A 143,425-nucleotide genomic window follows, 5' to 3' on the forward strand; every position below is an offset into this window, starting at 1 on the left:
ACACACGAGCTGCTCGGGCCTCAAGTGAATAGAAACCAAACCCCATGGAGTTAAATGCCTTGAAGTTGCTGGAAGCTCCTCTGATAGGCCAGGTGTGCTTTACACCAGGTTGGTTGTCAAGGTGCCGTCACCATGCTTACGTAGTGTAATGTGACACCAGGTGAGGGAGTGGGGAAGCGAGAGGGGGAGGGCGGGGGGGCAAGCTAAACAGACTGTGTTAGAGAGAGTGAGAGAGGGAGAACGAGAGAGTGAGCTGGATATTTTCATATGACAACAACATTATTGAAGGACGACAAACAGGATTTTCTGGTGTGACCCAAAACATTTATTGAAGCAGCAAATTTTTCCAAGCCGTCGCGGTCTTACTTAGTGGTAAGCGCGGGATCAAAGTTAAAACGTTACAGATTTTATGATAGTTGCTACATTGGACAACACTTTTAAAACTGTGGAATTACACGAGTGTATTCCCTTAATTTGGTATTCAAATTGACAGAATATGGTTGGTGTTTTTTCATTAATCGCTGCTTTAAGGTTAGACAACTTGGCTTTGCTGTGTTCTTTGCTGTTTAGTTTAAGTGGTTTTGTTTGTTGTTTAGAGTTGTCTGAACTTTTAGGCCTGTGCCTGAGGTAATTTGACCATGTAAATTGTTTGCCGTCTTTGCCATATCTATCGTGTAGTGAGTTATACACAGCTGAACTTTCAGGTGAACATTTGCAGAGACAACTGAATTTTTAATAGATACATATATAACTGAAAAAGAACATGATGTATGTACTGAACTCTCAGTATGCTAAATGAATGTAAAAGTTGGGTGATTTTATATAACACTCTAACCTTGTAGAAGAACTGAGCATTTGCTGATATATGACACTTGGAGTGTTACTGACTCGTGACATCAAGATATGGAACAGTGCAGTTTTAACACATTTATGAATGACCTCTGTATGCGTTACATTTATGGTGTTTAAAAAAACAGATTAAAATGGAGACATGACCAAAAATGTCAGTAAAAAGAAAAAAGAAATAATATTTTCACCAAAGATTCAAAACTTGTTGCAGTAAAACTGGAACAAAATGTGGCTTCACAATCCACCAGGCAGATAAATACTCTCATTTATCTGTAAGGGCTTCATTATTTGATTTTTTTTTTTTTTTTAACGATGGATCCACTTTTTTTTTTTTAAATCCCTTCCTTGTTCATTTTGCCGATGTTCGAAAAAAACTCAGATAGCCTCCAAAACACCACTTCTAAACTGTTTACATTTCTGATGTCTGTTTTCGGGCCTGGTTGCATGTTCCATTGTGCAAGTTTTCGTTCAGTCTCTCTCTCTCTCTCTCTCTCTCTCTCTCTCTATCTGCCTGCAGCTGCACTCTTTCGCCCACTCTCTTTTTATGCCCTGACGTCACTCGGACACTTCCTTCCTGTTTCTTGCATGGTATGTCTAACAAGGGAGATAAGAGGCATAACAAGAGAAGAAATGGAGGGTGAGAGAGGATAGTGTTTACACAGCTCTATGGCAGTGTTGGTGCTCTGATATGGTAACGGAACAGAGAGAAATATGAGTGGACAAAAAAGACTAAGCAGGACTCATAAACTACTGTCTGCCATGTTTTGTTCTCTTGGCCTTGGGCTGTATGTTGTTCACTGGACGTGGAGTCCAAGCAGGACTCGACATATTTGTCATGTATTCACATCGCAAGAGGCTTCTGTTTGATTCTGACTGACATTATACATCCAAGGTTGTGGTATATGCAACGTTGGGCACTTTTGTGAGTGGCTGACCCTAACGTTTTTATTTATTTTTTTGGTCCTCTATCTTCTAGGTTTAATCCAGAACATTTATTTTTTTCACTAAACTCCATTCGAGGGCAACTGGGAAAGGATACAAAGTTCAACAGTGAGATTACATCACTGTGAGACATCTAAGGACAACCATTATGAAGCACCTCATCATAGTTTTTCAACCGCATAGTTCTTCACTCTGAAGAACCAACAGGTCCTGCTGGAAGGAAGGATATAAACACCATTACAGTGGGGCTGGTGAAACTGGTGACAAGAAGTGTTTGGTGTCTGATTTGGCCTGGTGTGATGAAACCATAGCCTTCAGCATGGCTGCATCAGCTCAGCAAACTGAGCTGGTTTTTGAAGTCACCAGCAACAAAGAGGACAGTGAACAACAGGTAAGCGATGCACAGGTATAATCGAGTGTGAACGTGCCCAGCTGTTTATGTGACAGGCTGTAATTGTGTATCGTTCTGTTTGGATTGTACTAGAAATTAATTAAACACCTTAGTGTTGGGTGGAAATAGTTTTTTCTTGCCCTTAAAAATGAGAGAACCCATACCTGCCATAGTTAGCCAATTATCAGTATGACTGTGGTCTCTGTGGAGTGCATGGCAGCAGCATCTGACCTTGACTCATTCTGCCTGCTTGTGATGCAACAAACTGGTGAAGACAGGGGGGAAAATGTGATTTTCATAGTTACTATATTTGGCTCTGATTCTGATACTCTAGTTACAGTACTCATATTTATTTTTGCTCCATGCCATCTGCAGCTGGCAGATCCTTCGACTTTCCCTGCAGTAATTGTCGAGCAAATGCCACACACCCACCTACTCAACTACTCAGGTCTGGCTTGCGAGGAGCCGATGACAGATGGTCACCTGGGGGCAGTGCTAGAGCAAGAGACAGTTGAGGATATCTCCTTGACAGGTGATACAGTCTTTCTTCCTTAGCTCACTAAAAGCATCCCAGTTCAGTTGAGCTGTTGCTACAAGTACTTCAGTTTAGTTAATAATCTTTTACCGTATAATGATGCAAATGAAATTGTTTGTATCATTAAACAGAACTAGAATCACCAAAGACTAGAATTTACACCCATGCCCCTTTGTGCCAACACACAACCACAGAAGTGGGTTGCTTATTGATTTTAGCCTCTGAAATTGTGTATGAACTGATATTGTGAATGAAACCCCGCGTTAAGTAGACCTGTCCAGGAACATTAATGAAAAAATTTTTTTTTTGATTAAACACACTGTTCCAATCAGCGTAGGCCTACCGGACAGTGAAAGGTCATATGAGCTACGTACTAGTTCGAATTTTTTTGTCTCTCAGACCCCACCCCTGAGCCAACTGGCTATTCTCACATGGACGCACATCAAGGAAGTAGAGCATAACGTAGACATCGGTCACTTAGCTTTAACTGGCAGAACTGGAAAATGACTAACCTTACACTACAAGAATTTGTAATTTCGCCCTGAGCGTTACATATTTTAAAGACATCGGGAATTCTTGGACTCCCAAAAAGTAAGTCCTTTTGACTTGACAAGAACTCCTGTAAAACATGACTTGCTAACCATGGCTAAAGTAGCCAGTTTGGAATTAACAACACTGCGCTTCAGTGTTACATAGCGGTAAGAATTGTAGTAAGTTTTTCGTTCTTTATTCATTTGTTTATTTAATTTGTTTCAGCGAATGAAAACACTAAAACGTAAGGGAGAAGACTTTATTGTACCGCGGAGAAACCAACTCTGTACCTTTATTATTGGTGACTTAAGGGCCATCCAAACTGTTAGCCTCTTTGCAGCCACTTCGAAGCTAACTGAAGAAAAAGAAATTCCGAACATTTCCACAGAATTTTGACCGGTGTTCACAAAGATGGATAGATTTGTGAAAATCAAAAATGAGTGGCAATGTTATTTTTCGGAGGCAAAGCATGCCAAGGGTATATAGTACTTTATATTAGTGCAATTGCAACAACCAGCTGTAGATAAGTCATAGGGGAGGAGACTGTTTATCTTTGCTCGTGGAGAGTCTTCTCTCTGGAACTAGGAGCGCGAGACGTTTTTATTTGATCATGTATTCGGCATTGCTAATATGTCGGAGAAGTTTTATTCTAAGTGTAAAAACAGAACTAAGTCATGATCACACAGTTTCTGTCCTTTTCACCTCACATATGTCTATCTAATTAATCATGTAATTTTCTACTTTCCCCCACAGTGTTCTTGATTTGATGTTCATTTTTAATCAAGAAGTGAAATGACTTTGACAGTAGTTTATTTTGTGTGTCTGTCAGTGGCAGCATATCCAAGTGGTGATGAAGACAACATGGAGACAGTAGAAGCTGCAGAGGCCTTGCTCAATGCAAACTCACCAGGTTTAATGTCTTTGGATGAAAAGCAGCTCAGTAAGTTAAAATACTGGATTCCAGCCCATGTGGCTTGTAAAAACTTAACCTATCCAATACCCAGTTTACCCAGAAACATTTTAAACGTAACAAACAAATGCTGGTTACGATGAAATGCACTGTATCACATGCTTGCTGTCAGCAAGTTCTATGAGTTGATCTCAAAACCACTAACAGATAAAAATCAACATTTTATTGTGCAGTAATTTGTTTTACATTGGCATTAAATTTGAATTTTTGCCTTGACTGGGAAAAATCCGCCACAAATTTTTCTTCGTTTATCATAGCTCACATGCTGGTGCCGTCTCTTGGTGAGGTCATCACCACCCCAGTTTCTCAGGTATCTCTGTTGGCAGATGGAATTGTGGGCCAACAGCAGAGGTTCCAGATCCAGAGAGGAATCACATCTGAAATGGTTGCTCAGCAACCGAAGACCAAAAGAGGTGATTTAAAATAAAGAATAGGGATCTTACAAGATTAGCCCTCAGTTTTTTTTTGTTTTTTTTTAACTTATAATCAAGAGTCATGTTGATGATATAACCAGGGGTGCACATAACGTTTTTGGTTCTCAAAGGAGACGATGTTGCTTGATGCTCACCTTTTAAACTACACGAATATCCTACACTCGTTTTTAATGTTCAGGTTCAGTCTGGCATTTCTTTGAAGGTGGTAGAATTACTTAGGTAGAAGTAATTACTCAATATAGCTTGCTTCTTGGACATGTTGATGAATAGATGAAAATCTTAAAGCCAGAGAAAAATTGTAAGCTAGTTATATCGTAAGATAACTACTCATTAGAGCTAACCATGGTAACTTGGGGAAAAACACATCCACTTGAATCAAAAACAAAGGCTACAAGTTATACAATTACCAACTGATGATTAACATTAACACATTTGTCATAATGGCTATCTTACCGGTGACGTATGGAGAATATTCTAATGTTTTAGTAGGTGATTGTGTCCCAGAAATGTTGGTACGCAAAAGCGCTTCTTACTGTAATACATGCTGCGCATGGTTTATTTTGACCATGCATATGCACCTGTGCACCACTTATGTGCACCCCTGGATAGAATCCAGAACTGAGTACTTAAGAGTTGACAGTGTCAGTTTTTGGTGTTCAGTGTTTTTTTCATTTCTGTACATTCCTTTAATAGAGACTCTCCCTTTGTATTTCTTCTGTATTTAATGCCTACAGGCAGTTTGTGGCAATATGAAACAGTCCTGTTTATTTGCGATTTACAATATTTGATAGCATTAATCCCCCTCCCTTTTTAGTGAACAAATAATTAAAGCAACCTACTTAAGATTTGTGGAACTGCTGCAAAAGCCAGAGAAGTGCATGTGCAAACGGAACATGGTCACAGCCTTTTTACTGAGTTTCTCTTCAAATTAAGATTTAATGCCTTTCAATATTTATTCATTTCAGGGAGAAAACCCAAACGACCAAGGTCAGAATCCCCAATGCCTGACATCACGATTAAAAAGAGCAAGGATAGCAAAGGTATAAACCATTAGAGATTCCATTTTTAGTTGAACATTGTAAAACATTGATAAAATGGTGTACTGGAGGACGCAGTCCATAAATTTTTATCTGCTCATATATCTGACTATTCTCCTATTGACTGTCTCATTGTGAAATATTCAAACCATTGGCCTTGAGAATGTAAGACTGCACTGAAGATTGGACTCTTCAAAAACTCATTTTTATAATTAGGCACAGCCAGTGCCATTTTATTACCTGAATAGTGCAGCCTGGCACATGTCTTGTGTCACACTCAGTGGTTCAGGCAGCCCTGCTAAATCCCTAACGGTGACGTGTGTCTTGTGTCTTTAGGAAACACACTGTACCTGTGGGAGTTCTTGATGGCTTTGCTTCAGGATAAGAACGCTTGTCCTAGGTATATTAAGTGGACCAACCGAGAAAAGGGAATTTTCAAGCTCGTGGACTCCAAAGCAGTGTCTCAGTTATGGGGCAAACACAAAAACAAGCCAGACATGAATTACGAGACCATGGGCCGAGCTTTGCGGTAGGTATTCAACATCACGTTTACCCTTTATAATAAAACGAATTTGTTTTTTTTTTTTTTTTTTTTTTTTTACATGGTTTTGCTTGTTTTTGTTGAATGAAGTTCTTTGCTCTGTGTCGTTCAGATATTACTATCAGCGTGGGATCCTGAATAAAGTCGAAGGTCAGAGGCTGGTGTATCAGTTTGCAGAGTTGCCAAAAAATCTCATGTACGTTGGCGGCGATGACGACGAAGGAGACGGTAACGATAACGGTCCTCAATTCGACGACGACGGCGACAATCCTTCTGGTAACCAGACAATCAACGAGCGGGTCTCCTTTGAGGTCCCTGTGGTTGCCTCTCCATCAAAAATCTTAGCTCCAACAAAGCAGGCAGTACAGGGCTCCAGAGGGCAGCCCAGCCGGCGTGTGGTCAATGGAGGTCAACGCAGCGGAGCAGCCCAGACAGATGTAAAATCAGGGACCACTAGGGTAGGTCGGCCTTTGGGCCTGATCCAACAGCAGCACCTGCCAATTGTGTCGGCGGAGATGCTGCGGACACTTCAGAACGTACAGTCCATCCAGCCAGGCCGGCACGGCTCAGTCTTCCGAACGGCCCAGCTCCTGGAAAGCCTCCGTGACAAGCAGGCAAGCATTCCGATCTCGCAGGAAGCTAGGTTTGATGTGCTGGGTGATCAGACAGAGGGCCAAGCAACCCAAATTGTGACATTACAGTTGGTTCCTGTCACACCTACAGGGCAAGGAATAGATGCCTCAGGGAACGTGATAACGTCACCCCAGTTCATTATGCAGACCATCCCCGCCTCAGAACAGGTCACTCTAGTTATGGAGAATGTAACTGTGAACGAGCAGTCGCCAGATCTTCAGCAGACAGAGATCATTTGTGAAGAGGAAACAGCAGTTACATCCATTCCAGTGTCCGGAAGTGCCACTGCCCCGTTGGTGACATTAGTCGGGGGAGGACAGCAGTTAGTGACTCAACCTCCAGGCACAGTTATTCACTCGGTTGTCACAGCAACTGAGTCTAAACAGACTTCAGAAGCTGGAAGTGGGAACACAGAGGACAAAGAAGCATCAGGGACCACCCAAGCTAATGATAAATCCAAAACATACCAGGAAGATGAGCAGGCTGTGAATGTGGATCTGGAAGCCCACACTGAGATGAAGATGGAGCCTCTCAGCGTGATGATAATCAATGATTCTTGGGTGGGCTACAGTTCTAACAAAGAAACCGCTGAGTCCTGAGGTTAAATCCGGGACAGATCTTGATTCTGCCATCGTTTGGATGTTCCAAGATTGACTGAAATGAAATTTGTATTCGTCACATTCCCTATATTCCTATGAGCTTGTACATGCACTGGGATATACTGCAACTGCCCCCCCCCCCCCCCCCACACACACACACTTTTTTCCTTTTTTTGCATCACCATTTTGCCTTACAATGTTATAAACTGATAGATAAGTGGATTCTGAGTTGTTTTGCAACAAACACTCATTATAAGCCCTTCTTCCTGCCTACAAGTGTCCAAAATAATGTACTTTAACCTCATGTTAACCTCAGAGTTCTTCTGTCACTCACTATCTGAGATGTTTTATAATTGTGTGACATTCCCATCTTGTCTGAAACGTCTATCAAATCAAATTTCTAAATGCTTGTTCCCATCTGTTTTCTGTGTGAACGATGGGGATTATTAAATGTAAGTACCATGAAACATGTAACCATTGTAATTTTTAAGCTTTGTATATCGTCCTTGATAAAAGTCAACAGCATTTGTGATTGTTGACCAGTTTGACCAAACAGGAGGATAATTTTATATGCTGGTCTTTTATAAATATACCCTTCTGTGGCTTCTGTGAAAATGTTTTACTGTTGACATGTAGCAGTTATTTTCAGTACTGCAACTGCTGGAACCAAATAAGTGGCTTACTCATCTATAAAGGTTACACAAGGTTGCACATTCACTTATTGAACATATATGTTGTGGGTCCATGCGTAATGAAGACTTGATATAATGCAGTTTATGCTGACTTTCAGGACTAAGCATAGAATTCCAATCAAATATAAGACGATTTGGTGTTAGCCTTGGACATGTTCTTCTCTGAAAAGTCTTTGTGTTTCTTGCACTGGAATATAGGGCAATTGTTTTTCCCCCTCTTTTTTCCTACTTTCTTTGCATCACCATTTTGCCTTATGTTGTAAGCTGATGAGTAGATTCTGAGATGTTTTGCAATGAAGTCTCGTTATGAGCTGTACTTCCTGCCTACACATGTCCAAAGTAATGCACTCTAACCTCAAGTTAACCTCAGAGTTTCTGCGTCAGTCGCTGTCTTAGATGTTTTAATCATGTGATATGCCCATCTCTGCTGAAACGTCTATCAAATCAAATTTCCAAATGCTTGTTCCCATCTGTTTCTTTATGAAGCATGGGACCTATTAAATGTAAGCACCATGAAACATGTAATCATGGTAATTTTCAAACTGTGCATGTCATCCTCGATAATAGTCAAACAACATTTGTGAATGTTGACCAGTTTGACAAAATGGATGCTTTTATATGCTGGTCTTTTACAAGCGTGCCCTTCTATGGTTTGTCTGAAAATGTTTTGCTGTAGAAATGTAGCAATTGTTTTCTGTACTGCAACTGCTGGAACCAAAAAAGTGGCTTACTCATCTATAAAGGTTACACAAGGTAGCACATTCACTTATTGAACATGTATGTGAGTCCATGGGTAATGAAGACTTTTTGTAATGCAGCGTTTATGCTGGCTTTTGGGGCTAAGCTTAGAATTCCATCGAAATGTAAAAAAGATTTTGCGTTAGCCTTGGACTCGCTTTAGTCTGAGAAGTCTTCAATGTATCCTGTATTTGCAATGTCCAAATTTAAAACATGTTCTTCAGATATTTTAGCTGCAAAAAATACTGTATTCTGTGTCAGTTGGATTTCTGTTTAATGTTTCAAGCTGCTGAGAACACTCTTCTTGTCCACCTTAACAAATTACTTAAGTAACTCACTTACTCAAATCAAATGTTGGGTATTTAGCCACATCTTGAGGAACTGAGCAGTCCAAAAACCTAGCCTGTGCACTGCAGAAGTGCCTTTTAAATGACAGTCTCTAATATGAAATAACAAAGCCATGAGACTAGGTGGCATTCTGAATTGAGGACATGTGTTTGCAAGTAAAGATGAATTTTTTTGGTCGCTCTCATGTTCACGGGTCCCAGAGAGAAGCTCAGGGTCTTTATCTTGTAGTTTACTTTAAGACCTCAGTAATACCATGAACAATGTTTTTGACCATTGGTTGGATGGGTCTCAGTTCCCCATCATGATTGGCCAGGCCTTCAAGGGTCTTATGACTTTTCTTTCACCTGTAGGTTTTCATATAGGACTGCTGTTGTTACTAGGTGAAATATCAGTAATTCCATATACTTTGGAAAAACTGAAAGCTCTGTAAAGGGTTGTAAATGAGGAAACCAAAATGTTGTATCAATGATTATGGACAAAAAAACCCAAAAGAAGACAGTGCTTGACCTTCCATAAAAGGGAAAGGTTTTTTTTTTTTAACTGCAGTATATCATCTCCTTTTGTCAGCAGAACTGGCTGTGCACATTTAGTATACACTGTACCACATGCTCTCGGCCTGAGTGTCTATTTATGTTTCATTAAGTTTTAATTTGTATTTTCTCTGTTTTACAGATTATTTTCGGTCGTGTACTGTGCTGTAATAGTCACAAAAAAGCCATTATTATTTTAGCATCTATAAACACAGAGTCAAGAAAATGGCCATTACCTGCTTTGAGCGCTTTATTTAATATAATCATGTGAGATATGAATTTTTGTCTGATGTCATGCTTACATCATTAAATATTTGAGCCTCAGACTGTTTGCTGAAATTCTTACAGCTTTTTTGTTGTTTTTTTGTAATGTGTATTTGAATTGTCATACATTTTATACTGGAATGGTTAATGGACAATTTATAAGACTTGTATTTAAGAAATAAATTTTTAATTTTCTGAAATGATTAAGATTATTCAGTATTGTTCGTAATCATTTATTCTGCACATTACCGTTAAACCCGGAATTATTCATGCCCATGCCAAATTTTGATTTATAATGAGTTTTTATTTGACCAATAGGTTTCATCTGGCTGGAAATGACATAAACAAGTGACAAAAGATGGACATTGTGGCAGAGATGTTAATGATACATTTTTAACTATTTCTGGGTTTCATTTAAACTACAATTTACAATTTAGCATTTAGCAGATGCTTTTAGCCAAAGCGACTTACAATCAGTGCATCAGTCGGATTCCTAATACCTCATAAGCAACATCACTAAAAAGACTGAGCATCAATTTACTCCTTCGTATTGCGCCCTGGAATTCTTAGACATAGATACAAGATGAGTTTTTTTTTTTTTTTTTTTTTTTTAAGGAAGGGGTGTTAGGCTTAGGGGGATAGGTGGGTTCTGAAGAGGTGGGTTTTCAGTTTCTTGAGGAAGATGGTGAGGGATTCCGCAGTCCTAACTGTATGAGGGAGGTCATTCCACCACCGAGGGGCAATGGCGGAGAAGAGGTGTGCTCGGGAGGAGCGGCTGCCAGGTTCCCGAAGTGAGGGGACCGTCAGCTGGCCAGAGGTCGTAGAGTGGAGGGTTCTAGTAGTGGTATAAGGAGTTATTAAGGACTGAAGGTATGATGGGGCGGAGCCTCTTGTTGCCTGGTAGGCCAGTACCAGTGTCTTGAGCGGCCTGATGGTGCAGGTCGGTAAGCCAGCCAGCAGGACATTGCAGTAGTCCAGGCGGGAGATGACAAGCGCTTGGACCAGGAGCTGGGTCGCCTGTTGTGTGAGGAATGGGCGGATTCTCCTGATATTGTATAGGGAGAATCTGCAGGATTGAGAGACTGCCGCGATGTGACCGGAGTAGGTTAGCTGGTTGTCGAGGGTTACGCCTAGGTTTTTGGCTGCTGTGGTGGGGAACACCACAGATCCATCGATGGTGATTGCAGTGTCGATCGTTGGGGAGTTCTGTGCAGGAAAGAACAGAAGCTCAGTGTTCTCCAGGTTGAGTTTGAGGTGGTTAGTAGACATCTAGGAGGCAATGTCAGCTAAGCAGGCTGCGATGCGAGGCTGAACCTGAGAGTCAGAGGGGGGTAAGGAAAAGAACAGTTGTGTATCATCAGCGTAGCAGTGGTAACAGAGACCATGGGTGGAGATAACTTGACCGAATGATCTGGTGTAGAGAGAGAAGAGGAGTGGACCAAGTACCAAACCTTGTGGGACTCCCGTGTGGAAAGGGCGGGGGGAGACCGATTCCCTCCAAGAGACCTGATAGGAACGGTCAGAAAGATAGGACTTGAACCATGCGAGTGCAGAACCCGCGATGCCCAGCCCAGCGAGGGATGAGAGGAGTATATGGTGGTTGACCGTGTCAAATGCTGCGGAGAGGTCTAGGAGTATGAGGACAGAGCTGAGAGACTTTGCTCTGGCCAAGTGGAGCTCCTCCAAGACAGCAAGGAGGGCCATCTCGGTGGAGTGGCCGGCTTTGAATCCAGATTGGTTCTGATCCATGAGATTGTTCTGGAGAAGATATGGAGAGAGTTGGTTATATGCTGCACGTTCCACAGTTTTGGAAAGTTTTGCTCGTCCTCCTTTGAAACTACGAAATAACATGTCCAAAATTATTCATACCCCTTGAAATCGTCCCAAATTTTTGAGTAAATGCAAGCTTCTATGCCAGTGGTTCTCAACTGTAGTCCTGGGGGGCCACCGTCCTGCATGCTTTTGTTCTAAGTCTTCATTATCACAGTTAATTGAGCTAATCAAGGGCTTGATGATAAATTGATCAGTGTAATCAGGTGTGTCAGTTCTTAGCTCAGGACTGACACACCTGAGAGTTAAAACAAAGACGTGCAGGACAGTTGCCCCCCAGGACTGAAGTTGAGAGCCACTGCTCTATACCATTCCAAATGGACATGGTCATTTCTACCATGTTCGAGAGAATTCTAAACAGCTACAAACTGAGAACAGCTGATGCAGTAGTTCTCTAGTCAGTTACTAGTCAACTGCAAGTCATGGCTAAAACTAAAGGGCATTTTGGTTGATCACAAGATGGGTAAAGGCTATAAAGACATATCCAAGTGTTTTCAAGTGCCAGTGGCCACAGTGCAAAGCATGCGAACAGGCTGGCAGAAATTTCCAGGACCATTTGGAATGGTATAGAAGCTTGCATTTTCTTAAAAATTTGTGACAATTTCAGGGGTGTGAATAATTTTGGACATGGTATTTTTAGTAAAAAGAGAAGAAAAGAAGAAGAAGTAGAACAACAACAACATAGAAATAGTTAAAATGTATTTTTAACATCTCCGACACCTATCTTACCATCTTAATTGTTAACATCTCTGATGTCTTACCGTCCTCTGTCACTTGTTTATGTCATTTCCAGCCAGAAGAAACCTATTGGTCAAATAAAAATTCACTATAAGTCCAAATTTGGCATGAGTATGAATGATTTTGGACTTAACTGTAGATGCTGTATATTACAGATTGTCCTTCAATTGCTGAAGGTTGAAAATGAAAGGCTCAAATGTCTTCCAAGACTAGTAGACACAATTCCACATTGTCTATACCATTCCACAACATCACCTTTTTCATGAAATCCTATGCATATGTACATTTAGTCTTTTAAAATATACTTTTAGTGCCAAACTGTAGTACCATTTGATATAAGTAGACCTTTGATTTGAAAAAGACAGAACAAATAGCTGTGATGAGCAGGAGAGAAAAAAAACCCGTATCATTTTCTCTCTGGGACTAAGGTCGCTAAAGCCCGAGTCCTCAGTTTTTCCTTGTGATGTTTAGGTAGCTTTTCTACGATGTCCCTCCGTGTCATTAGATGGCAGTAAATTCAAGTCGCTTTATGTCTCTCTCCGAATACGTTTCCTGTGAACAGCCCTCATGTTTACAGATTGGCTAGAACGCTAGCTAGTCTGCTAAAAAGGACCATCAGCTTTCAATTTCATCTAGAACTTTCTAGACGTTTAGTGTGAAAGTAAAGCACACGAATCCATGGCAAGCAAACGGTAGGTGGTCTCTAGGTTATTTATCGGATATAAAGAATCTATAAATTTATTTCATACGTGCTGTCATGTGCTTTTTTAAAATTTTAAATTAAATTTGATCACATTGCAGGAGTTTCACTGACAGTTTCATAGACGAGGACCCAAAGAGAGCGCTTGAGGTAACGTAGCAGGTCTAGCTATTGTTAAAAAAAAAACAAAAACAAAAAAAACTTACAAGTGTCACTGACTGTATTATGACTCTTAGCAAGTAAGTGTTCAGAATGTGCAATTGTTAACCAGCTACATGGAATTAAAATGGGAACTGCGGGCTAAGTGATCAAGACAAGTTTACGGCGTCTGTCTATTATGCTTAAGCTAGTTTTTCCACACAAGCCAGAGATGCATTACTAAGCAACGATCTTGGCAGGTTAGGAGCAATTATATTTGCTCAAGTAACCCAGTTGGTCTCCAAAGGCACTGATATGTCACAAACGCTGCTACTAGGTGGCCACATTTTTACATAGCTCCATTCTTCTTAACACTAACTTGGTATTTTTTGAAATTTTACAAAAATATCTGGTAGTAACTTTGACCGGCAGGTGTTCAAAGGCACAACATCCACAGTCTCGTTGCACAATGTGGTAATTTGGAATTTGTGAATGTGTGAGGTGGTGAGTGAATTGACGTTAATGTACAGCTCTGTCACCGGTTTGGCCACATTCACAGTTTCGCTTTGCACTCTGTAGAGGCACAGTTTCTGAATGTATACTCTATTATCAATGTACAATGTAAATGTAAAAAGTTAGTAAAATATGAACAGCTAAATATAATATTAAGTAATAAATGCAATATAGGTACCAGTAACACTGGATGTTAATGGTGTGTTATCGACTCATGACACATATGTTTTACATATGTCTGCCACAGGAGCTGAATGCAGCTTTGGGAGAGGAGTCTGAGAACGCTGAGTGGCTCTGTCAGCGGGCTTACGCCTACATCTTACTCCAAGATTACAGCAGTAAGTACACACACAGCAAATATATCTGTGTTAAATTAACACTGAGAGCGTATGTGTGCGTTTGTCTGGACTCATATATGCACTCTCTGTGTTAATGTAGCTTAAGGTGAATTTGTAGCGCCTGGTATGTCAGTAACTCTGTGAAATTGTCAACACTGTGTATGCCTTCTGGGATATAGCTCTAATTTTTCTCTCAGGGAACTTCCCAGCTCTGACTTACTTCCCAGTTCCCTGAGTCAGTCAGCCAGCCAATCACATTCACTGTATGTTTTGTTTATTTAATCAGTGCATTCTTAATCCCACAGGAGCTGTAGACGATTCTAAGAAAGCCCAGCAACTCCAGCCTAATCTTGCCCTTGCCTTTTTGAGAACAGGGTGGGTATACAGTCCCTTCAAATCACCCTTTACAATCAGAATGACTATCAGTTTCTACCCTCAAGAATACTCAAGAGCTGATGCAACTGGGTGGCACAGCAGAAGAGACAGTAACCCACCACTGACACCCGGGTTCCATTCCTGGTAGTAGTAGTTTCCGACCTGGCTGTACAAATGCACTCTTAGCAGTGTTTGCTGGTGGAAGTTGGCAGGGGATTGTCTCCCTGTTGCTGCAGTAGTGGCTCTCATTGCTTGGTTGGGTTAGCAGACTAGTGTGTCTAGTAGCCTAGCATGAACATCTGCATTCATTATGGGGGGAGATATGTGGTAGTCTACGCCCTCCCTGACTTGTGCATGCAGAGAAAAGAAACACAGGGGAGTTGGCTAATACTAGAAGTGTAACGGTTCAGCTTATGCCCTGGGTTTCTGCCGACGGTTCGGCTGGTAATCTGATTTGGCTCAGAGGACAACTGAACACGGAATCTGTTCTTGTTTATTGCAATACATGTGTTCTTGTAAAACATCGCGTTACGCTGATTCACACAATGAAAAATTATAGGGCTTATGGGAGAAATAGGTTTAGGGGTGGAGCACTCAAAACACAGAAACAAGGCTCTTCAAAAAAATGATGAAAGAAAAGCAAAAATGAAAGCAAACTAATGTTGTTTAGCTTTGATTTAAAGTTTTCCCCCTTTAGAAAATGAGTGTAAGAAAACTAAACTTATATATCATTCATTTTCCGGCTTCTCTACGTGACCGTATATGAAATAAAACTACGCATCCCTATGTTTTACTTTAAGGTTCTTCTTCAAGAGTGCAAAGTGATGACCAACTGTTCTGACCATTTTCAGATCAGTGCATGGCTACTTCAATATAAAAAAAAAAAGAAGTTCTTGCTGAGAACCTAGAGATTAGATCTACTTTATGTGTTTATGTGGATTGATATATTCCAGTACAACTTATGTCAACATTGTCATTGAAGCTATGGAAATCAGCTGCTTACGTAAAGCATATGCACACTGCCAGATAAGTACGGCGTTCATATATTCTCTGAGTTAGACATGAAAAGGCAGCTTCACATCAGCTGGTGGAGCACATTACACCCCTAGCTATACTGAATCAGGTGAAAGGAGATCAAATTGCCTAAATAAATAAGAAAAAAAAACAAGAACTCACTCACTCACTCACTCATTATCTAAGCCGCCTATCCTAATTAGGGTTGCGGGGGGTGCTGGAGCCTATCCCAGCCCTCACAGGGCGAGAGGCAGGGAAACACCCTGGACAGGTCACCAGTCCATCAAAACCCAAGAACTGTGCTATAAATTGACCTGGATGCTGAAGCAATTGCTTATGGGATTTAGATACACAAACATTCAGTTTTTTCTGTTGTTTTTCCTGTTTGTTTGTTTACAGTAAATGCTTTGTGGATCAATCCAGAACATGTGGATTGGGAGACAATTATGCAGTAGCCCATCTTACAGTAATTGCTGGAGTTTGAGTGTAGCAACACAAGAATAGCCTGTATTTTTGTCATTGTTTATGGTGAGTTTAAAGCCAGATTTTAAGAATACGTTGATAAGTTGAGTTAGGGGACTTTGAGAGTGTGATCATATGGTGTTTTCTCTTTTTTTTTCCCCACTCCAAATTTTTAGACATGGGTCAGGAACCTGTGTCTCTCAGCAGCATCTCATATGGCTCTCCAATATGTTTAAGGTTACTGAAAATACATCAGTTCAAATTAGCATAAAAATACAATATTAAATGAAACAGATTTGAAATATTTCAAGTGAGTCATCGTCTAATGTGATTGTTGGATATTGCGATTGCGAAGAAGGCGACCAAAATTCCCGTCTGGATAATGATAGAAATATGAGACATCATGTATTTTATACAACAAAGAGTCTAATGATCAACGTGTGTGACTGATTAACGCGTAAGGAGAGATACACTCAGTTATTGGTTGTTCGTTGTGATTTTTTTTTTTTTGCGATATCTCAGGAGCACTACAGTGGATAAGAAAAGGCCCATCTCGTAGAAAAGGCCCTGTCGTGTCCAGGGGGGTCACAGTTAGCTTGTGTGTCAACTGTGTTCATCACAGTGTGAAATGAGTTTAGGCTCCATCTCTTGCCAGCGTATAGCCACCAAAACAAATCCATCAGTGCTGTTATTATGAGAAAATGTTCACGTTTCTGAAATGCTTGCGTGTAAACTTTCTCTGCAGTGTGTCTCTGTCCTTGCTGAGTGTATTACTATTATTATTTTTTGTAAAAAAGATTCCTCAGTCTTAGTCTGAGAGATCCATATGACTCCATACGACAGGTTGAAACATAGGCTCAGTGCTGTGGCCTGAACCAACATGTGCCAAGCAGTAAGAGTCAGACGTCTGCTAAACAGTTTGGGTTATTCAGTCGTATTTTGTACTTTTCAAGAACTAATTGGGGGTTCTGGATTTAGTGTTGAGTGACTTGCTGGTCAAGATCAGCAAAAAAAAAAAAATATCGTACATATTGAGCGTTTGAATTAAATGGGGGGAAAAAAAAGGTAGTTTGCGATACAGCTTCTGCAATTACTTTCTGAGGCCCTAATCTGTCAACATTTTAACCCTGCTGCTTAGATACTGGATGTATTCAGTGTTGAGGAATTCATCCATTCAGTCGGAACTAATATTGCCTCCATGTTTATCTTTTTCTGCCCATAGAATTGCCGAGTATCATCTGAATAACTTCACATCTGCACAGGAGGCCTTTAAAACTGGACAGGCACTTGAAGGTAAGTCATCACCAAAAAGTCTGAAGTGTTGCTATAGTCTGGGAACAAATGCACAGATAGTAATGTATTAGTTTTTATATTTGCCGAAACTCGCTTATATTTCTCAAGGAATTACATCATGAACTCACTACACTGAGGTGGAAAAACTCTGTGATTAGTGTTAACAGCTAAAGAATAAACCACTGATTATACACTGATTGGCATACCAAGCACAAGCATTCAGATTTTGAATAAATGAATTTACAGCATGCAATAAAAATGCCTCAGGATACGTTTGAGGGCGTGAATTTGAATAAATAACAATTGAAAAGAATGAGTCGAATGATCAGAACAGCGTGTTTTGAATGTTGTTTCGACGTGGACGTATAAAAATACCCTTTCGGAACCTTTGATTGTTCTGCGCACGTGTTTCACAGGTTCCAACGCAGCGTTTCAGACTTGGATCAAGCGTTGTGAGGAGAAGATGGAGAGTAAGTTTCATTATCTTACAGGCAAACGGCCAAAGTAGTGAGAAGTATAGATTTTCTATACGAACCAAAGTAGACAGAGGTATGTCCAATCTCAGCTGTTTTCTTGCGTGTGTATAGAGCTTTCATCAGTTGTTTAAGGATCTTAAATTGGCTAATGGAGCTGTATACAGGCCAGCTCTGTTGACTGTATCGGTGATGAAGCTAAGCTGGATCTCCATTTAGTCAGAGAGCGGTAGAGATTTCCATTTCTCCATTACAGATCATCGCCTTTCATTAAAAATTCCCCATTTCAGCAGTATAAACAGGAGTCACCTCCTCACCCTGTCAGCACCACTTTGATTGATAAGAAACTTAAATTGAAAAATCTCCTTAATCAGCAAAAAAGCGTCGTAGCTAATACCAGCTCTTATTAAGTATTGTGATAACATCTGTTCTCCAGTAATATCAAGAGTGATATTAATGGATATACATGGTCTTCCTTTAACGAGATAACAAATAGTAGACCAATTATTCTTAGGCCGACATAGCACATTGAGAGGAAGTCCTCCGGGCAGGAGACAACTGGTTATGCACTGATGCATATCAACACTGTTGTATTTGCCACTGGCACAAGCAAAATGTTTATGCTCCAGCCATTATCAGTTGTTAGCACTGTGTCATGACCCACGCTGGGAGCTCGAGGGGGTGTTATTTTTTTAATAAAGAGCGTCGCCATAAAGCCGTTAAGACGCTTTTTAAAAATTAAGCACTGTGTAGAACGAACTCTGCTCAGTGTTGCAAGAGAGACAAGCACTTTGCCTTCATCAGTCATCCAAACGGATCCCGTCTTTTTTTTTTTTTTTCTTCCCCCCTTCTTCGTTCGAGCTTTTGAAGACACAGAAAAATCTCATTAAAAGCGGCATTAAAGAGGCAAAGCAGCAAACGACTGCCATTTTTATTAAGCACGAGATCTTTTTTTTTTTTTTGGGCGAAGCCTTCCTGAAGTTAAATGCTGGAGTTGATTGAGGTCCCCCTCCTCCTCCTCCTCCTCTTTTTCATTTTTTAACTGCCACTGCGGTTATTGTCAAAGTCTCATATCTCTTTCATGTTAAAAGTGACGTTATTTACCATCAGTCTCTTCTTTACGAGCTTTTTCTTCTCTCCTAAACTGCTTCTGTGACTTTTCTGCATTGATCAAAACTGGATATGCATATAGAGAGTGTTTTTTTTCTTTCCTCTTCCCTCTCACTCTCTTTCTCTCTCTCTCTCTCTCTCTCTCTCTCTCTCTCTCTCTCTCTCTCTCTCCCTCTCTCTTTCTTTTGAAAGGCGACCTCATTTGAGATACTGTTAATGTGCTGTTGGATGCAGGGAAAGCTGTGTCTCGCACTGTTTATAAAAAAAAAAAAAAAAATATTCCATAATTTATGAGACATAACGGCTTAATACAGAGAGAAAAGGAGGACCTCATAGGCTCATATTTACGCTGGAGGAGACGCAGGCAGAATGGTAAACAGCTCTCGACTCCTCGTGTAGGTGGAGAGCCGTGGGGGAGAAGGGTTTTTTTTTTTTCTTTTTATACCCCACTCTTTAATAATGGAACTCATCTTTTGACATATGCCTGTATAATTGTGTCATTAGTGCTGTAAGAACAGCTCAACCTTCTTTGTTAAAGACTTAACCTGAGGGTATTAGAAGATCATAAAACCTTTATACGTTTTTTTTTTTACAGTTCGTTTGTCATCAGTGAACTAAACCAATCATAAAGATGAACAGTTAACACTGGCTTCCGGCCCTGTGATGATTTAAGAGTCCACGGAGCATTGACCGTTTTTTTGGGGGGGTTTTTCGGGTTGTTTTTCATAATATTTTATGTTCGGGCACAGAGGCTGACAAAGCTGTTATGACTGACTTTGTGAATCTGAGAGTGGTTTTATGAATGGCATTAATGGAACTGCAATCACAGAGCCAACCTAAAACCGTGGATTAAGGAGAGGCAGACGTTAGCTTAAGGTAGTCAAAATCACGGTCTAATCCATGTTTTTTTTTTTTTTCACTCTCTCTTCTTCCAATCCCTTACTCAGCACAAGTCCAAAACGGAACCTCAAATCCGGTAAGTACATTCTACCCATCTCTCTTTGATGCTCCGGCTGGTCTTTAATTGCTATGAAAAGGCACACTATAGGTTTTACCACTCAGAGAAAACTGTCATGAGACGGTGGCAAACACGCGCGTGGTCGTCGTAACCTATGTCAGTGCGAGATATTCAGAACGATATTCAGCCACCGGTTCGTTGTTGCTCGGCGTTCGTGTCGGCGGATCACGTTGCGCTGCTTGCTTCTTCATTTGATTTGGGTGTGAAATGAATTAAAACACGCTCTGCCACGGCTCCTCGGGGCCCCGGGTTAAACCACACTCTGAGGAAGCCTTAAGCTTTGCTGCCAGCTTGTCTTCTTCCTCCTCTTTTTTTTTTGTTTTTTTTGTTTTTTAAATTTTATTTATTTATTTACAAATATTTATTTAATTGATTAACTTATAAATACGCCCACAAGGGGTCACTGTTGCTCATCTTATTAACTTCTTAACAAGAAAGAGACTAGTAAGAGGTGTAAAAGTCGAAGAGCTCTGTTTTTCTTGTTTTTTTTTCTTGGCAGATTCTCACTCTTTTGTTTGTTTGTTTGTTTGTTTGTGCGTGTCTGTGGGTGTGTTTCATCCTTTTTCACCTTGATTTTCTTCCCGAAATCAACAAATACTGAACTTGGCTGAACTCTGCAGCAAACCACGACTCCACATGTCAAGTAAGTTCCCCGATATAGTCAAGTCGTACATTACAGTGTGACGTGATACACAGTGAGAAACGGTGAATTAAGTATTGGATTTAGATGTAGTTGTAGTATCCCTTGGGTCGGAGTGGATAGCTTTGATAAATGACACCTCCGTCCCCTGTCGCCATAACAACAGTAGGCACCACAGTGGTGCTAATGCAGAATCCCTCTCCGTTCTCCGCAGGCATGACTGGTACCAGACAGAATCGCAAGTCATTGTCACCATCATGCTTAAAAATGTCAAGAAGGAGGATATCACGGTCAACTTTGAAGAGCAAGAGGTAACACAGAGCCATTTTTACTAAGCGGTCTTTGTTCTGAGATAATGCTGGCGCTCCACGTGGAGTGTCGGTCACTGTATCCTCTGTTTTCTCCTGATGCCATCAGCTGTGAGGGACTATAAGAGGTCCTGGCTTTTTTTTTTTTTTTTTGTTAATAAATAAACGTTGTAGAAAGTCCCCATGGACAGAATTGCCAGTGACAGTTTGTAAATGATGAGTGTGAAACAGGGGTCACTTTGACAAAGATTCATCAAGATGATGAGCAGAGAGTGTTGTGTCTCTCATTAAAGTAATGGCATGTGAACTTGTCTCTTTCTCATTTTGGGCTCAGAGGCTTAACAGATAACAGGCTCATCCGTATTGGCCATGACTCTCTGCGTTTCCATCTCCTTTCTGCTCTAATTGTATGCTAATAACCTCATTTTCTCGTGCCATAAGGGACTCCAATATTGTCTATGTATAGGACTTATCTATGTATAGCTCTCCCCGATCGCACTTATCTAGATGAAGACGGAGATTTCCCCAGTCTGGGATTTTTTAATTAAACATTGTTTAATTAATTAAGCGGCCAGGTGGCAGGAACGGGGATTTTTTTTCCACGGAAACGATCGCTGGAGAGTCAGGCAGGCGTTTTGCGTTCTGTGACAGCCGCTAACACCCCACGCCGCAACGGTGTGCCTCTACACGTGTCCACGATGAGAGAGAGAGAAAAAAGAGAAAGTCTGGATTAAAGAAAGAGGGAAAAAAAACATTCTGAACAATTATGAAAGTAACAGATACCCCTCCCTGCTTCCTCCCTCCCAAAAAAAAAAAAAAAGAAAGAAAAAAGAGAAAAAAAAATCAAAGTATAGGCTGTTGTTTGATGTGCACTATAAATTAATTACAGAAAAGATTTCTGGAGTTTTGTGTAATAATTTGGTCGCAAATGAGATGGAGATGAGATAAAATATGGATACGGTCTTATCTGGGGAATCTGCCCGCGGGCTGTTTTTCGGCTCTCCCATCGGGGTCCTCCCAGCAGCAGTAATGAAGGGGCTTCGCCGGGTCCCTAGCGACACCCCCCCACCCCCGCCTCCCACTCCCCACTCCCCCCCTCCCCCCTCCCCGGTGGTTATACACGTTCTCCTCCGCGACACAGTAGCTGCAGAAAGAAGGAAAGATTGAAGAACAGAGGAGACGTAATGAGGAGACGCAGAGTGCAGGGGGAGCAGACCCAAAGCTAGACCCCGCAGGAGGCTCTCTGAGGCTCTCTGTTTGCGCTAAAGGGGCTTTCCCTCCTGCAGTTTTAACCTTAGGGGCCTTAAACACAGCCGAGAGCACTCACCTCTGGTCTACCTCAGGATCAACCTCCGGCACTTTCACATCTCAGTGTACATATTTACGCATTTAAAGTTCATCAGGAGCCGCAGCTAGGCTGAAATGAAAAAAAAAAAAAAACCTCCTAAATTGTGACGGTTTCTGTCGGCAGGTGTGTTTGAATGGCATGTCGTCTGGTTTGATTGAATGTGCTGTAATGTGAAAAAGTCCCACAGCCCCTGTGAGTCTCGGTGCTGTAAGAATGAATGGTCTTTGGCGTTTATACAGCTTCTATAGAGAGTTTGAAGTATGAGAGCTGTGCTTTTCGGAGTCAGATGTTGAAATACATGAAGGTTGACTGTTCTGTTTTCTTTTTTTCTTTTTTTTCTTTTATTTCCCCCTTTCTTTCTTTCTTTTTTTTTTGTACTGTAGTTGACAGCAGAGGTGAAGCTTCTGTCAGGGCAGGACTACTGTCTGAAACTCCACCTTCTACATCCTGTGGTGCCGCAACAGAGCACTTTCAAGATCCTCTCCACCAAGGTTAGTCTGAACACGTTTTTTCTTCCTGTGAAATCAAAGCCTTTTCCTGTCTCCCGCTCTACTACAATTTCTGACCACTGGAAGAGATACTTGACGCTTTTGAATAAATGACAGCAGATCAGAGGATATTAACTGGAGGAAAGGGCAGCTTGTCTTTTTTTTTTTTTTTTTTTAAAGGGCAGGTGTGTTAGCCCACAAAGGTTTTTTTTTTCTTTCTGTCACATTTTAGTCCCTCGTGTATTGAGTGATGTATTAATTGGTTGCGGAGTGACTCTTGTCTCGTACATTTTTAATGTTCGGGGTCACTGGCCAAGCGGCTCTGTTGGTGCTTGGGTAGGGAAACAGAACTTTTGGATCCAACTCTGGCTGAACCCTGCTGGCCGACTTCACAGTTTCTCAGGGTCTCTGTGCCTTCCTCTAATTAAGGGCTTTTTTAGGAGTAGCTTTCCTTAAAACCTGCAGACCAATCAACCCTCCAAAAACCAGACTCTTCTAATCCGTCTAAGTACCAGCAGTTTATAGGTTTGATATATTTCATTCCATTATTTGTCTTCAGAACTTAGGGACTGTTTCCTCTCTAACCTTAGATGCCCCTGTTTGGCCAGTGAAGTTCTATATGTAACTGTATGTCACAGCGGAAATGGGAAATGTCTAAAATGACCCGCAAAATCGTATAGACTCGTTTTAACCTTTCTTGAAAGGCATTTACACATGACCCATCTGAACATACTTTTAAAAAAACACACACACACACAGCAGTGATAAATGAAAGCAAACACAACAGAGAGAAGTAGAAAATGGACTTGAATGCACACTAATGCGCACTTATAGACCATTAGAGGCTGGCTGCTCTAATGTTAACGAGTTGCTTTTGAACATTTTAATTGCTTCACAGTTGGGCAGGTCGGCTTGGGTTGAGTTCATATGTCGTTAACGAGGGGGTGGGGGGTAGAAAGTGAGGGGGAGGGGGGCATTCCAGTGCTGTGAAGTCTAAGCCTTAATGAGCTGAATGACTCTACCACTCAGCTGTAGAGTACACTAATCAGGAACATTGCTAAGAGGTAGGAGGAGATAGTTGGTCAGGGGCATTACAAAAATAATCAAAAAAAGAGGGGAAAAAAAAAGAGGGAAGAACTTCTGTGATGTTGCAGCTTTGTGTAACCAACAGGTTTTTAAATTACCTGAGAAAATCAAGCAGCGCGGAGGGAACAAATGGATCATTTTAATAAACAGGAGCCTTTAAAAGGCTTTTCGTGTTTGGTAGAGGAGCTAGTGAATGATCTCGTGCTGTTTCCACGAGCCTGCAGGTACCCGAGACACATGTGATGACACCCAACAAGCCAACCGTAACCACAGTGGGACACTGTGCCACATCAGCGAGGAGAGAGAGAGAAGAGAGAAAGAGAGAGAAAGAGAGAGAGAGAGAGAGAGAGAGAGAGAGAGAGAGAGACACCTAAGCTTCAGTTTTGTCAGCGGGAACTAGAATGTGGTTTTAGCACAATAGGTGTTTTATTGTAGGTGATGTATAAGTACAGGATCCTTTCTTATCCAGCTGCAGATCATCAGGCTTCGATGTAGAGTGTGACAATCACACAGTTGTCAGGGGAGACAGACACATAAGGGCAGGCAGTTAGCCTGTGTCTGCCTGTTTGGCTGACTCTCCTCTCAGAACAAAGCAATTTAGCAATTCGCCAGTGCAGTTTCAGCAGGCTGAAAACTGTGGATTTTTTTCGTGAGGAGATTTATTTTTACTGGACACACACACACACACACACACACACACACAAACAAAAAATGTTATCCTACTGGGCTTGTCCAGATTCATAAAGAGAACGCTCTTTTGCCATGGCAACAGTGGAAACTGCATACCACGAGCAACTGAGCAGGGGAGCTTCACAAGGGCTCCGTTTAAATGTGAGGGGAAGGGGGAGGGGGGGGGGGGTGGCAGAGCAGTTCAACCAGCTTCTCTTTCCCTCTCTTCCTCTCACAAAATTGCTGGACTGAGTCCCACACAAAGCCCCACTTGTTCCCGGGTCCACCGGGCTCCCCTGGACCAGCCGGCTTTAGATACAAATACGCTCACACCTTATACACACATAACACCATGGCCAGCAGTGCCCCCCCCCCCCCCCCCCCCCCCCCCCCCCCGATCAGATTTTCCCTTTATATGTGTCTGCTTTACACTGTAAGCCGTTTGCCATACATTCACCTGAATGAGTGCACAGTCGTTTTTATAAAACAGGTCTACATTTGGATCATTTGAATTCATAAGTCTGTTAGTGGATTCCCATGCTGCTAGATTAAGAGCAGAATAGATCATTTAGGGATAACTTTGCATGTAATAAAAGATTTTTATGGTTTATAATTTTAATAGAATTTAATAAAATTTTGTACTTTAGGTTTTTTTTTTTTTTTTTTTTTTAAATGACTTGCCCCAGAGTAGTTGATTTATCCATTGTGCTCCACAACATATATTAGAAATGTGCAAAAAAGAGATAGGTTTGAAGTTCTTTGTGGATTCACAAATGTCTTTTAGAGAGAATTTTTTTTTAAGAATATCGTAGTCCTTTTTGGCTCTGGAGCTGCTGTGTCGTGGAAGCAAAAAAAAAAAAAAAAAAAAACCCAGGCAAGACTACGGCACTCTTCATAAGTTTAAAACGCGTTTTATCTTAATGCTCTGTTCAATTTGAGTTTGCTTCCTACTCCCCGCTGTGTCGCAGGGAGGGAGAGATAACACAGAAACACTGAGGTAGGGAAAAAAAAAAAACCCAAAACAAAGAAGCAAACATTTTCGGGGGGGAAAAAAGGTAGTTCAATGAGATTCCATCCATTTTTTTTTCTTTATTCTCTTACATTCCGTGAGAGCGTGTACTACCAGCAAGCCGACCAGGTACGAAGACTGTGGAGTTCTCCAGGTTTTAGGGCCCACTCCGGAGTGAATGTTGTGTTGTCTCTCGTTTGCAAGTTGCCCACAAGCCAAGCGAAAGCTATGTTCACTACAGCTCAAACCCAGACTTCTCTCTCGCTCTCTTTTTTTTTTTTTTCTCAGAGAATTTTGGCTGTTTTTTTTTTCCCTCTCTCTCAAACATGGTTTCAAATGAAATGTCAACACTAAAGTTAGAGATGGAAAATAAAAGGATTTTTCATTCTCTCAAAGCATATAGCCCTGCAGCAGCCTTCCCCAGGTAGGAGGTGAATTAGTATGTCAAAAGTTGGATTTCTTCACTTAATCTTGTTAATGCTTGCTTTTTTTTTTTCTTTTTTTTTTTTTTTTTTTGTGGGAGTCTTCACTATGTGTCTCGCACAAGTGTGCTTGCATCTCATTTCCCAGGGCTTTCTCAGAAGTAGTCGTGATTGGGGGAGGGGGGGCAGCCGGGAGGGGGGAAGGGGGGGTAAACAAATCCATCACTCTAAGCATGAAGCTTTTAACGCACTGGCGCTATCTTTACCAGAAACTTGACAGAACTTGCCCTGCGTGACCTACTTAACCTCCTCAAAAAATGACACATCTCTCACTCCGCTCTCAGAGAGCAGAGGCTGACCTCGGTTGGCGTGCCCGTCGGGATAGAGAGATGACGGGGAAACCAATTACCAGCTGTCGTATTGGATGGGTTAGGGGTGGGGAGGTGGGGGGGTGGGAAGTGGGGAGTGGGGCACGGGGGTGGGGGGGGTGTGTATGTGTGTGATGGTGTTATGGGGGGGGGGGAGCGAACTCTTGAAATGCTGAGACCCGAGAAAGCAAGCCAGTTCCCCCCCCACGCCCCGTTCAACGAAATAAGCAACAGCATCCCTTTTTAATTTCCACGCTTGTCACCATCCGCAGGTTTATTTATTTATTTAGTTCTTCTCCTAAACACGACGACTTGTAATCCACCGGCCGACCGTTTTAGCAAGGGTTGTATTTTTGATTGGGTTGTTTGGTGGCGGCGGGGGGGGGGGGGGGGGGGGGGGGGGGGGGGGGGTGTTGGTTTTGGAACGTGTGTGATACATGAGAGGCTGTGGTAAACCCTCATCATTTAACGACTGTGACGGTCACAGCCAAGAGATTTTCTTTTTCTTTTTTTTCAGCGACATGGCACAAGCTAGTTTGTTTGTTTGTTTATTTATTTATTTATTTTTCCCCTTTTCTGCCAGCCCTGGGGTCCTAATGGTAGCGTTGGGCAGCAATGCAGATGCCCGTCGGGATTGTGTGCAGTCGTGTCGTGCCTGTCAGGTCCCCTTACACCACAGCTCAGCAGATGTGGGAGGAAGATTAATGTTGTATGGCCCTACAGAAGGGGTGGGGGGGGGGGGGGGGGTACGACTCGACAAGCTATCACTGCCATGCGATGATAACTGCTGTAAACACCGAAGAAACCCCAAAAAAGGAAAAAAAAAAAAGGAAAAAAAAGCTCGAGCTGCGAGAAGCGTGTATCTCCTCCCTCTCGCCTTCACTTCTCCTCAGTATCTATCCCGTCATCACGCTAGGTGTCGGTCTCAATTCCTCGGTCTCCTTTTTCTCTCACACTCACTGAGACACTCCTGTTATGTCCTCTAATGTACAACCTGAATTCCTCCTCTTAAATCACTGTTAACTCCCCATGCATGATTCATCCACTTCTGTATCACTGATTTTTAACTCTTTAACTTTTTCAGGGCCTATTCCATACTTAATGGACGTTGACTGATAAGGACATTATTGACTGAAAGATTATTTGTGCTGTAAGAGGGGCACTATCAGAATGTACAGTGAAGGTGTAGGGGCTTAAAGGACTTAAGTCAAACACAACCCCCTTTTATTCTGAAGCACCCCCCCCCCTCCCCCCAAGATCCAGTCCAGCAGCCGTAGTGGTCCCTGTACCAAATTCTCAACCATCAGCATTTCAGCTCTCACTAACCCTCATGAATGAAACATTCCATATTAGGAAGCCATGCAAAAACGCTCACTAATTGCATCGACAACCGAAAGCTTTCCTCGCCGTTTCCACTTTTCTCTTTCACGCACACACGCACGCACACATACACACACACACACACACACTCTTAAACCTGCACGCACGCATTCGCACACACACACACCACAGGAGCGACACTGCAGCCAGCTCAGGCGTGACAGCGAGGGCTCTCGCGTGTCCCGCCGCTTCTCTGAGGCATGTGTCTTGTCAGGAGAGTTCACCGTCTCTTATTTCTTTCCCCTCTTCCTCTCTGTCCTCTTTCTTTCCCTTTCCTTTCCTCCGCTTCAGGTAGAGATTAAAATGAAGAAGACGGAAGCTATCCGATGGGAGAAGCTGGAAGGAGAGGGCGCACCATCCACTGTAAAACACTTCACTCCCAGTTAGTATTGAATTTTTTTTCCCCTACCCTACATCTCTGTATCCCAGCAGGCTTTTGGCACGCCTTGGTTGCGTAGTAATCTTAAAAAAAAGCTTTTATGATCATCTTTTATGATTTCTGCCTGTCTGAGGGCTTGGTGTTTTTTGGTTTGTTTATTTGTTTGTTTGTTTGTTTGTTTTGCTTGTTTTCTTTTTACTTGGCTCTGTGTGCAGCAGTCTTTTATTTTTTTTTTTTCTTTTGTATTCACTAAAAAAAAAAAAAATCGCTCTCATAACATTATTGGTTTTGAAGATCTCCCACACATTATGTACAGTAGGATGGTTATGCTTGCTTAAGTCAGAAACACAAACAACAGCAACAACAACAACAATGCCTTCTGGCACAACCACCCATGACAGCTTTAAATGAGGCTGTGATTTTCACTCTTATCTTTGCCAATAACACAATTTCACAGATCAAGAATGCCATTACGCCATCCCTCCAATCTGGGGACTGTTCTTTATTTTTTTTTTTTTGTTCCTTCCCCCTTCTGATTCACACCATTTTTTTTTCTCAGACGAGTACCCATCATCCTCCCACTACACCCGTAATTGGGACAAGTTAGTGGGCGACATTAAGGAAGAAGAGAAGAACGAGAAGCTGGAAGGAGACGCCGCACTCAACAAGCTTTTCCAGCAGATTTACTCGGACGGCTCGGACGAGGTCAAACGGGCCATGAACAAGTCCTTCGTAAGTCCCTGTCTCCGCGTATTTGCAGTAATTTGGAAGTTATTTGAAGGTAATGTTCTAGCCTGTCATTCTGAAAGGAGTAGGAGTCTTGTGGAAAGTTCCTCCGTTTTTTTAAAGTAACTGCCTCTCTCTCTCTCTCATTACTTATCGAAAGGGCGGCGGGTCCTTCCCGTTTTAAACTGTGTATTGCTCTTTTAAGTATAAGATAAGGTCGGGCTTCGTTGTCGGTTGTAACCCTTTGTATGTACCAGAGATCTGACATTTGATTCGGTTAATTTGACACGAATTTGAACTTTGTGACTTCACCCTCCCGTGACAATCTCTCTTCTTTTATTGTTTGATGTGCCAACGTGTTATCATGTCTTTTGCCCACAATTTAATAGGATTCACTTGTGTTAAATTTGGACTGACAGGCTAGAACATTACCCTCCAGACCAAATTATTAAGATTTCATGAACATTAAGTAGAATATGACAAGCATATTCGGAGAGTCTCTGTGGCTGGCAAATTCCTGGTATGGGGGGCGGGGAGGGCGGTGGGATGAAAATTAATTTATGGCCTGGTCCAATTCTATCACTCTTCTTTATTCATAAAGAATGTATGTGTCTGGATTTCCAAAAGTGTCACTTCGCTGGCACTCGGTTCAGATCTGTCACATTTTCAACCAATCAACTTACAGAACAGCTGCCTTTAACAAAACACACCAGTTAATTAATTCTCCAGTCTCCTACCAGGGAAACACTTTGAATTTATCAAAGGTTTTCATACGTGCGTCTCTTGTCATTTATCCCAGTTGATTTTTCTGATTTTTCTACAGATGGAGTCCGGGGGCACAGTTCTAAGCACCAACTGGACGGACGTAGGCAAAAGGAAAGTGGAAATGAGTCCACCAGATGATGTGGAGTGGAAGAAATACTGAAGAACAACCCGGAGGATGTTGACATACCAACACCTTCTTACCCAGCAGATCTCCCCCCCGCCCCCCTCCTTCACTGCCTTCTCCACTTAATGTTTTAAAATCACCATCAGAACTGTTTTTTTTTTTTCTTCTTCTCTCCCCCCCCCCCCCCAGCAACCCATTTTCTTGGCATGTTGCAACAGTCTTTGGTAGTGGACATAGCTTCAGAATTAGGGTTTTTCTCTCTTTTTTTTTTTTTGGAGCATCTATGTAAGAGCAGAAACTGAACGCTGAAATAGTTCTTTTTTAAAAAAGAAAGAAAGAAAGAAAGAAAAACAGTCTTCAGTATGTGTCTTTTATTGTACGTTGGTCTAAAAAAATCTGGAACACATTTTTTGGTCTTTACATCAGAAAACACTTGTGCCTCATGCTGCATTTTGGTCATTTTCATGACGTGCTTGAGGGGAACATGGTTTCCTGAATATGATTAAAACACATTGTAAATAAAATTTTCTCACTCTCAAAACTGCGCTTTTTACCTCTATTTTTATGATAAATGCATTTCCCCACAAATTGTTTTATGACTACACTTTTTCTTCTTAGCTTTGAATAACCAGAAGGTGCTCTAATATGGAAGTGTAACGTTATGAAAGGATGTGACAGCGATAGACGCATATAGCTATTGAAAGGTTACTTTACATGATCCATACGTATGGAGCTAAGCACCAAAGCTACTTAGGCACCATGTTATACCTCATGTTTTTTTACTCACTCCCACTCAACAAGAGTAGCATCCTATTGATACACACACTATAAGGATCCTGATTGGTCAGTTGGTGGCGCCACAGCAACCATGGAATAAGGCAACCAGCAACCATGTTTTGAATAGGTACTGCTGTCAATCCATTTAACCTTGCATTTAAAAAAACATACAGATTTGATAATGCTGATCTGTCACTGACAGTGTTCAATTTCTCACAATTTTGAGTGTTAAGAGAAACTTTTAAGAATTTCCGTATGAACTGCTATTCTGAATGCTGCGAAGTATGATACATAAAAATGATGAGTGTTTCAAGTGTCAGAAATTGCTTCCAGTTGATGTACTGGAAGAGGTAATTCATATACAACAAGAAATTCTCATAGAACTTCAGTAACTTAGCATGAAACTTTCCTAAGAGAAAAAAATTGTAGATGCTCGTTATTTTTAGAATGATTTCAATGTTAGTCTTGTTATTCCAAACTTTGAATGATTGACATCACGCTACTTTCTCCAAGTCTCAGAATTTGGGCGCAGAATACAACTCCTTGCAGCAAATTTGCTTACCGGTTATGTTCATCCACCAGTTTTGTACATACATGTTGAACCATAGAAATGAGCCTGTCAGGGAATCTAAATGCACTGGGACCATGGGAGGTCTTTTAGTAACCATGCTCTCAAATTTTGAACTTTCTCTTTTTTGCACACCATGAAGTTTGGTAAAAAGGTAGTATCACCTTATCCTGAACAATTTTGCCTTTTGGATCCAAGCCATGATGTTGGCTCTGCTGGATTTCTGTCATTTTATTTAAAAGGTATTTATTTTTCTTCTCATGAGAATCTTGATTAGATTATATGAAAGATGCTCTGGCTTAAAAAAAGAAATGCTGTCTTCATCATGTCTGATTGTTAGGCCAGTTGTCATACCACCAGTACACCTTCTGATTGCCCCCCTTAAATCCTGCTTAGCAAATATAGCTGGGTTATTATCCTGTAAAATAGATGAACTAGGGGCATAAAATAAATGCTGTTAAAAATGACATGAATAAGTGGAAATACAGTATATCTTGTCACAAATGAACTTTTCGGTAGCAGAAAAACTCACAGATAATGGTTAGGAACAGAAGTGTGAGTGAATTTATCAGCTCAAGTGCTCCTCTTCCTCCATATTGAGTAAGGATAGTGCCATTACCTTCCAAAGAAACCATAAACATTCATGTGAGCTGGCCAAGAAACAGATAAAAAAAAAAAAAAAAACAGTCTTTGATAGCGGGTTAAGTGTTAAATTCACGGCACACGTTTCATCTCTCAGGCTGATCAAACGGGAAGTTTTGTGGCTCCGGTTTAAACTCTAACAGTCACATTTTCTCCCACTGCTTAAAAGCTCCACTCTGACATCAAAAGAGGCTCAGCGATTTGCATTATGGGTAAGATCTCAGACCATGAAAGCAGAAAAAAGCCTGAGCCTGGTACATTAACCCCTAATAATTTCTCTCTCACTCTCTTTCTCGCTCTCTCTCTCTCTCTCTCGCTCTCTCTCTCTCTCTCGCTCTCACTCTCTCTCTCTTTCGCTCTTTCTCCCTCGCTCTAGGACTTCAGGCATCCATTAATGTTTGAATGTTGGCAACAATTATGCAAAACACCAAATGTGACAAAATGTATGCATCTACACTTTTAAAAAAGTTTATTATTTAGTTCTCCATTGACAAAAGCACTTGAGTGAAAGAAAAAGTACAAAAACTGATATTGAAAAATATGAACTCTGATGTCAGTTCTGGCAAGACATTTTACACGACATCAGAAGCAATACTTGGCAAAAGAGAATAGTTTAAAAGCAAGGGAATATATTTTAAATATCTCATGCAGGCTGTTATGCATCTTACTGTTCAAAGACCCATGTTCCGTTTCCCCAAAGATTAGAAATTTATTACATGTATTTACATTCAAAAGCAAATAAAAATGATAACATTTCTTTGATTTAAACATTTGCTTTTCTGCTCAGATAACTGAGTCCAAAGCAGTTCTTTGAATACTTGATATTAGCACTCATTTCAAGCTCAACAAAGATGTTTTCATATCTGGGTAATTAACATAATTTTCATCTTTTCAAACAGGTGTTCTAAGGATGAGTCCCTTGAGCAATTCTGTAGTTCCTATGCTTGTTTACAACAAATAGCATGTTACCTTGGAGACAGAATCAAAAACTCAGATGTTTGCTTGTTTTTTCCTTTTTTCTTTTTCCTTTTTTTTTTTGTTCACACAATCCCATTTGATTATGTTACAGATAATGATGCAAAGATTCAAGAAAAAAACATACATGAACACAGCTTTGAATGATGCAACAGTTTGTCTTATTGCTAGAATACAACACACTGCACCAAACTGTAAATGTAGTAACAGTTATAGACAAGATTTGTGGTGGGTAAGCTTGCTGAACTTGTATGTTTTAATTGAAAATAAAATCTTAATAAAAAATCTCGGTGTGTGTGTGTGCATGTTGGCACTGCTTAGAGGATGCCCAAGATGCGACCCACCCACCAGCGACAGGGCATGATGATTCGACATACTGCCCTACAGCCGCGGAAGTGGTAAGGCCAGGGGTGGTACCCACCCAAAGGCTCACAGACGCGCTGGCAGTGGGTGTAGCTGCGACGACACTCTGTACAACACACCCCAGTATGATCCAGCATAGGGTCAAAAGTCATGGTGCCTTCTTCTCCTTCCACGGTGCGCTAAAAAAAAAAAAGATTTCGCAAGAAAAGAGGCGTATTAAATAATGCATTTTTGATCACATAAATGTACTGCGAGTCATGATACTTTTATGTGATTTAAAAAAAAAAAGAAAGAAAGAAAGAAGAAGAAAAACATGTTTTTACAACCTTTCAGTGATACAAGCTTTTCATTTAAAGTAACCACTACTCATGCATTCCGTATTAGAGCACTAACCACATCATCAAGTAAATACGGGAAGTCAGTTGGTCTTTCAAAACATTCATCTTTAAAGACTCATCCTTGTCCTTGAAATTAGGTCTGTAACCAACTGCTGCGGCTCTACAGAGAGTTCTGATGTCTGTGATGTATTTGAGAAATATAAGTAAATAAGTACGTGCCCTAGTTTTATTCTCCTTTAGTTTCACACAGAGGAATGGAGAAATAGGGATTAGGGCTTAGAGGGGTTGGACTGTGGGTCTGGAATGGGCTGAGGATTTGGTGAGGGAGGGGGGGGGCGGCAGTCTTAGCAAACACAATGGCTGGGAAGGTCAGTGGAGGGATGTCGTTTCGCTTGAAAAGAGACCTCTAAGATTAGACGTGGGGTGACAGCCATGGCCTCTGCTGCTGACCCTAACATCTGCTCCTGTTCACACAGCTGCGCATTCTGGTCGTACAACGCCCCCCCCCCCCCACCCCCCCCAAAAAAGAGAAGGCGAAGGGGTAGGGTGGGTGCATAAGACACATGCGAGTCACACTTATTTCTGTGTCTATTTGTATCTAGTGTCTAGTCTATTTGAGGAATGAAAAATTAAATCTAGAATCTAAACCGAGGGATAATGTTATATATTTTTGTCTATAAATGTGAAACTTGACTGATTGTGGATGAGGGAGAAGCTAACATCATTGTCAACCAGTAAATAGTGGCCACTTAAAAGATGAAGCAGCCATTTTGTCCAGCAGGGCTAGGATTAAGGGGCCTGAGGACAAAGAATGGGTTCTAAGTATCCAGCCAATTATGGAGCCAGTGTCTTCAGAAAATGCACATGTGATGTAGATAAATGTAGAACAGAAAACAAGTGCCACAAATGTTTATGGATGAACTGACGATGATGATATATTTCTGTGCACCAAAACATGCCTTGAGGCTTGGAAAGATTTACATGGAAACCGATGGTTATTTTAAACGGATATTCCATTTTCATGGGCTCTTATTGTCACATCGAGTGTGGCTTCAATAACCAGTTGTGGCTGTAAGAACCCATGCTATCAGACTGCTAATTAGAAAATAGTGCTTGACCAGAAATGTTCATGAGCTTTCCCCACTAGAGAGTGGACAGTTTCCAGCTTTCTCTCCGCGTTAACCTTTGCCAGAACCCAGGGTATTGACGGCCGTGTATTACGGCACGGGTTCCCATGGAGACCAACACAGCCAAAAATTAGCTAGACTGACTGTTTCTTCTGGAATTGTAAAAAAAATTCATGGTCCATTTTGAAGACTAAGAGGCTTGAGACTAGCGACAGTCAAGCTGGACTTACATGATAAGGGTTTTCGGGATTGAACGTCGGTTCGTCCTCCTCAATAATATCCCCCTCTTCTTCCACCACCTGGCGTCTGGCCCTTGGCACCGCTCTCTTCCTCTGCCCACCTGGAAGCATGGTTGACGTCAGACTAAATGAGAGGATGGTCACGGGTTTGATATTTTGCTCTCTTTCTTTTTTCTTTTTTTTTCATTGTTCGCAAGGCTTTAATCTAACATTACTAGACTTAAAAGCTCAGTAAACTGATTCGGGATGCATATGTTTAATTTTGGATTTCTCGACGTTCAAAAGTAGGCCACTGAGAACCGAAGAACACTTGAACGGTCCTCCTCATCCGAGAGCGGACAAACCCTCCTGGTCTCATCAATATTTTCTTAGGTTACTGATAAAAGAGAAGGTTTATAACTTTTATTTGTGAATTGGGATGAATCAGCAAGCACTGTGAGGTTTTTTTTTTCATTCCTTCCATTTATAGGTTTGCCAAGTTCATCATTTTAACAAAATATAGTTTTCTGCTAGTTTCTACAGACAAATTTGCAAAGGAAAGGAAAAGGATAATGGTGTACGTTTTCACAAAGTGTCGCAAATTACAAAGAGCTGTCCTAAATTAATGATAAATTCAACCAAGTCCTTAACGTAGTTGGGTCTCTGCTTGAGATCAACAAGGGGAATAAAGACGGGGAATACAGAGTATAGATTCTACAATGACTTTAAATTAAAGGATGAATATCCTTTAAGTCAAAGACAGTCGACTCTGAGTTAGTTGTGAGTGGGCTTTACCATTGGGATAGGTTGGGCGGAGCCAGAAGATTGGCAGGTCTCCGCAGAGTTCTAGGATCTTCTCGCTCAGGAAGCTGTTGTCCTTCAAAGGTTGATCAGCAGCAACCCAGATAAGAGACTCTTCCTCGAACTTGGCAGGCATGATCTCGTCCTCCTGTGGGAATCCAATTATACATTTGATAGATTATGGTGTTGTCTCATTTAGTCATAGTGCTCCAATCTTGTTCTTCTCACCCCATAGAATTGCATGTCCTGTGTAAGGGGCCGGGAGAATTCATTTGAGAATTACTGAATGGTATCATGACAACAAATTACACAGGAGGAAGACACCTTACTCGATATACAGTACAGGCTGTATACAAGTAATAGTGTGTAACAAGCCTTTTAATATGATGCAGCCTTGTAGGCTTTGTAGTGTGTTAGCTCCCATATCCAGATTTGGCATAGAAACCAATGCTGTAAAGATATGGCCAGCAAGAGGCCTGTTTTTCTTTAATTGCAAGTTGTTTCATAATGGGCATGTAAAACTGTCTCATGCATTGTTTTTGACCACAAACACACACTGCTGTTGACAGGACCACCCTTATCTATGGGTACCAGCTTACTTAGATGACAAGGGGAAAAAAAGAACCACACTGTATGAATATTCACATGAACATTTGCATCGAATCGTTTAAAAATGGATTACTTGCTTAAAAACACATTTGCTCTGGAACAACCAAGTTGGTAGTCATGGTTGTTATGAAAACGACGTCTCCAAATGTGCAATGTAAAATGAATGTTGCAGCTGTTAGGTGAGGGGAGGGTGGTATCACCACTCTAATTTGGAGATTGGTTTTGGCAGCAACCCTAAAAGAGCTGGGAGCTCCTTTTGTAAGGGGTCTCCAGAGCTGTGGGTTGTACATGTTTAAACTGGATGGTTTAGTGCCTCAGGCAGGAATACTAACTGTGAATCTTCAGGCACAGTATGCCAAAAGCTATAGCCATACACATAGTCACTCACTTCAATTTGTTCTCTTGTCTTTTTTCTTGTCTCTTCAATTTTTTCTTTTTTTTTTTTATATTATCAAATAAAAAAGAACAGGATTCAAACTGACAGTCAGCTCTTGTCAATGGGTGCTTAGTTTTTATTCTTAATGTTGTCCAATCCAAAATCTACTCCGTGACATTTTTTTTTTGACAATAAATAACAATTAACTGCAGTATCTTTCAAGGACATTTTCATAGCACGCATTAAATAAATCTGCCGTTATCCGTCATACATTGCAATTTTTAAAGAAAGAAAGATTCTACAGTATAAGAGACAGGTGTACAAGGTTGCCAGTGTGTTCAGATGGAGAAATGTTAAATCTTTAAAGAGGATTACCAGAGAGTCACCTTCTAACCTACCAAGTCAAACATCAGCGAGTCCTTGTTGAGCTTGTCCACGTCTGGAAGGTGACCCTTGGCTTGAGTCTTGATGTAGCATTTTTCTCCCCCAGCAAATCGGATGCCGGTGATTCCCTGTTCATGACAATCACACAGCTCACAACAGCTCAGGTAAGTAAAGTAAAGAGAATTAAAGTAATGCTGCTTTGATAAGAAAGTAAGGAGAATGATCCAGACACAAAATTACAGGCTCTATGATGGGGTTGTGTTTTTTTTTTGGTGTTGATAATATTACCTAGGTTTAACTATAGCAATACATTTTCTAAAAATGTTTGATTCATGAACCTACGATGAACTGCATATCTGCATAATCATTTTTCTTTTTCTTCGAGGCTTAGTTCTTCAAGAGATACGGTGGATAGAGAACGGGGAGATTAATTAGCATAAGGGAATCTTAAAGACTGCCTCTCCTAAAGTTAAGACATTAAAATCTTATTTCTTCAAGTGAGGGTTAAGCACTGATCCTGGGCTAGATTTCTGTCTGTATGGAGATCTATTCAAAAATCAGCAACATCTGAAACTGGTGACTAGGCTTTATGTTTGGGCTATGCTTAGGGAACCGATCTTCAAGTGATGCTCTCTCTCTCTCCCTCTCTCTCTCTTTCTCTCTCTCATTCTTCCCCCCCCCTCTCTCTCTCCCTGTGTGTGAGTGTGCGTGTGTGTGTGTGTGTGTGTGTGTGTGTGTGTGTGTAGACCTGTAACTTTGCAAGCAGGAAGAAAACCCTAAAACTTACAATATGGAAGTCATGAACCTCAACGGCTTCATCATTTCCACTTCCTGTCCTGAATCTTTCCAAGTTGTTCTCTGCATCGATCTCCATTGATCCCTCCTCCACTTTGCCATTGATGCTCATGGTATAGTGAACATTGTACACCTGCCCAAGGAACACAGAAATATACAGTACAGTAAGTGGGTTGTACATAGTTTTGTATCAGTGAGACAAAAAGTAATGCAACTATAAAAGGTCATTTGCTGCATTCTCTGTTCAACCAGATCTAAATACTTTCTAAAAGTATTTCACTATTACACTTAAAGGTGTGTTGTTCCACATTCGGTGTAATTATGGCGTAATAAGTTAGTGGACTTTTTTCCAGTAAAAAGGTTGACCTAGTTCCATTCATCTGTAAAGGTGCCTTAGCTGACAACCTTAAACGAAACGTTACAACCGTGAGTTTACATAATAGCCTACGTAAAATCCAGATTGTTATTCCCCTGGTATTAATTAGAAGTGACGTCATGATGTTTTTGAATAGACACGTCATTCATTGTGTTATTCCTTAGCCCTGCTTCCATCAACAGGAATTACTGATCATATCGTATCACACATCGCTAGAATAAGTATGTGGTGTTGTAGGACACAAACGTAGCAGTCAACACAAAACCTAATTACGCAGACGACGGATACGCCTTACTAAATCAGCATGACAGCGTGGTTTGACATAAGACAACCTGATCGATACTGTCCTTGCATTTCGCCTACATTATGTAACCCAAGTGTGACCTTTAGATATGACGCGCCTTGGTCCACATATCAATCAACCTGCAGTTGTTGCTGTGAATTTCGGCGGTGTACACTTGAAAAATTGTAGGCCTACCTTACGGTGGTCTATTTTGGAATCTGGATATTCTCGCACTCTTTCAAAAACACATGTTGTTGAATGCATTATCCTGACGTTATTTGACGCAGTTTGATCACTGCGATTTAGAGGAGCCTCTGTACCTGTAGGTAACATTTATCTCTGACATACAGAGGAGTCAAGCTCTCTGCTCAACACACCACTCGACCCCTTGGCTTCAGGTAGACCACGACCAGGAACTAAAGGTTTCACAGTGCCATACCAAGCGTACTGTGAACATAGCCTCTCACAGGAATACATAAATACATGAACACTGATATTTCCAGATGCATACAGTAAGAAGAAAGCCCAATCCCTTGAAGTAAAAAAAAATCTTACATGTTTGTCGTTGACATTCCAGAAGTAAAAGGCACCAATTGCCCCAAAAAGTAGCAGCCCAGCCCCTACAATTAGGACTGCAACTCCAATCTTCAGCAAACGTCCAGAACTGGAGGGTTTAACGGTCACTGCTGTGTACGCCTATGCAAATTGATATTTGATCAGCAGATATTAATAACACAAGTCGTACATCGATGCTGTGATCAGCTATATACGTTTAAGTAATTGCTTCTGACGTACACTGCAGAGCTGGTGCAAGATAAACATGGCTGAATGAATCGACATTTTTTAGTTTTCGACACTAAACTGAGTTCAAATCCCATAAAACAAAAACCGCAGGTAAGATGTAATACATGTCTGCGATTTGTTCAAACTACTCTCAGGTCCTTCAGCCTACTTTTCAGCGTATTTTATTTAGCTCTAACGGAATAAGACGAAAGGAAGTTTATCCAGACGTTTTTAGTACTTACAGGTGGCATGAATTGCTGCATGTCCTCTGGTCCGGCCAGAGCTATCGGTACTTTTTCCGAGGTCTCTGCCATGGCTGCGTGTGGACTAATTCACTGACCACTTGTTCACTTTCAGGCCATGGAGAAAGGAGGGGGAACGCACGGTGAACATGGTGACGTGAGGAAATGACCTGTGTGATTTGCATGTAATATTACCTGACTAGGATGAGAAAAAGTATGGAGCCTAGAAGTCTCATAGTTTGTTTTTCTGTGTTCATGGTGCCTGAAAATCCCTGGGGTGTCATATTAGGGGGAGGGAGTTATTTGATGCTGTTCTGCATTCTTTCAAAATACGATGGAAAATGAAAGCTGCTTTACATGAGTTTCTAGGATCTCGGGGGCCATACCCTGCAATTGATACGTCCAAAAATGGGAAAGTGCTTTTCATCTTTGTAAAGAGACATGGCATTTCTCGCACATAGGTGCGAAGTGTAAACAGACTGGCTTCGACTGGCTTGCAGACACTTTTGTTAAACTGTGTACTTACAGAAAGAATGTCGCTTTCCCTTTCAAAAAGCTTTATTTAATTTGGCGCGTACCAAAGTAGATCCCGTTCTTCTTTAAACGTCTCCATCCATTGTTTCATTGAAACGCACAGCTTATCGAATATGTATGTCATGCCACATACAAATAAGTTAATGACTCTCATTTACTCAAAGTCCCGATTTATGAACAACTCCCTCCAAAAAGGAATAGCTTGTCTATTTAAGATATTGTGAGTAAAGAACAAAGAACAAACACTGAAACAAGTACTTGCATACAGAATTCAGTTCAGTTTCTATTCCAGTGATCCCCCCACCCCATTTTATTTTAATATTCCGAAAAACAGTTGGTTAAATGTCGGAAGGATAAATGCAGATTACAAGATTGGAAGGCTCAGCGCCCATTGCACACAACGGTTTTTACGCACAGCCCATTCAATGCGTAGGAAGGCATTTGGCATCAAATACTGGTAGAACACGGCGCAGGTGTTTGGCGCTGGCATTCTCGCCATTGTCTGTTAATAGCTTTACCAAAGATTTCAGGAATCACTGAGATCACTGAACGTCGTTCGTGGTCTGCTCTGTTTGATTGTTCTGCCTAAATTTGTATGCATAAGTTACACCACAATGTATTGTTTGTAATGGCATAATGGAAGGTATAATATTTATAATTGAAAATGAAAGAGACTGCTGCATAAGATTACCGATAATGGCCTGATAGCTTGTTCAGAAAAGGCGCGCCGACGACGACGACGACGACGACTCAGTATGGAAAACTAGTGCATGTCTGTCTTTTTCGAAGAACAGATGTTAATTAATGTCTTATCTTCTACATTATTTGTGAAGATGCGAAAAAAATTAATTAATCTGATAATGATTATCTGGTATGTGTGATGAACAACTTACAGATGGCCATTCTGATGAGAAGGAGACAGACAATACTGATGGAACACATCATGTAAACAGCGCCACCCTCTGTCTCTGAACATGGCCCTGTACACGGGCTTGCCCTGTGTCTCTGGACAAAATTAAGACCGCAACAAGAAATGACTGGCTTTCAATGTTTTAATGTCATAACACTGTGAAGGTAGTAAACCAAAAATCACATTTTGCATTCAGATAATGTGTATATTGTTATTAACTTGATAAAGTTTCGACCATAGTTATTTCAAGGCCTTTAAATAATAGACATGCTTTTAAAATAAAGTATATCATATCGAATATCATTTGTCTTCCTCTTTTTAACAATATTACAAAAATATACTCTGTATTTACAAAATCTTGCATAATATACATAATATGATCTCCATCTGGATTAACATTTACTTATAAATGTTCCTTAAAACGCCATATGACTGATATTTTTTCTTTGAAAAATCATACAGTTATCATGTTTCTCAACAATTTCTTAAATTATTCGGTTGATAATTGTGACGCCTTAGACTTCATTTGTAGGACACCGAGTTGTTGTCGGCGCATAAACAGGGATTGTAATGTCATTTATTTCCTGCACCCTAATCGGCTGAGCTGGAGGAACTAATACATAGTCATATTCTCTGTGCAACACTTTCTCGTAAACGCTCTGCAGACCCACTGTTTTGGGTATGTGAGCTTGATAGTAGTTTTCTCTCCGAAGCGTGTCCCTTGGAAGTGAACCTGTCTTGGCGAAGGTGGAGAAAGACTGACCATGTGCAGAGTTGTTTTGTGCTCTTGAAGCGGAAGGACTCCAACACCGATCAGAGTGGCCGAGGATCTTACATTCGCTCGTGCATGCCCAGAGACCTAGAGAGAATAACATCGACAGAGTTATTAAAAGACCGTAGCCTACAATGCAATGAACAACCATTCTCAGTTTAAACTTCATAGATGCAGGTCACAGGCAAACAAAAGGCTACTAAGTGTTTATCCTGCTAAGTGTTTGAGGAATACTGCGCTCGCAGAAATCTTAACACAATAGACCAGACTCGACTACAGGCATTTGTTTTTCTTACCATTGTTTTGATGGTCTTTTTTCGTGCCGTCTCCGCTTATATCCGAATCACTGTCATTGAAATCGCTGTCTCCTTTCCCGCTGTCCTTCCCGCTGAATTGAGGGTCTCGTGCTGAGATGGTTGTGTAGGAGTTGCCTTTCCATATTGTAATCGGTCTCACCCCTTCTTTGCCATACCCAGGTAGAGTGGAGTAGCCCTGTGGAATTGACAAGGGAAACAGATAATGTTACTGCCAAGGAAAGCTAATGTCACATATAAAATGTAATTGTGTGTAATTATGCGTTGTGGGTAATATAAAATGTCAGGTTACAATAACCTACCTCTAGTTTTACTCCGTGTGTTTTGTTTTCTGGCTCATAAACACATGTAGTTTCTGTTCCGTCCTCTGAATTGGAGCAAATATCACTGCCAGTTTGGAGGGAACCGGTGAAATTTGGCTTATTAGAATATGGTGTGACATCAAAGACGCTTTCGTTGTGGATGGGAATCAGTGGGTCGCTGTTTTTTTTCCCTCCTTGCAAACTGGAAGCTTCCTCTTTTTCTGTGTGATAGTCGTCACTTCGCTTTTCCAGCTTACGTTTATTGCAAGTAGTCGCAATCAGAATAATGGCCAACAATAGCAAGGTGCAGCTCCCAGCCAGTACAACAATGATAACGATAGACAAGTCCCATTCGTGGGGTTCCTCTTCGTTGCTTTGTCTGAATATGCTGTGGTCACTGGGGGGAGCTCCTGCAATTATGGTAAAGCGAATGGTCGCTGTTGAAGTCAGAGAAGGTCTCCCGTTGTCACTGACAGTGACTGTGATTCTCAAACTCTCGTCGATGTCATAATTTAGCGCGCGGTTCAGATAAATCTCTCCTGTGGCTCTGTTTATGGAGAACACGGACACTTCACCTGTGGCTATTTTATAAGAAAGCTCCGCATTAACGCCCTCGTCAGCATCCCGGGCGGTTATATGGGTTATAACATAACCCGAAGGGGTATCTTTCGGTAAAAAAATCTCTGCGGACCCATTATTTAAGACTGGCTGTGTAATAGACGGTGCGTTGTCATTCTGATCAACTATTTTTAGATTGATGGTTGCGCTGCTGTGGAGTTGAGGTGAACCCCCATCGTTCGCCTGAATTCGCAGCTCGAGTTGTTTAATGATTTCATAGTTGAAACTTCTTAATGCATAGATAGATCCAGTACCTGGATCGAGTGAAACATAGGTTGACACCGGAGAGCCCATGATGTAAGTGTCTGAAAGCTTGTAAGTGACTTTTCCATTGTGTCCCAAGTCCAAGTCTCTGGCCACCACTGTGGTTATGTATGCCCCGGGCGCGTTGTTTTCCACTACCGCAACTTCATAGACAGGTTTACTGAATACAGGGGCGTTGTCATTCTCATCGCTCAGCCTAATAGTGTATTGCGTTATTGTTCTGAACGGAGGAGAGCCCAGGTCTTCGGCCACTACTGTCAGGTTGTACTCGGCAATTTTTTCTCTATCTAACGGAGCTGTTGTCACGATCATATAGCTGTCTTCATAAGCCTGTTGAAGTTTGAAATGATCGTGCCCATATAAGGTACAGTGAACTTGACCATTCGCGCCAGAGTCCCTGTCCGCGGTGCTGATTAGTGCGACGAAGCTGTCCTTGGCAGCCGCCTCGGTGATATACGCGATGCCCGCTGTGATAGAGGTCATTGGGGTGATACTGATTTCTGGTGCGTTGTCATTCACATCCTGCACCTGAACAATGATTTTACAGATGGTAGGATTCGGATTAGGACCCAGGTCTGACGCTTGGACATCAAACTCATACGTTGTCTTGGTCTCGAAATCAATCGGGCTCTCGAGCGTCAATCTCCCGGATTTTCGGTCCACTTTGAAAAGTTGCCGGATCTCAGATGGCACCTGATTTCCAAAGCCGTATACAACTTCCCCGTTCAAACCCTCGTCCGGATCAACTGCGTTTAAGTCCAACAGCAGATACCCAACCGGTGCGTCCTCGGGTAACTCAACCGAGAAATTGTTTCTATCAAAAATGGGACTGTTGTCATTGAAGTCTTTCACCTTGACGTGTATCTTTGTGGTTCCAGACCTGGACGGGTTTCCTCCGTCGGTTGCGACGAGCTCTAGCACATAGGATGCTTGTGTCTCCCTGTCCAGTTCTTTCATTAGCACCAGCTCCGCATATTTAACCCCATCCGCTCTGCTCAGCACATCAATAGTAAAGTGACTGTTGACTGAAATCTGGTAGCTTTGAATGTAGTTCGTGCCCACATCCTCATCCACTGCCACATCGAGGGGGATCCGGGTGCCCACTGCTGTGTTTTCGGAAATTTCAAGGGTAGATTCCTTCCTTGGGAACTCAGGAGAGTTGTCATTGATGTCCTTCACCTCCACTTCCACATGTATTAATTTGAACTGTTCTTTGGAGAAACTGACAACATCAAAAGCAATAAGACACTGAGGAGTGTGCTTACAGATTCTTTCTCTGTCAATTCTTTCCCCGATGGTAAGCTGTCCGTCGCTCTCTCTCAGTCTAATAAAAGAAGCATTGAACTGTTTCATCATCCTAAAATTAGTCTTGGAGCCCAGTGAAGGATTTAAGGACATGTCCTTGGCGAGGTTTCCGATAACTGTAGCAGGAGCGTCCTCTTCAAACGTTTGATATTTCATGGTCTTTCCCGCGGAGAAAGCTGGCACAATAGTGAGTGAGAAAATAAAGGTGAACGCGAACATCCATTGGTGCCACACAGCTAAACTGCCTGGCATCCCTCTCATGTTGACTAGTTAATTAAACTGAAGTACACTATTTGAATAAACGTTTTTGTTTGTTTGTTTTTTTAATGAACAACTCGTCAGTTTAAATATGCAGTTGTCTTCTCGCCGCACCAGGTCTTCATAAACCCGGGAAAGAAAGTATCTGTCTTATGAACGCACGCGATGCGCCCTCGTCCTGAAGCCTTTAACGCAACTCGAGAAAACTGCAGTGGCGGGGTGGTTTATAGAGAGCCACATGCAAATGAGATGAAGTGTGACCAATCCCTGCTTTGAAAGAAAAAGGAGACTTCTAAAAGACCTCTAAGCCCATTTAAAGATCCTTAAAGCAAGTAACTTGGCACCAGAGTGCAGTGTGATTTTCTGGGGTTTTTTTCCTGTTTTATAAATATCTTGCACCATGTCGTAAAATAATCAATATTAACAGGGACGGGTTACAGATGCACGTAATGTGGTGCTTGGACTCATGGTGACTGATCTTGTAATGAAAAAAACAAAACAAAACAAAACTGCCATCTCATACAGACTGTTTTTCAAAAAAGATAGTTATCATGGGACTTATGTCTGATTTAAACATTGTCATAGTTTTCCTTGACTAAACTCTGTATACTTCTGTGATCCCTTTAAAATAAAATCCTCTGTCAGACTGGCCTGATATGAATGAGAGTCTTTAGACATGAATAAAAGATCCCCCAGACATTTTTTTGTAAAATCGTTCGAGTGTTTACACACGTGATGTCGTGTGAGCAGAGTCGTAATTTTTTGCGCTTGGGTCGTTTAAATATGCATGTCACTGGATCTGCAGTTTTTTCCCTCCGTAACCTCGCCTGCTGTAGCAGGTGAAGAAAGCCCGTTTCAAATAGGATTTACTCCAAGCGCCGGGAGATTTAGACGGATTTCAATGGTCAGATTATATCAAAGGCTTATGAACCCCTCGTTAGCAGTGTGGATATAATAGCGTAGTAGGGTATCCCATTGGAGGCATCAACGTCTGTATTATTCAGCCGTGGCAGCCCATAGAGAGGAGAACTTCTAACAGTCTTCACAGAGGGCTGCGTCTAAGTTGAGCATAATGAGCCAGCGCCACATGCATCTTTTGTGTCGCCTCCCACAGCCACAATCACGGCCATAACTCTTTTGCCTAAACGAAGATGGCCAATGAATTGGCCGGGACTAGGGGCTCCTATTAAAATACATTTAGGGAGCGAATGAGCTCGTCACGGCTATTTAAGATTTTCTCTCGGTTTTTTTTGTTTCCTCGACACCTCTCTGTAGGGTAACACTTGCCGTTCAGAGGGACTAAGCATCCTTGGACTCAAAGTGTATTCGAATGAATCCATCTGCTCCAAGTGCACTAGAGACTCAAGATGCTAATATTATTCTGCCTGTAATTGAAATAACAATTTTATGTTGCCTTATCCGCTTTGGCCATGAAAATGGATCAGAATATCTATTAATGGAGTCAGTATAATTTGTTATTAAAGGATCCTGAAAGAAGAATTTATAGCTGAACTCTTGATGATCGATTTTGTTCAGATTTTTCCAGCAGACTGTCTGATCCACATCTCATTTATTACAACATACTATGGTCTAAACATCACAAATGAGGCCTAAGCTCGATTGGCTACCTGATATGAAATGGTCCACCCTTACACTTTTCCACATTGCTGGCTAAATTTCTCTGAGGCTTGAAAGTCTTTTCAAAAATATTTCACTACTTCAGAATATCTCCTTTTCTCTCACGTGATTGGTGTGTCAATCCTGCCGTCTGCACGCGAGTTCAACAATAGCAGAATTAGACAGAGCTTCTGGAATACTATCCTCGCGAGGAGCAGGCTATTTGCATTTTCTTAAGAATAAAAAATAGTGTCCAAGCTATTGTGGCAGCATTTGTTCTCATGAACGCCAGGCGGTTGTTGTCTGAAGTAGGTGGTATGAGTCGTTCTTGTGAAGAGGCTTAACTCTATTGGTATGATAACGAGGTGATTTAGCCCTTTGTCACTATGATAAGCGTTTGGAGTGGGGGGTGGGAGGGGGTGAATTATCGATCCTTGCACTCCTTCCCGAATTTAGCTCAACCCCAGTAACCTTCGCTTAACTCGCGTGCCATCACACCATCCACTAATGGCTTCTTAACACAATGTACAACTAATTAGTGCCACTTTCTCTGATAACTCTTTTTACATTGGAAGAATCCCCATTAACACCTCTAGGAAGAAAAAACCCGTTAGGTAAACACCTCCATGTGCCATGACAGGACACAACAGTGAAACCTGGAGTTAAGAAGATAATTTCAATGTGGAACTGAGTTGCAATGTTCAGTGACCCTACCTCTTTAATAGAATACGTGTTTGCATCACTTCGGCAGACCATGCTACAAGTAACCACGCCGGAAAGTGACAATTTTGTGATACTATTTTTACAGGCTAAAGAATAATATAAGTTAGTTATTGCATCCCAGATAATTTCAGAATTGTTCAGAGAAGAATATATCTTACTTTGTATGAAGGGCCGCAATGCAGTTCTCAACTGGTCTTTCGACTGCTGGACTGTTCGAATTTGATGTTGAGATGATCTTTACCCAGTGTTAAATATAATGAGCAATGTGATAACTTGCAAAGAGCGTTAAGCACTAAACTACCTCTGTTATTCTCCGCAAGTGACATATCTGGTTGCATCCAAAGATTTTAACAACCATCTGGTTTCTCAACACAGAACACTTTGAATAAATTCCCCATTAGGAAACAAAACGGTTAACAACTCATGAATTTAACTTTAACACTTGCGGATGGGGGGAAAACTTTATGAGTGTACTCTGAACTAAGAAATCTGTCTTAAACCACACCCACCTTTCTTCCACTTCATTTCCAGCATTATCCAAGAGGACTGCGTTTTTGTGTTGTGTGAGCGGCAATCTGTGCTGCCCACCCCGCCAGATTTCTAATGATTTTCCAATGATGATTTAGGAGGTCTTGCCGCCCCGGTTTCTTTTCAGTTCGCGCGAGCCTTTTGAATTTCAGCATCCCTTTTGTCTACTTCTCGCCTAAACGCTTTCGTCGCTATGAAGTTTAACTTAGAGTCGCGGTGGGTCACAAGAGAACGCATCTATTCACCAATTCAACCTAATAAATGAATAGCTATACATTTGAAATGGATGGTTAACTCACAGTCTCGTTTAATTAATCAGACAACAGTAGCACCACTCTTTACAGGAACTGTTTTCCGGAGACTCTGAAACCAACTCTGAAAGATAACTTGATAACTAAACTACTCTGCCCCACGTACAAATCGTCTCATACTTCCATTCTAGCCCCCACCTCACGATTTAATTCTTTTATCTGCATGAACTACTCGAGGAATTCTTCACTCTGTGTATACAGTACATGGATCTATTAAAATTAGAATGTGAATGTGTGTTTGTGGTTAGGGTTGGGGTGGGGGGCACTTGTCAGCTATCGAACCAGATATGCATTATATCGGTCACCTTAAGACACGCGGATGGTGTGAATTTGCGCCTTAATTTCTTCATAATCTTTTATTAAAATTGCCACAATGTCTCTCTGTTCAAAGATATGAGATGGACTTAGTCTTACAACACTTTAGTCTTACAACACTTTTACTTCAAGCTAACAGTCGAGGACTACCAACATGTAAACTCTTCTTAGACTCCTAATAAAGAACATTCAGTACGTTTTCTTGATTTATTCCTAATGTTTCATGAAATATCAGAGCTCATGCTCCCAAACGTAGACCGGCAAGGGGCCGGTCCTTTTTCACCCTCTCACGATTTCTTGACCCCTCTCAACAAAAGGAAGCACACTTCTTATTCATTCTGATAGCTAATCATGAATCAGAAATCAATTTTAAAAAAGAGCAAATTAGTCCTCATCTTTCATTTAGGGTAAAGGTAAACTGCAGACGAGACTCCTACGAATCACTTTCACAGAGCCCTTGCTTTCTCCAACTCATCCTGCTTTAGTTGGATAAGAAAGTGAGAAGGATTATTTGCCATTTGAAGCTAACATATTTGCCTCCAAGGCTCGAAAATAGTTTGCCCACCATTCGCAAGCCTGTGTTTTGGGTTCAGTAGTCTGATTTTATTCATCGCCTTGTCTCTCTGACCCAGTCGATCTGGCTACCACAAGACTGAATGAAAACATGCAAATAATTCTTGAGCCCTTGCACGAGATGAAGTAGGGATGGCATTTTTCCGGCAGATGGACTCAGATCTTGGGCCAGCTCTTTCGCTTGACCCTACTCAAATGCTTTAGTGGAAAACCTCTCTCAAGATGGAGCGTAAAATCGTTAATATACCGTAACAGAATTGTCAATAACGAGAACAATCAAACGCATTTCATTGCCACCGCTCACTGTGTCCCCTCGGTCGTTACTGCATGAATTATGTCATCGATTGTGGGAGAGATGAAAAGCCTCACGCAGATATTCTCTGCTATTATGGTCATGCACTGAACTCAGAACTTGAAAGGGTTTTCAGTGATTGTACATAGTCTATACAAACTACACTTAAAAGTGTCATCATATGGTTTGGGTTCAGTTAACCAGGCAAACTCAGTCACTTGGTCTATGGAGAGTTAAAGTTACTTTTATAAGGACTTTTTAAAAAACGAAGATTTGAATCATGCCGCATATGCTCTGTTCTATTCCATGATGATAGGCCTAACGAAATTCCAAGCAAAACTAAAGGATAGGTTTATAAAGACTGTTATATCCATACAGCAAACAAGCTTAGAAACAATTGAATTCAATGAGACTTCCTTAAGAAAGCAGCCCAGCAAAGTGCTCATTTAAATACACTTTCGCAGTTTTAGACAGTAATGTCCTCTAAAAGAAAATTCTTGACTCTTGATTCTCACACGGACCTCTTAGTGCTGGGTTCCGCACAGAGCCAACCTAGTCGACGACCACAAATTTACTGCTAATGAGTACTCTATTGAAAATCTAACACTGTGCCCTGAATATCGGCCCGTTGGTTCATGCATGAATTTGTCATTCCATTATTTAAACCAACTCTGTTGCAAGTCAGCATGTTTGGAACTACAGCATATTGCATACTAGTGAGTTCTTCATTTCTTTTAGAGTTGCTCTTTGCAGCTCAACACTAAGTGCCGAGGACAATTTGGTTACCATGCCGCACGTAGGGAGGTATATGCACTCTCAGACAGGCAGGTGAACGCTAATGAGCTGTCCTAAAGCGTTTAAGGCGCCCTATATGTCATTCGTCTAGTTAGATCCACACAAAGGGCTATCGCGGGGTACTACGGGTGTTTCCTCGCAGAACGCTCTTCAATAGGTGAACGCAGCATGAGTTTCATTATATACTAAACGCCCGTGGACATAGCCGGCAACTATTTAACTATACAACGAGAGCCGCAGGGTATCTTTTCTTAACAAAACCCTATGTACTTAGGGTTTGAAATGCAGACATCAAAGTCCCCTAATTATGTGTTTGAGGTCTCCCCTCGACAGGCATCTACAGAAACTCGAGGACCGTATTTGGGTTCGGATAATTTTTGGTTTTCGTTCATCTACGGTGTAATAGGCCTATTTATGTAGGCCTCCAGAATATTTACCGTTTGTCTTGCCTCATTTCCACTTATCTTTGTGTGGTCATTTAGGCCCATAGTACCGTTAACACCTAAATTATCTGATTATGGAACGAGTGGTTTCTTTGTCGTCGCTAATATGCGGGTTTCATCGGTCTGGAGCGCCACGAGGCACCAACTCGAAGATGTACCTCTAAATAAAACCATGTCAGGTCGCGATTCTGCGATCTCGAGAATGTAAATTGAGAAAAAAAGAACTTTTTTAACCGTGGATTTTGCTGTGGCATATTTGAGGCTGAGGGTCCGCGCAAAGGTGAGGGTGACACTTCAGATAAAGCCGTTTATATCTTTGGGGGCATGAGCAGATGTCTCAAGAAAACAGTTGCATTAGCCCATCTCCCTCGCTGCAGGGGTTAAACGTGTGGTAATTGCTTGCATTCTCCCACTGAAAGCAATATGCCGTCTCAAGCACGCGACTCGAAGAGGGTCGTGGAGCTAATAGAAAGTGGGTTTTATAAAGAGACAGACGATTATGTAAATTACTTCAGTTAAAGACTTCCAGACAAGAGTGTATCTGACTTTTACATGCACAACAAAAAGCAATCTGTCCGAGAGATGTGTGGCCTATATTAAAGGCGCAACTACAGGTTGCGAGACTTTCTGATGTATATACCTTTGCCATGAGAAGGTTAAATATGCACTTTGTATTTGTAGGCTAATGAACGAATCTGATTATTTAAGAAGAAACTGCAGTTCACGCTGCTCGTTTGATCAAACCAGCATTGCTTTTAAATGTAGTGACAGGAACACAATCTTATATATCTGTGCTCCTGACAGCGTGAGCTAGATCAAAGAAGCTCTGTATTCAGATTTATCCTTGATCTGAAAACCTCTTTTGACAACACTTCCCACATACCCTCTACCATATTTTCTATGTTCTTCACTGATTAAAAAAAAAAAAAAGAAAAATCGGGCTATTTGAAGATGTTGGATACAATCCACCATATACAGTCTCCCTGGATATGTTTGAAAATGGTACATGCTTTATATATGTATGTATTTTTTGGCAAAACCTATTTCTGCTCTTTGTTTTCCAAAACCAAAACCATCTATGTGTTTTCTATGAGACCATTGTACACGCATTCACTCAAGGTTTTTTTTTTTTTTCCCACTGGAATACATGGACTGTGATTGGAGATGTTTCAGCATCATGGTCATTAAAAACATATTCAGTCTTGCATGATAGACAGCAAAGATGTCACTGTAGGAAATACATTGTTTGTTCTCTTCTGCAGTCTTTTCTAAAAAAGCATTTTTAGTGTTCCAACAGTGTATGATTACATGATAAACTTCACCATATTTGGTCATTTGTTCCAATTGCATCAACGCACCACATTGCTCAGTCAAAGAGGTGAACTTTTTTTCGTGTTTTTTTTTGTATGTCAGTGTGTTACTGCTGCAATTTTGTATGTCAGTGTGTTACTGCTGCAATCACATTGTGTTGTCATTTAGGATAATTACGTCACTTATGTGATTTGACTCAATTAAATAGAACCCTCCCTGTAATAAAAACACGCTGAGAGAGTATAAACTGTGATAATAGTGTTGTAGAAGTCTCCTGCTTCTACATGGGGTTAATTCACAGGGGATACAAAGCAAGAGACTCAAGGTAAAAATGCAGCAGGCAGCAAATGTAAACTTGGCAAGACTCTGAGCTTTGTGTATTTGGATATTAGTAATGATAGCAGAAGAGGCACTGATGAAGAGACCACTGATTTCTGAATCGCCATGATAGCACACTTCATGACGTTTTGAAATCATGCCAAATGTGACACTTGCTGCGTTTGACATACACGACAGCTCTTGCGCAACATGAAAATCTTTTCTCCGTGCTGTATTTAATGGAAAAGAAGATGGCATTACAATAAGTCGTAATTAAGAGAAACTGCGGCTCTGTTCGTGAACCAGGTCAAATGATGTGAGTAATTAATGAGGAGTGATTGACCTACCTAATAATTACGGGTTTCGGTTCCACTGCGATGCATCACTACTTGAGTTTTCCACTCATTAGGATCATTCCAGGACATAGTGCACAACTGAGTGGGTTTAGTACAGTATTTATAAGGCCAGTGTCTGAAATGATTCGAGCAAGTAAAATTACACTCTTAAAATAGAAGAGAACACTACCATAGGATCAGCAAGGATTATTTCAACCTGATACTTGCTATGTGGTTTAATATTTTATATAATACATTATTCAGATCATCTCTGTGAGTTCATACTACACTGTTCTTTAATATGCAAAAGGAGTTTTGTTGAGGCTTGATGATAAAACTGTTTAGGACTGTTTATGATCGTATATGATTGAGGAATGTTCTACGAAACACCATTGAAATGCTCAACACTTCAGACACTTAAGAAAAAAAAAAAATCTAAACACCCCCATGTTAAAGCAGAGAAACACTTTCTTAAATGTTGATCAAAAGTTGTTTACAACTGTGGGTGTTTGTTGCTCATAGATTTATTCACATTGTCCATGAAACTCAAGGTCTTTGAAATGCTTTGAGAGGAGTATAGGATTTAGTTTACCTCTGAATGGACATCTATTATCCCCCCTCTTGAGTAACGTTTGAGGAGCAGCAGACTCTTCCTCGGATTAAAGTCATTACAGCCAGCGCAATAGCATTAATTTCTCTTGAACACAAAGCATGGCCTACTTTATGTTCACAAGAGGAATATAAATTAGCCTAAAATGATTTTCTAACGCCTGTCAGATTTTAATTAGGAAAGGCTGCTATGTGATAAAGCAAAAGGGGGAAAAAAATTTCAGTGTCTGTATCTTAAAAGACGTTATTGGTACACCCTTCTTTTAAGTTACGAGAGATTGCTCTTTAAGTTAAAAAATACATGACATACATAATTTAACCAAATGCCCATGAGCTTTCCAAGGCTCTAACAGAAGAATTCACACTTGATACAAAGTTTCTCCGATCTTATGTTTTGCAGGCAATTACCAGTCTGTGGCTTTGGGTGTTTTCTCTTCTCTTTTTTGTTTAATGAAATATTCAATTCAATATATAATTACATGTTTTACAGTCTGATTTATCTATATTGTACATGAGTGACTTGCGAATGGTTTTAACAGTATATGTACTGTGAAACAATAAAATGGCAATGAATGAAGGTGTTTTAGGAGACTGGAGACCAACAAAGAGGGAGAGAAATTTGGAGAGAGAGAGGGAGAGAGAGAGAGAGAGAGAGTATGCGAGTGAATGAGTGAGTGAGTGAGTGAGTGAGTGAGTGAATGCTTAGGGCAAGCTACGCTAACAAGCACTTTTCTGCTCCTGGCAATAAGTGTGATTTTATGGTTTTTTCATCAAAATTGACTGCCCAGGGATTTGCACTTTCACTGCTGTGCTAATCTCAACATGTCTATCTGGCACCTTATTTCATTTGATTTCTTAAAGGAAGTTCCCACAGGGTGCCTTGTCCTGTGTGTGCCCTTTTCAATTCGAAGCTGACACGCAGGGTTAGAGAGTTGGCTGGATTCTGGAACCAAAAAAAAAAAAAAAACCCTGCCACACTCAGGTAAGTGATGCTAGTCTACAGCAAGAGGCCAACATGTATTACCATGGTAATCAGGTGACTCTCCAACACTGACTCCCATAAGGATTGGTCAGTTTGCATATAATTATAAAAACTGTAATTGACATCGGGGATGGAAATCTTCGCTTAGCTTTCATGAATTATGCCTCTTTGGGACACCGAACCATTGTGGACCAGATGGAGACAGTCAAAGCCTGAGCATATCTGGACAAATGGTGTGGTTTGAACAGAAAAAAAGGTAATGAATGTAGCACTGTTGTCTGATCATCAACAAAAGTACTTAGCTAGCCCCAAGCAGCATTAAGTTTTCATACATCATGCTTGTCACATACTCCCGTTAATGCATCCGTATGCCGAGAGGCTAAACAAACCCCTAAAAACGGCATGACACAGAACCAGTCTGGATTAGCAAATCAGCCCAATTAGGAAGAAGTGTTTTCCTGAAGCTTCACCGCTGTGCCTCAACGCATCACGCAGACTGAGAGCCCAGGCACAACATTTTTACCCAAACAAGGTTATGCGGTGTCAACCTGCCGACACAGAAAAGCTCTCCAAGATTCCCACCTGTCACTCCACTGTTCCATTCTGCTCCACGGGTCCTGACAGAGAGCATATATTCATGGCATGTCCCGCTGACACAAATCCCACCACCGCTTCCCATTAACATCAATATTTGAGTGGAGGCTAGGGGTACGGTTCTGCGGCTGTCAGTCTTCTGGGGACAGTGAGCCCACCTTTCATTTGGGGACCACACGTCAAGCATGAATACTTAATGGCAGGCAGAGTGCTCATGTTTAATACGGGTCCCCGATAGGCCGCGTCAGCGGAAATATTGGAATCGTTCCACGACTGCTGGAGATGACTGCTTGTTGCTAGGTGTGCCCGCGGTTTCAGGCGTGGATGGGAACAGTCTAGGCTGAGAATGTTTGTGCTATTCTTAGAGCAGTTCTATTATTGTCGGGTTCTTTGCTGTGTTGGCCTTGGAGAGCGTTGACGATGCTCCATTCTCGGGGTCCAGATTCAGACGACCTGCCACTTTTGTTGAATCTGACCTTTGCTGAAATGACCATTACTCTAACTTTTGACCATTGCTCACAAAAAAGATCGAAATCAAAGATTGTTTACCTCTGAGTCAGTACATGTTCTGTTAAGTGGAAGTGTCTCAAAAGAGTTATATTTTTAGTTGTTAGTTTCATAAAATGCTGCCCTAACTTTGCACTGCTCTTGTTGTGCACTTAAAAAATATTTTTCATCAGACGAGCGCGATAAACATCGTCCAGCAGTTTGAATGAACTGCATGTGCGCTGAATGGGTAACCTTGTTGATAAGTAAAGACGGTTCATGTAACTGGCCCAATTTAAGCAGCTCCTGGTCACGATGCAAAAGCTCACCAAGCTGCTTTCACCGACCCGGCCGTTAAAAGCAAGAAATGAAAAACAAACAAACAAACAAACAAACTAGACCTCAACACAAGGCCGTGAACTGCCAGCTCACATAAAAAAAAAAAGAAAAAAGAAATCAGTGACTGGAAGACTTCTTTGATAAGTCTTGTGAAGTCTTCCGTTTTCTTATTTTTCTGTAACTGAAATCCCGTTTTCACCGCTTGTAACGAAAGCCTCTTCGTTTCGTCACTGACGTTCACTCGTCCTCAGACAGTTTTGACTTTTCTTCTAAACAAAGTCGTAGAAACATAAACATCTGTTTTGATTCTTTTGATTTGCTGGTTGTAAGGGCACGTGATAAAGGGCACAGGGGTAGGTCGCTTTTATTTATTTATTTGTTTTTCCAGGAAGGGCCCTATAGGAGGAATTTCTGGAGGCTTTCCTAAAAGAAGCCAACTGCAGTGGTATTTTCAGTGAAAGAAAAGAAGACTCGAGCCCCATAGTTTTTCACCACATTGGTCCTCTTTGAATGGACTTTTTTTTTTTTTTTTCTAGGGGAAAGCAAAAGCTAGCATGGCATTACAATGGAGATCCCTGCCCTGCTGGGGAGCGGGTTTCAGAGCAAGGGAAAATAGGCTATATTTTGTGTGGGAAGGCCACAGGGGTCTGATTAGGCCTTGAGTTTGCTGTGTTCAGGGTTTGCTGCACAAACGACAATGTCCCCCCATCACTGTCTCTTTCTCTCTCTCTCTCTCTCTCGTTCCCTTAGCCCCTTTGAACTTCTGGAGACAATCCCACCAACAAAAAGCTCAGTTTTAGAAATTCTCTCAGAAACCACTTTAACATCTGTGATGCTGAATATTTAAATGCAACTTTCTTTTCCTTTGTTCATTTTTTTTCTCCCTTTAGACAGGGGAATATCTATATGTAAATTATGGATTCCACTTGTCATCTGACAAAGTTAGTTTGCCAGAAGGAAAAAAAAAAAATTGCGGACGATTTTGCCTCCCTCACCAAAAGACTGGTGAGAGGAATTGAGTTTTACGCTTTTTTGTTTTTTTTTCGTTTTTTATTTTTAACAAAGCAAAATAACAACAGGGGCATACTTAAGGCAGCCAAAAACAAAGGCCATCCTCTGAGAGAGAGAGAGAGAGAGAGAAAGACAGACAGAGAGAGAGAGAGAGAGAGAGAGAGAGAGAATCAAGCCGAATGTAAGATGGAGACTCTGGAAAACATACTTCTGGATTTTCTTCTGCCCGTCTGCTCTTCCCAGTCCTGGGAGGAACAGGGCCAATTAGGCATTCAGGCCGACTAAACGGAAGGCTTTTGTAATGGTGTAGCCTGCGTGATGCCTCGTAAATCTTTCATTCTGCTTGGTGCTTACACCTAGCTCACTCGCAAGGCCCAGGCGGGTAGAGTGGGCCAGAACAGAGCAACACTGAAACACCATATGATCCAGTTAGAGGTTTAAGGCATCTGACAATTGGCAGAAATGCAACTTCATGAAAATATAATGACAGTACGCCCAGGTATGATTGCTACTCCCCCCTCTCTTCCTTTCTGTTGTCTAGAATAGGGCTTTCTTTGGTACAAACAAATCTTAACTTAAAAGGCATTCGATTTTTTTTAAGGAATATTTGTGTCTTTTGGCAAGATGTGATAGCGGTTTCCTAATGTAACCTTGAGGGCTACTAAGCGTATTTAAAAAAAAACAAAACTTCCTCATATTAATCTATGACTCCCAAGTCAACACGGGGCAAGAAATGGAGGTGGAAGAAATAGACAGTGTTTGATTCAAAGCAGAGTGGTATCTGTACAACTTGTGGGCCCTAAATTTGACTTATTGACAGAAGAGTCCTCAGAAAGGGAGTGTAGTCACAAAGATATGAGCGTCCTTTTTAATACAAGTTCTAGTTCTGCTGAGATATAATACTGCATAAATATGAAAAAGTTTTTTTTTAAATTCCTGAGCATCAAAAGCATGTGAGAGGACAAATACATAATCATGTGGGCTGAATTTCATGATATGAGGTTCTAAACAGTTCCCCCTGTGTTTTTTCTGATGAATTTCCTAGTTTTATACGCTTGAGTTTCCTAGCGTAGATCTCAGTTCTACTGTTTTCCAAGACAGCAGGTTCATTTTATTCTTGCTCTGAAATTTGCATACATCAGTATATTACTAAACTCTGTACCATCAAACATTCACAATTTTTTTTAAACAGTGCAGTAGAATGAGCTGTATTCCTGTTTTTTTTTTCTTTCCTTTTTTTTTTGACTCTTTCCAAAGCTGTCTGCACAGGCAAAGAGAAGAATACTCCTTCTGTTACAATGTCTGTGCTGATGCTTCTGAGGCTTATTGAAGCTCACCCTCACTCTCTTATTCTTATGCATACAACAGTATGAATATAAAGTGAATATCTCTTTCACAAACACACACACACATACACACACACACACACACACACACACATTTTAGAACCCTGTAATGGATGCAGGAGTGTTTTGCTTGTGCACAGTGTGAGGAGGGGTGGTGACACCCAAAGCAGTAAGACACAAAGAGCAGGGTTTGGGTGAGTGAAAGGATCTACATTCTCAGGAAGAAAACACAAAACGGAGAGCGTTGAAGAATGGATGCAGAGAGAGAGAGAGAGAGAGAGAGAGAGAGAGAGAGAGAGAGAGAGAGAGAGAGAGAGAGAAAGAAAGGGGGAACTGAATGCATGCGTGCACACGCACACACACATACACGTGCGCGCACATGAACACACACACACACAAACACCCCTAAATCATCATTGAAAAATCATTAGAAAGCTGGCGGAGTTGGGAGGCACAGATTGCAGGGAGAGGAGGACAAACCCCACATTCTGCCCTAACACAAAGCCAGAAATGAGCTGGAAGGGAAAGAGGCGTGTCTGGCAATCTCACCCCCCCCCCCTTTCGTCCACCCACCCAACCCCCCTCACCCCACTAAAACCACCCATTCCACATCCCTGCACACACACACACAGACAAACACACACACACACACACACAAGAAAGAGGAGACCCTCCCTCCTGACATCTATTTGAATCTCTGTTTGGATGTGTTAGAATTTCATTCACGTTGTTGTTAACTATTGTCACTGCCTGGCAACATTTTATCTGTCTGACCCTCACCCTGGCCATATGTCGCCATAAAGTCTCTTTCCCTCTCCTCCTCCTTATGGTCTAAGGCAAATGTCTGGACCTCACAACTGTTCCAACTACACTCTGTTCCCCTCCCATCATGAATAGGTCTGTACAGTGCAATAAACTGACCCGGACATTAACTTTAGGAAACATGTTTAGATGGAGCTGCTGAATAATGCTAAAACCAAGCTCCACATGGTGCATTTATAAGACATTCTCACAAAGAGGCTTTGTAAAAAAAGTGGGCGGTAAAGAAGACCTGCTTGGTTTGCAAAGTAATCACAGAAAAGGAAGACCAGACCCCCCCCCCCCCCCCCCCCCCCACCAAAAAACCCCATATCTGAATCTAAACACTCCCCAGAATAAAAAAAAAAGAAAAAAAGAAAATCAGCTAGAAATCTAAGATACCATTTATTTCTCTTTCGTTTTTTTTTTTCCCGCCCTCCCTTTTTTACATCTCAAGTTCCTTATTTCAAATAGCGCGGAGCGTCAGATTGAAAAAGCTTTCCGATTTTTTGGGAGACGTGGTGTCGGGGGATAATCTTAAGAACACCCTTGGTGTGCTTAAGTCCATCGCCTCTGTCTCTAGAAGGCAGGGTGAGCTTAGATCTATTTTTATTTCTTTCTTTTTTCTTTCTTTCTTTCTTTCTTTCTTTTTTTTTTTCCATTTCTTTTTCCTCACAAAAGCTGGCCGAGTTATTTTGAGGCGAGCGTGAATATACTGTGTCACAGACTTAATCTGTTTGGTATTCCTGTGAGTAAGCAGGGGAGGGAGGGTGAGGGGCATCTTAACAAAGCTCTCTGGTCCCTCGGTCTGTCTGTTCAGTGTCGAGCAGTACCGTGCTTCTTTGTGTGTAGAACATTTCCTTTGTATCCCCCCCCTCCCAACTCTTTTAAATATCAGTTTTTCATATCCACAGAATTTTGTTTTTGTAGATGTCCACTTGTTGAGACATCCTTGTCGCAACTGTCGTTGTGCTGCGTGGAACGTGTATGGCAAATAACGATTTGAGCTGACCAATGGGATCGACACTTCATAGACAGCCAAAATGAAATGGCTTGTTGAAAGCGCAATTCAATTAGCATTTAACAGCTTAGCTTTATGAGCTCTGTACACTAGATATAATGAATCAAAAGTATGGCACTTGTCTGAGAGATCCCTGAAAATATTTAAAGAGGTAGCTGAGATGGGTTTTTTTTTTTGCCTATTAGCAGGGTTTCATGAGCTGTGGAGAACTATACTGTCCTATAGTAATTATATTTAATGTTAACTTTCTCAGTTTAATGCAATATTGACGCGCAAGAATCTTTATCGAAGCAGTTACCATTCAGTATATTCCAGCAGTGTCCTCGTAAACTTCATTAAAAGCAGTCAGAAGCCAAAGGGAATGTCTATTTGGTATTCTTTAGCTGATAAGCCTGGTTTTACAGCACAGCTGGTTACCAAGTCTTCTACTGGATCTATTCTTCCTGCTAGACTTGAGTCAATGTATATGTGGTATGTGGTAGGATGCCCTCCTTGTCTGCTTGTGCTTTGCAGAGTGAGGTGACCGTACTGTTTTTCATGGTTATATTTGTTTGAATTTTTTTTTTTTTTTTTTTTTTGCTTGTTTCACTTAGTCTCTGCTGTGGCTTTTACTGAGAAACTGTCTTGTTGACCTCTGCTCACCACCTCTGCAAATCTCTCTTGCCTTTCCACTCTGAAAATGTCAAAGAAATTCCTCTTCTTCCAATCACCTCGCTGCTGCTGGGTTTCTGTCTCCCCCTCACCATCACCCCCCACCATCACTAGTCGATGACCTCCAGTGAGACACGTCTGTCCTCATTTATATTACTGTGAGACCTGGTCTTGCTAAACACATTCTGCGAGTTTCATGATGACTTTTTTGACATGATGCTTATCAAAACTGAAGGACTTTTTTTTTCTTTTCTTCTTTTCTCTGTTTTCTTTTTTTTTCAGTTGGCTGTCTCACATTCCAGTAACAATGATGAGGAATTCAAAGCCTATATTATATTGGGGAGATGTGGGCTCTCTCTCTCTCTCTCTCTCTCTCTCTATATATATATATATATATACAGTTATCACATTGAAAGCTCTATTGGAGTTATGCAGCACTTCAGCTTTTTGACATCAGTTGATGGAAGGAATTAACTTATTTGAATAGCAGAAAAATTCTCTCCCTCTCCCTCTCTTTCTCTCTCTCTCTCTCTCTCTCTCTCTCTCTCGCCCCCTCTCTCTCCCTCTCTCTCTCTCCCTCTCCCTCTCTTTCTCTCTTTCTATCTCTCTCTTTCTCTCCAACGCCCTCTGCCCACCATGCCCCCCCTTCCACCCCACCACACACACACACACACACACACACACTCACACACACACACACTCACACTCACACTCACTGTGTGTCCTTGACACCAGCGGTGAGCCTTCTGACAGGCTGCAGTTGTGTCTGTGTGTGGTCTGACAGGAGGCAGCCTCAGGTACTCTGACTGCAGAAGGCAGGTTTAAATATTAAAAACCAAACTTCAACACTCGCCTGGGCTTTAAACAGCAGTTCGTCTGCTCGCCAAACAACCACACAGATATGGAACAGATCCATCCTGCGCTGCTCACCCTTAACAGAGTCGAAGCCTACATAGCGTGGAGCACTGAGAAGTCTCGTGTTATAAATGATAGATTCAAGAAGTAGGAGGGCGCCAGAGCTGTACAAAAGCACTGAATAGTCAAGTGAGAGACAGAGAGAGAGAGAGAGCGAGAGAGAGAGAGAGAGAGAGAGAAAGGCATTCTCATCCTCACCACCATCCTCACTTTGTTCCCACTGTAGGCAAATGCTTCAAAGAACACTGGTGGAATAATCTATCTCAGAAATTAAAGCTTGTTGTGTGTGTGCGCTTCAGATCTCAACGTGTTGTAATTTCTAGTTGTTTTTGTACACAACAGATGTCTCTTTTACGGTGAGACATGCTTTTACGTTGTTTAAAGTATTGGGTGGTATTTGTAACCAAAAGGAAAATAAGTCAGTATCCTGTCTCTCTCTCTTCCCAGGCATTGTTTCATCCCTAAGTCTTCTCTTCACGTGTCATTGCTATTGAGGGTTTCACATGTTTTCAATCCATCCCACACTACAAAAATATATTAGGATTAACAGCATGCCAGTCAGATGTTCATGATGTTCATGATGTGAGCACCCGTCACATGTCTTGGGTCAAAGACATAATCAGTAATATTTTTCAAAAAGCTCGCAGGTTGATCTTCATGTTTTATTACCAATGATGAGTCTGTCAGTACGGTGACTCAAAGAGAATAGGTAATGTTAAATCTGTAATAACAAATAGGTCATGTTCACACATTCAGTGAGTCTATTCTGGAATACTTGCTTTGAAAAAGAGAGAAAAAAAACCTGATGTATTAAGTGGAACGAGAAAGTAATTTTTCAGTGCTATTTCTGGTTTTGTTCTGGTGTCTTTTTCAGGTCATTGTCAGTAATTCCACCTTTGCTCCCACATTAATGTAATAGTTAATGACTTGTGTGTGTTTTACATAAAACAAGCACATCTTTCACTTGGACAGAATGCCATACATTTGTGTATTTATGAGTCATTAGCATGGGCCCATGTCTGTTTTTCCACCTTATTTATTCTGCACAAGTCACATGCACTAATTAGTCCCTAGGAGGAGCCTGGGGCGATTTCAGACTCCCACTGAATAAAAAAAAAAAAAAAAAAAAGAAAGAAAGAAAAAAACAAGTCTGTCTCCACTCCACACTTGGACACAGCATGTGCACACACACACACACACACACACCATGCTGACATGCACGAATCTACAAAGAAATACATCCACACATACAGACAGTGGCTTCTTAAACATACTCCTTATTACACACAGAACTATAATACATATATACATACATGCAGATTGCAGCATAGCCCCATGCCTAACCGCCCCCCCCCCACGCCCACACACATACACACACTTACCTACACATTCTCATACACAAGTAATGGAAGTGATACACAGAACAGACTGCACATCGACGAGTCACACACACACTCCCCCCAGCTCCATCCCCCTTGCTGCATAATGTGTTGACAGCCTGTGCCCCTATGAGACCATAAGGGGAAGACTTCTCTGGCTTTTCCAGCGCGCAGTGCCTCCACCTTCGCCCCTGCGTATCCGCGGCACCTTCTGCCCTGCCGTGCTCAACCCCCCCCAGCAACCCTGCATGTCCACGCATGGAAATGAGCCTCGCCGTGTCAGCTGAGCTCACAGCTTAGACACCTCCTGAGTGGAATAGCCGCATTGTCTAGCCTTTCCAGGGACAACAACTGCATAATTTCCTAAGTGCCATGAAATGAAAGGACAGGGTTAATTTAGAATAAAGATGGTAAAATAGGCTATAATGAAATTAGATCATATTCAATTCTTAAGTGAAACAGGTGATGGTATCGTTTTTTTTCCGGCCGATTTTTTTTTTAACTTTCCACGAGCTGATTTAAAAGTGTTGCGCTCATCGTACAATAAAGTTGAACAATACAGCTGCCATTTTACATAAACCTCATATTTTAAACTTCAGGTACGTTTTGACGAATATGACGGGCCTTTTCTACGTAAACCTGACCAGAGGTACTCAGTTATAAGTTATGTTCCACTTTGATTTTCAACTTTAGCTCTCCAATTTCACTTTTGCAGAAATGAAAATCACTTGTATGGCAGGGCTAGTGAATGAATTTGTAAATAAACTTGTAAATTTTACTACCGTGCTCGATGCAGCGTAAAGGGGCATGGAGGCTTGTGGAAGTTGAGTGAATTTCACTTCGGCTGGACTGTTAATTAAAAGTTTTTTTGTGCAAATATTCTCCCGCGGCTAAGAAAAAAAACGAGAAAGAGAGGGAAAATCTCTTCAGCACTCAAAAAGATAGCATTGGTTTTTTATCAAGTCCCAGTGATGTACGTTGTGAAAAGCGCCTCATTTTCAAAATGAGTTTAAGCTATTCCCCCTCGAGTGCCCGTTCTTTGAGAGAATGGACTTCCTTTTCAACGTAACTAGAGCCTAATTACGTTATGAGTATAATCGTTTGTGTAGAGTGAGTGTCTCGCCGTTTACTCTGAAGAGCTATTCTGTCGCACTCGCGCTCTGAAATTGTCCCATGCAGTGTGTGAGTTCTTGTCTTCTTCTCAAAGAAACGCGCGCACGTAAACGCACGCACGCACACACACACGCACACACACACACACACACACACACACACACACACACACACACGCGAGAATAAAAGAGAGAGAGAGGAAGCGGGTGGAAGCAACAAAGCTTTTCCAAGCCAGTGCGCCTCATCACTAATCTGTCCTACCCTCTCTTGTCCACGCTCCGCGACAACGTACAGCAATGCCACATTATTTCTGGCCCCGTGGGAACACCTCTCAGCTCTACACCTTCGACAAGACATCATTTGTCTATCTTGTTTACAACTCCATAATTTTGAAATCATGATTCATGTCAATGTTGTGTTTTGTGACTCACTAACCATTGTAGGCTGGATATTATATTTGCATAAGGGCTATTCAGAGCAGCAAACTGGGAGGTCTCTCTTTGCCAGATTTGTATTCAAGAAGGCAAAGAATTAGCAATTCAGTGCTGAGAGCTGGGAGCAAATATCTGAGAGCCAGCAACAAATATAACACATATTCTCCTCATAACTCAGAATCTGGACATTAAAAATCGTTCCACAGCAAACAAGTAATTATCCCAGTTGCTGGTGGTTGGACCAGAGAGAGAATCCAAAGACCATGCCTGTGATCTTCAGCCCAACTGAGACCGGAGTCTTCAGGCCTGCCCTGCAGTCGAAACCTCTGATTCAAACCTCAGAAGGGATGCAGTCTGAAAGATCCTTCAAGACGTCTTTTCGAAATAGAATAGCAGGATCAAAGAGGGTCTACAGAAGAATTAAAGACACGATTCTTCACTGTTATTACACTGAAAAGGATTTTTGACTGTGACAGGTCACAGATAGTTGAAAAAGAAAGCTTTTTCGCCACTCATTGAAAAAGAGGAAGCTGTTAAGTAAGGCCTTGTAGCAACGAACTGCTTTTTTTTTTTTTTTTGCTGATAGTGATGTGTATAGCCCTTTCATAATGAAACCATTAAAACTGACTTAAGAGTTTCCACTGATAGGCACAAGTAAGAATGGATATTCATTTTTCATCTGTGGGATATTTTATTTTAGTAGCAAAAATATGCTACTAAAGTATTTAAGTATCCATTCCCCAAAAATGGGATCGCGTATTTACATATTACAGCAGCTACAAAGATGCATCTATAGACTTTAATTGTTATCGTATGGAGTCAACTATCTGATCAATGGCTGAAAAGAAAGTAAATAAAAACAAAAACAAGGAGATTAAAGATCAAGCTTAAAAGCGAGCTTAATCCAGCTGTTCAACAACAATAAACAAATCTACTTTCCCTAATTAAGTTTTGGAACATGTGGACGATGACGGATGTCTGCTAATCCTATAATGATAATGCCTGACCTCGTTTGGAATGGGTAAAACCATGATCAACTCATGGGTCCAGCAGTCTAGTGACAATAGGATTTTTCTATTAATTTATTACCTACTTCAATCCCAATTAATGCATATTTGTTTTGTGCAGAGTTGCCTCAGTGATCCTTTTCTATCTCATTTTTGCAGATTAGTCATTAGTGCAACTCATTACTTTAGATGAAGTTTAAAGCCAATTTAATTAATTAGTTTGTCGTTAAAACAAGACAGCTGAATAATCTCTGTCTCGCATACTTTTCACGGCAAAATGAACATCCTCTACTGGAAGGAAATGAAGGACCATTGGATGAACTTTAGGTCCCTGTCCATAACTTTAACGTCCTTCTCCTCAAATACAATCCATACTACACGCTGAAACGTCTTTAAATGTGGCTTAATTTGGTCATAGCGGGATTCATTCGGCTGTCTCTCTGTATTATTCATAAATCTTTTGATCCCGGTAATTAGATTATACATTCATCCGAATAGTTAATGGTTCAACTGGTTTGCTCATTGAGCGGGGGGGAGACTCACAGGATAACTAAACTGCCATTGACCTGATAAGGTCAGTACTGCACCTCTTTTCCATTTTTGTAGGCCAGTTTCATAAAGCCAAGCCACGTGCATATCGTTGCGCTAGACGTAGCTTTATCAAATGGTATCATTTATCTCAGAATGAATTACTGTGGCTCTGACCGACTCCTTTGTCTACAGAGTTCCACTAACCATCCAGTGATATATCGGATGATGTATTTAACATCAGTATTCCCACGGTATAGTAGGTGGTTTTGTCTCTACTTCAGTCTATCCCAGTATGTTCAGTAGATAGTGCTGTGGAAGATCCAAGAGGAAGATATTGTACAGGGAAAGAGGGTAGAAATAAACATGAATCAGACTTGTATACCAGGTTAGTGCACTTTCTTGTTTTAATAGAATAAGTACAAACATAGTACATCGGACAGCATTTTTCTTTTTAGCTTGCCCAACACTTGCACATCTGATTAAACAATGTTGTTTTGTGATGAAATATACAATATGCAATCTCGAGATTCGCTCAAGACTTGAAATCTCTACTTTGCTCTAGACTTACCGGGACAGATCTTCCTTAAGTAATACAGGAATGGAACTCACGTTAGGGGGGGTTTCTGAAAAGGGCTGATACCCATGGATTGAGGACAGTAAGGCCAGAAGATGTTGTGGTTCCTCAGAGTGAACATTAACCATGATGACTTTGCCTGGTTATCAAACTGTCTCAAACATGCCTCTGTCAGCATCAGCTACTTGGACGATGAGAAATTTGATCAGTATTTTCAAATATAAACTTTAATCTCTTTTCTAGAACAACATAACCCTCACTTCCCAAAGTACCCACATAGATCTGTCTTCATCTACTCTATTTCCAATGGTCACATGGTCTGCATATGAGGATGCTAAAGCAATGACTGGGACACACTGAACCATAACCGACATTCAGTGTCCTATTACTGCCCCCCCCCCATTCTTAGTTCTTTATATTAGTTCTTTGTCCTGCATCATACAGATCAATACATAGTCCATTATGTCCCAGCAACTTCTTCACAGGGCGATGGCATCATGTATTGAGTCAGTTTTCTCTGTGTTGGTCTTTCATCATCTATTTGCTCATAATGGCAGACTAGGCTCTAAGGGTTCAAAAACAGTCAACATCACATGCTCAGTGGCATTCAGTACACACCATGCCACAGTGACAACACTCTGAAGATTCAATATGCCTCTTCTAGGTGTCAAAAAGCCCCTGCAGGCAAACCCCTCATGCTCCCTCTCCAGAGAAACCCATCAGTATCACCTCAAGCTGTCACTCTGCGTTTGACAAAAGCTCGATGATGGATTGATTTTTATTTTTTATTTTTTCTCAGGATATAGATGCAGGTGTCAAACTTACAAACACCACGCTACAGTACTCCACGACCCAAACACCCTTAAAGTAGTCCTTTCTCAACCCCATTTCAGCTGTAATGCTTCTGGCAATGTAGCAGGAAAATGATGTGTGGCATATGTTTAATTCTTCATGTGGTTGTTTGTTGTTCATGTATTTTTTAAGTTGAACCGAACAACAACAGCAACAAAAAAAAGAGCAATCCTCAAAAGATAATAAACTCAAAATAACCCCTTACTACCAGCCTTCCAACTCAGGATGCTGTTAATTCCACCGAGAAGCTTCATGAACAGATGGTGGCAAATATATTCACAGGTCTCTACTTTAAGTCAATCGCACAAACACCCACATACCTCGGAACGTACCATCATAGCCCCAACGAGAATATTCCACGTTGCAGCCTCGTTTTTACACTGAAACCGTACCCTCCACTTCCCATACTCCAGATCTGACCACCTCGTGCCAACCTGGGAGTCCTAAGAGAGAGTATTGATATTGAAGCTTTAGGCTCACCGGTTGGAGAGGACTGATTGCCACAACACCAACACCTGGAGCCAGGCTTGAATCTACCCCTCTGTCTCCTTGGCCCCACTTCAGAGAGGCTGTAACAACATCATCCATTGTAATGGCAGGAGGAGAACCCCAGGGACACAGCAAGATGGAGTAGCCACCACTGGCCACAAAAGGGGATTATGGTTCTCCTCTGGCATCAAAATCAGTGCAGTGCTACAAGCAAAGGCAAGCGTGGAGCCAAAGGAAGGCAAATGTGGCCACACGTTAAGGCCCGTGACCAGTCGGCTCTCAGGCACCTGGGTGGTGGGGTTGGGGGGGGGGGGTGGGGGGGGGGGTGGGCGTTGGGGGGGGTGGAGGGTAGAGATATGAGACAAAACGTGGATAACAAAGATGGAAGGCTTGTAAAAAAAAAAAATGAGAGCAGCCCCTCTGTGAGAGGTTTCGTCCTCTGATAAACATAATCATGCCCTAAATATAGCCAGTCACGGGGTGAAGGAGTTTCTGTCAATGAAATAAAGTGTTTGCTGGAACATTGCCTGTGAGGGCGTTGCATCAATGTGTAAAATTAATATGAGAAGATCACAAGATATTATTTGCAGTACGGCTGTGGATATTTGTTCATCTAGTAGTAGCAGATAATTAATAGAGATTGCTGTTTCAAATAGACAACAAATCATTTACTAAGCCTAATTGGCATGCAGACAATGATTCACAGTTAAAGTGATAATATCAAAGCATTTTTTTGGGGTGTGTAAATTAATTATGCAGAATGTGTTTACTTTCCTGAGTTAGGAAAATCAAAACAAGAACACAGGATAAAACAGCAGTCAGTGTGATCATTTTTCCCATCTGCTCCCTGATAGTGACTAGTTGTAATTTCTGAGCATTGACCCAAAAGGCTTTATTGATAAGCAAATAGGAAAAAGGAGGGAGTGAGAAAGAAGGATGGGAAAGAGAGGAGCGAGGACTCCTAAATCCTGACTCGCTTCTGCCATCTATTGGTCATTTGAATGCGTTTGGTGCTGGTTCAATAGAGAAGACGCAAGGTGAGGTGTAATTATTAAAGTGACACAGTGAGGCTCAGAGAGTTTGACAAAAACATACAGTTTACACAGACAGGCTAGCAGGAGGTTGTGCGTTTTGCAAAGAGCTGGAACCGAATGGCGAAGTTTATGGGAGGTAACCGTACTTTCGCTATTATGACGGCGCGCCTTTTAAGCTGTCACATGAAATCGATTCTGTAAGCGGGTCACGCTGTTTGTTAAATCAGACAGCGTGGTCCGTGCACCCCAATGCATCCTGTTGCCATTTCATCGCAGCCCAATTTCTCACCTTATAATCTAGATGCAGCTCTATCCCCCTAGGCAAATGATTCTCTTTCCCTCTCTCTTTCTGTCTGTCTGTCTCTCTCTCTGTTTGTATGTATGAGAGAGAGAGAGAGAGAGAGAGAGAGAGAGGGAGAGAGAGAGAGAGGGAGAGAGAGTTCGGTGTGTCACACACACGTTCCAACAACCTATGCTTGTCAAGTAAAATAAAGGAGAAAGGCCTAGTGCAACAGAGGTGATTTGGGAGAAAAATGAAGCACACATGGTTGCTTGTCTCTCTGAGTTTCCATCATTCTTACCTTGAGGTGATGAAATGCAATATGCACTATGAAATTGGGTCAACACAACAGTTGAAAAAAAAAAAAAAAAAAAAAGCTGCTCCGATGCAGAGCGCATAAGCTCTCTGAAGAACCTATTTGCATATTCATATGGTCACGACGGGTCTTCAAAAGGACCTTTCCTTATCCCCTTTCCTTCCCCTGCTCTGTGGCTTTATGACAAGCACAAGACGATGAGTCAGTCAAACCGTTTAAGGTTTAAATCTCTCGGGCCCGTGTTCAATAAATTCACCTAAATTATATATGAGCTGAACACAAGCGGGATTACAAGAGTTTTGCATGGGATGCTTGGAGAATCAAGATGCTCTTCATTGTTTTGTTTTTTTTTCGTATTATTGTTAAATGTAATATGATTGCATTTGAAAGAAACAGCCAATAATTATTTACTCTGTTGAACTCCAACCATTCTGATTTTCTTTATTGCTATTGTGGTGTCTCTCGTTAACGTTATTCATTATCACATCCGCAAAAAACACAACGTTTCATAAAAAGCATTAATAACCCATTATGAGTTGTGATCAAAAGGGTATGCAATATTATCAAAATCCTGCAGGGGTCACTGTCCTTTTATTTATTGGTGTTAAACGTCATTGCCGTGCCCTCGCGTGTTTGCTGTCAAAATCCTTCCCAAGCTGACGAAAATCTTAAATTTATGATTTAATTATTGTGGCTCCTTTCATATGTCAGATGTGGTAAAAAGCCATCTGTGCAATGTGTGGCCTGTGTGTCTACACACATCTGAAGTAGCTGATGACTCGTGACAAATGTGTGAACAATAAGACAGATTGAACCTGACACAGAATAATCCATTTTACTTATTAATTAATTTCTGTCATGATTGAACAAAACACTTTAAAGACACAAAAAACACTTTAGTGTGCAAGCCCATGCTTTCAGTGTTTAGCTAAAGAATGGGTGGGGAACTTGCTTTATTTAATTATCTTATATCAGGCTAAGCTTTTATTCTAATATACAATAACTGAGTCCACACTCCTCTGAATGTTACTCTTGAAAATGTAGCATGTTATGGGTTTGAGCACACATAACATAACAGCCTACTCTTTAAAGCACTAAAGTGAACTGAAGTTATCAATTATTTTAATATGTAGTATGTTAAGCCTACTTGAGGCCTTAAGCTTATGCAAATGCTTTGTTCATGCATCTCAATGTGGGATGAAAGTACAGAGCTACTGGGCTTGATTTTGAAGGCAGAGATACTGCTGCTTGAAGAGGAATCTCTCTCTCTCTCTCTCTCTCTCTCTCTCTCTCGGTGTGTGTGTGTATGTGTGTGTGTGTGTGTGTTGAGGCGAGCTGGGAAGATGCATAGAGAGAGCTGTGATTCATTTCAGCATTTTAATGTGTCTTTTGATCTCCCCTTGCTTCCAAAAAAAAACAGGCTTGCTGTGATCATGCACTGATCTTATTGTTATGTCCCTCTCAATTCCTTGTTAAAATGGGTTTTCTCTCTCTTGTTCTCTCTCTCTGCCTCCTTCTCTCTCTCTCTCTCTCTCTCTCTCTCACACACACACACACGCATACAATACACACACGTATACACACAGCATACAGTACTCTACACATAGCTGTCTATTTTAACTATCATCAAATCCACAGAGATCCAATTAATGGGATACCAGGATATTTATTTTTCTATGTGCATCCTAAAAGACTAATTAATTTTTCATGTTAAGATAAAAATATTTGACACATACAAACTGTCTCTTGCATAAATTTAAGTAATTGTTCTTTGTTGTACAAATTTGTATTATTCCAGAAATAAGAAATAAAATTAAGCAAATGTGGCTTTTTATGAGACAGAACCTTAAATAAGCCTTGGAGTCATGAACACAGAGACAGAGACAGAGAGAGAAGAAAGTGCATGCGTCTCTGTATGTGTCCCTTAGACTTTGAGCTTTTTCATCTCCTTTGTTCTCACTCTCTGCTTGAATGGCAGCAAAATTCTCTCTCTCTCTCTCGCTCTTTCTCTCTCTCTCTCTCTCTCTCTCTCTCTCTCTCTCTCTCACACACACACACACACACACACACACACACACACACACACTACTGAAGGTGTTAAGTTTGAGGGCCCAAAGACTGATGTGGCTCTCATAGCTCAGTCCTCCATCTGTTGCCCACACACACATTTGGCACTTTGGTCCAGTGTTACACCTAATCCAGTTTTTGAGATCTGCCCAAATGGCCCAAATGATCTGTCACCTCTTTCGTGTTGTCATCGTTCCCCTACCAGGTGAACCATGTACTCCAGTTCATAGAGACAGTGAAGGAGGCAGTGAAGACTAACAGGGTATGATCAATGCAGATATATAAGGAGGGGAAAAAGCAAGTGTTGAAAGAGAGGAAATAGCAGTACAGCCATTAAATGAACATATTATAACACACGTACCTTGTGCATACTTGGAGATGCAGAAAAACACTACATTGAATTATCTCACTCGGTTCCAGGAATAGCCCAGGACTTAAATCTTCTCACAAGATCAAAGAACTTGTGATTAACACAATGTCAAAAAGACCATAAGAACAATAGCCTTTCAATTGCTGAAAGGGATTCTTCAATAAAACCATCTTCTCCGTACACAAGTATTGGAAATCCGTTATTGGACATCCTACAGTATCTAAACTTTAAAATCTATCTTAACCAACTTGTTCACAATCCATATGGTAGACAGTTAATCGAGACTTGTTCCTTTTTTGTTTTTAATTCATCGACACAATTACATCTTTTCGTGTTGAACGGACAGGCTATTTTTGAGCTTGATAGAAAACTCGCCACTTCACATTCACACCTAAGCACATGGCTCATCCTGACAGCTAGGCGCTAATGCTCTTACAGACACCACAAGATGTCTCTAATCGCAGCTGTGATCTGGCTTTAGCGCTCTGTTTGTGTCAAACAAGAGGCAGTTTGAGGTCAGACTCAGGAGCTTTAGCAAGCTACCTTTCTTTGACTAACTGTGTTAAATATTCGCTTCAGAAATGAATTTAGTTACTTTGTATAGAGTAATGAACATATTTGTTTCTGATATAATATGTGACAGTAAATGGATTTACCGCAATGATACACACGGGACAATATTAGCGTTTTGGCACCGAAAAGTCTGTGACGCTCTCAGTTGCCAGATAATCCTGGCTTAGTAACCAGCAGTTTTATTGCGTTAATTAATTACTTAGTCTACAACATTCTTTTCTCAAAACTGCATTTATTAAATTGGTGTGAGATGGTACCCAACTGTTTTGTGCAGCAGACTAATCTGTTAAGTAGCCTACATTCTCACAGACCCTAGCTCTCGGCATTACACTGTCAAGGCCAAACAAGCGGATATACAGTAGGCACTTCAGATGCCAAGAACAATCCCTGCTTTAGTCCAGCAGCTTTAAAACACACCAACATTATATCTGAGGTGCAGTACTTCCTTGGTGCGACGATGCGTTTTGTTAAATTTACCAGCGCAATCTGCTCGTCGAAATGTACTTTAAAAATGACTTGAAATGACTAAAACTCAAGATAACTCGACATCGAACTCGAAAATCAATAAACGTTCTCCTACTCATACGGCCCCGGTGTGGTCTGGGGGATGGTATTGGATAAGGCGAGTTAATTTGGGCGAGCGTGTGAAAACAAAAGAGGCTGCGGATTTGCATGTTTTGATCGGGTACCATATGCCATACCAGTAACAGGTTGAGGGCAGCCTAAGTGAAGCGATTCAATGATTCCAAAGTTCGTGCAACAATTTAAAACCGGTTAGCCTGTAATGAGTCTCCTTGGGGATCAAAGGAAAGGGGTCAAACAAAGCACAATGGAACAAGACCCCAGCAGTCAAGGAATGTAGAATGCCAGAGTTTAAGTTAAACTAGAGGCACGGTTGAACAATACAGACCTCTATTCAAATCACAGGACACATTTCTACTCAATTAGCCTCCACTCAGTTATTTACACTGAGGTTAGTAAGCTCCAAAATGGACCTCTTTTACTTTGCACACCATGGGGTCATTAACTTAACCTCAGTTAATTAATTATAACTGTTGAGTGATAAGTGTCTGGAAAGCACTATTCTACCTCTGAATCTCCCTTATATACGAAGAGAATTTCCATTAAAGGGGCAATCAGACTTAAGTCTTGCAAATGTTTTGCCCCATCTATTCTCTCTCTCTCTCTCTCTCTCTCTCTCTCTCTCTCAAAAACCTGGAAGCCTTACTTGATATCAAAGGGTCTACAGGTGCCTCTTGCCCAGTGTGTGTGTGTGTGTGTGTTGGCAGTGAGGAAGAGACTGCAGCTTGGTGCACACTGAAAGTCAGAACAGAAGAGACAAGTCTTAAAAAAGAGCTTAAATGCGCAAGGATGATAGAGATACCTTAGGTAGAGAACAAGAGTACTGGAGCAATGCACTTTCGGCCAAAAAATAGCTGAAAAAAAAAAAGAATTATTTTTCTGCAGGGTCGGATATTACATTGTTTGAAAAAATAAGCAATTTAACAGAACTGATATTCTGACACTGATATTCCAACATAATTGATATGAAAGAAGAAGTGGACAGTTTTGGTGTGGTAAAATGTAATTCCTCAGCAAAGGTTTGCACATATAACACAGCAATGGCAATTCTCTGTGATTCTGTGTGCAAAAGTGGGCCAAATTATCCCCAGTCAACGAGGAACAAACACACACTTAAGAAATGCCACCAAAAGAAAGAAGCCATGGATGCATTTATTCTTTAAACTATCAAAAATGGCATTGCTGATTTTTATAGAATAACTGATTGAAAGTTATATGTTTTGTGTTCTTTTTTAAACTTTCGTGAAACACAGCATTGCGTGTACCCACTCAGGTTAATATAGAGAGAGTGTATGTGTGTGTGTTTACTTAATTTCAAACATATTTACAAGGTGACTTTACCATTATTAAAAGGGTACTGCTGAATATATTATTCTCAAGATAACAAAAGACACACACACACACGTATCAGGGTGCTTTTGCGAATCTGGCACGGCGCTCCCGGTCACATGCCTGCCCGGTGCTGTCATAGGTCAGTGGTTTAATAATGCTGCCGGGGTGTTAGAAACAACAGGACGAAGCACCTTAACACCTTGCGATTTGCAGTGGCAGATGGTAAGCTGACACTCGTCTCAGTCTGTGGTCCACGGGGTGCCCAAAAGCGGCCGATAAACCATGGGATTTTATTTGTCACCTCGCCGTTTGTTAAGCAAGAAATCTGAATTACTCTGGACTTAATCTCTAAATCTTAAATGCCCGGCTGTAGTAATGTTGTTATGTAATTTAACGATAAAACTGTGCGTCATATTTCCAGATCGCCCGCTACAGCAAAAGAAAGGTACCTATGAATTAAGAGTAAGAGAAAATGATCCTACTAACAATTGTCGCTCCAGTAGTCGATCAAACCTAAAGATTTGCTCAACCCTCTCGCACTAAAAGTTATTGATCACTGGTGTATCGTGGACTTATTAAGGGAAAATAAACTGACTTATGTTGCCTTCCCTGATGTTAAATACCGTAGTCTTAAAAACTGTGTGTCATTTAAATTAATATCAGGTGCTTTGCCACAGTTAAAAATAACGTAGTAAAACAGTTCAGAATCCTGCTCCAAGCTTTTCTGATACCTACTTTTGTCTGTGCGACCATTCACAATTGTCTAAATACATTTGTTGGCTGCTTGGGGAGCCTACACTCAGAATTGCAACAAATGTCTAAATTACATTTTGGTTGTCCATTAGGAAGCCGTTTTGAGCAAAAAGTTTGCACGTTTGTTCGATTTAACAAACTGGACAGTACAAGCGCCGTTTGGCGAATTAGGGCATAACCATTGGCTGGGAAGGTCACTCATTTGCATAGAGGAGTGTTTTAAATCCAGTTGAGACCACCGCTGTCAGTACATTGAATGAGCTGTGATAACAGAGTATGCTTGGGACACGCTGCCATTAGATTTAGTGCGTGAACTCATTTACTTGTCGAAAATAAGGGCTACGTAAGAGACATGGCGATGAGTTTAAGTCTTGTGTTACTTTTTGCAGTTTGCACTGTTAGAGGAACAACTACGAAGTACTACACTTATGAAGAGGATCCACTAGGCAAATTTATCGGAAACTTGTCGCTTGATTTGAAAATCAACCTAACTGAAGATCCGAACACAAGTTTCCGCTTCATGCAAGAGAGAAACTCGTCCCAAATTCAGATGCGACGAAATGACGGAGTACTGACTGTGGGAGAACGCATCGACAGGGAGAATCTCTGCCAACGCTCTCAACGTTGTGTGATTACTTTTGACGTGGTGGTATTCTCGAAGGAGAAGTTTCATTTGATCCATGTTGAGATTTATGTGAAGGACATTAATGATCACTCGCCTCAGTTTCCACATAATGAAACATACCTTCAGATTTCAGAGGCCGTGGCAGTGGGCACCAGGTTTCCGTTAGACTATGCTGTTGACCAGGACGTCGGTAATAACTATATTCAGAGTTACCAACTTTTTCACAACAGCCATTTTGGTATCGAGGTGCGAAGTGGGGAGGATGGGATAAAAGTTCCACAGCTTGTTTTGGTGAAAGAGTTGGACAGGGAGGTGGAGGACTCTTATTTGCTTCAAGTGACAGCGAGTGACGGTGGAAGTCCCCCAAAGTCAGGGTCATTCATGGTTCATGTCAAAATCTTAGACTCCAATGATAACAGTCCTCAATTCGAGCACAACTCCCTTAAAGTCGAGCTACACGAAGACGCGCCTGTTGGTTCTCTGTTGCTCAAAGTCCAAGCATTTGACCCAGACCATGGAGCAAACGGTGAGGTACGCTACGATTTTACTGAGGACTCTCTGAATGAGGTTAAAGACACTTTTCAAATCGACCCGATTACTGGCACTGTGACTTTAAGGTCGCTGGTTGACTTTGAGTCAAGGAGGTCATACGAGCTCAACATTCAAGCTTATGACCTAGGCGTCAACTCCATTCCATCCACTTGCAAAGTCATCGCTGAAATTGTGGATGTCAACGACAATGCCCCTGAGATAACCATTAAGCCAATGACATCTCTGAGCGACGGAATAGCTTACATCACGGAGGCAGCGGCTGTGGAGAGTTTTGTTGCACTGATCAGCACCTCGGACAGAGACTCGGGCGCTAATGGTTACGTGCGTGTCAGTTTGCAGGGACACGAACATTTTAAACTTCAGCAGGCTTACGGCGACACTTTTATGATCGTCACAACAACGACTTTGGATCGGGAAAAGATTCCAGAGTACAACCTAACCGTTGTGGCAGAAGACCTGGGCTCGCCGCCATTCAGAACTTTGCTGCAATACACAGTTAGGGTACTCGATGAGAACGACAACGCTCCATTGTTTAGCAAATCTGTTTATGATATTGCAGTGATGGAAAACAAAGCCCCGGGATCTTACATTGCTACTTTAATTGCCCGTGACCCTGATGTGGGAGTCAATGGAAAAGTGACTTATACACTGATAGATGAAAATGTTGGAGGGGCCCCAATATCGTCACTTGTTTCAGTAAATCCTGTTTCGGGTATCTTGTACACAATGAGATCTCTCGATTATGAATCTGTCAAGCAAATTGATGTGGGAATTTTAGCTACTGATGGGGGCTCCCCACAGTTGTCAAGTACTGCTGTGGTCAGGATCAAGGTAGTGGACGAAAATGACAATGCGCCATTCATTACTTATCCTGTTCTACTCAATGACTCCGCCAAGGTGCCCATACCACACAATGCTCCCGCCGGATATCTTGCCCTTAGGGTTAAGGCACGCGATATGGACGATGGGATCAATGGTGAACTGTCCTACAGTATAATCGAGGACAAAAAAACGTTGTTTTCTATCAACAAAAACACTGGAGAGATTGCACTGAAATATGGCCTGACGCTGCAATATGGAGACGCTGCTGAAATAACAGTGGCGGTCAGCGACAGTGGTCGGACGCCTCTTTCTTGCGCCGCCAGATTCAGTTTCGTTGTCACGGAGATGGAACCCGAGGAGGAGCAGGTGGTTGTGGTGTTGGAGTCCACTGAAGAAGAAGAAATATCAGACTTCGATGCCTCTTTAATAGTTATTGTACTGCTGAGCGTTGGCTGCGCGCTACTGCTTGTAGCCATTGTGGCAGTTGCTCTCTCGCGCAAGTACAGTCCAAGAAACGAAACTTTTGGCTCCAAGAGGAGAGGCCCTGACGGACTGTTTACAAAGACCCCCCTTCCGTCTCATAGCATTGACTCGTCAGAGTCTGGCAGCTATAAAGGGGGGAGTACAACCGTCACAGAGCACATTTTGTCCTCCCGAGATGAATCATCTTATTCTTTTGAAGAGTCAAGTGGAGATTCTGATACAAAGGTATGGTTATTATCCTTCATAGCACTGTCTACATCGACTAAATCATTATATTTTAATAACTTCTGCATCTGACCCAATTTCATCAATTTCTTTCAGGTGTTCCGTCCCCTTCTCTGTGAGGGTAATTTTGAACCTGTAGCCATTTGGCAAGGAGACAGATTTACTTTGCAAACAAGGTAGGTTGAATACATTCTGGTAATTTTGCTGATGTTTTAATGACAGTGTTAGGAATCACTGATGGATTGTTTTCTATGTTATGTTGTCACTCTGTTCAAGATGGTGTTTATTTTGGATGCAAATTGTCTAACAACCCCTGCAGTGTTCTTCTGTTGGCACATTCCCCTGTTGGATGCCACAGCAATGTGCTGATTGTTGTTATTCTGTTCACAGCAACATCAGGTCCACTGATCAGACGAGCGTGAAGGACAGTGGCAAAGGAGACAGCGACTTCAATGATAGCGACTCTGACATCAGCAGAGATATGGGCCGGAAAATCTCTACCAGTATCCAACCACAGACTAACTGTAAGCCTCTAACTTCTTATGTTATGAGACATTCAGATAATAATAGAATCAATGCTCTCAATAACTAGGCTTTGAGGTCTAGGCCTCCCATTTATATTTCACATTTCTACGTGACACTTGCCAAAACACATGCAAATATATAATTTATGTATTTCAAATCTAAATTATCTTTAATACTTTAATTAAAATTATGATAAAAAAATCACTTAAAAATGCTTCAATTTCAGGTCCATTCAGTGCTGGGCTTACTGCTGGACACGGCAGAACCAGAGAGATATCAACACACACTTCCAGTGCTCCCGTCAGTACGGGTAGTTACACAATAGCCTACTCAAGGACCTCTGCATATGGTCATGCTCATACCAACCGTCCTTTGCCTACCTGGAGAGACAACGCCCACAATACCATCTTACCACGAGCATCTGAGCAGCCACGTGCTCCTATATGTCAACGCACAGGCACCCTACCCTCTCACTATTACTACCAACAGTATGCGCCCTTTTATCAATCCCAGCCAGCCACAAAGGACCTGAGAGAGATGGCCTCACAGCACCAAAACATTACCTCTTTTTAAGGGGCTGCAGCTGTCTGCGTGCATTATTTGAACTTAAAATGACCACTCTCTGTTCAGATTTGATAAGATTATGTCTGAAATTGCATTGGACCCCCTTTGGTCCTGCTGAAGTTCACTTGCTCAGTTTTGGTAATACATTCCTTATTGTTTTGTCTGTTTTAATCTGAGCCATGGCTAAGCATAAGTCTGCACCTGCAGGTTTGTGTCCATTAGATATTACATTAGAAATTGCAGAATGCCTACTAGTCACAGTGTCAGCAGTGTTTGGCACTGAATGTGCAGCTTATCTACCATTGCTGTCAGTGTTTTATGTCACTGTAAATATCTTTAATAATAGTGTAAATATGACCTGTAAATAAAACAATTTATATTTATTATTATTTTCTGAAATGCTGTAAAGTTTCCCTGTCTAAATGTTGAATAAATTGCTCAAAAAAAAAATACTGTAAGTGTTTTTGTACCATATGATGAAGTGGTAATACCACAAAGATGCATATCTCAGCTGATACAAATGTTAAAGAAAATGTTGGTAAAGATATTGCAACTATAAACACTTAAGGGAAAAACTGGCCTGTTTTGTCCATTTTACCATATCCTAAAAGTCTAGAGGAAAATGTCACATCCAAAATCTAGGAAACATGAGTGAAATTTAAAATCCTTAAAATATGTCAGGCTTTTCGCCACAAACATTTAACTCGTTGTACGGTAGCAGGCATTGCTTAATAATTGCTACCATTGCTCACAAACACCGGTGTCCAACTGGATAAAAGGATGTCTCACTTCCCAGTGTCTGTATGTAGGCTTACTGCGAGGAATTACGATATTCTTCTCAATCTTGACTGTGGCAACAGCGCATTCTAGTGTTTCCAAGAGCAACACAGAGTATCATTGAAAACTAAGGGCTTATTTCTGAAAACGTTTTGACGTACTACAATTCCCAGGATTCCTTTTGTGCGTATACAAAGGAGACTGGTTTGAAGTATGCACTTGCGGAAGATCTCCTTGAATAGTGAAACACATTTAAAGACACTAAGGATTGTTTACGCTGTATAATACTTTACGTCATGATTCAGAGGTTAATATTGGATTAAGAGCGTTCTTTCGTATTTTAGTCATGGTTCTCGAGGAACTGAGTGCAAGACTTAATGAAGTTGGGTACAAGAACTGGCTAAAAGCAGGTTATTGCCTTCTTAAAGTTAAGGACGGGTTATATGGATATCTTGACGCCGAGATGAGACATTTCCATTCGTCTGTCATCAGGAATAACGATACTTTAAGGAGGGGGCGAATGTGTACGAGTCACTGCCGACCCAAAGGAAATCAGGTAAGTTTGTATAGCTCCTAGAGCGATCATCTCCTGTTTTCGTTGTTAAACGATGCTGTACTATCTGTTAGCATCAGTCGTTGCTCTATGAAGTTATCTCCTAGGATGGCAACAAGAGAAGTGAAATGTTTCCAAGACGTACCATCAAACCCAGTTGAAGTTGTTGTTCTTATTCCCTGTGTAACTGTAGAGGATTTTGTTCAGGACTTTAGCTGCCAATCTCACTTTAAATGAAACCCGTGCTGACTGTGACCGTCACTAGTTAGCTGTATTTCAGCTGCCCGTTGCATGATTTAACACTTATTTCTCAGATGAAACTGAGGTTACACCTCTGTGTGGTCTTTTCTCAGCTGCAGTCAGTCTGCCCATTGTGTAATGAATGGAAGACGGAGATCCTGAGGCATCACACAAATGCAATGGCAGTGGTGAATTGGGGAAACTGTAGGCCATGGTTATGGTCCTCTGAACACTGGGAGCTGGCAAAGGTACAGGAGTAAGCCTATGTCATAGAGTCATTGTAGGTATCTTGGGCCAGACATACATAATTGTAGTGCTGGAAAGATTGAAGTTATGCTGAGAACTGAATTAGGGTATATACCTGGGAACATATGTGTGCACTTTATGTGTTTCACATATGTGTTTCACTTTGATCAGTGACCTTAAATCTTTTATACAGAGCATGTTAGAGCAAGAGCCTACCTTGCGTGATGAGAGTTTTGGGTCAAGCAATTTAAATCTCTTAATAAACACTTAACATGATAACAGCTATATATGGAGTTTGCACACATCAGCCTGTTTATGTGCATGTATGAAAAGAGGACTGGTCTGTGTGTGTATTCACTGCAGGCCTACATGCCACGAGGCCTGGCTAATGTGACCAGAGCAGACCAATGTGATGCTGCAGCTCTTCTCAACCTCTTGAACTTTTGCGACCATTTCAGTTCCATCAATCCACAGCTTGTTAGAGAGGTGAGATTCTGAAGAGCAACTGATCAGGAATTTTGGGTGGAATTTTATTCTTTCCTTCAAATGCAAAATGTTTCACAGTTTCAGTTGAGTGCAAACATGTTCCATCCATTCTTGAAGTATGAGCCAACGAACAGAACCATCACAGGCATTTGTTCTTTGTGTTACTTTACAGCTTCATCTCAAAGGCGTTGACAACTGAACTGTTAGCAGTATATCTTCTACACTTAATGCACTTATATTGTTTGGCAAACAAAATGAAATGTCAAGAAAAAAAAAAAAATTGAAGTATTTGACTGCTCCGTTTAAAAAATAAATGAACAAGAGTCACCTGTCTTCTCAGGTAATTCGCTGCAGGAACGAGCTCATGCACTCCTGTGAGATGCGAGTATCCACCTCATGGATGGAGCAGTACCAGAGGAGCGTGGAGCAGCTGCTTCTGCAGCTCCGCCACGTCCCTGAAGTAGCAGCAGCCGGTCGTCAGATCCAGGAGGTACAATTGGGAATATTGCACTGACAACACATAAGATCAAAACCTCGGTGTAGATAAAAGCTGTCCTCAGTTTGCCGCTATCTTGCTCCATTCATTTTGAATGTTGTATGTTGCGCGTTGAATACTAACGAGATTAGCCTGTAATATTGTAAAGCCTTGTGTACATCAAAGGACGGTTGTATAATTATTCAAGCCGTCGACTGTTCTGTTGTCAGTTGAATTCTGCCAGCGGGGGGGAAATTTTAAAGTATCCTTACATTAGATGAATAACTTGTATTGTAGAAAAAAACGATGCAGTTGCGTAGGGTTTTGAAACCCTAAACATGTCTCTTGCAAGAAGATTCTTGCTAAGCATGCAAGCTGACATTAAGTTTTAATGTTTTCTCTCATGTGTTTTTTCAACAACCAACCAATGACAGGATGGTAGAGCAGCCTAAAACATCTCGATTCCTTTATTTCTGATGTCAGCTTAGTGGTTTTTTTTCCCCCCTGAGTTTGTATTACTTTGTGATCATATCCATACTCTGTGTTGTAGATGTTATTAGTTGACTTGTCTGTACTTGTCCCGGGTGTGGACTGTGTGGATGGAGACCAAATGGAAGGGGCGGAGCACGAATTCATCAGCCAGTGGGAGACAGAATTGCTCAGGGAGTTTCTACAGGATGTCCTGAATAATGCAGAGGAGGGGAAGACTCTTACACCAGAGGTGCTGTCCATGTTAATCAACCCCACCTGTTCCCAAACCCATTTAGTCTCTTATTGTAATGTTGTAATGTTACAGAAAATGCAGCATGGTCTTGAATATGGCCTTTTATGGTGTCTCAGCACGAAAATAATTTTGATTGTGTTGGCAAATCAAGACAAGACAGTAGTTACAAGATGATGTCGTAAAATTAGTTAAATTTGTTGAACTATACAGTACAATAACACAGCATTATTATATATATATATATATATGTATATATATATATGTGTGTGTATGTGTGTATGTATATATATATATATATATATATACACACACACACACACACACACACACACACACACACACACACAAATATATATACATAAATATTATATATTATATATGATCACTTTTTGTAGCACACATGTAATTATTCTTAATTCTGGTGTTCATAAAATGTGCATGATTGTTTTTTCAGGGCATGGAAAAACTAAAGAACATGCAGCAGTTCCTGCAGGACCATCAGGATCTGAAGGAGCAGTTCAGGACTGAGCTCCAGTGCCTTTTGTCTGTAGAGGAGCGACTCCCACAGAACACCGGAGAGGAGACCATGAGCTAACCATTTAAAAATGCCAAACAAAAGACTATATGGTGAAGGGGATTTTTTTTCTCTTTTTTAAAATGCACTGTTGAGAGAGGAACGCAAAAGAACTGTTCAGATACACACACATTTTCAATTTCTTACTATTTCATTGGTCTCTTAAAAAAAAAAAAAAAAACATAAAAAAAAACCACAGGGTTTGTTTTCATGACAAAGTGCTAAAGCTTGAGTACCTTGTTTTGTCAGCCCGACTGGATTGAGAAATTCCGTTATGAAAGTGGACAGGGATAACATGCACCTTCTCCACAGGCCTCCGTTTTATGTATAAGGAGGAAAGATTCTGACAAGAAAAAATGATAACCACACCTTTCAGTGCCTGCATGGTTATCAAGTCTTTTGGGTTATTTTCTTGACGTAAAATATCACTCACTCACTCATTATCTAAGCCGCTTATCCTGATTAGGGTCACGGGGGTGCTGGAGCCTATCCCAGCGCTCATAGGGCGAAAGGCAGGGAAACACCCTGGACAGATCGCCAGTCCATCGCAGGGCAGACACAGACAAACACACTCACACTGACACACATTCATACCTAAGGGCAATTTAGTGTCTCCAATTCACCTAACCTGCACGGGGAGAACATGCAAACTCCACACAGAAAGGACCATGGCCACCTGGAACCGAACCCGAAACCTTCGACAGTGCTACCCACTGTGCCACCGTGCCGCCCCACGTAAAATATCAGTTTCAGAGATATTGTTTTAAAAGTGATCGCTGTTTGTTTACACAAAGTCTGTATGCTGTTGTATTGTATACATTTAAATATACATTGAAAGTAATCGGGAGATCCTCAGACTAATGTTTTTCCGTGTCTGAAATCATTCATTTTGATACTGAGGAAACCATGCAGTGTCTTACACACATCCAGCAACAGCTGGTTAGCATCAGTGTCAAAAAAATTTCAGTGACAAATCTCAGAAGTAGGAACTGCGAGTTTTGTGTAGCAAATGTGATCATTTTCACCTTTCCGTTTTTGCCAGGTGAGCATGTAGCGTTGTTCAGGGTCCCAGTGGCAAAGAAAACATCCTCTTCCATCCTTTAGTGTTAATCCCATAATATTGGCAACGTTTTTAACGATGAAGCAAAGTCCGTGGGTTTTGGAAAAATGGACAACGCTTCTTCTTTTGAAAAGCAGCAGATACTTAAAATACGATTGAATTATCAGCCATGTCTGGCGCTGGCCGTTACTGTGATTCGTTTGAACAGCTATCAGACTTCATATGTGATTTGTCATATGGTTTGGACCTCAGATCCTTTTTTATCTCAATATCAGTTGTGATACCTATAGGATTTGGACCTAAGGTCCTGCTGAAAACTCATGCTTTTAATTTTGACACAGAGAACTCGTCTACGATGTTACTGGCTAGTGTCTATACCCACCAGTGTAGGACAACCCTCCCAACTCTAAACCAGTGCATTACCACAGTTTGTTCAAGCTGTACCAGCGGCAGACCAACACTCATCATTTCAAAGTTGCTTATATCTTTCTATTAGTTCTGTAATACAGTAAAGCAGTTATATTAGGACAAATAAGCAAAACCAAAACAAATCAGTATGATGATTGTTATAGTATGTTTTTAGAATTGGTTATTCTAGGTTGGGGCCACGACTGCTGTGTTATATTTCAGTAGTCCATTCACCTTCATAACAAGGATGTTTCTGCTTTGTCATCAGTTAAATTACATGTTAACATTAAACCTGTTATGTGCTACTGCATGTTATGTTTGCTGTTTATGTGTTTTGTTTTTCTCTCTCTGTTGTGTGCCCTGCTGGTTGCTTTGCTTGGGGCTCTCCCTCATAACAATTTGTTGTCTTATGCGTCATTTTATGCTTTCGCAGTAGTCTATGCTATACGTCTGGTGTTTATTTAATATGTTAGGCCAGTGGGTAAATCCCCAGTTATTGCTACTCAAGTGGTCTTAGGGCTGTAACAAACGCTTAGCCAGTACTGCAGACCACCAAGTACAGGACCAGTCCGAAACAATTCTTGTAGTGCAGGGGGGTATTCCAAGTACTTGGTTTAGTGACTAACCCAGATAAGTTAACTCCAAATAAGTAGTAAACCTTTTAATAGAGGAGTCCTATGGCTTTGTTTTGCAAGGAGAATGAGGCCATAGGGCTCTTCTGTTAGGAGGTCCAGAAAACACATGCATATGTGATCACCGAGTAGAAAATTTTTGGTCCTCTGAGGGTGACTTGGTTAATCTTTGGAACTTGAAGGCCAAAGCTTTAAAAGTAAAAGGGATAACAAGGTTGTAAATACAAGTAGGACTTTTAAAAAAATGTAATGTTTTTTTTTTAACATTTAATTGCTGAAAACACTTACCTAAAGAAGTGTTTATCTTATTTTATTTAATTACTTATTTTACAAATTGCGTCCTGTTTTTCAGTCTTCTCAAGCACAAATTGCTAAACACCTAAAGTACTTAAAATATGTTTTTGAATGCATCGAATTGAAATAGGCTACTATCCATCACTGCTTACAAAATGCACGCAGCAAAATTATTTCACAAAGCCTCGACAGCATAGCCGAGGCGTTCTGTAAAGCAAATATAAAATTACTTTGGCACTCACACATGCAAGCCATGAGTTACACACGCTCAAAAAATGTTTAAGTTTGGGAGTGTACACTGTGATGTGTCACAACATTGCACTTGGTTAAGTGGACTTACAGGTCGGAGCATCTGGCAACCTCGTTTATACTCATTGTCACAGCGACTGACAGAAGCAGAGGTTCGGTTGGGCTGACTGGGCCTACTGATGAGAGACAAATATCTTACTTCGGCAATGCTCGTATCTTTTACATATTATAACAAAAATCAACATGGAGTACAATCGTTTCTGTGATGACAATTACAAAAATTGGCTGAAAACAACAGAGAGTTTGATCATTCTGCGGAGTCATATCCGCGATTTCGTAGAAAACGAAACCGATACTCATCATAGAGATCTTCGGGAGAAGATCAGGAACGTTTTTAAAGATGACATTTGCAATTCTAAATGCGATCTGAAGAAGACAAAGGAGGTAAAACATGTTTCATACAGTTCAGTGAAAAGAACACACAAAAATGACACGCTGAAAAGTTTACACTGCACCGTTTGAGATACGCTGCAATGCTGTTTCCCCTGCAGTAACGTTGTCAGGTTATCGTATTAAGTGTTACTGTTATAGTATTCAAAATTACAGCTACGACACATATTATTTATTATTATATATATGTATATTATTACACAGAATTACAAGAAAGGTTACACTTAAGAGCTGTAACTTGGGTTTTGAGGGAATTCTTGAATAACGTTAAGAAGTTCCTAAAATACCCGTTTGTATTATTATCATGAGTGATGCTTTAAAAAAAATGATGAAAAATGACACTGACTTCGACTCGACTGAAACGTTCTTTTGCAGTTGCTCCAGTTAACTTTATTTACATTCTTAAATACTGCGAACTGGGGAGTATTTCAGAGAGCGGGTTTAGTGAAAACGCAGAGTTAGTTAACTCAGAGCAAGTAGTACGCTAAAGCTCCTAATAGAAGACCCTTGTGGCTTTGTTTTGCTAGGAGAATGAAGCCATAGGACTCTTCTATTAACTGAGTTTGCACTAAACCCGCTTTCTGAAACACACACACACACACACACACACACACACAATCCCCCCCCCCTTTCTCTCTCTCTCTCTCTCTCTCTCTCTCTCTCTCTTTCTCTCTATTTGTCACTCTCTCTGTCTCTTTCTCTCTTTATCTGTATGTCTATCTCCCTCTCTGTCCCTGAAAGAGTGAGCAGTAGGCTGCCTTAATATTGTAGGCTGGAGAGTGGTCACCTGTTTGTTTGTGTTCACGGTGAGGAGCATATTAAACAATTAGTCTTAGTACAAAAGTATCATGGATCATTAATGAACTTATCAGAAAATTAAAAAGTCACTTAATTGCCCAAACTGCCTGGTCTGGTAGTCAGATTGTTGCTATTGCTAAATCATTTTATCCTGATAAACCATTTAGACTGAAGTTCTTTATTCAGCGTAATATCTCTTTTTCTTCAAACACATGTTGTGGTCTCTACAGCCTTGTGAGAAATGTACTCATTGGAAAGACACAATCCTGCAACATCACACCTCGAAGAGGCAGGCTGTTCACTGGGACAACTGTACACCACATCTTTGGCCTTCAGAAAAATGGGAGGTGGCCAAGGTAAGCTCTCTTTGTCTTAGTAAACAAAACAATAATTTCAGTACGTTTCAATACATTGACATATGGACTGATACATAACTTTATCCATCCGAGATATTTTATGATCAACATGCGTAATCTGAGTGGTCTTCAGAATTCTTCTGTTACCTGTATTTGTCCAAAGTCACTTCAGTCTTGTCATGCTTTTGGTGATTGTTATCATGTTTTTTCATGACTGTACATGAGTTTTAATTAGGGGTTATATGTCTCAAGTGAAGCTTAGTACTAGAGATGGGGTATGTGTTAATATGAGTATGTATTCTAACACTAGGTGTACATGCCGAGGGGACATAAGAATCATCGCCGTTTCGAGGAATTTGACATTGCTGCCATACTGAACCTCATGAGCAACTGCAAGCATTTTAAGAAATTTGTGGCTGGACAATGTATAACAAAGGTTTCTATAAGCTTTTCCTTTTTTTCCCGAAAGACTAAAATTAAGTTTCATTTCTGTCCTAACCCTTTGCTAACAGTTTCAGTTCCTCCCACATCTTCATCTAATGCCTGAAGGCAATTATTGTCGTAAATCTTGGTCACATCCCAGAATCATGGAAGAGGTTTACTCTACACCCTGGCTTAAATTAGCTGCAGAGTTCTTCTTTCATTCCCATAATGCTTAAATAAAATATGTCTAGGAAGAAAATATGATGATAGGGAAGCTTAATGGAGTTGGAATAACTGCAAACCTTACAGCAAATGATATATTCTCATTCAGTAAATCAGTCAGTAGCAGGTTTCTGATATGATTTGATTTCATGTGATAATCAATATGTTCATACACAAAAGTTTTGCCCTTACCACCTATATCATGCATCTCTTTTTTGCTCCCTCTGAAGGTCATCGAAGCAAGGAACCAACTGATGCATTCTCCTGACTTCAGGCTGAGTACGGAGGACAGGGAAAAACATTGGCGCAATGTTTTGGCGCTGGCAGAATCACTAAAGCGTTACGTCCCTGAACTGGAGAACCTAAAAGATGATGTTAACAAGGTGAATGGCAAATCATTGGACACATCAGAGAGACTGCTATGCGCCTGGATGAAAAGAGAAAGGAAGCTATGAAGGTTACCATATCACTGCATATTAAATGCTACAAGCTGAGTCGTGAGAAGTAGATATATATACCTCCCCATGATTTGAGTCCTCCATATCTGTGAAGCCCTGGTTTTACTTGACAGATAAATTGAAATCAGACACATATTTAACAACTAGTCATACCTCTCTGGTTCTTTTTTTGTATTTTGGTCTAGTTCAACAGAATTTTGGAGAAGCAGCTCGGACGAGTTTTAGATAAGAGCGGAGATAAGGAGAAACCTGATGATGTGGAATCCATGAAAGAGCTCTCCAAATTTTTGGACAAAGAGCAGCAGGCTCTGAAAGAGAAGATTGAGTTTCTGGCACAACGTTATGAGGAGGACAAGGAGCCAGGCCTTAAAGTAAGAACAAAGTTCCCTTTCTGAGTATATAAAATACCGTCAACTTTATGATTCTATACAGTATATGTCAATTATATGATGCTCTCTATAGGTCAATGCATCCAGGCTCTGGGTTTTTCTTAACTGCTTGTTTGTAGTCTGTGTAATCAACCACTGTTCTCTGTGTGTGCCTTAACTACACATTCAAGTTCATAAGGAAAATCTCTGAGTGATTTTATAGGTGGCCGACGAATGTATGATGTATATCCGAGATACAAAGTCAACACAAAATCTGTTCACAACCACAAATACAGAGGGCAATAGTATACTAATAACTGTCACACTAACACAAAATTTAATCTTCTCTTGATCAGTGAAAGAGCTAATAATGCCATTAAATACTAAAATTAGTGCTCATAAAAGGCTGAAAAATGCAACTGCTAGATGGACGTGTTTGTGCTTCTGCTCTGGTGAGTGATCCAGTGTGCTTTATATCTGTGTTGTTTGCTTAGGAGGAATTATTGGGATTGAAGAGTTTCTTTGACCAAAACAAAGATCTCCTGGAGAAACTGAAGCCACAGATTGACCATCTGAAGCAGATAGAGGAGAAGGTTGAGAAACATGGGCAGCAGATCAGTGTTCTAAATAACAGGGTGGACCAATTGGAGAGAGTGACAAATGGTGAGTCTAAGTGAGAGAGGAAATTGTTTGATGTCGTGAAACTAAGATTTTAATGTGATCTGTCATTTGGATTTATTCAAGGGAGAAAAGCAGTCTTTAAAAGGTTCTTACCCCCTCAGGTTCTCATATTCTTCTCTAATACTGCTCTATTTGTAGTCAGTATGAGGAAATATATGGAATATGTTAAATCAGAAGTAACTATTGCCTGGCTGTTTTGCAGATACACATCTTCATAATGAATACAATAAAATATCTTTATACTTTATTTAATCATTTCACCATCTCAATGTCTTTTGTTGCCCTGAATGTGATCCACAGATCCAATTTTTGCTGGGGATCCGTTGAAATTCAAGAACCATCTATATGAAATGGCACGAAAGTACACTTGGACAGAACCTGTTTTCAGCGAGATTCTCGATGCTAGTGGTAACAATCCTTTAATAATTTTAAAAACCTTTAAGGTTGCCACTGGTTTTTCTGGACGTAATCTTGATTCAGTCCAGAAGAGCTGTCCTCTTTGCAAACTAACAATAAGCAAATATGCACACAAGATCTGAAGACTTATATCACAACTCTTCAGTGTCACATTCAGTGCATTTCTGTACCGTCAGTTTTCTTGTTAAAAATCTGAACTCCAGATACATGTTCATTTTGGTATTGATTTTGTAGTCTGTCTTTGTAAATGGAAATATGTAATTACAAATACAAAACATATCTGTAATTGCAAAGGAACATTTTTGTCGTAAAATGTGGTCTTTTCAGCACTTCTTGATGTCATGTCTTTCCAGGCTACACAGGGCAGGTGGAGATCAATGGACAAAAGTTCACTGGAACCCAGGTGTGCAATAGTAAAAAGAGTGCACATCAGGAGGTAGCAAAGATTGCGTTGGAGGAAATCCAAAAACAGCCCCAAAATTTTCCCCGGGAGCAACCATCAATCCATCCAGATACACAGTCCGACAGCTCGACCTCCTCTTCATTTACTTCATTATCCACAGGTACACCTGGCATGATCTTCCTTATACACTTCACCAGTGAAAAAATACAAATGTGAAATGTTTGTGAACTCCTATCTGAGGCTGCAAATGAATATTCTATTTCACAGCAGTTATATCTGAACTGATCTGGACATGGTATTTTTTTCCTGCCATGTTCACAGCCAATTGGCCATAGTTAAAACTCAGTTTTTATATAATTCAAGCATAGATATCATTTAACCCTGACCAGTTTGGTCTGAAGATTGGTAATGACTAAACTAATAAAAACTTGCCACCTTCACTGTACCATACTTCAACACTTTCTCTGGCCCTTGCTCAGAAACTGTAAAAGTTACTTTCAGAAATTACAGCATGACTGAGTGACTGAAGATCCTTTCTTCATCTTGTTTCAGGTTCCGTGTTCTATGGCAGTGTAACAGTGACCCTTAACTCAGAAGTTATGTCTAAAGAGTCGTTCTCAGAAGCACCGGAAGCTACTGAATCTGCCTATAAGGAAGTAGCCAGTCTGTTCCACCTGGAAACTCCTCTGAAAGGTCAGAGTGGAGGGGGGTGTGTTTAAAGTATGAGTTTACAGTTAATGGATGACCCGATATTAACTGGCTCCTGAAATGAAATGAAGTCTAGGTTCTGTGTAAACACTTTTTAACACCATTAAATAACCAAGCATTTCCTGCCCTCACACTTCTCAGGAGTTTTCTATAAGACGCTCGTCCTGGAGTATTTTGATAAATATAATTTCCCAGTACCCATCGAAGAGCTTGATAAAGACCAATCCGAGAAAATCATCTGCAAGCTCAAACTCATCGGGAACTTTAAATTTGAGGAAAAAGGTAATTTCAATCCAGCATTGGAACCCACAATTTTTAATAGAATTATAGAGTCAAGACTACCTGACAGATCAGAGCTGGTGAGAAGGACCCTTCATCCCTTCTTTGCTAACACATACATGTTTAACTGTTATGCTGATAGAGGGCTCCGCCAAGAAGAAGCAGGCAATGCAGCAGGCAGCTAAGGTGGCTCTTCATGACCTCTCAGGGGTCCTCAGATGTTCTAAACCAGAGGCAGAGGGAAATTACATAGGTTTACTGAAGGAGACTCTAGAAGCACGGAGTCTAGGGAGCCCATCTTATGACGTAGTTGAGATAAAGCGTGGGAGTGGTGGAGAGCCTGTGGCCCATGGTAAGTGATGTACTGGAACTGATTTGTCAGATTTTTACAAGACTACAAGAGCCGCTGTCTTTGTTTGGCATGCTTTTCATTTACCTGCCTTTACCAGCAACTGGTCCATTCATGATTCATGATTATTGTGAAGGTCCAGTCGTGCTGAAAAGGTCTTAAAGTACGTTATATGTTTACCGCTGCAGCCCTAAAGGGACTGGAAATCTTTTTCAACTTCTGGATGTCACTCTACATTGTGTGAAAAAATCTTCAGGAAAAATTGTGGTCCTCATTAATTATATCAGAGTGTCTGTGCTCTGTATATAGAACACAGCTTTACATTTCCTCTTGTCTAACTTACAGTTCCAGTCAAAGCCAGTCCGCAGACTTCTCGGAAACTACAGGCTGCATCAGAAGGCAGTGCCACACCAATCCCCATTGTCAGCTCTGCCATTTCTCTGAACGCTGAGTCACGTGATCCCAGCCCTCAGCCTTCTCTCAGAAAAGTGGCCAGAGTGGAGCACCCAGGTACCGTGGGTTTAACTCTCCATTTTAAGAACTGTGGTAATGGTGAATGTGCCATGATAGGAGATACCACAAGGGTTGTTTTTGTTTGGCATGCTTTTCATTTACCTGCCATTACCAACAACTGGTCCATTCATGATTCATGATTATTGTGAAGGTCCCGTTGTGCTGAAAAGGTCTTAAAGTACGTTATATGTTTACTGCTGCAGCCCTAAAGGGACTGGAAATCTTTTTCAACTTCTGGATGTCACTCTACATTGTGTGAAAAAATCTTCAGGAAAAATTGTGGTCCTCATTAATTATATTAGTGTGCCTGTATTCTGTATATAGAACACAGCTTTACATTTCCTCTTGTCTAACTTACAGTTCCTGTCAAAGCCAGTCCGCAGACTTCTCGGAAACTACAAACTGCATCAGAAGGCAGTGCCACATCAATCCCCATTGTCAGCTCTGCCATTTCTCTGAACGCTGAGTCACGTGATTCCAGCCCTCAGCCTTCTCTCAGAAAAGTGGCCAGAGTGGAGCACCCAGGTACCGTGGGTTTAACTCTCCATTTTTAGCACTGTGGTAATGGTGAATGTGCCATGATAGGAGATACCACAAGGGTGTGCTAGACACACACACAGGTCATCAAACGAATGAAGTTATCACATGAGCAGTTTGACTCTTGCAGCTGTGTATTTTGCACAAGAAAAGTTAAGATCACCATTTTCTCTAATGGTGGGCTAAACTGTTCTCATTGAAGAAAACTTTGCTATTCTTTATTTTTCTTTTCTGGACTGCATACAGCTAAATCCATGTTTATCCATGCATTTCTTTGGCAGAGATTGAGAAGTTGATGAATGTGTTTGCCCTCAAGCCTCCTTCTGTAACAGTGGATAGCATGAAAATTGAGGAGAATTTTCTCTGCACTGTCACCATCAGGCTGGACAAGTACAGCTTCGAGAACAAGGCTACACACAGCTCTAAAAAAGAGGCTGTCCGTAAAACCTATTTGATACTTGGTTGTGCAATAGGGATCTTTGAGCCTGACATAGGTATTTTATTTATTATATCACTCCATTTATTTTATTTGTTTGTTAGTTTGTTTATTTATTTATTTAGATGTCAAATGGATCTTAAAAGAAATTCCCTCTTCTTGTAGATGAGAGTAAGTCAACCATGCTGGTAAAACAGCATTTTTCACAGAAGAATTCAGACCATCCTTTGGAAGACGTAGGAAAAGAGAGTCCGTTTTTCTGCACTCTTAAGGATATATCCTGCAGCTGTGTTTATGAAGGACAAGGTAACAAGCCTGGGCCTAAAAGACTTAGTGACCTCTGGGCAGTCCCTTCATTTCATTCATGTGCTGGCTGGGTTGAAGGTATAACAAAATTTTAGAGGACTATGGTGGTTCGAGAGAGATAGAGAGAGAGAGAGACTGTCATTTTGATTTTAATTGTTGAATAACCAGTATCTGCCCATTCAATACACGTGACCGTTAATACCTAGAAAAAGTACTCTGACTGTAGAGTCTGCAACAAGAAATCTCTAACTGAGATCATAATCCTGCTTGGCTGTACTAACTATGACTGCTTCTCCTTAGATTATTTGGCCTAAAAATACAAGCAAGATGCATTCTAGAAGGTTCTGTGTGTTTTAAATTGTTGGATGGTTGCCATTGCAGTTGCAGTATGCACAGGCTTTTGTACCAACCCAATGTGAACACCTGTTAAAAACAAGATGCTTATCATCCATATCATAATGTCACTCTGCCTCATGCATCTTTTCCAGGTGCCTCAGTGGAAAAAGCTAGACAAGAGGCATTCCAGAAGGCTCTGTGCAAATTAGCCCCTCTATTTGGCTACAAGTCAGTTCCCAAGACCAGCAGTGCCAAGGAGTCAGAGGACCAACTTACTGCTATGGTTACAAAATCTGGTCTGGATGCTCCCTTGTGCAGCGTGAATGATCCCCTTCACAAAGCAACCATCCAACTCAAATTCCAAGACTACACTCTGGAAAACACGGGCCAGGCGTCCAGGAAAATAGCTCGGAATCAGCTCAGCGCACGGATCTTAGGTCTGCTGGGGGAAAAGACAGGTCAGCAACACAAGAATGATGTTCCAACAGTTTCCCAGAAGCGATTGAGTCAAAGAGCATCAGCGAGGCTTGATTGAACAAGATGTAGTTATTGATTATGTATATCTCCACTGAGTTAAAAAAAAAAAAAAAAAAAGATGTTTTTGAGACAACAACATGAAGGCAGAGCACCTCAGTATCAGCATCAGTCACAATGTTTATGATGTTAATGCTTAACTGCTTTGTTCTGTGCTTACCCTACAGACACACTGTCTGCGAGGAACTGCCTTGATGAGTGGTTTAAACAAAAGGGGCTTCCACAGCCTGTGTTTGAGGACAAAGAAGAAACAGACGACAAAAAAAAAAATCTAGGCGCTAGGGCTAAATTCTCTGTGTCTTTGTCCTGCTCCCATCCAGGTAAAAAACAAAAACAAAAAAAAACGGTTTTGGAAAAAATGATTACATTTCCTTCGCGACCAAATTTACATGCCTACGCACACGCCTTCTGTCTGTCTGCCTGTCTGTCTGCGTGTGGACACTTATTCATAACTGCGGCTGACGTACTCAACCAAAAACTCACATGCTTTTGTTTTCTGTCATCTGTGTCTCGGCTGTTCTTGCAACCTGACACAGTTTCTCTCTCTCTCTCCCTTGTTCTTTTGTTCTCTCTCAAACACACACACACACGCGCAAACACACACACTCACACACGCACACATGCACACACACACACGTACACACAAACACACACACGTTGTAAAGTTGTTATACTATAGAGAACTAATGGACTGTTCTTTGTTTTGTTCAGATTGGGAAGAGAGCATGGACAAAGCAGTTGAAAAGCTGGTCAAAGAGCTACAGCACAGATTTGAAAACCTGACTGACTGAGGAAGCAGAGCGATAGAAGACAAAGGAATTAAACGCAGCTGCTCCTATAATATCCAATAAACACACACTTTCTAAATATTACATTTTCACTGGGAAACAGGCAAATGGCAATGACCAAAATAATCATAATGTTTGAGATTGCTGGACTGATTTATAACTACAGGCGAGAATCACATAGATAGTAACTACACTGCAGTTTACTTAAATGCTACTGTCATAACAGGCTCTTACTCTCACTGTGAAACACACTTAATTATAATTACATTAATTATACAGCCTTTTGAAGACAAGTGTTGTGGTACCTTTTTCCCAGATGGTTTAAACTTTGACTAGTGCAACTGGAACCCACTTACTTTTATTCCATAATTTATGGTTTAAATGGATAATCCTGGTATGATGGACTTTATCTCTGATTATGTATAGCTGCATTGCATTGTTTTTAATAACAATGAATATATTCTTTTAAAACACACCAGATTGCTCTTTTGTTATCCCAAAATAAGCAAAATAAATGGCTCCTATTATAAATTCAGAGAACATATGAATTTCTAGTCATTGTGGTTCAGAGACCAAACAAGACACCAAACAAAAATCTCCTACGCTGATTTACATCAAACCGTAACATCTAACACAAATCTCATTGTTTGTAAAATTTCATGCTCACTGCAATTTGAGAAAAAACAACAACAACAACAACAACAACCCAGTGATCATATTGTTGGCTACAAATGAAAGTAAAGGTAGGCACATAGAAACACAGACAGACAACATAAGATCTACCACAACACAGTCGAACTTCCCCATTGCACTTGAAAAGTGAGAAAATGAGCACAAGTAAATGTGTGGTGTGACAGATTTTAGACAGTGATAAGGATTCATATTGCAATATGATTATGATATGGATCATTTTGGAAATGAACGTCTACGCCTCTTCGCGTCGTCTTTTCAACTACAGCCTTGCTTCCTCCGCTCACCGATCCCCGATTTTTCTAATCATTGTACCTACACTCTGTCTTTTAATCCGGGGCAGTTCTCCCCGAGGCTCAGAGCGTTTTTGTCCGTCAAATCGTGTAGAAAAGATTACTTAGAGAGGCATGAATATCGTTAGAGAAATGTCTGTTAAGATTCTCTTTGTATAATGAGCTTTCTTCAGTGACATCAAACAAAAAAGCCATGGAAGATATCCAAACAGAGATAAGGAAGGTGTGGTTACAGCTGACGGTGAGGTGTGTGGCTGGAATGAATATTCAGTGTGAGAGTACGAACCACATCCTGAAAAAAATACAAAGAGGCTTTTTTTGCACAGCAACAGTACGGTTTGTACCCGTGTGCTGCTCTATGAAACGCATCTCGGTTCAGATCAGCTGACAGCTCATCTTTATATCCCCACAAGTCCTGTTGTTAGTATACTAAAAAACTACATGAAACTTTAAATGAGTTCAAAATAAACTAGGTTTTTTTTTTTTTTTTTTTAACTTTGAACTGTTGTAAATTCTTGTTGTCTCCTCTGCGTACCTGTAATAACCCCATTGCCTCGCTCGCTGGTTCACCCCGGGTGCCTCTCCTGCTGGTTCCTCTAAGGTTTACCAACCCGTGGCCCAGTCACCTTCATCCTCTGCTCTTCTTTTCTATTTAATCTAGTCTTCATCTGTTTACTGTTTATCAAGCTTGGTTTTCTGTGTGTATATATATCCCTTTTGTTTTCGGCATACTTAGCAGCATGCATTTCTAAGCCTTGTGACTGTGAATTCCAACTTGAGTCGCATCCTTGGTGAGGCTTAGTCAGTCCTGTGCCTTGTCATCCTGTATTTGTGTCTCTATCTGTCTTGCCTGTGTCCTACCTTTATGTGTGCGTGCGCGCGCGCGCGTGTGTGTGTGTGTATATGTGTGTACTATCTGCCTGAACAGACAGGCAAACAAATAAATTACTATATACAGGTTTTACAATATAGCCGATTATGACGTCAAAGATTACCTTCAGTTATTTTACTGAAAGAGTTTTTGAGCACCTTTACGTCTGTTCGAGTGTTTTTTCCCCCCTGCTGACAGTGGGGTGTTTTTGAACTTTGGTCAGGCTTTGTGTGTTTCCTGTTAAGCTCTGTGTGCACTTTGCCATCCATCTCAGGGTATCACTCAAAACGTACGACCTCTAAAGATGCTGAGAGAGATTACACATTTTTGTTTGCTCGAGACTGTGGTTCACATGGGCCACATTGTAGCTTTTTGCGGCCTCTCCCACACGCTGCCTGCGTCTTCATACATTAGCCATGTAGAACATACACCACCCCTCCCAGAGGCCGAGATCAGCAACTTCACACTTTTACTATCTAGAACAGTGTTTTTCAGTGCACATTGTTTTTGTTTCAACTCTGCACAAACACACGTGATTCATATGATCTGCGGATTACCAAGCAGTGGATCCTTTGAATGAAATGTGGAAGTGAAGGGTCGGAGCAAGCGGATGGTAGGGGTTTTGGGATCTAGGACATGGAGATATCAGAACAGACATATGGGGTCGCATTTTTGTCTTTGAATTGACCAAGGGAAAAAAAGTGATTAATATACTACTCGACAAGACCGTTCAAAATTGGCCAAACTGATGAAGGATGAGGATTTTTGGAGTTACCACTTGATCTCTAGTGTTTCTGAGCTGTGGTCATCTGTAGAACAAGGTTTTGACTTTACCTGTAAATACTAAAAGTCATGAATAAGACATACTTTTTCTCCTCTTTGACAACAACGCAGCAAATGGCACCTCAGGCAAATCTGTCGGCAAAACAACTCAAGAAAAAGCTGTATATGCAGCTGAGTTATCTTTCACATTCACTGGAAATGAAACTCAGCCCAAAATAAAAATATGTTGATACAGTGAAGAAATCCTACTCACTGGGGTAGCCTCTTGCAAAAGAAAACAGTAGGATGGATTTTGGTAGTACTAGTATTTACGATTGGACATTTCTAGAGTAGTTCTGATACTTTATCCAATCAAGCATAACAAGCAGGATGGGTTGGGCCGTCGAGAACTGAAGCACACTCACGTGTGTTGATCTTTGCTGTCGCTCTTGTGGTCTCCGATGGTGTGTGTGAGCCGTCGCTCCGTCGAGTTTAGACTTTAGTTTCACAACAACCACATATGGCTGTATCGTAGCAGTAGGCCATCTGTAAATGTCATATTTAAAAAAACTGAAATATTTAAAATTCAGAACTGATAATCATCTAATAATTCATATGTAATAATTAATGCCATGATTGTAAATTATGTGTTTATTAGAATAACGAGCCAAACCAGTCTGTTTCTACGTCATTTATGGCTAAAGAAAATCATTCACTTGCAAAAAAATGTGATGCTGTAATCTGCACGAGATGCTAAAATGGACGGATAAAATGAATAAAATTGGCGTGTACATTATCAGACGTCACTCGAAAAGTTTGGTTTTAGTATATACCACTTAATAAATTACGGATTTATTTATACACCACCACGGACGGACGAGATCTTTTTTAAAGGATTCATTATTGATATGAGACACGGTGGGATTATGTTTAACATGCAATACATTTTTTCATAGACTGAACTGAGAACAAAGAGGAAAAAAACTTGCAAAACAAATTCGTAAAGCTAGTGAGAACAACAGACTCTATAGCCAGGAAAAGGTGCGAACTGCTCAGGTTTTTTTCACGCCCTAAACTGTGACGCGTGACATCAGTATAACGGTCTGTCTTAATCCAAGCAGGGCAATGTTTCGTCTGCGCTCAAAATGTTGAAGGCAATATATTTTGGCAAAATTAAAAAGGAGACTACCGAACGACTCTTGGAAAAGTATGGAAAGGAGGGAAGTTTTCTTCTCAGAGACAGTGAAAGCTTACGAGGAGCCCTGTGCCTGTGTGTTAGGTAAGGATGGCGAGTCTGCATCCAAGTCATTGTTAACATGTGATCCAGAATAGTTAGACACCCGGAAGGAAAAATGGCTCGGGGACTTATAAGATATTAAGTGAATAAAGTGAGGCAGTGGATGATTACCTAATCAAACTTTGGAGGCGCTCATTATGCAATGCAAAAAAATAAATAAATAAAATTACGCACAGTTTAGTTATCATGGGTTGGTTTGTATGGCAAGCCAGCAATCTGTGAAACAAATGAAGTCTATTCCAATCTTTCTTTTATACACTGACGTAGATGTACAGAGATGAAAAAGGCACGTTTGTGAAAAAGAAACGAATATTTTACAAGTTCAACCGGGCAGTTAACCTTAGATGTTGGGTTTTAAACTAAAACTTATGGTTAAAAAGCAAAAGCAAAAAAAAAAAAAAAAAAAAAAACTCACCATGTGTTATATAACATGGTACTGAACTGATCAAGCAGAGACCATTCTGATTTTAATACCATCAGGTAATATAATCATAACCATTGCTGTCTAGATTACCAGTTACTAGTTGTAGTACACGTAAATTTGAAATACCGGTGAAACAGCAAACACTCTCTTTTCAAATTAGAACTTATGGTAATAAGAACGGGAAGGAGTGGAATTATGTGTACTTTGGGTCCACATGTGCGGGTTATGTGTGTAGGCCTCTTTTATGTGTGTGTGTGTGTGTGTATTCGTTTATTTATTTATTTAAAGACACAGTAGTGATAATTTACCTAAGTATGGAAAGAACTTTGAGGCCATCTGCAGGTAAATTTCTTAAGAGATAACTCCAGATGTCTCTAAATGAAGAGTTGTTTGAATAAACTAGTAAGGAGGAGGGGAAAGTGAGCATAAGAGGCCAAAAGAGTTGGATTACAGCTGCAATGACACATCCTGCATTTTATCAGTCAATTCATAGAATTTTTTTTTTACTGTATTCATATAGCTTTGATCAATCAAATAATTTGGCTACAGCAGTACAGGTGTCCACTTTTTAGGTTTGGTCTTGTTTCACATTTCATTTCATATTTCAGTGTAAAGGCATATCCTCAAACGGATATGCTCCCTTAAAAACACTCCATTAAAAATCATATTGTTCCTTTCACATCCTGTATCAGTTGTTTAAACAGATTGGTGTGAGTTTTTCAAAATATATTATCAGGAAAACACTACACATGTTAATAATAGGACTAATTTTGCGTTTTATATTTGTAATGTATCAGTTGGCTACAATAAAACAGATAAATCCTATTGTATGGTAATGGAACAATTTCCACAAAGTGTGATAACTTAACACTGACTCCTAGATGGGCATGCTCATGCTATGAAACAGTTCAGGCACTATACACAACTTGGCAAATGTTAAAGACACTGCGCAGTACAAACACAACTCTCTCATGAATCAATGTTCACAAAGCAGTACTTCAAAATTTCCCCTAGAGGGAAGAATTAACTTTGGTTCTAGAACTGATTTGCATCTTGCATGCCTATTCTTACTCACAGCTCAAAGCTGAAACTCAGCTTGTGTATTATACATTAAACAGTGTGTGTGTGTGTGTGTGTGTGTGTGTATGTGTGTGTTTTCTAGGAATGCACCATTTGTTCACACTTACAGGATAGAGCAGTCTGCTCAGGGTTGGGCTGTCCAGGTAAGTTTAAAGCTATGTGAAGGTATTCACCAGTTAGGCCTACATAGTGTTATAGCCAAAAACATGTTGGTTAGTATAGAGAGACATAGATTTATACTGAAATGACAGAAATGTCCACATCACAAACTAAAGGCCCATAACGACTCTCACTCAAGGTACTAGTTTATTAAAAACCCCTTTGTTGTTTCCTTTCTTGGGTTTATAGCAGTTCTGCTAAAATTAATCTAACCTCAGTATTCACCCTTGTCACTCTTGCTTGTGCTTTGCAAAGAAAAAAAAAAAAAAAAAGATTTCGGTTCTCCTTAAAAGCTGGCTGGCTGTAGTTTCAATAATACTTCACGTTTTTGCTTATTTTTGAACGGGAGATGTACTTCAGAATACTTAAATCTTTTGGTTAGACCCCATGAATTGTCAGTCGTTGCATTCATTGGTTTGCTTGGCCTACTAAACAGTAGGGTGATGTTATTTCCCCTGTCTTATCTCTTAGCTTCTATCAAGACTGTTGGGTTTGTTTAGATGAAAAGATCAACGACTCTTCGAAGATCCATAACCAATCAGCATATCAGTATATGTTTCTCATACTCTACTTATGTAGTGGTCTTCAACAAATGCGTTGGCAGTTAATTAGCATGCCGCAAACGGTCGTTTTTTCGTTTTTTGTCTTTTTTTTTTTTTGTCTGGTTTTTGAAATGTCCAATTATTTGTCTATAGCTCTACATGACTCAAGATTTCCCCAGCGTTTGTGCTGTGGTTTGTTTTTGCACGGGGGTGGAGGAAGGGGGGGTATGGGGGGGGGGGGGGGCGACTACTTGTCTGCTACACATTTTCTCAGGGCTCTGCAAAGGCACACCACGCTGAGTAAAGTATCCACCAAATGTGTGGTTTCCTTTTTGTGCGTGGCCTGCCCTTTTTTTTTTTTTTTTTTCTCAAGTTAGATGCATGCAGTTGGTAGGACCATGTGGTTGAATAAAAATGTCGAAATGGCTGAAACAATCACTGTTCACTGTATAAAATGTGCCTTCCATCCAGACAACAAGAGGATGTTTGGTACATGCACCTTTGCCACAGATTCGTCTGCCATGCCATGTACGGCTGAACCCACCAGTTCTATGGTCATTTGAGGTGTGACTCAAGCGTTCCTTGTAGCTTTTGATTTCAGTCAAAAAAGAAAAAAAAAAAAAAATCAGCAAAGAGAAGTGTTGCTTCTTGCAAACAGCTTTTTGCTCTTGCGTCTTGCATGTTTGTTCTCTCTGAGGTGACTTAAACTGATACGTGATAAAATATACTTTCTGTGGTCTACCACAACCCTTTATCAAGAGTGGTCATGTTCTTCCTTTGTCCTCAAGTCCTGACGTCTGTTTTTCTTTCTTTCTTTCTTTCTTTCTTTCTTTCTTTCTTTCTTTCTTTCTTTCTTTCTAGCATAGACCTCTGGATACGAAATCCCATGGATAGCCCATTTATTTGTGCAGTTATTTCTTTTCAGGAGCGGTTAGTCTTCATAAAACTTGTGCAGGTTAACTGGTGTGCTGCCCCCCCCCACCCCACCCCCTCAAAAAAACCTGCTATAAAATTGGATAAATATTTTATCCAAGTACTTTGCTTGATTATTTGATTTAATGATTTATTTATTCTGTAAATTTGGACACCTCCACATCTTGCAGTGTACATGAATCTTATATATGGATGTTTTTCTTTGGATAAATAATCTTTTTTTTTTCTGTGTTACTGTGACTTTGACGGCTGGGAAGACTCTTGATGGAGCAAAGCCTCAGTGGTTCCAGTCTGTGGATGAACTCCTTGAGTGCTACAGACGACTGAGACCAGAAAACATGGCCCCCCTCTTATATCCACTGGAGAGGACACAGCTCAGTACAGCGGAAAGCCTACTCAAAGGTGAGAACCCAGAGAGAGAGAGGACAGACAGACAGACAGACATACAGACAGACAGGCAGACAGACAGAGAAGGGGAGGGTGGCTGTGTCTCTTTCTCTAGCTGTATTAAGCAGGATGGCCAACACAGAAACAACAGAAAAGGAGGATGTGAGTTTTTGCATGCATGAGTGTGTATATGGTTGTTTACTTTGCCTATTTAGGACGAGGAGGCCTAGACATGTGTGGGTGGGTCTGTGGGTGTGTTTCGCCTTTGACCAGCTGTTTTTTCAATGCATTTTTTAGCATCAGGTGTCCATGAACTTGGTGGGGATGACAGCTGATGAGAGGGGAAATCGTGCTAACAGTGTAATACAACCAGTAAAGATGGGTAATGCAAACTGGATTGCCAAATTTGTCCAAATAGGCAAGAAAGTTAACTAAATATGAAAAAGAAAACCAATGAGGTAGATGTAGTGAAACAGAGGTATGAAAATTAAGAGGGAAAATTTAGTCACAATTGAGTTGAAAGGAGTCAGTGAAAATAGATGTGTGTGGGGGTTTTTTTTAGCCTACTGGTCCTTCCCATCAAATTCAATATGACCGTCTTTGAGTCACGCTACTGTCTGACTGGGTTTAATCAAACCCTCCACTTAAATGCCTCTCAGTACTTTTATAGCTATAACAAAGGCATAAATACATAATTTGGGCATTGAATGAGTCCTGTTGTTTTTGTCTAGGCATGTCATCCTGTGAAAAATAAAAGTTAGGGAGACGTCTTTTGTATTTTGCCATGTTTCATAGTTGTTGACGTTGAGATAGATCTTTTCTCTTTTTTTTATGTGTGGTTTTAACCACACTGTCCCTCAGTAAAAGTGAAACCAAACACACCCACATTCTCACCACCCTCGCTGTTTGTGCTTTATTTAATACATGTTTTAAACTACTCTGCCACTGTTGATCTTAATTTTTCTAAATGATTGGCAGATCATTCTAATTTACTTTCCTCTGCCTCCTTATTCTGCAGAGCCTGTCTACATGGAGATGTGATAACCTGCAAACATCTGTGTGCGTGTGTGTGTGTGTGTGTGTGTCTATGTGTGTGTGTGTGTGTGTGTGTGTGTGCGTGTGAGAGAGAGAGAGAGAGAGAGAGAGAGAGAGAGCCTGCACGTGCATGTGTATGTGTATGTGTATGTGTATGTGTATGCGTGTGTGTGCACTGTGGATGTCTGTATAAGGGAGAAAGAGACAGAGAGTATGCAGTGTTCCATGCTGTGTGTGCCCTAATATTCCACAACTAATGTAAATTTAGTGCTTTAATGATTTTTTTTTTTTTGCCACCCACCATTATGTCTTCATCCTACAGTCTCTGGGAGTTGAAACGACATGATTCACTTACATTTAAAACTTTGCCTTTTTGGAGTTAACTTGCTACGGGTAGTCTGTACCACTGGACAGTAAGCAGTCTTCAGCATTAATCAGCAGCTGATCCATATGTGAGCTTGCTCCCAGTTCTTTAACACCTTAACTTTGACCTTTGGTGCTAAAGTTGTTGTTAATTACTGACAAAATTTGATCACTGAATACTGTATTGAAAATTTTCTTTGAATCATTTTTTTCTGTGGTAATGTTTCATACCAACGTTTGACTCACTGTAAAACTGATGGAGAATAATCTAAGCATTTGACTGACAGTAAAATGCAATTACAAAGCTCATGACATTGCCTGTGTTTATATTATACCCTCCTGTACACGGATGCTCAAAGCTTCATTGCAATACATATTTCCATCTCTAGGCTGTGCTGTTGCTCTGCTAGTTCCTCGACCATGTGTAAATTTCTGCAATATTTTACAATGTTTGTAAACATCTTTTAACAATTTGTTTGATGACTTTCTAATCCTAAATAAATTAAATGCAGCTACTCACATTTCCACTGTCACACTCCTTGTGAAACCATTTGAATTTGACAAATGCAAAGAAACACAGCCTTGATATTTTTGTGGTCCTGTGAGAACACCACATTTGTAGCAGTAACCAGAATTAGACAAGCTAATATGCCATTTCTTGTGGTTAAACGGTCTTAAACTTTACAGTGGCTTTAAGAAATGACTGTTACCATCACCCTCAGAGCTTAAATGTTGTTAATGGTCAGTTTTGATCAGATACATGATTTTACATGAGGAAAAAAGTAGGGGAAAAAAAGAGTACTTTTGTCTTCACTGACGTTTCACAGTGACATTCAGTGTTGGTTTTTAATGGTGATTTATGAGAAGAGAAATTTGCTGTAATACTTTTCGGTAGTTTATGGCCTGAACAGTTTTGCAGTGAAAGGAAGCAGATCACGAGACACTTCAGGCATATTTGGCTTTATGTCAAAACTTAGAGGCAGAGACTAGTTTAGCCAGCGTGGATCAGGATACAAATCATCCTAAGAAAACGTTGAACCATGTCAGGAATGTCAGAGGAGACAGAGAGTTGCTCAAACGCGTGCCGAGGTGGGGAGGCGCACGCAGCCTTACGTCCTGTGGTTTACTCGGTTACAGTGGCTATCAAAGGTGTAGCCCTCTACTAAAGCATACATGTACGCACATGCATTGAGGTACATTCAAGGATCGCCGGGGGTGGGGAGTGAGGGGTCAGGGGAGGGGACGGTCCTCAAATCGTAAATGTGTTAGTATGCCGTTAAAAATCATAGTTATGCGTCGAAAATGTGCTTTCGAAATGACAAAAAAGTGAACAGGGTTCAAATAAGGAGTTGGCTCTTTGCTCATCTTCCCTTGCTGGAAAAAAAAATATAGAATAAAGAATTACTTTTGGAATCATCGTGCCCTCGTGGTTACTGAAATATGTCAATGCAATCCGTTCCAACAACCTGCCCCAGCACGAAGTGCGTGCTGTGCAGCGCTGGTTTGAAAGTGTCTTCTCAGACAGTGAGTTGGTCAAAGAGGTATGTTTGGATACGCACAATGAGCTCGTTCCGGTACTGTCGGCGAGGGGCGTGAAAGACATATTTAGTTTAAGTTTTTTCCCCGTCCAAACTGATTGCTTGCCCAAACAAATTAGCAGCGGTTACTAATGCTCTTAATAATACATCGGACCTGATTGCAGTTCACACCACAAACGTGTATCCAAGGGGCTCGCGCATGCAAGAATTTTATATATTATTGTAGAGTATATATACTCATACTTTAGTGAAACGAGGTCAAATGTAGGGTAAAACTAAATGATGCGGATTCAGTATTCACCGATTTTAGTGCACTGTCGCCTTCAAGTATTATTAGAACAAGAACCAGTATAGCATTAGAATACCCGTATCACACGGTGGCAGTCGTACGCATGACGTACACTTTCCCAACTGGAAAGTCCCCATCTCGTCTAGCGATCTCAGCCTGGTACAGTCTTTTTTTTCCAACTTTAAACAGTTTCCACAACTTAAAGTTCTGTTTTCATTTGAATTAGCCGCTTCAGTTTACTCACAAATCGTTATCCTTCCATGTCTACAGCTGTGGGAATTTTATGGATTTGTATTACGTGACATTCATGATATGTTTGCATGAAATGTATACTTCAACAGACCCGTGCTGTCACAAAGCAGTGTGAGATTCTTTCTTCAGAGATGTCCCATCTTACTGAGGAGGTATATTAACCGTATTACCCATGACAATTTCAAGTGACATTCTCTTCTGAGCAATAAAAGACATCAGTGGAAGACTTCATCAACTACATCAGGGACAAAAAAAGCACTCTAAAAAGCTTTTAAAAAGTAAAGTCTGTTTCAACAATGCTATTTGTAACCGTGCTTAGATAAGAATTTTAAAAACCCTAAACAAACTATGGCAATCAGATGGAAAGTCCCTATCTCATGTAACTATGATGCTTTCCTGGAAAGGAAATCGGGGCCCCTTGCATCTACTAGTTAGAAGAGGAGAGATAAGAACCAGTGTAATTTAACATGTACCCAAATTTGTCAATACACACCACAATGTGGTTCTGAAGACCAATATCACCGTCACACCCTCTGAGATGTGACGGTGATTCCCAGTGTCATAAAGTATGTTCATGGTAGGTTAACATTTAGTTTAAATGTGGGGTGAGGGTGAGGGGGGGTGTTTAACTATGTCCCTGGCTCGTTTAGAAACATACACACACCCTGTGTCCTCCCTCACCCAGATTCTCCAAACTTCAGCCACATGTATGTATGTGTGTATGTATATATGAAATATTATATGTATGTTAAATATATGTTTTTGTTTCTTTACCTTTGAATTCTGAATTCTGTTGTTTTTTTATATTTTAACCTCTCTTACACAAAGCTAAATTTGACCAATGTTAGTACATAAGTACTCTTGTGAGACAGTGTACAGCACCAGAGTGACATGTTAGCAAGAAACTGTAAGTGAACAACAGAGTTCAGTGCAACTTTCCTGTTGACATTGATGACGTCACTGAGAATTCACAATGCAGGAAAAGTATGGAGAGAAAGAACCACATGGTCATAGTTTTACCTTTTCATAAAATAATGTTTAAATATTAGCACAAAATAGCAGATCTGATAACACATATTGCTGATCATTGCTGAAATGGCATTCACTACTCTAAATAACAACAAAGTGTGTCTAGGTTGGTATTAAACAAAGCTGAAATACAGAGGGAATTGTGCCATACAGCACAGGTTTTAACATATGCACTGTACATGATCTACATAGCGCTTAACAGATTGTTTTGTATCAGTCATCTTCCTGCGTAGTCCAGTAACAATAAAAATCTTTTAACCACAGGACTTCCTTCCACTGAAATGCGAGAATGTATAAACATTTACAAGTTTCTTTTTTTTTCATCCCCCATCCTTTGACTGTTCAGGGGATCTACACACCCCCCCCCCCCCCTTTCATATAATAAACACGGTTCAACAACGTTATTAAATCAGAGGAGTTTAGAAATTCTGAAATTTCATGTTTCAATAACAAAGTGCAGTGTTGACAACAGAGAGGTTTCAGTACTACACGGGTGGAATTTTTAAAGGTAATTTTTTTCCTTTTTTTGTCATTTTCAAAACTCAACCCTTTGCAACACGTGCAGAGCAAATGACACCAAATGCCAAATAATGCTCTGTAGGTTGTCACACAGCTAAACCAAAACTCCTCATAGAATCATAGAATGCTACAACAAGAAACACATTGCCCCCTCCAAAGAATCATATTGTCCTGTTTAAATGGATAAATTCAGTACCATAACCTGCAGCTCACCTACTATAGCTTCACATTAAAATGGTGGCACAAAGCTTGGGCAAACACCAGTGTTTTTAGGCGCACTCTTTCCTCAGGCTTCCAGAACATCGCTTGTTTCTGTCATACTTTCATCTGAACCTCCTCTCTCATTCTTTCAGATCTCCTGCATCCACCACTTCGGTTATTTCTTCAACATATTTATATGTCACGGTCTGATCCGCAGAGTTGAGAAACAACATTTTAGTTTTTTTTTTCCCCCCCTCCAAAAATGGCCGTGAAATAATACAAACGGGCAACTTGTGTTCATTGGTTTTACCTGGAAGTGGTTGTCTTCCTCAATAAGTACTTTAATCTTGGCAGATGGGCTTGGTATGGGAGGGAATATCTTTTCTGACACCCTGAAAAAAAAAAAATTAACGACAATTCAAGCGGCATCGAAGGACGTGTACTAGACCAAAATATGTAACAGATCAAATGATGTACTTTTGACGTCTTACAACCATGTTATACATATAACTACATTTCCATTATTCTCTTGTGAGTCTTGTGTGATTCTTAACAGGAAATTTTCTGAACACACTAAAACACACTCACGCATGTACATTGCATACTCCTTGATATTTCCAGTTCTTTGATCAGTGAACTGTTTGACCTCATGGAATCAACAAAGAATTATCAAAAATAGTGTTAAAATATCAAAAATACAAAAATCTTAATTAAACATAATCATATGAAGATGGAATAGTGCTTAAATGTCTCTCCATTTATCATATGTGTAACTCCTAACGCGTACCCTGTGGTAGATCCAGCCTGGTTTCTAATATTTACTTGCTTACAAATATTTCACAATTCCGAAGGTTTCATTCCAGTACCAACTCAACCAATCTGAGGGATTTGCCAATTTAAAAAAAAAACACACCCAAAACTATTACTCACAATGCAGCAAAATGCGTGGTCAGTGATATGTGGGAAGTTACATGAGATGAATGCTCTACCCATCCAACCTAACAGCCCACAGAAGAGATATATACATCGTACAATATTCACGACTACTGAACTTGATTTAGACAGTCTGACAGATGGTAAAAATGCAGGAAATGTGTGTGCAAGACTGACGTTTTGTGTAATTTCCCATCTTGTCAAATGAATTTCTGTTCTCTTTTTTGTAGTGAACTTTAAATGAGTTTGCCCTAAACTGTAACATGATCATTGGTGTATGTCCTGTCAGCACTGCTCAGACCAAAGTGTTAAAAGGCTCTCTGGGGCTTTGGTCACTTTGGTGGGTGGGGACACCAAAAAAAAGAGAAGCATCATTTCACACTTTGTGTTACTGAAGTGAAAAAAAAAAAAAAGATTTGGGTCAGTTTGACATAGTGACTAAATAATGCTGACACAACCACCCACACAAGCAAAAGACAAGACAAGAGAAAAAGGAAAAGGGTAATTCATGTATTTGGCACTATCTTACAGTATACACGTATGCATTTATTTAGTACGCTGCTTAAAAGTATTCCAAACCACAAGTTTCTTCTCTGTGGTCTTTCGCCTATGTAACTAGCTAAAAGGTTTGCGATGATTTTCCTATTTCGCGGTTACATATGAATCATTTTTACTTCACGGTTGAAGAGAGACAGCTATGAAAACTCTTTATGAAGGTATCTGGAAAAAGTAAGCCTATATATCAATACATTGCACGTCTCAATATTTCCCACACCAACGTAATCTTCAAAAGGTCAGAACGTAAACGAAAGAGCTGTGCAGAAAGAGCTGTGATTAGCATCTACACAATCACCTTAAACACTTTTAGTCCTATCACTGTTTATATCGGGTCAGTGGATTCTGAGCTGTGAAATGATAATGACAACTTGGGATAGCTCGGAAGGTTTCTTTAAGCCTAATTTGGAGATGTTTAAGCGGATAGGCTAGTACTAGCTCTCAAAAATTCAAAATAGTGGTAAAATCCATTATTCCAAAGGATCAAGGAAAAGCTCATTTTTACACTTCTGTAAGTGTAATTCTGGAATTACTTCCCAAAAGTGTCAAAATCTTGCATTTTTTGCAGTACAGTACAGACTTCACTTTCCTGAGTAATTGAAAGCATTAGGACTACACCAGTCAAGTTTCATAGCTCTACAGCTAACCACAACAGACATTTAGTTCCCTATCCATGAGAGAATGTGGTCATATACAAAAGGAGAGTGTATCGTTTTGGATCACACAAGTCTACCACTGACAATTGAAAAGTGTTTTTTTTTCAGCAGTTGTCTGAATATAATGTATACTGTATGCTTACATTGTGGTAAGGCTGATATCAACAACAAACCATATTCACATTGAGCTTCTCTGATATTTTTAATGCCCCACTTTGATTCAACCAGTGACATCTAAACTCAACGCAAAAACAATTTAATGCAGTACTATATCTCTTACAACTGGTAAAACCACAAAAGGAGTACATTCACTGCTGCCGCTTGAACTGCTGCTTGAGAATAAAAAACATAGCACCAGGTGTGGAGCTATAACCATCAACTACCATCAATGATCAATAAATACCATAAATAAGTTATTTGTGAACTTGTTCAGAAATGTCACTCTGGAAGAGGCAAATCACCACCATTTCACTCCACCCTATGTAAGGTAAGCAGTGTGCCAGAGTTTTTGAAAGATGAATTATGACAATACAGCATTAACTAGATGCCATGTGTTAATCCTTACCAAAAAAACCCCCCAAAAAAAACAAAAAAAAAAACAAAACAAAACCCGAGGTGCAATTCTATGCAATGTTGTGCAGTTCTGCTATAATGGTGCAGTAGTTATCATCTGTTGAATAAATCTGCTGACACAGATTCAGAACTAAGCTCATTTCCTATAAGCTGGAGCAGCTACATTTTGGTTCAGTCAAACAAGTCAGCTCTCGCCGAAAAGAGCTTGGACTGAAATTAACTTCACCATTTCTTCATTTTTCAATCCTCTCCCTAACACTGAAATGTGTTAAACATGTTCATGCTCTTTTTGCTCTTTTCCCCTGCATGATGTATGAAGAAAAATCCACGGTTCCTTCCCCAAGCATCAGGCCTCAAGGTAATAATAATAAAAAAAAAAGATGTCAGAATGTTGACAAGTCACAAACACACTCAGTACCTTTGAAGTTTGTAGAGCAAGAGGAAAGCCAGGAGGATCATGGGAAGTACAAAAACTATGACAGCAATCACCCCAGGGTTCAGCACGTTGGGCTTTACAGGTGGTTGTACCTCTGCTCAAAAATAAAATCAAGTCAAACAAGTAACCGCATCAAGGTTGACATGTCCATCATTCTGTTCTTTTTACAAATACAATCTAGTAGACTGCTGCTATTTAAAGGCCAAATACAATGTTTTATTAGTTATATTAAATAGTTTAGGAGCTTACATAAACTGCTTTATTATACCATGATTTTAGGGTTCTTTCTTCGATTAAAAAAAAAAAAAAGTATAGTGCTAAAGTAAAATGCTTTGAATGAATATCTTCATGTAGTATGCAAATTTGTCCAAAACTGTTCTGGTTGAAGGTGGGGCACCCTTTCTTGATGTGTGCAGTCTATTTAAACCTTTGTTTTCTGCATAGTATCGCTCACCCAAAACATTACTCCAGTCACTCCAAATTTCAGAACTCCCACACCTCTCATGTCTCTTCACCCTCATTTGGATTTTATGTGTCTCTGTGGGGTTCACTGTCTTGTTGTAGGCCAAATCGCCCAAACGCAATTCTGTTGGTTTTGGCTAGAAAGACAGAAGATATTCTTGGCATTGCTATGGTTATATAACTCAAAGTTGTATTATAAAGATCATGAGAGTAAACAATAAACAAAAAAGCACTCTTACCTGATCATTGATCTTTAACTGATATACAAAGCAGGTTGGGTTTTGGGTCGATGTGAGGCTATGTGGTAAATCCCATTTCATGATTAAAATGTTGGAGTTGATTGATGCAGTGATGTTTGGTGGAGGATCAAGTTTCTCTAAGAATTAACAAAACATGTTTCATTCTAACAGACAGAAGGTAAGACGTTATTGTAACACTGTCATCAGACGTACTAGTCAGAGTTAAAGAGGTAGTAACTGTTGTGTTTTTGATTACTGTGGTGTGTTGTCTTGGCTCTTGTTTCTTACCAATTGTTTTTTTGTCGTAATATTTAGTTGTAATATATAGCAAGTTTTGCAGAGATAAATTGGCCTCTAGAATCACAGTTTCTTCACAAGCAGAACTGAAAGAGTGACTGTAGCACTCATAGTTGTTATCCAGCTTGTTGAGAGCACAATTCAAATTGAGTGAAATTACTTCTTCTTCAGCTTCAGCACAGGACCTAATAAGGACAAATATTAAATCTACATTTGAAACACGAATGGTTTATGAAAAGAAGTTGATATTTCAAGTTATCATCTCTAAAAAATAATGATATGTTTTGCTCGAGATTACAATTAAGAGCAAGATTATCAGAATGCAGATATTCGCATTTCTGTAATGTATAACCTCAAAGCTTCACATTGTTTGCTTTTCTGAGTCTAAGGTTGCATTGCTGTGACCATTGTTATTCATAAAGTGTCAGAAATGTTTTCTCATTCACTGAAGTCATGTTTGTCTAATCATGACTTAAGCATGGCTGGCTAGAATGTGTGCTAGGGTCAGGTTGTAGTCTCTTTTCCCTGAATGTGTTTCCATTTTTTCCATGACCTGTAGGAATTATGGGTGTTAGGAGGGCTACACAGGTTTCTGAACTGTTTCACAATTCTTGGAGTTCCATAAAACTTCTATAAGTTCAGACATCAATACCTTTGAACAGGCACTAAAGTAAAATTCATAAAGTGACTAACAAGTGAGATTATATCTCCTTAACTGATCGAAACAGAGTGTGATCAGACAAACTAATCTTTCGTGCAGTTCATCTCAGAAGCTCGTGACTGACCTATACAGTTTCCCTCATTTTGATAAGGATTTTTTTTTCAATACGCTTTTTTTGTTTTGCCTTTTTTTTTATGCCTTGCACACAAAATATGGATAAGAGCGTGTGGTTTTCCATCATGATATCACTACTGTTCGCGGTTCAAACTCTAGATGTGTGATCAAAATAGATGTATGTGGCAAAAAGGGGAACATAAAAAGACATACACATATGCTACACTCTAAAATTAGTATATGTTGCCTTATACATGTATAGGTTTACATATAGAATTAACTGATGTGGTTGTTTACTCAGATCAACCAGAGCTAATATTGCATTATGTATAGATCTCTTAAGTATAGGATTTGAGATCGGGGGCCAGATTTCTGTTATAAAGAACAGGGGCCTTTTTCGTGGCATGGTGAGGGGAGGTAGCTTCCTCTACACACTAGGAACAACAAGCTGTTCTGCAAACCTGACTGAGCGACAATGGAACATTGATACATTTTTTTTCTTGGACAATTTCAGTAGTTTCAGCGTGAGCAGATCCTACAGTCTCATATTTACATGCATAGCATCATTTTAACACATTTGAGTGAAATTCAGAAAGATTTCCCACACTCTAATAAGTAGTTTTACATCAGTTTGTCAGTTAATGAAGACCACTTCTATATTTTATTATGTTTGATAAGCTAGTGCATTAAAAATGGATTTACCTTTGTTTAGTTTGGACTACAACCAAAAGTTACACAATCTGATTTTAAAGTTCTCCTGGAGAAAACATCATGGTTTCACCATTGTGTGTAGCACAGAAGAGATTAGCATTAACCTAGGATTTATAATTCATACGACTATAAAAAATGGTGTAAATGGACATTCGGTAATTGGCACTTACAAAACAGTAGCAGAAAACTCAGCCATGTTAGGGACCCTGGCCCTGTTCCAAGAACATTTCAACTGATGCCTTAGGTCTAGGACACATGGATGTTTCTCAGAAAAAATTGCCATGAAACTATGAATATCTTGAGGACAGAACAAAGGAGAGATAAACCAACGTTCATAAATGCAGACAATTATTTTCCTCTAAAATTGCACAGAAGAACCAAATGAGAACACTCAACAGTATGTGAAAAATTTTAAAGAAAAAAGTTAGAAAATCTACCGTCTGGAAGACACTTTGTGTCATCATCTTCTTGAGACAATGACTCATTACAGAGGAGTGTCAACTTCTCACTGGAGTTTCTTTGATATACTTGGATGCTTGTCTGAAAAACAGTTGAAAATTAGTATAGCGTCCACATTCAAAAGGCTGTTTCTGCTTGATTTATCATCATTTTACCTCATCAAAATCACACAGCTCTGAACTGCAGAAGGCATAGTCAAGCTTCACCACTAGTCAACAAGTAAGACAAAAACAAGAACTGGTTAATTGATTTCAAGAGACAGTTGAAGAGATAGTTCATTAAAGAAAAAAAAAATGATATAAAAATGATTTAATTTTCAATGCAGTTTGTGTGTGAGTGTGTGTGTGTGTGTGTGTGTGCATTCTTTCCATTATGTGATTTCACCAATATTTTACTCACTAACCTTTTGCAATTTCAAGGGTGAACAAGACAATCAGGAACGGACGGTGCACACTCATGGTTACACTTTGGATTTTGATGGAAAAGCACACACATACATAAATGCAACCACCCCCCCCCAACACACAAACACACACACACACACACAAACACACGCACACACACACACACACGCACACACACACACACACACACACACACACACAATTAGTAGAGTATAACATCAAACACACAGAAAAATTCACATGAACGTGTTAAGACTGTAGAAGACTGTAATTACATTTCTCAACTGACATATTTCCAACATATAAACCACAGTGTAATAAACCACAGTCTGGAAAATGGGTGCAGATCTCACATGGGAAAATGTGTGTGTTAGGCAGTTATTTATGTTGGTCTTATCTTGGGTGTTATCAGCCTAAAAAAGTATCTCATGGTGCAAAATACAGTCCCAAAGACACATCGCCAGACAGTTCACCAATTACTTGATGTAAAGTCGTGTCAAGTTATGAAGTTAAAAACAGATGTTAGCCTACCTGATAAAACCCTTCCATCAGACGAAATGTGACATAAGAGATGTGGCTCTCAGTCAAAAACCCCTTGAAGAACGTGCCTATTGGGGAAGTGCGTCTGACAATTTACTGGAAAGCAGTCACTCAGGAAATGACCACAGCGCGTATGGGAGGTCTCAACCTCTCAGTAAACATCTGCAAAATGAGATGAGAACAGGGTTGAAGTGATTATTTGTTGGCTACATCATAATGCACCTGTCTAAGTGGTTTGCGCGTCTGTCTCTTTATCTTTGTACATCTAAGAATTCTCGGAGGTTAATGCACAACGTTCCGAAACGACAGTGAAACGGAGAGGGAAGACCCTAGACCACTTTTGCTCTTGAGAGATCTTTGATGGAAGAATCCTGACGAACGACTGTATGTTGGATGAACGCTAATAAATCGTCAGACTGCTCCTTAAATTTCCCATTCCAAAACGAGCTTTCGAATTTGACGGTAATTACAGGTGTATGAACGGTTTTGGCTGTTATTGAACGCAGGGCTTTTCATTGTCTGTGTCTACGTAATCGTTGTACGGGTGTCAAACACTCTTGAAATTCTTCTTATAGCTGTATGTACTGTGAAAGTAAAAAGTAAAGGTAACAGTAAGTAAGATTTTAAATCATCTCTCGCCATATTGCTCACATGCGTTTAGCCTCAGCAAGAGAATATTTAGATTTAGATCTCACATGTTAAAAAGGTACCGTCCCACATGCAAATATGCAGATCGTAAGAACTCTGCAAATGAATATTTTAAAGTGATACCGCGTGACACACACATGATCCTCAGATATTTAGTATTAGGGTGATTACAAAATAACAAAAAACAAACGTTTTTAATCTCATGGTTATAAGAGGCTACAGCTATTCTGATCGTGAACATTCTTCTCTTTTAATATTAACGCTTTGATTGAGCGTTTAAATATCGCTCTGTGAGTAGCCGTTGTGACTTTGTCAGTGTTCACCCGTGTAATCCCACATTTTCTCAGTATGTGAGTACATAATTGTTGCTCTTTGGATAGACCCATTGCACAAACCACATGTGTTTTTATTTATTTGTTTGGAGGGGGGTGATGAAAGTATGTGTCTTATTCTTGGCCATAGTGGACTGGTAGTGACCGGTTGGAAACTAAAAACTGAAAGCATACATCAGCTGATAAATTCAAATTCTCAAAAAAAATGCGTTTTTATTTGCTTTTACAGCACCTACAAAACCACAGCACACACACACACACACACTCATATAGCACCTACAGCACACACATACACACACACACATACACACACACTCACATAGCACCTACAGATCCACAACATATACACGCACACACACCCACACACAAGCATGCACACACACACACACACGCACACACAGAGCACCTACAGATCCACAGCATATACACACACACACACCCACACACAAGCACGCACACACACACACACACACACACGCACACACAGAGCACCTATAGATCCACAGCATATACACGCACACACACCCACACACACACACACACAGAGCACCTACAGATCCACAGCATATACACGCACACACACCCACACACACGCACGCACACACACACACACACACACACACACACACATCCAGCCACACAATGAATCAGCCACAGTGACCACTGCGATGTTTACACCTCCTTTGAGTATGATATCAATGTATCAGTACAGTCTTATTATATATTCATAACAGACTCTTTTAAGATTATATGTACCAAATATGGTAGTTGTGTCTGTACTATAATATTTTTTATTTATTTCCTTTTGTAGAGCTCTGATACAGGCATCTTTTTTTCTGAGACTCAAGCACAAAATACATGGCTCTGGTTACGTGACCTTTTACAAGACCGACATGAAACTATTCATATGAAATCAAGACAGCATATACTTTCATTCAGAGTTTGCCTTTCCATGACGAGCCCATCAACAACTCTTCTTGAGCTTTACAAACAAAACAAAAAAAATTTAAGTCACAGTAGTGACCTGTGGGAATAAGTGGGTCAAATCCTTCAGATCTGCACTTTTGGCTTAATTCAAAATGTGTGTCTATTTCTGTATACTTTCAATATATATTGATACTAAAAGACATTCAGTTATACAGAATAGTGTTTCAGAGGAATGAGTAAGCAGCACAGTTGCCAATTCGTAGTTATATAGAACATCCCTATGCAAAGCCACACTCTATGGTGTAACAGTTTACGTTTATGTAGCAGAATTGAGTAGTACCATGTTACTCTTAAATGATCCATGACTGCCACCACCTGGGCATCTTTTCAACTACAAAACTGATGACCCTGATTCTTGGAATCTCTTGCTCTAGTTCTCTCTCATTCTCTGCATAATAGCACCAACAGCAAAACCAGTATTGATATGTGTGGTTCACAGTTGACCTTTGTACTAGTTGTTAAAACAGACAGTGTCTGTAATAATCCCCCTACCAGTAGTTACCCCTTTGAATATTAATCATGCAGATTAGTAAACAGCTCATGTGGGAAGATCCATTTTAAAGGACCTTGATATGATTTTTTGGTCATGTGTTTCAGACATGAGACTGCATCAGTGTTAGTTATACACCCTGCTGTTCCTACAGGTGACTCCGTGTTCAGCTGTGCATACAGCTAAGAAACCACACTTCTCAAGGAGACTAAACATTAGAGTTAAATTACAAAAGTGAAATATGGTATGTCTGTGTGTGCATGTGTGTGTGTGTAAAAATAAGTCTCTCTTGTTCTTTATTTGGACATCTGAAGTTGTGTCGTGATGGACACTGAGTTTATTGGATCTGGACAATAACAAGTACCTTTTCAACTCTACATTTTTACACTAATTCGAAAAGGAAGAAACAGCCACTGGAAGAGAATAAAAGTGAAATTTTAAGTTAAATCTCAAAACACATTATTTTTTTCTCTCTCGCCAGGTGACCCTGGAGGACCCTGATGCGAGTGACCTTTGCTCTTTACGATTTTGAAAAACTTTAAACCATTTCAAGGTTGGGAACCAAGAAAGAGGTCACAAAAAGTTAACCTCAGAGGACCACTCCGCGTACCACTGTGGTTCACCAACATAGGGGGGTTCAAAACGTCAACACAGCCAGTAAACAAACTCTGCAGTATGCAATGCCAGTCAAAATGCTAAACTGCACTTGTCTCAGCATTAAAGAAAAAGACCATCTGCTAATATTCAGTTTTATTGTCATTTAACAAACAAACAAAAAAACTGCCCCTTTTAAAAACTGATTAAAGCTTGAAGTTATGGATAGTTAGGACCTCTACATTTTTATGTCCAGTTCTTAGGGGATGTTACTACTGCCCCTAAAGACATCCATCAAAAGAAGGATCTATAAGTAAATCTAACAGACCAGTTTTAAATACAAAAATGTCTCAGCTGGCACAGTTCTATCCGTGTGCAAAGAAAAAAAATTGTTAAACTAGGTTAACATGTGATGCTCGAGGAAACAAAGGAAACTCAGAATGCATCACTGGTTTCTGTAGCATACGCTCTCCTTTGATGAGACAGAAGCAAAGTAACTTTCTCACAATGTTAGAAGTATGTATACCTTTGCCATGGTTAGAACAGTTTCATCAACACACACATTTCCTGAGCATTGCTGAATTTTCCATAACTGTCCCCATATGACAAAGGACATGAAAATGTTTAGCAGTGGATCCCTTTTTGTTTTAACACTAAAATTTTCTTTTATTAATTTGATATAACTGTCATCTCATATAGTTTGTCCAGATAAAGACACACTTCTCTCAGGCGTAGACATTAATATAGCCATATAAAGCATTACAGGAAATCTGAACAGACCTGTTCTGATTAACTACATATATAAATCTAAGTGTTAGTGTAGCGCATAAATCATGACTTGCTAGTGCTGATGTGACAGTTTTGCTTCGGTAACAGCAAACTCAAAAAGAATTTATGTATGTAATTGTCAAGGTAGTGGTTTGAGCTTTGAGTTAAAACATACTACTTTCTCCTAACATGAACATAAATGCTCATCCACATAGTCTGCTATGTGAATGAGTCTGCTTGGTTGTTTGATTATTGGGTGAAAACTATAGTAGACTTATTTTTAATCGGTAAATCAATCATAAGTACTTTATTATTAAAAAAAGAAACAAAAAAACCCGCATCTGCAAATAATTGTGTCTGCTAACTGTAAAAATGTTTTAACACACAAGAAAAGTGATTGTTAGACATTAGTTATAAAGCTAACACTTAAGGGGGAAAAAAACAACAAAAACAAAACATTTTTGTCAGCGGCGAATGGTGCAGCGGTACCACGCATAGTGAAACCACTCATACAAGTCCGTCAGCACTTTAACAACCACACAACGCAGTCTTAATGTTTTCTCCTTCTTCTTCTTCTTCTTTTTTGAGTGTAATTTAAGAGCTTAGAAAGGTAAACTTGTCCAACAGAAAAAACGTTCTGATAATGTACCACTGAATAACATGTTATGGATAACAGGACGTATGTACTGGTCATTTGTATGGATTTTATGGATTTTAATCAATCCCTTGATCAGCTGAAACAGGCGCGTTAGTACAAGAAAGCACTTACAATAGAGAGAACTATGGTGGTCCAGGAGCAAGACTAAGAAAACAATTGACTGCAGCTAAGAACTGAAGTTATAAATAATGTTTGCTGTCAAAACAAACTGTGTTTACAGAATGCAAGTAACAACAGTAGCTTAATACTTCAGAGCCTGCTGTTACCAACATAAATTAAACGGTATAAAAAGCTATACTTTTACAATGTTTGTCTATAACGAGTGCAATATGGAATATGAATACATGCAGACCTAAAACGGACACGTCGGCTACTTTACGCCATAATTTCAGATTTACTCGTCCCATTGTCCCGACGAGGTCCTCTGGTGAAGCTAGCCACTTCAGACATGTTAGACGTGATTATCTCCTCACCTTCACCAGGAGCACAGCAGGGTAACCTTCTGAGGTACCGCATCACTTTATGTCGGAACTCGCTGGACGCAAGATAGTACAGAAAAGGGTCGACGCAACAGTTTAAGCTATTAACTCCCAACGTTATTTTATAATACTCATATACGCTCTTACCCCTAGCACGATACAACATGTGAATGAGTTGTAAAACGATGTTGGGAAGATAACAGATAAGAAAACACACGGCTCCTATTAGTACTACAGCCTGTGTCCGTTTGTGTGACCGTCGAGTGCTGGCATCCACAGTCTTTCTGAGGGCTAAAGCAACAGCTAAATAGCACCAGATAAGCACCGCTAATGGCAACACATAGACCAGCAACAACAAGACGCCAAAGTACAGATACCCCACCCACGGTGCTGGGAAAAGTTTGCGGGGTAGAACGTCAAAACAAGTACTAATTTTGAGTTCTGGAATAAAAAGGACAAGGTTGTGGTGAAGCCACTGTGCATTCATAGCAAAGACAAGGACCCATATCAACACGCATATAAGGATGGCTTTGTGGGCGCTTCGTCGGCGATTTTTCATCATCATAGGATGTACTACACCACAGTAACGCTCCACTGCAATCGCACACGTTGTGAGAATAGAGCATTTCAAGTTGCAGTAAAAGGCAAAAGTGGAGACTCCACAAGCAACGGAACCAAAGTGCCAATCGTTTCCCCATAGATGGTAGGCCACCTGAAAAATGAATGCACACAAATATTAATCATAGTAATGTTGATTCACATATTCATATTCACAGATAATGATGTTCCATATTTTAAATTGTAGTTTCCTGAACTTCATTATTTCCGAACCTCATGACATACCTGAAGAGGGAGAGATATACTGTACAGTAAGTCTGCAAGACACAGGTTGAGGGAGAAGATTACAGTAGGCGTTTTGCGCTTAGCGAGGCCCAGCAGGACGCAGAAGGAGATCAAGTTACACGGTGTGCTCACAACAAACACTATTAAGTAGATGATCGGCAGCGCCACTGTCGTAACAGGACTGATCAGCATTGCCAGAGTAGCGTTGTCCAGAGATGTGGCAACATCAGAGGTGTTCATGGTGACCTTGTTGTAGAATGATGGAAGCAATTAACAGAAAAAAGGAGTGCGGAGAGAATGAGATATGTTATAATTTTGATCATGATTAGAGGTCCTCGGTCAGTTATTTGTATCATGCTACAAATTATGTTCTTATGTTACAATCTCTTTTAAGCTCACTGAATGTTGGAACCACATTAAGAAGTAAGAGAAACCCAGATTGAGCAAGTAATAAAACACTGCAGCAGACAAGGCAAAATCTCCTTAAAATGTATATATGTTTACGTTATGATGCGACACCCCCGTTAAGTTGTTTCATTAAGATGGGAAAGTAAAATCTGCTTTGCAAGAAACAAAGCTTTGCACATAGTGCACAAAACGAAGCACACAAATCAGAGGTTGCGTTTTGATTTTTCCAGTTTCAGTATGAGCTGCATGTCTGTGATTTACAGCACATTGTATGTCACAACATACAGTGTGAATCATTTATACTGAAGAACATGTACTGAAAAGTCCTCCGAATACTTGCAAGGGAACCGTGGAGGTGAGTAATTTGTTCTGCCTGTTTGCCAAAACATTTCCAAATAAAGCTGTTAGCAAGTTTATACAAAATTGTTCCAAAAGATGCAACCAACCGCATGTTAACGATGGAAAAAAAAAAGAAGTTTGTTTGGCAACCTAAAACAAACAAACAAACAAACAAACTATGGTTTCATCTTATTTGATGGAATTTAAAATAATAATCTGTGTGATTCTGCTTTTGCTGTCACTTTAATGTAAAATTACATTTGTTGAGAAGTGAAACTGATGTCCCCTATGGCCTCTGATTTCCCCTCTCTCATCATGGGGAACTTCCAGTTTTCACTTCAAATCAACAGCGTGGCCAAGACACAACGAGAAGGTCACAAATAAGTCACTTGGTTAATTTAAAAGGCATTTGAAAAATTGAACTTGTTCATTTTGGAAACATCAGTAGTTTTGTAATTCCACCTAAAGGACATTCAGCTAATCTAAGACACAATGAATGTCAGTTAAAAGTCATTAGTTTTGTGTTTCACGGAAAAGACGGACAACAGAATGAAACAACCCACATAATTTCACTTTCACTTAGCTCTGGTTCTAACTCCTAGATATTGTTCCATGTGGTCTAATAAATTCATTACCAAGAAAATGTTACATCTTGAAAACTGTGTCAAGATACACAAACCCAGTAATGTTCAAAGAATGTCCAAAAAAAGACACCACAAGGACTGTGATGCTCAGTCACTAAGAAGTCACCTCCCTGTTCTAATGTCATAACTGGACCATACTGTGACCAAAACATATTAGTGAACTGACACAACACTTAATCCAAGATTTAATACAACAGCAACTACAATTACGATAACATTATAATTGACAACATCTCTGGACGGACTGATATTGTACAGAGACTGTCGTCACTTCATTAAAAAAAAAAAATCCATTAAAAAGCAACAACGTTCAAACTTCACACTTCAAAGTATAAAACCTTCAGAAAGGAAAAGTACAAGGACAGTGAAAAAGAAAACGTCTCACCTTTGAACAGACCTTAAACAGACATTAAAAGTGTAGTCAAGAGGCGTTTTTGTAACATCCACGTGCTACGTGCTTTAGTCCTTTAGACTGGCAAACTGTTTACTAATTTCTTCCACTTGTGTGGTGAGCCCAACTTACACACCCATTTCAGCTATACCAGCTGACTTCCTTCCTCTGTTTGCTATGATGGTACGATCAAGAGCATACTTAAAACCCTGAAATACACATTTGATGAAATCAGTAAATCTGACATTTCTCCTGTAATTCTGAGCCAGGACGTTTCTCCCGTTTCAGCCCAAAGACAGGTGTATGGCGTCGTCTCAAAGAAAATCATTACGGAACACTACCCCCCCCCCCCCCCCCCCCCCCCCCTTTAGCAACAATGGTGTAGGTAGAGGTAATATCCAGTTTGCCACATCTTCCTAGAATGCCTCAACAGGCTTATGAGAATTTAGAGGACAAATAATGTGTATTATTACAAAACTAATACAACAAATGTACATTTTTCATGGTTTTATCAAGAATATAAACAGATACAAGTACACAGTGTCAATAACACAATAGCAGCAGTGAAGAAAACAAATGTACTATAAACAACATTTCATTACATTTTCATAAATCAGTCATGTTATTCTGTTTTTCTTCTTTTTATCATCAGACAACGTGTAACTTGGTATGATATGGTCAGTTTATTAGGGTGACTTCAAACCTAATACAACTCATTTGCACATCATATGTCATAAAAAGAAAAGAAATATGGTTAAAACTATAAATTAATGGTGCTGAACACCGTAAAAAAAAACCTTTGTCAACGTTTAAATATTAACTGAAGGACAAAGGACAGACATTTATTAAGTCACTTGTGGCAAGTGAATTTCTCACAGGACAAAATATTTCTTACTGCTCGCAGGAAGATGTGAAACCCAAGATGAAAAACGCAGGAAATCATGTGTCAATGTGGTACATCTTTGCTCTTCCCTACCATATTGTCGTGCCTCCACGATAGCGGAAAGAATCAGTGGGATCAAGAAAAATCAACAAGTCGAAAAGTCTTGAAACTGTCTGTGCACAAAGGTTCTTATTTTGATCCCTTTCCTTTGCTCAATTTCATTTCGTAACTTTATTTCAAGTTCTTAACCTCCTCATACATCTACTTCAGGATCTACATCAGCCTCGGCCTCACCTCCAGGTTTGGAGATACAGTGGTTGAGGTGGCGTCGGATGCCTCGTAAGAAGTTGCTCTGAAAGACACAGAAAGGACACTTATATAGGCCCTGTTTATGGTGCAGGCCCACGTGGTTGAGAAGAATGGTCTCCAACAGGAAGGCCTTGCCACACTCTTGGCAGCTGTGCGGTTTGGGTACATTGTGTTTTTTGCTAATGTGATAGAGCATAAAACCCTTGACCTTGTTTCGCCAGTTGCAAAACTTGCAATAAAAACGGCCGCCCATGCGGCGAATGTATTTATAAATGACTTTGTCCTCCTCCTCTGTCTGGCTGTTGCGCTTGCTGTCATAGGCTCCCAGGTCCTCATCATCTTCAACATCCTCATCTTCCTCTTCTTCAGCCTCCTCACTGTCAGAGGCTGAACTTCTCTTCCTCTTCAGAGAACCGCCAGAGAGGTTGGAGTCTTCATTGGCACTCTGTTCCTCCGGTGATTCCTTTTCATCTTTCTCAGATCTAAAGAGGTCCACCACAGCAGGAATTTGGTCTTTGGTTTCTCCAGTAATTTCAGATTCGCGCTTGGTGTCAGAGACTGCGTCCTCCTCCATGTCCTCCACTACACGCTCTGCCTCAGGGACGTCTCTGCTTTCATTGCCGTCACTCAGCTCCCCTTTCTCCTCTGTCTCGTCAAAGCCGTTACCACAACCCTGCTCTTGCACGTCGACAGTTTGAGGAACTTTGCTTGAAAAGCAGTGGTTGACCAACAGGTGGTCAAAGACGCGAGTGTAGTCCTTGCTCGTGAAGAAGCAGGTCTTACAGTGAAAGAGCTTAGCTGTACGCTGGTAGAACACAGCTTTGCCAAGAACTCCTATGGGAATGTCGTCACAGTGAAGTGGGTGGTTGGAACCCATGTGGATGTATAAAGTCCCATTGCTCCTGCACTGGTAAAAACAATAAGGACAAACCAGATGGTGGCGACCGTCACCAACATTTAACGTTTGCTTATTGAAGTCTGGCGCGTTGGACTTTGTGGCTCTCATTGGTCCTGCCGCTGCTTTAGTGATTTTGGCTGTTCTGACAATATCCGAAACTTCCTGGAGGAGGCTCTGGAAAAATATTAGGAAAAAAAAATATAGTATGAGTGCATAACTCATGCCAAAATCAATAATAAGAGTCATTTGCCTTAGTTTGTGGATAAATGCACACTGATGACGCAAGGTGAAGTTTACTTCAATCTTAGTAGAGTTTTGTTGCTTCCCACAACTTCCTGTTACGCTGATATATAATTACCATGTGTGTACTTCAGTAAAATGAGAACACATTTTGAAGACATAGCTACCGCATATGAGGAGACAGTTCAGCAAATTGTAAAGCAATGTACAGATTAAATTGAACACCCAGTGTATGAATTTCTCTTGGGCCCTTCTTTCTCGACTTTTGAAAATTATTTTTTGTTCCACCAAAAAAAGCTCCAAACAATATGTTAAAAATGAACCAACCTACCTCTGTAGGCTGGGGTTTAGGAGCAGGTTTACCGTCCGTTTCCATTTTTTGGCATCCCTCACAACCTTCCACCTGAAAAAAACAGGATTTAAAAAAAAACCCTAAATATATAATTGCAGTAAATAATTTGACAACTTGGTCAAGCGTTCATTGAACGATCAAAAGTCCACCAAAAACCCACCCAGTTTCTTATGTGAACTGACATTCCAGGCCAGTAATAGCGTGCAGTGATGGCATCTCTTGTCTTCATAATACCATGATGGCCACCACTCTCATTACAGTGAAACTTCGTAAGAGCAAAAATGATCTCATCTTCACTCTCAAGCACGAGATGTTTCAGTCCTTTGCTGAAGTGATACATTCTTCCATTGCCTGCCCACAAACAAATATGCTGGATGATTAGGTATGTGAAGACTCTTATTTACAGTAAATGACTTCTGTCAAACTGAGCATGGACATCTGGACATCAATTCTTGTGGAAAAAACAAACAAACAAAAAACTCACAACTTACTTTCAATTCTGAAAGTTGGGGCCATTCGCCTGACATTTTGTCTCTGCCATCCTTTGAAGTTGTCTGGGTACGCACCATCTGTTAAGAAATTCCTCATAACCGCAACTCTCTGTAGTGCCTGGTCTATTTCATTCATTTTTGTGTAATCTGGAAATGATGATATCATGTACAAAGGATGCCACTTCATACATTTCACACTTCCTGCCACAATAAGCCATTGTTAAGCAATCATTAGATGTTTGACAATTGTACAAAGAGGTTTCCTGGTATATGGTGGGAAGGAAAATGTCACAAATTAACACAGGCCTTTTCCTGCACATCCCTTATAAAGCAACTTACAGCTTTTTTAAATATATATATCCAAAGCATTTGTAACAGAAAAATGTGAAAGAGGACCAAAGTTGAATTCCTCTGAACTTGTGCGGTTGGCCACCAACGTGCTTGGCTGATGTGTGGATTTGGTATGAGTCGCTACAATTTAGGCAACTGTGTACAACATACCTGTGCAGTCTTCTGACCACAGCTTCAGCGGCTGTCTAGCGTAAAAAGAACAAAACAAAAACAAAAAAAATTCCTAATGCCTTTGATGCCACTTCTACATGCTAACTCATTACTGAAAATTTTGTAAACATGAAACATAAACATATTGTAAAGATGTCAACTCCTGTAGTGCACTAGTGAATGGAATGGTGAGTGAAAAGACAAGAATAAGAATATCCACTTAATTTTCCCTTTACTGTTCAAAAAAAGGATACCAGGGATGACAGTCATACTTTTAGCATCCTTTCATTTTGTGATTGTTAAATAGTGTCATTTGAAAAAAACAAGCCAAAGACCTCTTAAATCTGCGTTAGCGGAGGTGCTACCGAAACGAGGACAAACTGTGAATATAGCACTGCACTCTTAATGTTTTAAATGTTACTGTGTCATTTTGATCTTTTATTTGTTAGCATTGACACCACTGTGAGTGCTTAAAATGCTAATGAGTCATTCTATAATTTGGGGTACAGTTCACATCAACAAAAAGGTACAAAAACAATGTTCTTTCTCAATAGAACAATCAGTGGTTCAAGTTAGTATATCTCTTCAGAGTAACACATCTGCTAGTTGCAAGGCTTAAATATTAACTTTTTTTTTTTTTTAAGGGAAATGATGTTTTCACTCCTCAGTTGTCAACTATGTTACAGACAAACTGCATGTCATTACAGTCATTTGATTAAATCCTGCACATCAAGCAAAATACAATTTTATGGGTTCTTGAGTCTCTTCTGGCATATATACAATGATGTTTTAAAAATAATTTTACGGGCTGATTCTTTTCTTCAGATATACGTGATATGTTCAGCACTGTCATTGAGGACAGGAATATTTTTTATTATAAAACTACCATACAGGTCATTTGATAGTTTTAAGAGATGTCATGCAAAGCTCCAACCTGTCTAGATGTACAGTATACAGGCTATCAGAAGCACCATTTTGGTTCTTTTAAATTTGAAAAAAATGAGGTGAAACACAGTTGACAATGAAAGTCTTTTACAGAGTCTTTTGTGTAGTGCATCTGTTCTTCTTTTTTGTTTGTTGAGCATATATTTCAGTTTTTGAATTTCTCTGTATAACTATGAGTATTATCTCCTGACCTTTTTATTTTGTTCCAGCTTTTTTTGTCTCTCTGAAATAAACAAAAGAAACTAATTTACAGATAATGTACCGTGTGCATAAGAATGGAACACCCTTTTACTTTGTTACACAATTTTCCTGTTGAAAAAGCTGTTTCTGTCTTGCTATCATAAATCTCTACCTTGTTTCCTGAGGCTGATGGACAACTTGGCTGTCTGGACTGTCTGGTGGTGTAGCTAAGTTGTCAAGCCTGCGTGGTCTTTCTCTGCATCTCTGCTGTGCTTTCCTCCAATAGGCTCTCTTGCTTCTTTTTTCTCCCTCACTAATCTCTGCCACTGTTTTCACCTTTCCTTGTGATCTGAGCTTGTGCCATGCCTCTCTCTGCTTCTCCAAATGTGCTGCCCTTCTTGCAGGATCAGCATCCCGACGAGCCCTGTACCTCCGCTGTTTCTCAGCTGCTGACATCTATTTAAAACAATTGGATTTTTTTAAAAAAAAATGTGTTGATGAGGGAGAGAGAAAAAGTGTGCCTGTATGAATAATGTGTGTTGTGACATATGTAGACTGATAATGATAATTAGGTGGTAATGATGACCGATGAATTAGACTACTGGGTAACTTAGTCGACAGGTAACATAGTTGACAGTTTCCCTATTTTGATCCACAATGTTAGGCCTTGCCTGGCTGACCACATGTCATTTTCTTGAACAAGTTAACATCACATTTGAACATATAATTGAATTAAAATCATTTTAAAAATGTAAACCATAACAATGTATGTAACATAGTTGATGGTCAATTAATATACTCATTGCCAATGTGCTCTTATAGATAAAATGCTGAAAAAATGAGAGGACACTCACCACAGTGTGTTTAACATGTCTGCCACAAAGGAAAATAACATCATGTCATGCTGGTCACATGGTATTGAGACAAACCATTTTTGAGATGCAGGGGGGAGTTCAATTAGTAACATAGTTGACAGAACTTTGTGGACATTAATAAATTAAGATATTTAAATGATTTAAATGAGAAACTCAATTTAAAAATTTTTTTTTTTAGTAGTTAGTAGTAGTTTTTCTTTAGTAGTTAGTTGTTATTGACTTAATGGTTTTTATTCGTCATTTTGAAACCAAGACAACCTCAGCTGAAAAATGGACATAGCAAAAACTGTCAAATTAGGAACATCATGACAAATTTCAAGCTAAATGAAGCACTCGGTGCACATAATGTTTGTGTGATATTGTAACATGCTTTCCATTAATAGGTAAAATAGGATATTTTGAAGAAAATAGAATAAATATAATTATCATCAATAGACATGGAATGTACCCCAAATTATAGAATGACTCAAAGACTAATGTGGACACTTGTTTCCGTTGTATTTCAGAGACGCTCTAGAACAAATACTAATCTTAATGCATGTTCAAAATAGAACATTTTCGTTTAGTAGCTCAAATACACTGCAGTTCTCAACGCATTGAAATACTGTGTACTTCAAACGAGTTGTTTTTTCTAAGGATGCGTTGGTTTAGGTGCTCACACTTCCTCAGCAAGTGAATCAAGCCACACGTAAAAACATCGTTATGTAGCGGAACTGGAAGCGCGCGTAGGCACACCAGTCCATTCCGAGTTGATTCACTCGAAATATCACTGTTCTTGAATGCATGCAGAAGTCATGCATGCACAGTCATAACAGCGTAAGTCATTGCATAAGGGTCGTTAGAGACACTGGGATAAAATCACAACTGGACAAATAACTGACTATATTTCTCTCTCGAAGATCGAAAGGGCAAGTCCAAGCACGATAAACACATACACAGTCACATACATAATGGCCGATATTATCGCAACAAAAGAGGGCTTTAGGATAATGGTCGTTTTCTCAAGCTCGCGTTGTATGCAATTACCTCAAGCCACCAGAATGTTTACTATCAGTCATTACAAAAAAGTACTGGGGTTGTCGACTTCATTGTTAGCAAAGTTGGTAAGGGAAACGCGATTTAATTTACACAGTAAGCACGTGAATAGACTGGCGTTGCCCTCGCTGACGGTGCAGTGCGATACTTACCCAGTTTAACGTTACTTTAACTTGCTGATTGACTTAGAATATTTATATTCGCCCAAACATGTTCGAGCATGCTTGGTACTTAAACAAAGGTTATCACCATAAGAACACACACATTTGCCGGTGTTCCTTTGAGGGTTGATCGCAGTCCCATCTGTAGACCGTTCGCCGCCTATCGTCTTGGAGTACGAAGTGAGCCTCCCTGTTAAATTTTGCTTTGGCAGCCCCCCTTTTTCCTCTCCCAAGATCACGCTGCCCAAAAGAAACATGTAAACATAAATATATTGTCACTTAACCACTTCACCTGCAGCAAAATAGACGTCGCCAGCCACTAACTGTAACCATACAAAAACTTTCATCATTGATTTCACAGTAGCAACTTATCTGAGTGTAGTTACCCAGTAATTAATACATATCAATGACTTACTAATGATGGTTATTATAAAGTGTTACCCTTGGACTTATTACATATTACACCTATCAAGTAAAAGTGATGCCTATTTCACTGTTCATTGTACAGATACAGCTCCTTTACCTTTCTTGACTTAAATATATCCGTATGATCTGTGCTTACACTAACTTGCATTCCACAATAACCTAAACTTCTGTTCTGACCTTGAAGTCCCAGGTTGAGAGCTGACTGGAGATTGTGGTCTGACTGCAGGATCAGGGCTGACTGGAGGGGTGTTTATTCCTTCACGCACCTTTTTCCTGGCATTAGTCCTCTTATGAGCCTCTCTCCACTTTTCTCGCTGGGCACACTGCGCTCTCACGCTGCGGTCTTTTTGCCTCTTCTTCTTCCCTGTCTCTACGTCTTTCCTCCACTTCTCTCTCTCTTTTTCTAGGTACTGCTGTCTCCTCTGTTCGTCAGCGTCGCGCCTGGCACGGTAGCGCCTCTGCTTTTCAGCAGCGCTTGACGGTGTGTCAGAACTCTTTAGAAATCAATTAAATTTTTTTTTTTTTTTTTAAATTCTGTTAACCTATTGAAAATGATCTGAACATGATTTAAACACAGTTGAATTCATTTTGAGTCAATAATCCAGGTAACTGTTGCAACCTTAACATGCTATCTGGTGGCAATAAAAGGGAAAAAAAATAGCAATTTATATTCTGGAAAACACAGCAACGTATTAAAAACATGTAGATTATTCTGAATTATATGTACACATTTCATTTTACCATAGATAATAGATTGTCCCTTCTGAGTGAACTGAAGGAGATGCAACCCTGTTACTGTAGTGCAACCCTGTTACTCTAATTACAGTAACAGTGTTGCAAATCAATGCTAATGTTAGGTTTTTCTCAGAAACAGATGCTAGCTGTGGAATGTAATGTTACTGTCAAGGTCAAGGACAAACTTAGTTACATAAATAAAGAAACAGAACTTTTGAAATTCATTTGGGTTGAGTTGGTTAGTGACACACTCAATCAAGGCTGAAAAGATTGGAAAAGTATGAAAATTAGAAGAGAGGACTTACCTCTGGTCTATTCATGGTGTTAGCAAATGGCTTGATGATGTCATTTCCTCTGTGTCATGTGACTCACTGTTTTTTCTCCTCTTCTGCCAGACTAAATGGGTTTCGGTAACAGGGTTGCATGTATATTGTGGGACACAATTTCAGTGCATAATTACTATTATTTAAAATATGTTGATGATCAAACAAATTGTTTTAACAATTACAAGAGACATATATCAACAAAATCATACCAAAAAAAGTAGATTTGAAACTTATTTTAACTGTTATATTTGATGTGCAAGTTGGTCATCAAGAAGGTGGGACAAGAGAAAAATGCCATTTTAGGTGGTACTCGAGAGCTATTTGGTATTTTAAATAATATTTTTGAACCACTTTTTTCTACAACTATGTTTACATTTTGTCTCAGGACAAGTATAATTTACACAGCAAGTGAATGTTTTAGTATTTTGTGCATTGATTAATTGAAATTTCATGGGTGGGACAGGAAATGTCCTCAACTACATAGCATTCTTCACAAATTTGAGTCCACATTATACAACGGTGAGCGCTAGTCCTAATTTAATGCCACAGAACAAAATAACACAACACCCCCCCTCACAAAAAATGGTTTGAATGACAAATTGTTCAATTTTATTGCTACTAGTTCTAAAAAAAACAACAATAAACAACACTTCGTCAAGAACTTCATCAAAACTTTCTTTAGCGACCTCTTACACCACACAGAAAGGGACTCTCCTCACTGTCCCCAACTTTTATTACACATTAAGATGAACGTTGGTCCAGAATTATGAAGTAAGATATCATTGCCTATACAAATAGCCACTGCAATTTAATGTATTCTCAAATGCAAGGCACCTGAGCTCTCATGAAATAACAATTCCAAATCTCTACAAATACCATCTCAGCAATACTGAGGCAACTTTATACTCTTACTGGTATAGCCCTGTAAGTATTTAAGGATTCAGAGTAATCACAGACTTATCCATCAAAGTTCAGCTACAGTTCTCAACAAAACAGCAATTATATCAGATGTCTAGGTTATGGGAATGGACCTACATGTAAAGCATAAATATATTTGTTTTAATGGGACAAAAATTTGTTCAGGACAATGGTAGACAGTAGAAGTAGAGCTTAAAGAATCCTGAGAGAATCAGACTTTGAAAGGCGATGCTTTTTGCTTCGACATGAGATGGGCAGAGTGGACCGATGTGTCAGACTTAGGTTTGAGGCTCAGCTGGTCAGAGGAGGGTACACCTGAATTAGACATGGAGCTTTGGGTTCCTGGGGGCAGATGTTCAACACTTGGCACATCACACTCTGAGCCGGAGACAGAGGTGGAGCAAGTAACTGGGTCCTGATATGACCATTCGTGGGGATGCATGCTGTTCAGTTTACCTGGTGCACAACCCATCCCTCTATCTATGTTGTTGGGCAACGAATTAGGAAGAGGGAATTGAAACCAAATGCAGAGTCATCAGCCAGTCAAACAGCTGAAACGGTCAGTGAGCTGGATGTCTAGCATGCTGTAAAGGAGAGCCAAAGTAGAAAAGACAAGAAATCATTCAACGTTAGGAGATACATGTGGCCATACACTGTCAGTCGATGAAAATGGTTATTAGCTGAAGATCTGTGAAAGATTTCCTCCTCTTCTCCTCAACTGATGGTTTCTAGAAGTCACAGAAAGAGAGAGAGAAAGAGAGAGAGAGAGTGTGTTTATCTCGTTTTTTTCACATTCACTTAAAAGTACATACAAAGAGAAGCAAAATTAGATGCATACAATTTGGTAGAGCGATCATATATCATATCATTGCGGTTTCTCAAAGACTTTCACCATTTTTACTCCAATGCCATTACAGCATAACAGTGTTACTTGAACACAGCAATAATACCACGACTAGATGTAAGTCACTGTAACCTGATATGCCAGCAGGTGGAAGCAAAGTTTAAACATCAAAAACTATGCAGCTACAATACAGGGTTTTTTTCCCTCCATTTTTTCTGTAAGCAATTCAATGGCTCTTAAGTCAGACCAATGCAAGCTTATGTTTTTACCTTTAGTACTAGCACCACTGGAAATTAATGAGGATGCTAAACTAACCAGAAACAGCTGAAAACTGAACCTCGCATGTTAAGTTCCTGAAAACCAATCTGCATTGACTTGCTGCCTCTATGAGAAAAATGTTGGTTTTTTTTTAATGAAAGAGTCAGTTGATTACAACATTTATAATTCAGCTGCAATAAAGAATATGTGTTGAACTGAAGAGCACCAACAGCAACTTACAAGCACAAATAATATGAAATATAGTGGAATATAGTAAGTTGTTATGAAATAGAAGAAAGTTACTTAGTTCACGGAACAAACTAAGTGACGAAGGAAACCAAATAAGATGTTGTTACAGTGGTGGAACTGTGCTGGGAGTTGATCTTTGATGCTGGATGATGCACCTTCTGACCAGCAGGTGTCAATATCGTGTCATTTGGTACGATACTTGGACTGAGAGGGGCAACATCTGAGCCCACAACCTCCTTCACTGTGAGTCATCCATTTACTTAGAAGCACAGGCCTGTGTGAAAAGGTCAGTATGAGAGCTGCTCCCTGTGTTAATGTATGTGAGCCACTGAGAAGGATATAAGCCTTAGTGGTTGGGTTGCCTTGTCTTTAACGTTACAGTTCAGAGTCCTCGGATACATATCCTCTTATATCTTTAACAACCTCAGAACCAGTGAAGGAAAGTAAAAAGTCAAGGGGCTGGAGCTGTTTTAAGTATAGGTTTCCCTCAAACAGTAGTGCAGCTGACGCATAATTCACAGCAGCTGTGATTCACAGCAGCACTTGACACTTTTTAACTCTGCTTGGATTTGAGGTAAATATTCCAGCCTGATTTCCAAAATATTCAGCAGTTTAAGAAATGGAGTGTTACTGATTTAAGAACTCCCCTTTAATAAGGGTTACAACCGACAGATTTAGAGCGGTTAACAATGAATTCAAATCCATGCTTAAATTTCGACTCACTTTGATTTCATTAAAAAGCAACAAAAGTCTCCTCCAGGTTGGTTGGGGAAAAAAAAAAAAGAAAAAGAAAAAGAAAAAAAGAGGTTTTGAGTATTTTCAGAGAGCTAATGACTTTTTTTTCCAGGTTGCTATTATGGGCACATTGGAAGATGCTGTTGTGATTGTGTTAGTGGTAATGATGAGGTCCTCTGGGTGTACATTGAGTATTGATGGATGATAGCTGTAAAATTCTGGGGAGCAATCAGGACAGCGGTCCACGGTCACGACCAGCCATTCTGTCCCCTGGTTGCCATGGAGGAGACTATTCATTGCTCGTGACTCTAATGAGAAAAATGCAGAGGTGGCCGTGTTTTCCTGAGATTCTGTGTGACCAGAGAAGGCGGGGCTTCTTCTACAAGTTGTGTCAGTGCTGAAAAACAGACCGGCTGTTTATTGTAAATATTAATGCTGAGTTCATAATATTCAAGACAGCGACTGAAAGCCATGTGAAGTGTTAGCAGTCTGGGGGTATGGGGTAAAAGGAAAACCATAAATGTTTGGCAAAGAATCTTCAAATTCAGGATTTTAAAGGCTTTTGTTTCTACAAGCTACTACATGTCCCTGACTGACTTGAGAGAGTAAACACCTTGGTCCCTGGAGGAAATCCATCCCTAATTAGAAACTGAACCAAGAAAAACATTAACAAAAACATGTCCTTGGCCCCTGAGAACCTGAGCTATATAAATGATGAATGTTAGTCAAGAGGGAAGTTCGGCCTTATTAACATATAGGCCGATTTTGACAATTTCCTAACTGTAACTAATCTGTTAATGCAATTTTCTCATACTTTATTTCACTAGATTAATATTTACTAATATTTTATGTTGTTTACATTTTGAAATCCAGCAGGTATATTAGTATTCCGTTTCTGCAGGCTGACCAAGTGAAAACAGCTTTTAAACCTATAGTAAAAGTCACTGCTGTGCCCCACCTCCTGTACACTATGTAGAAGACTCTGTGCCCCACCTCCTGTACACTGTGTAGAAGACTCTGTGGTGGCAAGAAATAGGTCTTTTTTTAGCCATCTGACATTTCAGAAATGTTTGTTTGGAAATTTACTGTCAGCACCATAACTGGCATGGTAAGTTAACACAGATTTCAATGGACTTTGAGTTCACTGAAAAGTGAACACTATAATGAATAGCCAAAACCTAAACATGTAAGTATTAAACAAAACAAAACAAACAAAACAAACAAAACAAAACAAAACAAACAAAACAAAAAAACTGAGATCCTGACAAATGTAATGTCAATGTAAAACTTATAATATAAGCCTATATGCTAAAAAGAGCAAATCTCCTCTTTAAGTCATATTTTTGTATGTTGATATGGGAAATACTTCCTTTCAGAACCCTTGCAAGACGTGAGCAGGGAACTTCAGGAGCAACGGACAGACTGATTTCCCGTTATTGGCTGTTTCAGACTTCATATCCATTCCTTCCATGTTACACACACACAATGCTGACTGTCAATAATGTCTTCCAGTCTCACTGGATTGGCAGGGCTTTTTCTGTGGCAGCCTGGCACACAAATCCCAAAGCAGCACCAGTATGAAAAATAACAGCTTAAAAAGAATACCTCATGTGTCTCTAAACTCTGGGTTTTATATAACTGCTCCTCCCATGGGTCTTAATGCCCAATATGCTTCAGCCTCAGCACAAAAACATTCATTCCAACCATCAGACACGCCGCGTAAAACCGACAGTCTGAAAAACTACAGTCTCAGACTTACATGGACCCTCTTCATCAGATAGTCAGTCAACTTACGAAACCACTTACTTTGGCTGACTGATCCGGAAGAAGCAATAGCATTTTTGGACAGTTCTTCAGATTTTGGGAGTCTTAATCTAATAAAGAAGACAGAAGAGAAGTGGTTATTAAAAAAGCTGAACAATCAATGCTTATACAACAAACCTCTGTGCCTGAACAGAACTAAAGTCTGTGTATTTTCATACGGACATAGTTTTTATGATGCTGTTATGACTGATATCACATGTAATATATGGTGTACATATATGACACGGTATATGTTATGGTGTAAATACACATGACAAAGGTGACATGATTAAGTCTAACATACACACTTTCTCCATGTAGAGGAAGAGAGGCCAGTCTATGGCATGGGAAATAAGAGAGTGCTCAACTGCATAGTGGTTATCTGTTATTTGGATTAAACACACAAACAAAACAAACGGATTTCATTGTGAAATTGGGTGTATGTTCATTCATTAACTGGGGCATGGTAGATAACATTGAAAAACTTTGAAATAGAGAGTTTTTTGGGGTTTTTTTTAAGATTTCCAGGACATGCTACAATAAGCTGTTTCTAAAAGAGCTACTATCTGAGTCAACCGTCTCAAATGGAGAATTAATATATTTTCTTTGACAGTGCTGAGTAGATGAGGTTGTATTTTTCATCATTAGGAACTATTGACCATTCACTTAATTGTCTGTCAATACCTGAAGTAAAACATTTTGCAGGTAAAGCACAATTGCATTAGAGCCATCAAATATTAAAAAGCAAAACTACTGTAGACAAATTTATTCACGTTTCAGTCGACCTAAGCGGTCCCTCTGTCTCGTACAGTTTGTCTTTTTAAAGGACTAATTGGAAAGGCTGGGCTAGCTTGATATGTGAGTGGGCTTCATCTCTTTATTGTATCATGCATTTGTACTCTAACTCATGTGTGGGAGCTCTCCAGGGTCCTCATGGCATTTTGAAAGCATTTACATGGTTGCCATGTGACACGGTCTTTTCAGAATGAATGTTTCTCTAGCGCTGGAGTGGATGATATAATGGCTATTCAATTCAAAAATATTCAAAAACGTACAAAACAATGTGCCATCTGCAATTACAACAGTAATTACTAATCAATTACCTAAATATATCCACAAACAGCATAAAACAATTGGTTTGAAAGAAAAGGGTTGTGTGAATTGACTGTGATTGAAGAAAACTGGCCCACTGGAACTAGAGCCCATGCAATTCTGTACAGTATGCTGTATCAGTGAAATACATAGAGTAGCTATTCCAACAGCTTATTGTGTCTGGATCATGACACCCACCTATAAGACATATATGAAGTCATCTCAAATCATGCTGTCATGCTGTAACCGTAAGTATAAACAGATCTGCCAATCTGTATAACAGGTCTTTGAGGAGGAATCCAAAGCAACTTGGAAGCCAATGATCGGTTTTCTAATGTGTAATGACATCACTTGTGGCTCTCAGAGGAAATATCAATGCTTCTGCTCTTATAAAAAAAACTTTTGGTCATTCATTCCTTTTACTGTCTTTACCCTACTTCTTATTACTAAGCATATTCAATGACAATTTTAGATTCTAAAAAGTAACATTTTACATAGATTTTACATTGATACTACTATGGCAATGCTTCACATAGGCCTTATTATTTTTGACCAGCTGAGTGTCAGAGATTGGAAAGTGTTAAATACATATTCACAATGAGTTTTGTGTCTTTTGTTAATTAAGCGAGACAATAAGTTTTGCTGTGTTGTCTGGTGGTGGCTTTGTAAGGGCACCAGAGGCTGTGGAGTTAATGGCTGGGACTTCCACAGATAATCCTATCTGTCTTGATTAGGATAAACAGCCACTGAACAATGAGGGGGAAAATGATGAACTGTACCATTAACTTGTATGAAAGATTCACACAACCCTCCCTGATGTAATTCTGTATCTGTGTACATGTGGCCTTACAGTGATAAACTGGAGCTACACCCACAGGCATGGGTAGAGATCAGGTTCGAATACAGTGACATATATCATACTAATTGATCAGATGATATCCCTAAGGGGATTCAGACCAATTCAAGCATAAAAGAAACAGATCAATCAGGTTCTCTGATGCGGGATTCCAGTAGGAGGAGCCTAAAGTAAACATGAAAGGGCATGGGAAGACAATACATGATCTTATCAGCTGTTTTGTGTGGAGTTACACAGATATGCGTGGACAATGTAAAACGACACTTCCTTCGCTGGCAGAGTCAGTGAGTGATTTCCGCAGCCCTGAATTCTTATTGTGAAATATTTTTTATCACAATTAAGAAAAAACAGAAAGTATAAGAAAGACAAAGAAGACACTCGTCGTCCCCAACAAACCATTATCATATATTGGTTGTCATTTTGAAAGCATACTCGGTTTCTCTCTGTGTAAAGCTACCCTTTTTACCGCTGACAAAGTCTTCGTCTGTTTCACTGCAAGTTCTGTCTTAACGACCCTTATTTGAAGAATTCATCATGGCAACTTACCAGGGGAGAGGACGTGACTTGGCCTGTTACCTAGCTACGTAGCACATACCAGGTGCAACAGTGCTCTAACCCCTCGTTTGTATTACGTACATACGCCCCGCAGATTGCATCGTATGCCCGGGCGTCACCCTAGTATAGACGGGGATGCTTCATATGCTATTTGTACAATTTTAACTTGTTGCGGGTGGAATGAACGGGTGCAACAAACATGTACTTGTTGATCTGTGCGCACCTTTCAATGTAGTGGAATCTTGTCGGAAGCTTACCTTTGGATTACCGATGCTGCTGCTGCACTGAGCGCAGTAGAAATCTCAGCACCCTTTGAAGTGTTCCAGAATGTCGGCGTGAACCGGAGCGCGGCGACTGGCAACCATCTGGGCTATATAATGCGGTTCGGGTGGAATAGGTGTTGAGCGATGCTGTTTCTAGAATTTCCCAAGAACCCCGAGAGAGACTATATTTTGCCTCGCCAAGCAATATGATGAAGGCATCTCTTTCGTGACGGTGTGCAAACCACGTGTCTACGTAATGGAAAGCCAATCTTTCATTTCAACCCCTCCTCCTACATCTGTTTCAAACGCACAGGTCCAGGGTAACGTTGACACATCTCAACTGGACGCATTACACTTTTGGAGAAGGGCCGATGGCACTACAATATCAAGACCATAAAAAAGGCGAACGAAATCATCCGGAGCCTCATTAGAAGATCAAAACAAAGTTTTAAGGAATACTGTAACCGAGGCTTTCACAGATAGATTGTTTGTTTTACAATTGTTGATGTAAAAAGAAGACGTCGGCTGGTTGTAGATATGTCTCCTGATTAAAAGAAGAAAGTCAACGTGACGCGACTTGATTTGACTATGTGCTTAGTTGGGGCCACCGAAGCGGTCCTTGCATAGGATGCATCCTTCCCTTGGCTTTTGACGCTGTGCAGATCCACCCTCACCACGGACAGACGAACTAATATGCAATGGTTTTCTGTGCAGAAATCCCTCGCATTATACCGTTATCACGCTAATGCTGTGTGTTTGGTGGCCACACACCCACCCCCGTGCGACAAATGCGCTTTAAAGAGAATATTTTGGTTACTGACAACCCGGGGAGGCGGCACTATTGATAACCAGCCGGATAAAAGCCTATCCTTCATCCTAAAGTGTAACGAAATATTTCAACACGAGAACGAAAACGCAGAGGACCCCGGGTATCACATACTATTTTCTATGGTACAAGTGGTAGCCCCGTCCAGGAGAACTGATCCAGTTGGGCTATTATGCAACCGCAAAGATCGCTTCTCTATGAGGGTGTCTAGGCTGCTGGATTGCTCTTCGCCCAAATCAATGTGGTTTCTTTGGAACATTTTCAGCAAAGGATCGCATATGCTGCAGTGTCTTTGTGGCAAGAGTCTTAAGAAAAACAAGAACCCAAGTGGTAAGCCCCCCGTACTGTTTTCCCCCTTTGATGACTGCACTCGTATACACTGCTTATTGTGATGGTGTTAGATCTGCAATCGCATTTGTGCAGCAAGTGAGCGCAGGAGGAGAGGGGGGAATAAGTTATCATCGCAGAGCCGCTGCTGGTGACCAAGCCAAGGCGCAGCAGAAAATGCCAATTATGTTTGACGAAATCACGCAATACGATAGCTGCGTATTAACAAAGCTTACAAGTTTTTGTTGAATAGGTTATCTGGTATTCCATCGTTAGTGGTATCAAGACAGCTGGGAGATTGCGGCGCTTGGTGCTGCATGTTTTTGTATGGTCTCCGCGATTCAGAATTTAAGCGCTAGGTTACTGCAGTAGCACTTCTGCAACACTTAGGGGTTCAATACAGACTGTCTCAGACGGACCACGGTCTAATGGAAAACAAATTAGGACTCATTTTTTCCCACATGATCTTGTATTTACAAACCCACCTTGGAAAAAACCTTTTTGATACAGTTTTTGTGCACCTTGAAACTATAAAATATTCATCGGAGCACATGGGTTCGTCGTATATGCTAGAAGGAAAAGAAACACGTTTTCCTTCATGGACTTTGAGTTTTCCTGAATCACCAGCAAAAAACCCAACCAAACAAACAAACAAATAAAAAAACAAAACCGTGAAATGCTTATGCGCAAAACAGCGTTTGAAGTTACCTGTAATTTTGCACCACAGTATCACATATTTCCCACATCCCAGAGGGCATACTTTGATTGAAAATCTAAAATCACGGAATTAATGTGAAAATATAGGCTATACTGTATACTGTTGACAATCAGTAGCCTCATCTCCCTTCTCGCCAGACAATCTTTAACTTGGTGCAACAGAGACAGAAAGAGAGAGACATGCTGGAGAAAGGACTCAGCTTCCGTACTCGACGTTCATACTGCAGTATAGTAGATCACACAACAACTTAAGTCCAACTGACGCCCGGCAATTGACAGGAGACACTAGTTTGATTTAATATTACCACATCTTCTCTGCCCGAGTTAAAACTATAGAGCAGACTAAACACCCCATGACGCATTTGAATGGACATAGAGTTAAGGGGAACAGATTCGTCGGTATGCTCTACCCGTTTTCTGCAGAAGCTACCCTTTATTGCAATTGTGCTGCAGTGAACCGCCAACTTCCATAAGTTGCCTAGCTCAGTAGAGTTGCAGCGGTAATTTTTCTGTTATCAAGTAATAAATTCCTTTATTCCGAAATTTATGACTCAAAATGCCTACCGATTCAGATCAGAAAATGAGTAGTCAACTTTGATTTGGGGTGTCTTTGAGTATCATAGGGGTTGCAGGTATAATGTAGTGGAGACGCTGAAGTAATCTATTTACAGTCTATTAACGATGCATCTACTGTATTTTAGAACTATGTGGTGAAGTAGTGGTAGGATGTGGGAATAAAGTATGGAAAAGTTAATGTCTTGAACAGAACATTATTATGCAGTCAACTCTGACGTGAGTCCTTTGGGTCAGAGTATCCAAACCTTGGGACCAAGGCTCTGTCCCTGATCTGATTTAACAGACCAAAGGCTTTGCTGATAAATTGATAATCTGAGTCAATGTTAGGCTACACGAAAACTCTCCAGTTTGGAGGGTTTCCAGGACTAGACTTGAGACAGACTGTTATAGGACATACTTTGATAAAGAAAGTTGTACGTTAGAAGCCCTCATCTGACTTCTTGGGAGAAAATAAAAGATTGTCCAGAGTATTTAATGATAACAGGAGCAGAATAATAAAACACTGTATTATTAATGACCATTATAACGTTCTCAGTAACAGAGAATTCTCACTTGCATGACTTATGGTGTTGACTGGCTCTTCTCAATATTTTATCGTTTGCAAACTTTCCAGTTGACAGCACTGACAGTTTAATTGTTGATGTTAAAAGTTCATTGATGGACAAGTCTCAGTGAGTACTGTATGCCAGTGCTCAGTCTGAGCTGTTCTGTTGCATGTCAGTTCAGATTGCACATCTCCTCACAGTGCGAATGCCTCTGTTCAAGTGCTTACACTGATGCTTAACAATGTTTGTAATTGCAAACTGACTTTTTCTCCTACACTATCTTCCTTGTGACACTTGCTAAACGAAGACCACAGAGCGAATTTAGTACCCAGAATGCTCAACATTCAATGATTAAACCATATTACATAGTTTTTAGATTGGGGAAAATGGGTGTATTAGTGTAAATCACAACCCAAAGCAGCTTGGGAGCTTGAATAAAAAAGTACTTGTGACAAGTACACGTGAGACAATGTCCTCTGTCACAGTTTGATCTTAGCAGATTCACTGTGTCTGTTGGAGGTTTGCTGACATGCTTATCTGATGCCTCCAAGAGTCATGTGTCACACAAAGTGTACATTTGGTTCAAAATAGTTGGACATTGTTCAAAAATAGGAACACTGTCTCTGTCAGCATCAGTGCAAATCCAGTCTGCATATCAAACAAAATATGGTCAGTTCTACATAAAAGGAGTACACAGAGTGTCAACACGGCGTGTGTACCTCCAGTGCTATCTCTTGTCTTTTCCTTTGGTCATGTTGCAGACACAAATGATTTCTATCTTTAGCGATTGTTACAGGAGGCTGCAACCTTATGAGGATGGAGTAATGGATTCATTTCATTTGTTGCAATGAGACCCATATGGGCAAGAGACCAACACTTGCCTGGGACTAAAACTTGCACTGTGCTATATGTTGTTTTTGCTCAGAGAGCGTTAATGTCTTATCCTAAGATATTGATATGCTGCCTTTATAAGCAAAAATGAAATCCCATTAGCCCGACACTTTCAGATAACAAAACTGAGTGCAAAATTCAGACAGTATGATTTGAACTCCATCTTTCTATTGATTCCAGAGACCATTAATTTGCTAATTTAGTGGTCAAATACATTTTATTAAAGTGTCTGGTTCTCCTATTCCTATAAGGCTTTCTCAGACATCTCTTGCCTCATGGTTGCCCCAGTTTTGAGTGGTGTTTTGGAATTCCTGAACACCCAGAGGACTGAATTGTTGTTGATTAGAATGAATATGAATAAGTATGACTCAGTTTTGTTGAAGTCTTGATGATTTAGCTGCTGAATCAGGTGGTTGGACCAAAAAAGTGTCCCATCCTAAGGGAGTACAGCACTGGGGCCATTGGCAACTGTAAAAGAACCTATCGGTCTCTGGTCCAGCTGAGGCAAATCATTCTTGCCATCGTCAGCACATCAACAAATCCAACAGGAATCACAGACATTCTTCCTATTTTCATTTACTTCTTGTTATATACTTTAGTATTTCATGGGGCCCCCTTTAGAATAATGACTTGCTAAGAGACAATGACAAAAAAACCATTAATATGGATGTTTTGTCTGTCTTTTCCTGTGAAACCGTACATATAATGCTAAATTGCAGAATGGGGTGAACATTACACACGTATGTGTTTTAATAAAAATTGGACAATTTCCCAAAGCTGTTTTTTTCCCTCTGGCTGTGTCACAAAAGAATGTATGACAGGAAATAAAACAAAACAAGCTGAACTGATGCACTGAAAATCATTGGCAAATACAGCCCAATCAAAGCCCTCCTTTTCAAAAAAGGAAGTTCTCATTGGCTCACAAGCTGAGACAGTTAGTAGCTGTTCAATCAGAGTTGGCTTGTTATGTAGGTCATGAAGTCTCTCTCTCTCTCTCTCTCTCACACACACACACGCGCGCGCGCGCGCACACGCACACACACACACACACACACACTCTCCTTCTGTCTGTCTTTTTTCCCTCTATTTTGAATTTTTCACATATACACATACTTTGGAAGACCTTTCAGTGTTAATAAAAGGCTGCCTTTTTACAATATTAGTGCAGAGCAAGTCAAATAAAAACATCCATTAAGATTCTTACAGACAAAACACAGGTAATGTGTAGGTTACTCCTAAATGTCAGCATAATGGATAGAGTCTTTGAGAAGTCTTAATGTCTAAGAAAAAAACAAAAACAAAAAGCAAAAAAACTGAATGATTATGTGAGTGTAGAGCACCTACCTGTGCTGTGTTTTCATACTGTAAGGATGACAGAGCACAAGACTGATCACTTGACATCTACCTGTGAGTGCTTTCTACAGAATCTCATCTTCAAGGCTCTAAATCTCTGATGGAGAGATTGCATGAGTACAGTGGAGAGGCAGTAGTACCGTGGGCCTCTGTGTGAATGTTCAAACAACCGTATATCTAGTGTCCATGGGAGAATGTAATGAATTCATTGTAGCCATGGGTAGAGAAAAAGTGGGGGGAAAAAAAGAAAGAGAAATGAAGTTTTATAAATTACAGGAAAACAGTGATTACCTTATGCATCTAGACGGACAAAAGCTCATAAACTATTTGAGCATCATTGCGGAACCGCTTGGCAATTGTTATGTTCAGTTCCAATGTTCTGTTTCATTTATTAAATATTGGTGTTGTCTTAAAAATG

At 40.3% G+C, this 143,425-nt stretch overlaps 10 protein-coding genes across 13 annotated transcripts in view; 7 read left to right on the forward strand and 3 right to left on the reverse strand.

Annotated features, from left to right (window-relative positions):
- The first annotated feature begins 2,110 nt into the window (after positions 1-2,110).
- On the forward strand, positions 2,111-7,590 carry LOC115817233 (ETS-related transcription factor Elf-1-like). 2 transcript variants are annotated; one of them, XM_030780502.1, is made up of 7 exons: positions 2,111-2,182; positions 2,558-2,714; positions 4,078-4,188; positions 4,476-4,631; positions 5,618-5,692; positions 6,026-6,218; positions 6,343-7,590. In XM_030780502.1, the coding sequence occupies exons 1-7, from the start codon at positions 2,111-2,113 to the stop codon at positions 7,460-7,462; spliced, it is 1,884 nt and encodes a 627-aa protein (XP_030636362.1). In that variant the 3' UTR covers positions 7,463-7,590. The 2 variants fall into 2 exon arrangements, with proteins under 2 accessions (XP_030636362.1, XP_030636363.1); XM_030780503.1 differs by lacking the exons at positions 2,111-2,182; positions 2,558-2,714 and adding an exon at positions 3,222-3,308.
- A 5,628-nt stretch (positions 7,591-13,218) lies between these two features.
- On the forward strand, positions 13,219-29,900 carry sugt1 (SGT1 homolog, MIS12 kinetochore complex assembly cochaperone). Its single transcript, XM_030780152.1, has 13 exons — positions 13,219-13,294; positions 13,404-13,452; positions 14,201-14,291; positions 14,597-14,666; positions 17,365-17,435; positions 17,852-17,905; positions 19,966-19,994; positions 20,657-20,679; positions 20,891-20,987; positions 22,716-22,823; positions 28,046-28,136; positions 28,693-28,865; positions 29,683-29,900. The coding sequence occupies exons 1-13, from the start codon at positions 13,281-13,283 to the stop codon at positions 29,782-29,784; spliced, it is 972 nt and encodes a 323-aa protein (XP_030636012.1). The 5' UTR covers positions 13,219-13,280; the 3' UTR covers positions 29,785-29,900.
- A 3,127-nt stretch (positions 29,901-33,027) lies between these two features.
- LOC115817493 (leukocyte cell-derived chemotaxin 1-like) lies at positions 33,028-39,477 on the reverse strand. 2 transcript variants are annotated; one of them, XM_030780803.1, is made up of 7 exons: positions 39,406-39,477; positions 38,936-39,076; positions 37,714-37,854; positions 36,941-37,054; positions 35,552-35,705; positions 34,769-34,878; positions 33,028-33,252 (listed from the first exon to the last, which is right to left on the reverse strand). In XM_030780803.1, exons 1-7 carry the CDS (start codon positions 39,475-39,477, stop codon positions 33,028-33,030), a joined length of 957 nt encoding a protein of 318 aa, XP_030636663.1. The 2 variants fall into 2 exon arrangements, with proteins under 2 accessions (XP_030636663.1, XP_030636664.1); XM_030780804.1 differs by having other exon boundaries at positions 34,769-34,870; positions 35,547-35,705.
- Positions 39,478-41,364: 1,887 nt separating this feature from the next.
- Positions 41,365-44,685, reverse strand: LOC115816000 (protocadherin-8-like). Its single transcript, XM_030778971.1, has 3 exons — positions 42,238-44,685; positions 41,918-42,113; positions 41,365-41,708 (listed from the first exon to the last, which is right to left on the reverse strand). The coding sequence occupies exons 1-3, from the start codon at positions 44,683-44,685 to the stop codon at positions 41,365-41,367; spliced, it is 2,988 nt and encodes a 995-aa protein (XP_030634831.1).
- A 6,017-nt stretch (positions 44,686-50,702) lies between these two features.
- Positions 50,703-78,486, forward strand: LOC115816001 (protocadherin-8-like). The gene is made up of 5 exons (XM_030778973.1): positions 50,703-50,780; positions 75,019-77,388; positions 77,485-77,564; positions 77,779-77,912; positions 78,140-78,486. The coding sequence occupies exons 1-5, from the start codon at positions 50,703-50,705 to the stop codon at positions 78,484-78,486; spliced, it is 3,009 nt and encodes a 1,002-aa protein (XP_030634833.1).
- Positions 78,487-79,600: 1,114 nt separating this feature from the next.
- Positions 79,601-82,643, forward strand: LOC115817595 (uncharacterized protein CXorf38-like). Its single transcript, XM_030780918.1, has 6 exons — positions 79,601-79,810; positions 80,161-80,295; positions 80,657-80,779; positions 81,120-81,269; positions 81,805-81,975; positions 82,433-82,643. The coding sequence occupies exons 1-6, from the start codon at positions 79,601-79,603 to the stop codon at positions 82,571-82,573; spliced, it is 930 nt and encodes a 309-aa protein (XP_030636778.1). The 3' UTR covers positions 82,574-82,643.
- Positions 82,644-85,348: 2,705 nt separating this feature from the next.
- LOC115816002 (uncharacterized) lies at positions 85,349-94,560 on the forward strand. Its single transcript, XM_030778974.1, has 18 exons — positions 85,349-85,639; positions 86,674-86,799; positions 87,110-87,235; positions 87,675-87,827; positions 88,088-88,273; positions 88,765-88,933; positions 89,252-89,359; positions 89,722-89,931; positions 90,324-90,464; positions 90,621-90,761; positions 90,901-91,110; positions 91,453-91,617; positions 91,981-92,145; positions 92,439-92,651; positions 92,759-92,899; positions 93,388-93,693; positions 93,937-94,089; positions 94,481-94,560. Exons 1-18 carry the CDS (start codon positions 85,439-85,441, stop codon positions 94,558-94,560), a joined length of 2,994 nt encoding a protein of 997 aa, XP_030634834.1. The 5' UTR covers positions 85,349-85,438.
- A 3,746-nt stretch (positions 94,561-98,306) lies between these two features.
- Positions 98,307-103,061, forward strand: LOC115815881 (SH2 domain-containing protein 1A-like). The gene is made up of 4 exons (XM_030778849.1): positions 98,307-98,452; positions 100,057-100,117; positions 101,866-102,010; positions 103,014-103,061. Exons 1-4 carry the CDS (start codon positions 98,319-98,321, stop codon positions 103,034-103,036), a joined length of 363 nt encoding a protein of 120 aa, XP_030634709.1. The 5' UTR covers positions 98,307-98,318; the 3' UTR covers positions 103,037-103,061.
- A 16,052-nt stretch (positions 103,062-119,113) lies between these two features.
- Positions 119,114-120,300, reverse strand: LOC115816003 (P2Y purinoceptor 8-like). Its single transcript, XM_030778975.1, has 2 exons — positions 120,061-120,300; positions 119,114-119,929 (listed from the first exon to the last, which is right to left on the reverse strand). The coding sequence occupies exons 1-2, from the start codon at positions 120,298-120,300 to the stop codon at positions 119,114-119,116; spliced, it is 1,056 nt and encodes a 351-aa protein (XP_030634835.1).
- An 18,420-nt stretch (positions 120,301-138,720) lies between these two features.
- LOC115816788 (fibroblast growth factor 14-like) overlaps positions 138,721-143,425 on the forward strand; it is a 55,415-nt gene continuing 50,710 nt past the window's right edge. For both annotated transcript variants that reach the window (XM_030779912.1, XM_030779915.1), the window contains exon 1: positions 138,721-138,928. In XM_030779912.1, the coding sequence (XP_030635772.1) occupies positions 138,721-138,928 (208 nt within the window). The remainder of the gene's footprint in view (positions 138,929-143,425) is intronic.

This window comes from Chanos chanos, chromosome 7 (genome assembly GCF_902362185.1).
Source record: "Chanos chanos chromosome 7, fChaCha1.1, whole genome shotgun sequence".
In the NCBI taxonomy this organism is placed as follows: Eukaryota; Metazoa; Chordata; class Actinopteri; order Gonorynchiformes; family Chanidae; genus Chanos; species Chanos chanos.

Bases quoted from the DNA above. Each gene is read 5' to 3' on its own strand.
- LOC115817233 (XM_030780502.1), top strand. From the start codon at position 2,111: ATGGCTGCATCAGCTCAGCAAACTGAGCTGGTTTTTGAAGTCACCAGC. The intron at 2,183-2,557 runs GTAAGCGATGCA...TGCCATCTGCAG, and splicing joins AAGAGGACAGTGAACAACAG to CTGGCAGATCCTTCGACTTT. The intron at 6,219-6,342 runs GTAGGTATTCAA...TGTGTCGTTCAG, and splicing joins ACCATGGGCCGAGCTTTGCG to ATATTACTATCAGCGTGGGA.
- sugt1 (XM_030780152.1), top strand. The intron at 14,667-17,364 runs GTGGGTATACAG...TTCTGCCCATAG, and splicing joins CTTGCCTTTTTGAGAACAGG to AATTGCCGAGTATCATCTGA. The intron at 22,824-28,045 runs GTTAGTCTGAAC...CCTCCGCTTCAG, and splicing joins TCAAGATCCTCTCCACCAAG to GTAGAGATTAAAATGAAGAA.
- LOC115817493 (XM_030780803.1), bottom strand. From the start codon at position 39,477: ATGGCAGAGACCTCGGAAAAAGTACCGATAGCTCTGGCCGGACCAGAG. The intron at 37,855-38,935 runs GTAAGATTTTTT...TTCCTTGGGCAG, and splicing joins GGAATGTCAACGACAAACAT to GTGTACAATGTTCACTATAC. The intron at 37,055-37,713 runs GTAAGTTTTAGG...TGTCATGAACAG, and splicing joins AGGTTCATGACTTCCATATT to GGAATCACCGGCATCCGATT.
- LOC115816000 (XM_030778971.1), bottom strand. From the start codon at position 44,685: ATGAGAGGGATGCCAGGCAGTTTAGCTGTGTGGCACCAATGGATGTTC. The intron at 42,114-42,237 runs GTAGGTTATTGT...TCAATTCCACAG, and splicing joins CACACGGAGTAAAACTAGAG to GGCTACTCCACTCTACCTGG. The intron at 41,709-41,917 runs GTAAGAAAAACA...TATTCTCTCTAG, and splicing joins AAAAGACCATCAAAACAATG to GTCTCTGGGCATGCACGAGC.
- LOC115816001 (XM_030778973.1), top strand. From the start codon at position 50,703: ATGCCGTCTCAAGCACGCGACTCGAAGAGGGTCGTGGAGCTAATAGAA. The intron at 77,389-77,484 runs GTATGGTTATTA...AATTTCTTTCAG, and splicing joins GTGGAGATTCTGATACAAAG to GTGTTCCGTCCCCTTCTCTG. The intron at 77,913-78,139 runs GTAAGCCTCTAA...CTTCAATTTCAG, and splicing joins TATCCAACCACAGACTAACT to GTCCATTCAGTGCTGGGCTT.
- LOC115817595 (XM_030780918.1), top strand. From the start codon at position 79,601: ATGGTTCTCGAGGAACTGAGTGCAAGACTTAATGAAGTTGGGTACAAG. The intron at 80,296-80,656 runs GTACAGGAGTAA...TATTCACTGCAG, and splicing joins AACACTGGGAGCTGGCAAAG to GCCTACATGCCACGAGGCCT. The intron at 81,270-81,804 runs GTACAATTGGGA...TCTGTGTTGTAG, and splicing joins CCGGTCGTCAGATCCAGGAG to ATGTTATTAGTTGACTTGTC.
- LOC115816002 (XM_030778974.1), top strand. From the start codon at position 85,439: ATGGAGTACAATCGTTTCTGTGATGACAATTACAAAAATTGGCTGAAA. The intron at 87,236-87,674 runs GTTTCTATAAGC...CTCCCTCTGAAG, and splicing joins CTGGACAATGTATAACAAAG to GTCATCGAAGCAAGGAACCA. The intron at 88,274-88,764 runs GTAAGAACAAAG...TTGTTTGCTTAG, and splicing joins ACAAGGAGCCAGGCCTTAAA to GAGGAATTATTGGGATTGAA.
- LOC115815881 (XM_030778849.1), top strand. From the start codon at position 98,319: ATGTTGAAGGCAATATATTTTGGCAAAATTAAAAAGGAGACTACCGAA. The intron at 100,118-101,865 runs GTAAGTTTAAAG...ACGGCTGGGAAG, and splicing joins CTCAGGGTTGGGCTGTCCAG to ACTCTTGATGGAGCAAAGCC. The intron at 102,011-103,013 runs GTGAGAACCCAG...CTTATTCTGCAG, and splicing joins AGCGGAAAGCCTACTCAAAG to AGCCTGTCTACATGGAGATG.
- LOC115816003 (XM_030778975.1), bottom strand. From the start codon at position 120,300: ATGAACACCTCTGATGTTGCCACATCTCTGGACAACGCTACTCTGGCA. The intron at 119,930-120,060 runs GTATGTCATGAG...TTCATTTTTCAG, and splicing joins GTATATCTCTCCCTCTTCAG to GTGGCCTACCATCTATGGGG.